Source organism: Botrytis deweyae (assembly GCF_014898535.1).
Source record: "Botrytis deweyae strain B1 chromosome Unknown BDEW_003, whole genome shotgun sequence".
In the NCBI taxonomy this organism is placed as follows: Eukaryota; Fungi; Ascomycota; class Leotiomycetes; order Helotiales; family Sclerotiniaceae; genus Botrytis; species Botrytis deweyae.
In genome coordinates this window covers 36566-158461 of record NW_024066210.1, presented here as the reverse complement: position 1 = coordinate 158461, position 121896 = coordinate 36566, and the positions used below count along the sequence as shown (strand labels likewise).

At 42.9% G+C, this 121896-nt stretch overlaps 24 protein-coding genes across 24 annotated transcripts in view; 15 read left to right on the top strand and 9 right to left on the bottom strand.

Moving 5' to 3' along the window:
• Positions 1-398: 398 nt before the first annotated feature.
• EAE98_001439 (uncharacterized protein) lies at positions 399-1292 on the top strand (the record flags this gene model as incomplete). The annotated part of the gene is made up of 1 exon (XM_038949058.1): positions 399-1292. The coding sequence occupies one exon, from the start codon at positions 399-401 to the stop codon at positions 1290-1292; it is 894 nt and encodes a 297-aa protein (XP_038814043.1).
• A 394-nt stretch (positions 1293-1686) lies between these two features.
• On the bottom strand, positions 1687-3669 carry EAE98_001438 (uncharacterized protein; the record flags this gene model as incomplete). Its single annotated transcript, XM_038949057.1, has 3 exons — positions 1687-2459; positions 2598-3177; positions 3622-3669. 3 exons carry the CDS (start codon positions 3667-3669, stop codon positions 1687-1689), a joined length of 1401 nt encoding a protein of 466 aa, XP_038814042.1.
• A 1367-nt stretch (positions 3670-5036) lies between these two features.
• On the bottom strand, positions 5037-10928 carry EAE98_001437 (uncharacterized protein; the record flags this gene model as incomplete). The annotated part of the gene is made up of 4 exons (XM_038949056.1): positions 5037-5904; positions 5958-10631; positions 10701-10723; positions 10869-10928. The coding sequence occupies 4 exons, from the start codon at positions 10926-10928 to the stop codon at positions 5037-5039; spliced, it is 5625 nt and encodes a 1874-aa protein (XP_038814041.1).
• Positions 10929-13186: 2258 nt separating this feature from the next.
• Positions 13187-15085, top strand: EAE98_001436 (uncharacterized protein; the record flags this gene model as incomplete). Its single annotated transcript, XM_038949055.1, has 1 exon — positions 13187-15085. One exon carries the CDS (start codon positions 13187-13189, stop codon positions 15083-15085), a length of 1899 nt encoding a protein of 632 aa, XP_038814040.1.
• A 6706-nt stretch (positions 15086-21791) lies between these two features.
• EAE98_001435 (uncharacterized protein) lies at positions 21792-22618 on the top strand (the record flags this gene model as incomplete). The annotated part of the gene is made up of 2 exons (XM_038949054.1): positions 21792-21860; positions 21920-22618. The coding sequence occupies 2 exons, from the start codon at positions 21792-21794 to the stop codon at positions 22616-22618; spliced, it is 768 nt and encodes a 255-aa protein (XP_038814039.1).
• A 2387-nt stretch (positions 22619-25005) lies between these two features.
• EAE98_001434 (uncharacterized protein) lies at positions 25006-27759 on the top strand (the record flags this gene model as incomplete). Its single annotated transcript, XM_038949053.1, has 1 exon — positions 25006-27759. The coding sequence occupies one exon, from the start codon at positions 25006-25008 to the stop codon at positions 27757-27759; it is 2754 nt and encodes a 917-aa protein (XP_038814038.1).
• Positions 27760-31480: 3721 nt separating this feature from the next.
• EAE98_001433 (uncharacterized protein) lies at positions 31481-32061 on the top strand (the record flags this gene model as incomplete). The annotated part of the gene is made up of 2 exons (XM_038949052.1): positions 31481-31962; positions 32043-32061. The coding sequence occupies 2 exons, from the start codon at positions 31481-31483 to the stop codon at positions 32059-32061; spliced, it is 501 nt and encodes a 166-aa protein (XP_038814037.1).
• A 2428-nt stretch (positions 32062-34489) lies between these two features.
• On the bottom strand, positions 34490-37957 carry EAE98_001432 (uncharacterized protein). Its single transcript, XM_038949051.1, has 4 exons — positions 37542-37957; positions 37469-37483; positions 36700-37387; positions 34490-36648 (listed from the first exon to the last, which is right to left on the bottom strand). Exons 1-4 carry the CDS (start codon positions 37674-37676, stop codon positions 34940-34942), a joined length of 2547 nt encoding a protein of 848 aa, XP_038814036.1. The 5' UTR covers positions 37677-37957; the 3' UTR covers positions 34490-34939.
• A 2036-nt stretch (positions 37958-39993) lies between these two features.
• Positions 39994-43245, bottom strand: EAE98_001431 (uncharacterized protein; the record flags this gene model as incomplete). Its single annotated transcript, XM_038949050.1, has 4 exons — positions 39994-41330; positions 41825-42406; positions 42469-42505; positions 43183-43245. The coding sequence occupies 4 exons, from the start codon at positions 43243-43245 to the stop codon at positions 39994-39996; spliced, it is 2019 nt and encodes a 672-aa protein (XP_038814035.1).
• A 9412-nt stretch (positions 43246-52657) lies between these two features.
• Positions 52658-59358, bottom strand: EAE98_001430 (uncharacterized protein; the record flags this gene model as incomplete). The annotated part of the gene is made up of 10 exons (XM_038949049.1): positions 52658-52783; positions 52841-53342; positions 53413-54219; positions 54332-54438; positions 54503-55394; positions 55453-55805; positions 55891-56183; positions 56278-56695; positions 56771-57113; positions 57203-59358. 10 exons carry the CDS (start codon positions 59356-59358, stop codon positions 52658-52660), a joined length of 5997 nt encoding a protein of 1998 aa, XP_038814034.1.
• Positions 59359-60618: 1260 nt separating this feature from the next.
• EAE98_001429 (uncharacterized protein) lies at positions 60619-61203 on the top strand (the record flags this gene model as incomplete). Its single annotated transcript, XM_038949048.1, has 1 exon — positions 60619-61203. The coding sequence occupies one exon, from the start codon at positions 60619-60621 to the stop codon at positions 61201-61203; it is 585 nt and encodes a 194-aa protein (XP_038814033.1).
• Positions 61204-66432: 5229 nt separating this feature from the next.
• Positions 66433-67704, top strand: EAE98_001428 (uncharacterized protein; the record flags this gene model as incomplete). The annotated part of the gene is made up of 2 exons (XM_038949047.1): positions 66433-66951; positions 67309-67704. 2 exons carry the CDS (start codon positions 66433-66435, stop codon positions 67702-67704), a joined length of 915 nt encoding a protein of 304 aa, XP_038814032.1.
• A 2742-nt stretch (positions 67705-70446) lies between these two features.
• EAE98_001427 (uncharacterized protein) lies at positions 70447-71364 on the bottom strand (the record flags this gene model as incomplete). Its single annotated transcript, XM_038949046.1, has 2 exons — positions 70447-71069; positions 71316-71364. The coding sequence occupies 2 exons, from the start codon at positions 71362-71364 to the stop codon at positions 70447-70449; spliced, it is 672 nt and encodes a 223-aa protein (XP_038814031.1).
• A 666-nt stretch (positions 71365-72030) lies between these two features.
• EAE98_001426 (uncharacterized protein) lies at positions 72031-73815 on the top strand (the record flags this gene model as incomplete). Its single annotated transcript, XM_038949045.1, has 5 exons — positions 72031-72062; positions 72161-72427; positions 72496-72858; positions 72910-73530; positions 73584-73815. 5 exons carry the CDS (start codon positions 72031-72033, stop codon positions 73813-73815), a joined length of 1515 nt encoding a protein of 504 aa, XP_038814030.1.
• Positions 73816-76629: 2814 nt separating this feature from the next.
• EAE98_001425 (uncharacterized protein) lies at positions 76630-79020 on the top strand (the record flags this gene model as incomplete). Its single annotated transcript, XM_038949044.1, has 3 exons — positions 76630-78087; positions 78143-78227; positions 78290-79020. 3 exons carry the CDS (start codon positions 76630-76632, stop codon positions 79018-79020), a joined length of 2274 nt encoding a protein of 757 aa, XP_038814029.1.
• A 2511-nt stretch (positions 79021-81531) lies between these two features.
• On the bottom strand, positions 81532-88234 carry EAE98_001424 (uncharacterized protein; the record flags this gene model as incomplete). Its single annotated transcript, XM_038949043.1, has 5 exons — positions 81532-81741; positions 82034-82771; positions 82830-84876; positions 84926-85309; positions 85368-88234. 5 exons carry the CDS (start codon positions 88232-88234, stop codon positions 81532-81534), a joined length of 6246 nt encoding a protein of 2081 aa, XP_038814028.1.
• Positions 88235-89416: 1182 nt separating this feature from the next.
• Positions 89417-92377, top strand: EAE98_001423 (uncharacterized protein). Its single transcript, XM_038949042.1, has 4 exons — positions 89417-89859; positions 89936-90011; positions 90070-90212; positions 90266-92377. Exons 1-4 carry the CDS (start codon positions 89570-89572, stop codon positions 91284-91286), a joined length of 1530 nt encoding a protein of 509 aa, XP_038814027.1. The 5' UTR covers positions 89417-89569; the 3' UTR covers positions 91287-92377.
• Positions 92378-96118: 3741 nt separating this feature from the next.
• EAE98_001422 (uncharacterized protein) lies at positions 96119-97261 on the top strand (the record flags this gene model as incomplete). The annotated part of the gene is made up of 3 exons (XM_038949041.1): positions 96119-96179; positions 96289-96579; positions 96645-97261. The coding sequence occupies 3 exons, from the start codon at positions 96119-96121 to the stop codon at positions 97259-97261; spliced, it is 969 nt and encodes a 322-aa protein (XP_038814026.1).
• Positions 97262-98194: 933 nt separating this feature from the next.
• EAE98_001421 (uncharacterized protein) lies at positions 98195-98835 on the bottom strand (the record flags this gene model as incomplete). Its single annotated transcript, XM_038949040.1, has 3 exons — positions 98195-98244; positions 98309-98397; positions 98567-98835. 3 exons carry the CDS (start codon positions 98833-98835, stop codon positions 98195-98197), a joined length of 408 nt encoding a protein of 135 aa, XP_038814025.1.
• A 3197-nt stretch (positions 98836-102032) lies between these two features.
• EAE98_001420 (uncharacterized protein) lies at positions 102033-105580 on the top strand (the record flags this gene model as incomplete). The annotated part of the gene is made up of 2 exons (XM_038949039.1): positions 102033-102366; positions 102420-105580. 2 exons carry the CDS (start codon positions 102033-102035, stop codon positions 105578-105580), a joined length of 3495 nt encoding a protein of 1164 aa, XP_038814024.1.
• Positions 105581-108406: 2826 nt separating this feature from the next.
• On the top strand, positions 108407-111059 carry EAE98_001419 (uncharacterized protein). Its single transcript, XM_038949038.1, has 2 exons — positions 108407-110224; positions 110300-111059. The coding sequence occupies exons 1-2, from the start codon at positions 109604-109606 to the stop codon at positions 110477-110479; spliced, it is 801 nt and encodes a 266-aa protein (XP_038814023.1). The 5' UTR covers positions 108407-109603; the 3' UTR covers positions 110480-111059.
• Positions 111060-111616: 557 nt separating this feature from the next.
• EAE98_001418 (uncharacterized protein) lies at positions 111617-112994 on the bottom strand (the record flags this gene model as incomplete). The annotated part of the gene is made up of 4 exons (XM_038949037.1): positions 111617-112051; positions 112102-112296; positions 112347-112886; positions 112944-112994. 4 exons carry the CDS (start codon positions 112992-112994, stop codon positions 111617-111619), a joined length of 1221 nt encoding a protein of 406 aa, XP_038814022.1.
• A 3542-nt stretch (positions 112995-116536) lies between these two features.
• On the top strand, positions 116537-117480 carry EAE98_001417 (uncharacterized protein; the record flags this gene model as incomplete). Its single annotated transcript, XM_038949036.1, has 2 exons — positions 116537-117098; positions 117155-117480. The coding sequence occupies 2 exons, from the start codon at positions 116537-116539 to the stop codon at positions 117478-117480; spliced, it is 888 nt and encodes a 295-aa protein (XP_038814021.1).
• Positions 117481-118732: 1252 nt separating this feature from the next.
• Positions 118733-121896, top strand: part of EAE98_001416 (uncharacterized protein) — a gene marked incomplete at both ends in the record, with an annotated part of 6000 nt that continues 2836 nt past the window's right edge. The window contains 4 exons of the mRNA XM_038949035.1: positions 118733-119041; positions 119109-121686; positions 121737-121823; positions 121878-121896. The exon at positions 121878-121896 is cut by the window's right edge and continues 142 nt beyond it. Coding sequence (XP_038814020.1) covers positions 118733-119041; positions 119109-121686; positions 121737-121823; positions 121878-121896 — 2993 coding nt within the window. The remainder of the gene's footprint in view (positions 119042-119108; positions 121687-121736; positions 121824-121877) is intronic.

Below are 121896 nucleotides of genomic sequence, written 5' to 3'. Positions count from 1 at the left end.
TCCACAACTTCTCAAAGCGGAATGAAAGCCGCTGTGACGAAATATGGTGGCGGAACCACAGTCACAATTATTTGCATCGGTTTTACAAACCCCATACCGGGTATTCTCCAAGTTTGCGTTGCAGATATATATTGTGTGTTTCCCTCGTACTAAATCCAGTACCCATCGTCAATGTCACTTAGGAGATTGCAAGTCAGGCAAGTATTCAAAACTTCAATACGGTACGTACGCAGATCTTCATCCACTTTTGACAGCGTTCTCTGTAGTATCTCCCCGCTATTTAGTTCATTTACTAATTGTACCTCACATCAACAAGTCCCTCGCTGCAATCAAACCCCAATCACTGCCTCTCAACCACAAAATCCATCTCCATCTCCAATCTCCATCCTTCAGCAACCATGTCCTCCACAACCCAACAACGTGCCGATGCCGAAAAGCTCATAAACCGCAACCCGCACCGCGATTTCAAAGCCGTCGAAGCATCTCGTTCACCATGGGACGCGTCCCGGTCTTGGAATGTAACGCAAACCGTTTCTCCTTCCTGGAAACTCGGTTCCGGCGCCAACGACAACGGCGAATCTCTCAAGGTCCCACATATCGAAATCGATCCCTATGAAGAAGGTCGTCCCGCAGTCTACAACTACAAGTTGATGATTTCCTCCATCATTCCGCGTCCCATTGGATTCGTCAGTACTCGTAGCGCGGATGGGAAATCGACAAATCTAGCCCCGTTCAGCTACTTCAACATGATTAACCACGATCCCCCACTTTTCACATTGGGGTATACAGGAGGATTAGACAATGCGAAAGATTCGTTGAGGAATCTCAAAGAGACGGGTGAATGCACCATCAATATCATCTCTGAACATTTCATCGAAGCGGCAAACTCGACTTCGATTAATGCACCGTATGGCGAATCGGAATGGGCGTTTAGTGGACTTACACCCGCCCCTTGTACGACTGTCAAGACGAGTAGAGTACTAGAATCACATTTCAGTGTCGAGGGAAAACTAGAGAGTTTGAAGGAATTTGAGAGTAAAGCGACGCCAGGCAAGAAGACGGGAGTTTTGGCAATTATCGAGGGAACCAGATTTTGGGTAAGGGAAAATGCTATTAATGAAGAGAAGAATATTGTTGATCCCGCAGTCCTAAAACCAATCTCAAGATTGGGAGGGATTACTTATGGGAGAACCGTAGATGGAGCAGAAATTCCCAGACCGGATTATGATACTGCGGTTGGAAAAGATGAGGAGGCGAAGAAATTGGTGAAGCCTAAGCTTGAAGACCAATGATTCGCTTATACATGGATGTTGAGAGGGTGGGGCTATAGACTGTTGGTGGTTCATGAGAGAAAAATAGAATATCAAGCAAGAAATCATGTATTTATATATCAGACCGATTGTATATAGAAACCACGCTGCGCAAGTTGCAAACGCATACTCTGTTGCAAAATCTTCACACCTATATACCTTGTCTTGAGACTCGCAAGAAATTTAAGCGACCTAACCGTCCTTTAATGAAATGTTCTCCCATAAAAAAGCATCCAACCAAGATACACAAGGGTACTACCTTCCCACCAGGCAAAAAATACATACTTGAAGCAAGCAATCAACCAACCAACCATCCCGCCCTGAAACGCCCAGCCTCATTCACTCCCTAGAATAACAGTCCAAGACCAAACGCACACTACAGGAAAACACTCATCCCCTTCTCGCTAACCACAAAATCACACCCAAAGTTAAGTTCCTCTTCATATTCCCGCAACTCCTTCAATATCTTCACCCTCGGATCCTCTTTATCATCCAACTTATCCTTGACATGAATAAGTATAATCTTAACACCCTTCAAGACACCCAGACCGAAGGCTCTCCGGTGTAAAGAGATATAATTAGCCGAAGTAGCTAGCGGCGGTTGAGATTTCTTCTCTTTCTCCCTTGTCGGGATCGATTTCCTCAGCGTATCCAAACTAGCCGTGGGAGAAGAATTGCTCAAAGCACGATCGCTCCCACGTCTCCGCAGATCCTCGCGACATTTTTCCGTTTCGGCGGCGAGAACCTTTAATTCTTCAACGACGTAGCGCGGTGTTAAGTGTCCAAATAATAAATCATCTGGTCTACTGTCGTCATACGAACACTCGATAAAAATACCCTTGAGTATTCCAGCGGCGATTTTGGGAGCGGCGTCTTGCCATACTTGTTTATTGCGTGGGAATAAAGAAAGTACATCGGGTTCTACGTCCCCCCAGATGAGAATTTCGTTACCAGATGCAATGTCGTGGATGAAGCAGGCAGAACTGGTGTACGCGCGGTTAGCCTCAGCGGGGGGGAAATTGAGACCTTCTGATGAAGCTTGGGGTATGGTGATCGGGGAGTAGTGGCTGCGGTGGGAGTGGCTGCTGGATTTTTGGGTGGGAGTACGAGGACTGCTGCTTTCGTTGGTGTGGTTGCTTCCTGGTTGATCTGGAAATAAAGTAGTTCTTAGTATATTGTGGAAGTGGGAGGTAAAAAGAAATTGATGGAGACAAATACGTAGTTTAACAAAACTAACATACAATCTGCAGTTAAATATTCTCAAAAAGTAAAATGGGGAATACATACAAGGAAAGTTCCCAATGCAAGGCCCATGACTAACAGCCCAAGACTTAACGGCCAATCCATCTACAACTTCCATGTAACCTTTCGTAGGCCCATCTCCCAAAACCGACGAACCCCCCGAAATCAACCTCATGAAAGTTACTAATCCCACACCACCATTCTCATCTGACAAATTCGGCCAAATAACATCATTAAAGATGTGATCTTTCAACGCCTCAATCGTACTTGCCAATCCCGCAATTTTTCTCGGTTTAGAACTGGGACTGGCGGTACTTATCACCCCACCCGAGATATGATCAAGATGCGGATGAGTGATGAGATGAGCTCCAACCAGATTGCGTGCAATGTGAGCAGCATTTGCCCCGGTATTTTTGAATGGAAGTTCTAGGCCTGCAAATGCCCCTTCTTTTAGCAAATATGGTCGTTCGGTTGTTGGGGGATTGTGGTATTGGAGAAGTCGGTCGATGGCCGAGAGGTGGACTCCGGCATCTACAGCCAGAACGGACCCTTTGCTCCATCCTAATGATAATGATCGTACTAGTAGTGCGGTACAATCATCTTCCAAAGGACCTCCGCTGGCTCCCTATTGATATTGATTATTAGCATTTTCCCTAACAAATTGTATGCTTCATATCGTAAAGACGCGCAAAATGGTTTCAAGCACAGGTCTTGATAATAGCAGTAGATCCTCAAATGCAACAAAGAGTGAGTGCGTCTCCTCACGGAAGATATCTTGAAAATAGCAGATGTGTAGCACGTGACTCCTTACCAAAGTACCTCCAAATCGGTAAATGCCCAGACTTGGGTATCTATGTATGCACCCGCATCTGAACAAAGCCATTCAACCGGCACCACTCATCCATCACGCAAAAATGTGATTCGAAATAAGCAACAACTGCATATAATGACAACCTCATGATCCCTTACCCCTTCATGCAGTCTCCCGCTTTGCACACTCAGAAAGAACGGATACAAACATTACATGAACGGTCAAAAGAAAGATAATAATCCTCGGAATACTACTTACCAAAACAATAACCTGCATAGACTTCCCGGCGCGACCTTCGTGTTCCATGCTTGCCTATTTTCTCGTACCCTGATTTGTTTCCCTCAATCACGATTTTTTTCCAACCAGTCAATCAATCTCCAAATGCAATAAATATGTCGATGTTCGCGAATCTCGCCTCAAGAAATATATGTATTAAGACTTCCCTCGAAAATAAAAAATCGAAGAGAGACTAAAAGTCGCAGTAGATATATCAATACCTAGCTATACTGCTGCACCCGTATCTAGTCCAGCAACATAAAAACAGTATCCGTATATATGTTGTGATCAAGAAAAGAAGCAGAACTTCTCGTCGGCTTTTTAACTTTTTTTCTTTCTCTCGAGCTCCCTCTTCCTTTACTTCTCCTATCCTCTTTGTCTTCTCTCGACCAGTGGGACCCGCACGAGCTACGTCGCTGCATTCCAATTTCTTTGTACTTTGCTGTCTTTTGAGCACAAGTATGGCGAGGGGGTTTGCTACAGTTCCTTTGTTCGAGAGATGAGACTTGTTGAGGCTTTCCATAAACGGCCGCGCAACGGTAGTTTCCACGTGATGTTTAAGGTATATTACTTAGATATTCTGATCACTAATTCCGGACCCGTACGATATTCATTGCATTGCATTGTATTGTATTACACATGTTTGTAAGATGACAATGAAATTTTCTACTCTTGTTGTATTCATCTAATTCATAACCGGTTATTTGTAGGATTGAAATCTACAATCCACATCTCAATTCGGGAAACCCGAAACCGAGAGTCGGGCCTCGGGATCGCCGTCAATACACTACTGCAACTATTTGATGCATATATATTAGGCATGCAAGGTGGCATCACCGACTAGACTACAAGTAGAATCATGATTATTGCCTACAAGCTTGAGGCTTTCTCGGGCTGTTTCACTACCCAAGTATGCATTTGTTGGTAGTAAACATATTCACAACTCTTGTATCAACCATGCTGTGACGAGTCTAGTCCGTCTACACAAAGCCTTGCCTGAGCTAATTTGTATCTGTAACTATCTCGTCTCATCTCATTTCATTTACAAACATTCACAAGTGTAGGCGCATTGACAATAGTACTTTTATTTATATCTTGAACCAAGTGCTTTGCTCCATCAATGACCTCGCTCTTCCAAATCTTATCAACCCATGCAATATAGTCCCGGTCTAGGATATTATCGCTCAAAAATCACCCGTAAGGGTAGTCAGATAGTCAAGTCCCTTGTATTCATCCTCTCTCTCTCTCTCTCTCTCTCTCTCTCTCTCTCTCTCTCTCTCTCTGTCTGTCTGTCTCTCTCTCTCTAAGAATCGCGCTTCTCCTCTACCTACCCCTTCCCAACATAGACCTTCATACGCCTCAGCGCCCCCTCCCCCCTCCAAGTTTCCTCAATCACTCTATTGATTAGCCCGATTATAATGCATCAGAGTATCCTTCCAGTCATCATCATCATCCATATTATGAACTCTCAATCCCCCAAACCCACCCGCTCCCTGTGCACCTCCTTGCTGCTGCTGACTCGGCAAACTCCACTGATCATTTCCTCCATCACTGGGTCCACCTACGTCCATTCCCATATCCATTCCCGGTTTTGGACCAACCACTGGAGGTTGACCAGCACTAGGTCCAAATCCTGGAACTACAAAATCAGAATACGGACTATCAAAATTGATATTCCCACCGTCAAAGTTGTGACCCGACATCTCGAAATGATTTGATTGTGGATTTGCAGGAGGTGTATCATCATTGTTTCTCATGCCGAAGTTAACTTCATGAGATGATCTCATTGGGGGTTCATCGTAATTATCCGCTGGCATTTCTGATATGCCAGTTGGGAGAGGAGCAAAGCTGTGTTGTGAGACGGCACGCTGACGCTCGCGTTCCTGCTCTTCAACAATCTGAGGAGCAGGTTCAACATTACGGAGACTGCTGGCGATTACGCTGCCATTTCGGACACTAGGGATACCGCTTCGTGGCTCCATTGTCTCTGTAACATCCGAAAGACCCCCTTCGGCATCTCGGATACCGAATTGTGCCATTGTACGCATTTTGCGTGTGACCCAAGTCGCTAAAATCTTACCCCTTTGCTTTTCTCCCAGTCTAGATCTAGGGAAATCGCCTTTGTTGACAAAAGCAACTATATCGACGACGATTTGATGTTCGTTAAGAATTGCGTTTACAATGACAGGTACGATCGAGGCAAGGTAGGATTTTCTTCCTACTTCTACAAGCACAACAATAAGCCCACCTGCTTGGAACACGGCACTAAGTTTCATTAGTCTCTAAGGCTTTGATACGTCAATCGGGGGAAAACTTACGATCCTCCAGGAACAATGTTACGATGACATTTCTCCACGGAACTCTCAATGTCCATAGGGAAATGACTCAGACCGTTGATTTCGAATGTTTCTCCAACACTGCCCAGAACGAATAGTACTTGCATCTCGACTTGCGCACCATTTGGTCCTATAGGTCGACTAACATTGTGTAGAAAGCCTAAATCTCCAGTCCGAACATATTGCACATTAGGATCACCATCCACAGTACGCCCATCAAATCTTTCCGAGTCAAATGCATCTTTAGACCCATAGAAAGCTCTGACGCACGCTTCTGACTCTACCCAAATTTCACCGTATTCACCTTCGTGGCAAAGACAACGGCTCTCTGGGTTGACAATGGCTATTTGAGTCGATACAGGCACCATACCGGAATCTTGAACCAAAAGAGCCTTTGGATTAGATTCTGGATCGACAGGATAGATCATACCTCTGCGCAAGGCTTGAGTGTCTAGCCATAACTCAATTGGCTCAATACACATATATGAACGAGATGCGATCATTGGATTCAGAACGTGCGAATAGACCGTATTGATAGCGGTGCGATCTAAACCAGTCGCAGCAAAATGGAGTCGTACTTTTTGGAAAACGTCAACTCTAGGTCTTCCCTCGGCAGAAATCATCATATTTTTTAATTCGTGAAGGGTAAATCCCTTCCCTGGCATAACGGCCATCGCGTGGTCAAGCATTTGTGGTGTGGCATAAGTATCTTTGATCTTATACCGCGAAAGAGTTAAGAACAACGATACTGGATTTTGTGCGAATTCGACAGGAGAGACCAGGTAAGTTGGTGCCCCAACAAAGATACCCATAAGGACACTGTGGATAAAACCTAGACCAGTTGTACTTCTCACACAACCTAGAACAGGCCTCGAGCTTGTCATTTGACAAGTTTCTTTTTGTACTTTGCACATACCCATGATGGTGTCATGACCTAATTGCACAGCGATCCTACGTTGATCAGGAGTCCAATATGTCCAAACAAGAGCTGGATATCCTGGCTGAACCCAACCTGGCAACATCGTAAGGCCAAGATCTCTGCAACCACTGTTTTGCTTAGGTGGTTTTGAAGTATTATATATGCTCGGTACCGATACCTTCAGAACTTGTGCTGATTGTTTAAGATGTTGCGAAACTGCCTTTTGTTTCATCAGATGGTCAACATCTTGATTAACCAAAACTGCCTTCACACGGTAATCTGAGACCATATGTAAGAATGCCGGTGCATCTTCGTTCAGTCGATTCTGATCAAGAGGAGCCATGGGTATGGCTGTTGCTCCCAAGCAAAAACATGCGTGTGTTGCATAAACAAAATCTTCTGAATGTGTATACATGAGTATTAGATGATCACCATGTCTTATCTTGACCTTATTCTTGAGATACATAGCGACAGCAGCCACTTTCGTGTCGAATTTCTTCCAGGTAATTCCTTTCCCTTCTTTACCTCGGCCATCTATAGTGCAATAGGATAATTCATCAGCTTGTCGCGCCACACGCCATTGCAATAAGTCAACTATGCTTAAGAAGTTGTTGAGAGGTGTAGACGTCCGGTCATCAATCACCACTTCGCGACGATCAATTCCGGAGTATTGTTTGTCGCCAGGAGATAATATATCTTCACGGGCTTGCGCAGCTAGTGGTGACCATATGCCGCCGATTGGATCGACGCCAATGGGTAGATTGAGTACCGCGCGTTCGACTCCGAATTTAACATGCACGCAAGGAAGATTGCCAAGATCAAACTCTCGACGACAAAGCATGTTACCAATTTCTCTTCTCCCACACTTCAAAACTTTTGGGAGAGTATTTGGTGCTGTAATCATGACGCAATAGACTCTTAAATGGTGCTCTTGCATTAAGACTTCCATGCATCTCTCTGATAATGAGTCTAGAAGCGCAGTATCGAGTTGACGTGGAGGTCCACCAGAAGTAGCAGGTGCTGTTGACGCTGATGGCGACTCTAACAGAACTATTGGAAGATGTTCATCATTGACGAAAACATCAAATGCCGAACAATCGTAGATTTTAGGTACATTCTTCATGATGCTCACAATTATATGTTGCACAAAAAAGTATCGGTGTTCTGCAACTTCATGACCATGCTCAACCCACTCAACCTTCTGACGAAGACGATCCTCATACAGACCAAGAACAAAGATCTTGCCCTCAATTACTGTTCCGAGAAGTCCTGTTCGAAGGAATTCTGGCTCTACCATCATCGGAGTTGGATCTCCTTGCTCGAATTTGTATGGTCGAGCATGGAAGATTTGTTCTGTGTGTTTTGGTAAGGCCCAAAAGCCCCCTGATAACGATGGAGAGTCTACCCAAATTTCTCCCACTGAATGTGGTGAGGCTAAAAGACCAGTTTCTGGATCTACCACCGCCAGGGTTGCATCAGGTATTGGGAAACCAAACGCGCCGCAACGGACTGTCCCCGGTTCGCTACTAGCTTTCTTGCGCGCTTCTTCGCCGATAGCGACCACAACAACTTCATTGGTTTTGAGTGCTTCCCGGTCCAGAAGAACTTCACTTAATTCTGTTCTCCCTTTTTGTTCGGCAGGAGCTACTGTTCCGCCTCCTATAAGACTTCCAAAGCCGTTACCAGTTGACTTCTCTTTTTCTTCAGACTTTTCCTCTATAGAATCTCCATCTGATCCAATGTCTAGTTTCAAAGGGCACCCCATACGCTCTTCACCACCCAACCAATCTCGCATACTGATCACCATTCCACCATGTTCTGGTAGACATAGCATAGGAGCCACTAATTCTCGTGCACGAGGATTTCGCATTGGTCTTAACCATCGATCTGCTAAAACTTCGTGAAATTCGCTGTCGACCGTCAAAGTATCTATTAGGCATAGCCTGACATTTTGAAAGTTTGGCTCCATTCCTTTTTTGAAATTTCGCGTCGTCATGGGATCTTGCTGGTAATTATAAGCTGCCCGTTTTAGTCCTGGGTAATCGGCTACCATCAGGGTTGCTCTGTATTTTGTGATGAGATGCGCATAGAGACCAGGCGTCTCAACAGCCTTACTTTCAAGCCAGACAGTTGTGTGACCACCGTATACAGTCAATAAGACACCCAGAATCATACCAATACCCTGTCGTGGGTCTAGATAAGAGAGTAAGATCTCGCCGCGACTGCTACCGCCAGCCATTAATCTTCCACTTTTATCTCTTAATTCGGGGTTGAAAGTGTCGCCATGCCCTCCAACCGGCACTGTTGATATGATAGCACTGAGACATGCCATCTGATGCATGATTGTTCGATGGCTCATCACTACACCTCGAAGATCGCCTGTTGGGGCTCGAGAAAATTCAATATAAGCCAAATCGGGGACAGTCAAAGGTGGTGCATCATCCTTTTTCTTTGGATGCCAGCTTCCAAATTCATTCGTTTTCCACCATTCTACCCCTCTTGGCCAATTGAGCTTCTGTGTCGTAATATCTCTTTGGAAAGTTTTCAAATTGTTGTCAGTAGTCAGTGCAAGATGTGCTTGTGTAGAGGTCAGGATCGTATTAAGTTTTGCATAATCGTCAAGATCATTAATAGGGACTGCCACTACTCCAGCAATAAAACATCCAAGCAAAGCAATGGCAAATTCGATAATTTCGGATTCGCGATATATCAAAGCGACTCGATCACCCCTGTAAAGAGAACTCTTATCTCTGATTACTTGCGCAACTTTCTCGGCTCGACTAGTAAGTTTCTCCCAAGTTATAGAAGCAATTTCTTTTCCTTTATTGTCCAGCACCCAGTACGCTGGCATCTTTGCTCTCGCCTTTCCCCGGTGCCTCAACACGGCTGCAATATTGTCGAATTTGGACATGGGAGTATTTCTATCATGCGGATCGTAGACAGCGAATGGGACATCTCGAGGTTCAAGGGGCATCTGATATTCTAGGGCATCAGGAGGTGGTAAATCGCTGGTGGTCAGCATCGGTGGTGCCATCGCTGCTGTTGGAGAGAATGCGTCACTGGAAGAATATCGATGTGGCCCTCCACCGTAGGAAATTGGTCCATTAATGTCATATCCTTGTTGTCCTGCGAAATCCGAGAAACATCCTTGTTGCGACTCCCCAAGCATGGTGCCATGAGAATCCATCATCGGGCCTCCGTGATTTGGATCGTAAACTTCTCCCGGATGTTCCACATACCCAGTTTGGTGAGCCGGATTGAAAGCATAATTTGTGCCCGAAGCCATTGATCCCATTCTCATACTTGGCTCATTTTGACGGTCTTGTTGATAGTCTCCAGTTGCTGGAGAGCCAGGCTGATATGCGGAATTCTGGCTATAAGAGCTATGCCTTTGGGTGGGATTATGCACTGCCAGTCTTAAGTCTTGAGGTCTACCGGCGTATGAAAAGGTTCGCCCATCTTGCGCTCTATTGGCCCCAAAGCTTCCTGCATCACTGGCCATTGTAGCTGTTCGGCCGGAAAGTTGTGATGCGCCATAGTTTTGTGAGGGGTAAAAATCGCTCCCACTTGGGGTGTTTAAGTTCGAATTGAGGGCAGCAAGCGATGCAGAGCGCGAACCATCATTCGAGGGATGTATGCTGTCATCAGGAGCATGTATGCGCAGCCCTTTTAGTTCCGCAGATATCGTCGAAGCTCCCATATATTGTGAAAGTAGAAATGTGCGTCGCTTTTGATACCTGTGTTTGAGAAATCAGAACTGTTGACCTGGCATTGAATGATTCTAGCATAGCCTGGGGAAAACATACCCCTTCTCCGTAATATCCCCTTCCTAAAGCAAAAGTTGTATCAGCAATCTGGCTCTAGAATCCATCTAATCTATCTCGAAAAATGACATCCTGCATATATCTGGCACAAGAGCACACGCGATGCTGCTCAAACAAGCCCCCCCCGTTGTTGGAAACGCCATAACTAACCTCCAGCTCATGTTCCAATTCCTGCAGCTTTGCCTGCAATTCCGGGTTATTCTCCTCCATCTTTGGGGTAAATTGTATGAAGCGGTATGAGCAAACGAGGGTACAAGAAGTCGAGAAGAGAGTCGCAAAATTAAGGTTTCAAGGAGGGATTAAAGTATGGTAGGTGGATAAAAACATGAAGCTTGAAGCTTAGATAGAGAGAAGGATAGAGAGTAGGGAAGATGCAAATGATGGATGGTTACTCGAAAATGAAAATCGGCAGCAGAAGCATACTGAATAAGGACTTAGATCTTCACACTTTCGTCATGCCCTGATTTCCAATTCTACCACTCGTACTCTGTACCTATTCTAATCAATGGACCGACCTACCGACCGTTGATGTTTGCATTCGTATACAGGGACTCGGGAATTCGGACAAATAGGTATAGGAATAGCCGATCAGGTTGCCAGTTTGCCAGTCCAGTTGCCAGTGCAGTCTACCAGTCAGCAGTCAAATGTGCGAGTGCTGTGTGGAGTGAAGTTGGGAATATTTCGAGAAGAAGTGGGGGGAACCTTGGAAGGAATGGATAATTCTGATTTTGGAGGTCACACGTTTTCTTTTGCTCAAAGCACATTACGGGCAAAGTCAAGGTTCATATTGAATTATATCATATGTAAGATATTGCTGTGTATCTACCTACTACCTACCTACCTAGGTAGAATAGACATAACAGACTTTCTTCAAGTCAATGAATGTTTCCCATGGGGAAAAAGGTACCACCTCCTTACTTATACAGCATACATATGGCATGTTATCAATACATGGGGAATTTCATCTTGCTGAAGCCGATCAGGGAGACCGGTGACTACCTAGGGATGTCTTAGAATTATGAACCAATCAAATTTCGGTGACTTTTCATCCATCCATCCTCAAGCCATTTTCTCGAGCCCATTCATATCATTTCATTCCAAGGTTCACATCATCACCAGCCTTGTCACGTGATTGTGATTCGGAAAATATCAAGCTAACTCGGCACGGACCACAACCCTTGAAAGGCTTTTTTTATTTCTTCTCATCTATAAATTTTTGTTGTAGAGATCTTCTTGTTCCATTCCATACTTTTCCAACAACCTTCAATTTCAATGACAGTACCTTCAACAATATAAATTCATACTGTCGGTTTATGAATCCTTCAAGTGTATATCTTTGCTTCATTCCCAATTGTTACAATCTTCGAAATGGATTCATTCGATTGTTGAAATGGTGGAGAAGCTCCTCCATCAATTTTGTCCATATCTGCGCCTTGAACATCCGCCAGAACCTCAATTGGAGGATTTACTAATAGGGCCCCGACTTTTGATCGTAAGATCTGTGCTATAGTGCTATTTTCATGACTTATTCAGTCATGTTAACAGTTTCTTTATTATTGGTATGTCTATATTTATTCCCTCTTTGTCCATAATTCATTCTTTCCCATTCTTACCTACAACAACATGATGTTACAAACAAGATACACAGACCTGTTCTGAACGGCCTCGTGCTGTATGTTGATTATCTTGGAGACCTTCTGATTATTGTTGTTCAAACCTCATTCTGAATTGCCTCGTTCATATTGTTGAAACGCAAGCTAATTCTCAAAAAGTTCTTCAACTAGTAAAATTTTTACGGCAATTCTTGCAACCCGCTTGGGGGGAATCACAAGCTGCCAATTGTGTTTTCCGCTGCAAATATCATGCCACCATAGTGAGCTAGTACATACTGCAGAATTGAATCAAACCCTTTTGATTGAACAGTATGGCTCAGTCGTATCAAGACGCCCGTTCTACATCGATGCCATCTAGGCTATACAACAATCAAACAGGTAGGTCAGAAGAGCAAGGGAAATCTCAAGATGCCGAATCTTTAGCCATATGATGGATACGAGATCCTAGAGAAGACAATGTCGTCCCTCTTGTCAGTGGTCGAGGTATAAAGAAAATCACTGTTCTCCTTTATTGACCGAGTCAATCCCATTGTCGTCTTCTGTTGAACAACTGCCTTAATTTTCATCTCTTTGTAGAATAAAGAACCCGCTCAACGGGCTCTTTGTCAATGTATACATAAAGAAATAACAATACAATCAAGAAACAAAGCATCAATTTCAGCATATAAGCTCGTTGACAATCCCTATTGTCCTCTCTTTTCTTTCCTCATATACAACTCACATTCTCATCTACAATCCTCTAGCAGCCCCAAACATACTTCTCTAGCATTGCCTTTTGAGATACTTTCCCCAAAAACTTAAAACCTTTTACTACATTCAATCAATTTAGTACAGCTGAGCTGCTAAATCAACAAGATGTCGGAAACTTATTACAACGATTACTTTCTCGACGACCAATACCAATTCCTCGATGGCGTCGAGCTCCATTCTCCTATTTACCCCGTCGACAATCCTCAGACTGTTCAAGCTCCTCCTCAAGCCTTCCAGTTTGAAGATTACCTCAACCTTCCGGATGAAGAGATGCAAGGAAATCCCACTCAAGTTGAGTTACCCCTTCCTCACATTACTGACAATGCAACAGTCAATCCTCAGTTCTTTAACCAAGGCTTCACTGGCACCATGCAACCAGTTCAACACGTCCCTGCTCCTTTCGAGTTCCCCCCTCATTACCAGAACTCTGTCTTGAATGACTTCCCTGACCCAGCCTATCCTTTGCACATCATTGACCAAGCTGGTCGATTGCCCCGAAACGTAACGGCGGCACTTCTTCAAGGAGTCAAACGACGCAGAGAATTCGACGATGAAATCCTTCAAGTCATCGCTAGCGGCATTGACACCAGTGAGCCCTTTGGACTCGATCAACAGCCAAGCAAAAAGCGCGAGACATCCAAGGGTAAAGGTAAGGCTCTTGCCATCTCCATCGAGCAAGATCCAGAGGATCTTGCCTTATCGGAGTATGAATATGACCAAGAGGATTTTGCGCTCTCAGACAACGAAAGTGAAGCCGAGTCAGGACCAGCACCAGGACCAGCACCAAAGGAACCTGAAGCTCCTGTCAGACCCATCAAGGTACCTGGGAAGAAATGGATTAAACCCAACGCGACAACACTAGGTAAAAACAAGCGTAGCAAGAATATCCAGTCGATGAACCCATCCAGGTTCTACACTCCTCTCGCACAAGTACCTAGAAGTTGGGGAACGCCAAATCGTGCCGGCGTACATCCATTCCAGTACACCAAGGATGGAGAGTTAAAGCCACATGTTCGCTACACGGTCAATCAGATACAAGAGTTCATCTTCAACCATCCGGGTCACACAGTCGAGGGACAAAGACACACCAAAAACTCTGGACTCACACTCTGGGTTCAAAGCGTCCCATCCGATTCTGCTGCACGCTACTCGCATCAAAACTCCGACAAATGCCGCTTCGAAGACTGCCCAGTCCGCAACGGCACCATCCACAAGGGACACTACCGAGTCGCCTTCGATGAGCAATCATCCGACCCAGTTGTCACCGACCCTTTCCACAACGCCGGACATGTTCATCTCTACTGCCTCGAAAGATTCCTCGACTTTCCCTTCATATGTGCCAATTTCAACGTTAGACCTGATCATCGTATCCTCCCCGAGGGCCGAAACAAGATGGCTATCACACGAGATCACCTCGAGATGAAGAAAGTCGTCGGAAAGTTTATCCGCCGCGCAGAGAGAGACCTCGCACACCCAAGTACTATCGCCCCTCGCCAGAGATATAGCTACGAGAATACCCTTAGCTATGCTTTGACTGCAAAGGCCTTGGAGCTTGAACCCCGCAACCGTCAAAAGTTCCGGGACAATCGTCCAAATGCAAACTCCATCGACAAGCACATGAATAACCTTGAACTTTTTGTTGCTGGTAGGGGCAAGCAAGTTCCAGGAAATGCATCGGATTCCGAAGCTCCAATCGCTAGACAACCCAGAAAGAAGAACAACAAGCGAAAGGCAGCCGAGATTGACGAGCACGAAGATGCCGAGTTTGAAATTGATGAGACGATCTTAAATGTTGACGGCAACACTATCGTTGTTGTCGACGAAGGACACTCACCCCAGCTCAAGCCAAGCCCCAGGCCAGTCAGGAAATCTCGGGAAGAGATCAAGAGAAACGCAAGAAAGGCCATCGCGATCTCCAGCGACAGCTCTAGCGACACCGACTCTGGCGATGACAGCGATGTCTCGGATTGGGCCCGCCCAGCCAAGCGAAGTCGTTCCAGGTAAGTTGTTCTCCCACGTCCAGCACACTCGAGAGGTAAGTGAGTATCTCATTTGTCAAGAAGAGAAAGAGGTAAGACTCGATAGATTTCGGTAAGTGTTATTTCTTTACAGCGCATCAAAATTGTCAGAGCTGGACTTTGACAATCGTATTTCCTTAATCTCCTTATGTAATTCATTTCATTAATATATAATCTAATGCCTATAATATGCTTTGCGAGTGACATGAATCTATGAAGTGAAAGAGTGACTAGTATTGATCAATCAAACCCCCTTCCTCGCTGTGAATTCTGAAATGGGAATAGACTTCCATTCGCTATCTACACAATCAACTAACTAAGATTTCAACATTGAAAATTGACAGCTCTACCAAGAAACATAGCAAAGATTAAGATTACTACCATTGACTTTCCGTATGAAAGACCAAGTATTGAGGCTCGGTGGGGAGGGTATATGATTTACCATTTCTCCATCCCATCTATAGTTACTATCTACAAATGAATTTCAGTCACAAAAATCATGTGAATACAAAGATAACAATGATTACCATCCCACTCATCCCACTCATCTCATCTCATCTCATCTTCAAACTATCTATCAATCTATCCAACCCTCCCAAACATGCTGCGGAAATCTGTGATGCGGAGAACCGTTCAATTTAGCCATCTATCTATCTACCTACATCCATACGTATAGTAAAACCAACAATTCCCATCCCACCCCATCTCCGTACCTCCGCACCGCACCGCGCCCTGAATGTAGAAAAGAATGCAATACATCGCCCGGCCCAAATGGAAGTTGCAGAAACCTGGGGGCTTTGTGCTAAATATAGATGATGGGATGGGATGGGATGGGATAGGATGGAGATGAAAGATAGAAATAAAAATAAACACGAGGAATAAAGATATTCATTCACTCCCTTTGAAGAATTAGTGATTCACGTTCTGTCTTTGACCTCAAATTCGAATAATTTGGTTATCTTTGATATAGGGTATAGGATATAGCGAGACATGAGTTATCCGGGAAGGAATGTCAGGTCTCGGGATATATATCTCGAGGTCTTTGTTTTTATCTCTGGACTACGACGGTCTAGAGGTTTTGGGGGTTGATAGTTGGGAGATGGGATTCCAGATGAATGAATGGTGTGGTCCTCTTACGGTATGTTAGATGTTAAATGTTAGATGTATAAAAAAAGGGAGGGAAAAGAGAGATGTTTGATCATAGATGTATAAAAAAAGGAATAAATTCCTTGACTGTTATCTGTCCATTCTACTCGCACGCATCTCATTCCTATTCAATTCATATCCATGCTCCCCCGAAACTGTCCCAATTAAACACCTCACATTTCCAAGTACCAAAACCAAATGACGCTAGCATCTTCATCCTCAACTAACCAGGAAATGAAACAAAGAGAGATTATCCCAATTGTCTGTACGTCAAACAAAGAATGTTGGGACCGACTAATTATATTCTCTTTCGCTTCCTTGTTCTCAAAATAGGATCAACTGATCAGGATAAAGGAATTTGAAGAAAGTGATTGCTAGCGGCTTTATTCTTCAGGTTCACCTCGGTTCTGAATGTCTGATGGGGGACTAATAAGATACATAGACTCGGATAAACACTGTGAGATCTTACTATACTGTTTTTTTGATCGCGGGAGAGATTGATTGGATGTCAGATTAGCGTAGATATTTCTTAGGCTGGTAGAAGAAAGGAAGGTAAGATGTCATGATTTAGGAATACGGAGATGTGATGATAATAATAAGTATGTTATTGTACTGGAAATAAGATGGAACGAAACGAGATGGAATCTTAGTGCAGCAAGCAGTGTCCCTAAATCTGGAAACAACCTCTCCACCCAACGATATAATCAGATGACGGGCGGCAAACCATCGACGCGCCTATCTTTCCCATGAACCAACCGCCTTACCTTGCATACTCTTGATCAGGTTGAGGCAACTTGGATCTTAAGGATCGAGATTATATATTCCCCACAGTGACTCTTATGCAAAGAGGAGTTCGCTTCAGAGATTATATATTCCCCACAGTGATTCTTATGCAAAGAGGAGTTCGCTTCAGAGTGAACAACACGATGAATGGCAGCAAAACTGTTATGCAAAGCCCGCGTTTGTAAACTATTCAATTTACACAATCATATCTTAAAAAGTGATAGTCCTACTCCCACGAGTTGACAAGGACTCGTTACAATGCGCAAGACCTTGATCCAATTTCAGTTCGTACTTCGTACTTCCTTAACCAGTAAAAGTCATAAAGTTGGGGGGTTTATATAAAGACCCGAGGACTTTTCAGTCTGAGAAGGAATACCATATTCGTACATGTTGGGACCAGCAGAGAGAGAGAGAGAGAGCAATTCACCAAAGAGGATGTTGTGAATAATATCTACATATTAGCACCAGCCCGAAAGAGCCTCCCTAGGTAGATAGAGTAACGAAAGGTGAATATCAGAAACCCCCAAGATTTCAAGTACCTAATACCCATCTTTTGAGAACGCCTCCATCATTTTACATATTTAGATATCACCTGAGCCGGTCACTTTGCAACCAACAAGGCAGAGAGCGAACCGAACGGAAACGCGTATTGGGCTTCGTGAAGAAACACGATTACAACAAGAAACTTGATTTGACAAAATGTCACATAGGGGTCCCGAAGTGGCTGTCAAGAAATGAACGCGGGGGATTTTTGACGGGCAAAGGAAGGATTTGAAGTATCAACGATCAACGTGATAAGTGGAAAACAGACAACTAGAAGAAAGAAATGATAACAACAGGAGCGTAGATTCAAATGAGAAGGCACTACACAGTGAATTGAATACCACATGACAAAAAATAAGTGCATGATCCATAGTAACAAGCATACTTTATTGTCTCGGTAGCTGTGGTCCTAAGAACCCATGAATCAAGTAATGGAAAATGACGATGCATGATCAGATGAGTGGCAGTCATTTTTACAAGGTGTCTATGAGAAAATCGATTGATCTCATACTCGAGATTTCCGGTTAAACAGGCCCATTTCCATTTTGTACCATAATACAGTGCACCTACTTCATTCAATTTGTGAATGAATGAAAATGGCAAAGGGAGGGAAGACACAAGGTTCCATGATGCGCACTCAAGCCCGTCAACCAGAGAGTAAGACACGGGGCTTCTCACTGAGAAGAGAGACGTGAACGCAACAAGCGAGGTGTCTCTCGACAAGTAGGAGAAATGAAGAAAAATGTATTGGGATGGACAGAATGTACATACCGAAGGATGAAACAAGAAAATAGGAAGGACAAGCAGAACGTGAAAGGGCATTCAGACTGCGTCTCCATGAAAACTTATATCAATCCAGAAATATGAGGAACCCTTAGTGGCCTCCGACACTGCATACATAGACTTCTGCGATGATGGTAGTTCCGCAGCGAAATATTACGAGGACGCATATTAGCTATAGCGGAGATCTGGTGGCGATATTGCTATAAATAAACTGAGATAGAACATAAAGTTGCTTTTCCAATCACACCAAAATCTGGAAAAAGGACAAAGGTGGATCACGAGCGAAAAATAAAGTCTATTCAGCAGAAACAAGGCAAATGGTATGCGCATGTAAAAATGAGGCTCAGTGACACTCATTTCTGACAAGGGACGTCTCGACGACCCAAAATTGAACTATGACTGGCAAAACAGATGTTCACATACAACAGTGGGGATTCGCTGGTGGTCACCCACCCAACTACTAATCCACCGATCTGAAGCTTGTGTATGGCAGAGCGGACGGGATGCCCAATTCTCTTCAGTCTATGGTCGTATGTGCTCAAGATGTGGTTGTGTGAGAATATGTACTCTTTTTGTACGACGCGCAAATTTAACCATGATGCGATGTCCAGACGGCCGTTTGTTGAGACTGAGTATTGATGATGATATGGATGGATAATTAACAAGACTCGCAGATCTATGAATACCTTTTGAGATTAAAATAGCAGAATTCTATCATATGTACCATGTACCTAGGTATATATAGTATATATATCTTGCTCTCGGATTGTTGAATTGTTCTCGCGCGCAACATGAATTAATCGAGGACACACGGGAACTTTGTCAATCGATTGACGTATGTCGTCTTGTATCGTCTTGTAAGACCATGGATAGTGATAGTAAACGCAGTGTTATCTGTCGATCGTTTTGATATACTGTAGTGATTTGCATTCGGGACATGATCATGGCGTTGAACACAAGTTGTTGTCGTCATACACTGCGAAAAGTAAGTAAAACCAGTGTATCGTACGGGATGGTAAGACTTGAATCTTATCCAGACTAAGATGAACGTCGATAACTGGGTGTGTGCGATTAGAATATACCAGAAATAGAAGAAAGATCGCGTCGATAAGTCGTAGATGATGACGAACTTGCACAGTTGCATAAACCATTTCCATGCATTTATATTTTCAAAGCATGTATGACATGTTCACCGTCATGCCCCTTTTCACGGGGGGATACTCCGTACAATCTACCGGCGAATCTTCGATATCTTGGCATTTGTCGATAAGCTGGAAGTTACTAGGTAGCTCGCTGGTGTCGGTACTACATGCTAGGGAGGTTCTCGAGTATTGTGGAGGAAATAACCGCACAGAAGACGCCAGTGTATCAAATTCGTCGATCGAGTAATACTGTAAAAGCCATGTCGGTTTTTCAACAGCGATAGTAAATGGCCGAGATGGCCTCATTTCTGTGGGAGAAATTATGGAGTTGACAAACCCCGAAAGAGATCTTTAATCAATGAAGAGTGAATACGGCACATTAACATTATCTTGGTTGAAATTGGGACCTGGGTAATTCGACCACGATGAAGCTCGTATTGTAAATTTTGCAATTTACAACGCAAATCTTAGAGATTTCGTTCCGAGTAGGTAAGGATAATCAATCAAATCGCATCATTTGCGGATTCATTCCATGATGGCGATACGAAAATAGACATCGTTGAAGAGACATCGACGGTGATTAAATCCCCTTCAAGATACAATTATCATTCGAAATTATGATCAACCAATTTTGGAGCCTCTGATCCCGATGAGGACTGAGAATTGAATATATTTGGAAATTGAGTCGACGATTTCCTACCAGGTTCCAAAAGATGCTTAAATGGAAAGCAGAAAGCAGACGACTGGGAGTCGGGGATAAAGCATGCACGGTCAGATGATTTATTATTATTACGGAGAGAATGGGATTTGAATCATGAGTGACTGGGACTGTGAGTGGAAATGGGAATATATGGGCCCATCTCATTCATCGAGCCTATCAAATTTGGGTATTGAATCATAATGATTTGAAGATGGATGAGGATGAGGAGAACTTGTCCACTGTCCTGACTCCGGTGAACTGTGAATTTCTAGTCGAGGAATAACTTGTGAAACAATCATCTCAAGTAAACTGGAGCGACACAGCATCAGCCATCCGTATTGGATATTCCGTACGATACATGATTATATGATTATATGATTAGATTCTTTGATTACATGATTGATTACATGATAGAACGGCAACAGCAACGGCAACGTGGACGTCAACAGCAAAAGCAAAAGCAAAAGCAAAAGCATCAGCCTCAGCCACAGCCACATCATCAGGAATATCCATATGGACCTCACCTGGATGGGCATCCATAAGATCCATCCATGGATGATCTGGAAATAGAAGCGTGGAACCGTTAAATGTGACTCTGGATAAGCCTTAGGATGAAATGGTGAGATGGGAGGATTTCCAGAATCCAGAAGATTAAACAATTGAACCAAAACCTGGAGTCAATCGCGATACAGAAGGGACCTACGCCTTAAAGTTACATTTGCAGGAGCTTTTGGGATGGATAATCATTCCTAGAGCTCCTAGTCAGACAAATGTCAGGCTTAGGTTGAAGTAAAATTTATAGGGGCTCGAGGGGTTCTCACTTGTTGCACCAAAGCCAATGCAACCGCTAATTGGTCTTGTTCCTGCATTAGATGAATTTAGATCGACCCTGTAGAAGTCGCTACGCCGGCACAAAGCCACCAAGACTTCCAAACCATGCATTTTCTCTGGTCCGGCCTTCCTTCGGTGCGCAATGAAATTCAAGCCACGAAACGTCAAATCGCAAGGAACGGATGAACTAGGCCTACAGCTTCTCATAGGTCGAATGTTTGGAAATCCCCGAAACCAAAACGTGAGAAATGGGAAAAACATCCCTCACACTCCTGTTAATTAGAGTGGATGTCAAAGGGAGGCTAACTTTGCCTTTGGGTCAGCGGTGTATACATTGGTCGCCAAATGGCTACACATATTAGCCCTAGCAAAAGTTACTTTGCACGACTACCGGTTTGAGAGTGATTCCCCTGTCAATCCAACTACGAATTGGGTATTCTTTGCTAGCCTAGTGGTGGGAAAGTGTGGAAAGTCTCTCCACATGGGACCGCTGAAAAGCAGCTCTTCCTTGTCAATCTCCTAAGTGGCCAAGCCCATCTCCCATCTTTGTTTAATCTCCCAAGCTTATATGGGGTTGACTTGCCCCTCCTCTATTCACTTTTCTTCTTCATCCAAACAAGTCAATCTTCCAGATCATAAATATCTTCTTTTGACTTCGGTCGTCCATTCTTTACAGAACAAACTCTACAGATCAACTTCAGTAAACTCTCTATCACCGCTCTTCAGCACCTTTAAACCCCAAAAAAACTCAAATAATATTCAAAATGCGTTTCTCCGTTGTCGCCGTTTCCATGTTCGCTGGTGCCGCCATGGCTGCCACCTCCACTGACTACGTGAGTTTGAACAAGATTGCATTGAAGAGACTTGAGGGCACCTGACTAACATTGCATAGGTCACTGAGGAAGTCACCATCACCTCTTGCGCCGCAACTGTCACCAACTGCCCAGCTCGCAGCACCCAAGTTTCCACCACCATCTACTCAAGAACTTCTTCTACTGAGGCTGCTCCTTCATCTGTCACCCCAGCCGGTCAGCCATCCAACAGTGGACCAGTTGCCTCCGGCCCAGCTTCAAGCGCACCAGTTGCCTCTGCCCCAGCACCATCAGCATCCGCTGATGCATGCGCCGCGACCTGTGCTACTGAGTACAACACTTGCCGAAGTGCTCCAGATGCAAACCGAGCCACTTGTGCTTCCAACTATGCATCATGCCTCGGATACTCTCCATATGATAGCAATGGATCATTGGTCACCCCAACTGCTTGCTCCTCAGTAGGATCAGCAACATCTGCACCAGCCTCCAGCGCACCAGCTTCCAGCAAGCCAGCCAGCTTCACCCCAACTTACGCCACACCAGCTGCCTCTTCCGCTGGATCTTCCCTCGGTGTTGTTGTTTCCTCCCCAGCTCCATCCGTCCCTGTCGCAGCTGCTTCCGCCAAGCCATCTTCCACTGGATACATCTCGGTCCCAGCCAACGGTACCACCCCAGTTGCTACCCAAACCCCACTTGCATTCACCGGTGCTGCCACCAACCTTCAAGTTGGAGGAGCTGCCATCGCCGCCGTCTTCGGACTCGCTGCTTTCCTTTTGTAAGCATCTGAGTGCTCACCTATCGACAATTTTCACGCATTTGCATCACAATGGAATTTTCGGGCGCCGGTACAAGTTAATTTTGGCTCGGGTCTACGAAAAAGTGGATAGATACCTTACGGGGGTGTTGATGTTTACTTTGTTTATTCTATTAGAGTCTGGTCTGGGCAACGACAGTTTGGATCAGAAGTTTTTTCTTCCTACGCGCAATTTTTTTTTCTTTAACATCAACATTTAATTCTTAATTCTGGATATTTACATGGACTGGTATGGATCGTGGGATGGAAACATTTCAAGGAAGTACACAGAATCGGAATTGCTCGAGAACTAATAAGTAGAGAGTTGGGCTGGGCCATCCCTCCTACCTGTCTTGAAGTAATTGAGTAAATTAATTTCAGAATCAAGATTATTTGTTTGATATACTGTATCTATTTTGCATTTCAATATTGCCATCAATTTCACCTTCCATCTTGCGTGAAATGAGTGAACAGGATCAGATTAAATCGTGATGACCTAGTACAAGATAACATGATTGAATGAAACCGCGAGAGACACTCGAGTTTCGCGTGAGTAACTATGATGAATGATGAATCAATTGAACCACTTAAAAATACGAGAAATTCATTACAAAAAAAAGTTTCCCCGGATCGCCAAGAATGAGTGTTTCACTTGTAAGGTGTGAGAGTGATTTTTTTTTTTGCTTTCAAGCACAACCTTGGAAGGAAATTATGTTGATCTTGCCCCTGAAAACGTGAGGGGCTGTGTACGGAGTACTCGATTGGGATGAGATGGGATTGGATGGAATGGAATGGGATGAGAGGACGGGATCATTGGGATGGATGGGATCATTGGATCAGGGAATCCTTGTGTTGTGATTGGATAAAAATTGGATTGGATTATGAAATCTGATTATATTATCCGTTTTCAGTTTGGATGTGCCGAATTCAGGTGTACCCTTGAGACATGGGAGTTTCTTCAACAGAAGAGATGTAGATGTCTGGATATACTTTGTATGTAGAAATATGTACGATATACTCCGTATGGTTCAATGCGGATATGGATATACCTGGTATGTCAAGGGTCACCTTGGAATTGGCGGGAAAGGAAGTGCATTCTTTATAGCTTCTGAAGTTCTGACTCCTGAGTCCGGTGAGTCCGGTAACTTCGGGTGCGGCATTTTGGATAGGTGTCCGCTGCAACCGGTCGTTGGAACTTGGGAGACATTTATTGTGGGTGGGCCAAGAAGTTGACGCATATTTTATAGAATCATAGGTGGTAGGTAGGCTCGGGAGGTATTAATTAGGTAAGGTAAGGTCCTTCAAGATCTCTAGATTTGGTCGGCAGTAGATAATGCAGAAAATGCAGAAAATGCTGTGCGAAGTTCGAACGGTGTATATAATAATCTTACTATGAGACTATATGGGCACGAGATGGGTATGTATGCATGTATGGATGTCCTAGGTGTACTACTATACGTCGTATGCGTATTCTTGATAGATATGAGCAAGGCAAGGCTGGCTACACAGCATTCGAGGGATGAATCTAATTGGCTATTTCGTATGAATTGTATCAATTGTGTCAATCGTATTAATCGTATCAATCGTATCATCGTATTAGTCGCATAAAAAAACATCTTAAAACAATGATACAAGTAACCTTACACAGAATTTCAAGGGTCCATTCACATGATTTCACATGATTTCACATGCAATGCAATTTCCTTTCCTCTCTCTCTTCCCCATAGAGTACATCCCTTCACTTCACATAATCTTCAATCTTTCCATTTCTTCTCCACTCCAGATATGGATGAAAAGACTATCATCTCTGATGATTCGTCTTTGAGAAAGTAGGTAGGCAGGAAGAAAGGTAGGTATAATGAATCAACCAATTATGAAAGTCTTTAACCTTTCACATTTGACAAACTCCGCGAGTCCGTCCATCCCCACTGCCACTCCTCGATTACGTCAACTACAAGTGGAATTGACTTTGCTGGCACGCACTGGCAGGATGAACAACGAGCTATCGAAGCTATGGACTTCCTGACGGTCGTGGTGTACGGCGCAACCAATCTCCCAAAAAGAATTCGAGCTCTAGACTACTACAAGCAAATTGCACATTCTCACGAATCATAATATATCAAAAACAACTCTCCCAAACAGGAAATATCCTAGTAAATGGTTAAAAAATTGTTGGAGGCTCCATAAGGCGGCTTATCGTATCTATCGTATCGCATCCGGAAACAGCGGAAAACGTCTTCAGCTTTCTCTTCCTTTTCTTTCCTGCCACTTCTCAAATTTATATTGCAAATCATAACAACGATGGATTAGAAACAATTGATGTAAACAGGGTATAAAGCAGGAAATAATCGGGAACAAAGACGGAACCGGACAATGGCTTCAAAATCCTCCCCTCAGAATGGCAACGAGCCAGAGCATGCTTCAACGTCAACGACCATTGCGGCAGATCAGTACGAATTCAGCGATGATTTCTCGGACGAAGCAGAAACCATGGCAGTTCCTCATATAACAGATGAGGATGCACAATCTATCATTGGAGTTTCACTCAGTCATGCAGCTTCACGTTTGAGAACTTCGAGAACACCTGCTGCAGAGAAGGCTGCCGCCATGGATAATTTAGAAGGAGGTTATTTTGACAGCGACCCGGAGACTCCGCTAGCATTAGAGCCAACTGCGAATGGGCCATTCGATGAAGAGTTACCAACAACTACAAAGGGAGAAGGATTGGCATTGGAGACATCACCATCACCGAACCTTTCACAAAAACCACTTCCTCCTCTACCTCTGCCATCTCCTCCTTCGCCGTGGCGGGCAGGACCCAAGCCAATTGTCGTTACAGAACCACCAAATGATAGTCGCACATCAGCAATGGCTAGTGTATTCAATAACGGGAATGGGAGGAAACGTCAAAGTTCATTATCTAGCAGTGCTGATGCGCTCAAAAAACTGCTGCCAAAGGGGCTACCTTCAATGGCTCAAGTAGGAAACTTATTTAGTACATCAACGAGTTCGACTCACAAGTCTCGGTCATCTATTAGTTCGCCAAGAAGCGCCACGTTCTCCCCCTTTTCTACCTCGCCTAGTCAATTAAAAGGCGAGGGGCACTCATCCACGAATAACAATCAGGTAAAGGGGCATCTCACAACTAAATACCACCCATCGCAACGTCATAGTAATTCACAACTTCAGAATGCAAGTACAGCAAGCAATAACAACACAACAGAACGGCCATTGGTTCTTCGCAGAGCAACATCTGATGATTCATTACTATATCATAGCTTATCTCGAAGTTCCTCACTAGGTGATGATACACGATTCGAAAATCACCGCGAACAAGTTAATTCTCGAGTCAAAGCTATCAGAGACTCGTTTCAAGATCGATCGACTTTTCGAATGCCACAACTTCCTAGTATGCCAAGTATGCCCCGCGTACCCAGTTTTGGCTTTAGCATGAACTTTTTGAATTCCAGCCCAGCGTCGTACAGATCAAGGTCAATTACTGATGCACATTCAGATGTATTACCAGCAGTTATAAAAAAGAAGCCACTCGAATCGAGTCCCTCCTTTTCGAAATCCGATTCGTTTTTTGGATGTGAGAATACTCGGTCGTCGACGAAACCTACAAGTGCTTTAGATAAGGCTATGGAAAATTTGACGGGTGATGTTGTAATTATGGGTGGATATCGAGGATCGATACTCCGATCTGCCAAAGCACCAAATCATCAACTTTGGGTACCTGTCAAGGTAGGACTCAACCTCCGTAAAGTGGACCTGGAAGTTGGTTTGGATCCAGAGGACGAGGAAAGAATGGAAGAAAACATAATCCCATCTGGGATGCTTAAAAATATTGGACCAGTGGATATATCCAGGCGGTTATTCAAACGACTTCGCAATTGCGAAAATGCACAGAATGGGAAACTCAGAGTATGGGATTATGGTTATGATTGGAGGTTAAGTCCGCATCTTTTAAGTAGAAAGCTGAAAGCCTTCTTGGAGACATTACCTTCCAATCAGCCAGGTCCTAATGGAGAGAAGCCCACTGGTGCTCTGGTGATTGCTCATTCACTGGGAGGTTTGATCACGAGACATGTTGTGAATCAAAAGCCTGAGTTGTTTAGTGGAGTTATATATGCTGGTGTTCCACAATCATGTATCAACATTCTTGGTCCCTTTAGAAATGGAGATGCTGTCCTATTGAGTTCAAGAGTATTAACCGCTCAAGTCAATTTTACACTACGGACTAGTTTTGTACTCCTTCCTGAAAATGGGGAGTGTTTCTTTGATCTCCATACAAGAGAAAGATATCCCGTCGACTTTTTCAATTTGGATGATTGGATCAAATATCGTTGGTCGCCTGTTACAGATCCACCACTCCCACCAATCTCTCAATCTGGTAGTGGACTTGGCAGTATTCTCAATCTTCAACTACCCAACAGTCTATCAAATTTAACGATAACTGGAAAGAAAACTGGCTCAGGTTCGAACTCTGGCTCGGGCTCCGGTACAAATACTCCTCAACCCTCTTCACCATACCTCGGATCTAATTCTCGCAACGAAAATGATGATCGACATCAATCAACCGACCAATCCAAAACCAGTCGAGCAGCAGAAGCTCTCCGTGGAGTAGATGGTACGGATCGTACCCTTGCACCTCAAATGGGTAACTCCCTTGGTAAACCTTATAACCCTGCTCCCTCGGTCTCTACTCTTGTCACTCTTCCCCGCGACAAAGCAATTGCCTATCTACGACGCACGCTAGCCGAAACACTTCAATTTAAAAAAGAACTTCATCACCGACCCGAAATCTCGGAAGCAAATCGTTACCCTCCATTGGCAGTCATTTATGGAAAGTCGATACCCACGGTTTATGGAGCGAAGGTCGCAGGTAAAGAAGGGATCCCGTGCGCAGACGTTTATGACAATCTGGCTTTTGCAAGTGGGGATGGGGTTTGTTTGGCAAAAGAGGCAATGCTGCCAGAAGGGTATCAATTAGTTAAGGGAGGGAAGGTTAGGAGTGATAGAGGGCACGTCACTTTGTTGGGGGATTTAAATGCGGTGGGGAGAGCAATGGAGGTGATTAGAAAGGGTAGAGGAAAGGGTATTGGATTAGGGGTTTCGCAGGACTGACGAGTTGGGCATTAGTACCAGTTGGTTTGCATTTTTAGCGAGATTGTAAGGGAAATGAAAAAGGAGGGTGTTTATGGGAAGATGGAGTTGGCATTTATATCTCATTTTCGATCTTACGTTTACATTGCATAAGCATAGTCATAGGAGCGGGCGGCATGGTTGTTGTATACCTATTGTTTATTTGAGTTGTAGCTGTCAGTTGGTGTTTATTTTATTTCTGTATGTTTGATGGATGGGTGTATAGCGTGGAGGAGGGTGTTTGGGTGTTGGTTTTTTGCTAAAAAGAATGGGAAAGTCGGATTAGGCTGTTTGAAATCATTTCGGGGAAGAAAATTGGAGAAGTGATGAAGTGGTGAGGTGGAGAGAAAAAAAATTGATAGATGTGTCGGCAACGATACAAATGAAGTTGAATGATACGATATGAGTTATGAATAGAGCAGATACATATATGGAATATTTATCATGTTGGAAACACGTGCTAGTCGCATTAGCTTTACCCAAGCGTATGCATTTTCTCATGGAATACATGTCTACATGTCTTGCCAGACGCAATAATTGTATCGCATTGCATTGTTTCACTTGTTATATACTAGGTATGATTGCATGTAGGTTCTTTGATGTAGGTATCTATCATTTACCACATTCTACGAGAAATCGATTTTGAAAGCGGGAGTAATTTCTTGGGCGGTGGGAGATTGAGGTATGTGTATATACCTTAGTGAGAGTTGCTGGTTTTTTATTATAGTATCTCAACTATAAAAATTTATTAAAACTATGATATACAAAATTTAGTGTATTTATAGAGTTATATTTAGTATTATAATAGAATCGAATATTGTATTAAAATAAATATTGTATATAAAAATAAAACTATATAAAGAAGCAAATTATATATAAAAGTAAAACTATATACAAAAACAAAACTATATACAAAACAAAATTATATATATAAAACAAAACTATATATACAAATAAATAAATAAATAAATAAATAAAAATAAAATAATTTTCACTTTTCTTTTTCTAAAAAATATTATTATTATTCTTCTTCTTTTTTTTTTCCTTTATTCTTTTTTTTCTTTCCTTATTCTTTTTATTCTTTTTATTCTTTTATTCTTTTTAAATTATAAGTACCTTAATGGGGATTGCTGGTTTTTAATTATAGTATATAAATTATATTTAAAAGAAAAGATTATATATATAAAATAAAACTGTATATAAAAATAAAACTATATATACAAAACAAAACTATATATATAAGGCAAAACTATATACACAAAACAAAACTATACACAAAACAAAACTATATATATAGAAAAACTATATATAAAATTAAATTATAATTATAATATTATTATATTAAAGAGATAATATTATATTAAAAAGATAATACTATATTAGAAAAATAATACTATATTAGAAAAATAATACTATATTAGAAAAATAATACTATATTAGAAAAATAATATTATATTAGAAAAATAATATTATATTAGAAAAATAATACTATATTAAAAAATTAATATTATATTAGGAAATCGATATTAATTTAAATGAAATATATATTAATAAAAATGAATTTGATTATATAATCTAATTTAATTGAATTTAATTATTAAAAATAAATTAAATGGGTTAGTGGCGTAGTGGTAGTATATACAACTTATAATTTAAAAAGAATAAAAGAATAAAAGAATAAAAAGAATAAAAAGAATAAGGAAAGAAGAAAAAGAATAAGGAAAGAAGAAAAAGAAAAAGAATAATAATAATATTTTTTAGAAAAAGAAAAGTAAGGATTATTTTATTTTTATTTATTTATTTATTTATTATATATATAGTTTTGTTTTTATATATATAATTTGTTTTATATATATAATTTTGTTTTTTGTATATAGTTTTATTTTTATATATAGTTCGCTTTTCTATATAGTTTTATTTTTATATATAATATTTATTTTAATATAATATTTGATTCTATTATAGTATTAAATATAATTCTATAAATATACTAAATTTTGTGCATAACGATTCTAATAAATTTTTATAGTTGAGATACTATAATAAAAAACCAGTAACCCCCACTAAGGTAATATATACTACCACTACGCTACTAACCCATTTAATTTATTTTTAATAATTAAATTCAATTAAATTAGATTATATAATCAAATTCATTTTTATTAATATATATCTCATCTAAATTAATATCGATTTCCTAATACAATACTAATTTTTTAATATAATATTATTTTTCTAATATAGTATTATTTTTCTAATATAATATTATTTTTCTAATATAGTATTATCTTCCTAATACAATATTATCTCTCTAATATAGTAATATTATAATTATAATTTAATTTTATATATAGTTTTTCTATATATATAGTTTTGTTTTGTGTATAGTTTTGTTTTGTGTATATAGTTTTGCCTTATATATATAGTTTTGTTTTGTATATATAGTTTTATTTTTATATACAGTTTTATTTTATATATATAATCTTTTCTTTTAAATACAATTTATATACTGTAATTAAAAACCAGCAACCCCTATTAAGGTATTTATATATATGATTCATTTTGACTGGTTGTGGAATTTATGTTATTGAGTTTATATTATTGAGTCTAGGTTGTTGAGTTTATGTTGTTGAGTTGAGTTTATGTTATTGAGTTTATGTTATTGAGTTTATGTTATTGAGTTTATGTTATTGAGTTTATGTTATTGAGTTTATGTTATTGAGTTTATGTTATTGAGTTTATGTTATTGAGTTTATGTTATTGAGTTTATGTTATTGAGTATACATACATCATTCAATTGCTGCTACCTACCTACCTAGGTACCTACCTACCTACCTACCTATTGATGAAAAGAAGGAGTCTGGCGCTCTCTATCGGTTATTCTGCCAGAGTGAATGAAGTAGTCTTGTTTTCTTGTTTTCTTCTTGTGGGTGGAAATTGTATATGTGTGTGTATATGTATATATAATAAATATATGCGGAGCTCTGGTATCAGTCAGATATTGTTTATGTATGTGTATGTATGTATGTGTTTGTGGTTGGGATGATGGATTGTGGATGGGGACGGGGATGGGGATGGGGATGGGGATGTTTGCTGGAAATCAAAAGCACGACGCGTATTCGGTCAGATCAGATCAGCGTTTCTTTTGAGTAGGTGTGTCGCATCGTTGAGGTTGATTGTACTTTTGATATTTTAACGGAGACAAATGTTACTGGTCGCGAGCTTGAGCAGCCTCGGAGAATGATTCGTTGCGAGTCTGGTGGTGGTGCATGCGGGATCGCGTCGAGAGAGGGGTAGCTTGGCTAGCAGCAGATGAATGGATCTGATGAGGTGGTATTGCCGATTTCAGAGCAAACGAATGTCGTGCGAGGCTAGTTTCTTTTTTGATTGGGTGGGTGGAAAAGAGGTGTGCTGATAGGGAGGTGAGTTGAGTCGAGGTTCTTGATATAAATTCGTATCCTCTCTCTTCTCTGACTTATCTCGAATGGAGGTCAAGTATTCACGACTGTGATCCAAGTCTTTGATTACTATCAGTATTGTGTTGTTGGATGTGCAATCATTCTCATTTGTGTTTTGTGGAAGGCTAAGGTAATAGACTCGTCTTTACATCAAACTGGAAACTAACGGAAAATGAAGGGTTTGCTCGATCCGAAATCACTTAAACTAAAATCCTCTACCCCTTCTCATCACTCGCAGAATCAACATGCCTTGGCCACCATACAGAAAACCAACGCCCAAAAACAGATGGTCCATGTACCCCTCCCTCCACGACAGCGTAGCACGCCTCCTAGCAGAGCACAATCTCCATTTCGAATTCCATCCCATCGACGACCCGATCGGCTGTACCAAAGAATACGACACCAACATCATGGGCAAATTCATATGTCACAAACGTGCATGCACCTCTAGTGGATGGTCGAGTAAGAAGATAGCGATCACGATACGCATGTATGCTGGGGGGAAATACAATGGGAGAGTATATTATCAGCGATGCAAGAGCTGTAATACTCTCAGTCAACCCATTCTGGATGACTCGTATGCGGAGAGGGTAGCTTATCGGCTTAAGAAGTGGAGTGGAATTGAGATGGATAAGCCGGTGTATTCTGGAAAGAGCAAGGGCCCGCATAATGAGGATTTGTGTGAGGGCTGTAAGGATGGTCATTGTAGTGCTCTTAATGCTGCTTGGTAAGCTTCAGGTAGTAGGCTCTTTACATCGTATCGAATTGTTGATTCATTCAATGGTAGCTAATTGGATGTGGTAATAGGATGGTGGAACAGAAATAGCTAGGAGGTATGGAGATAGTTTGGTGGTGGGTTTGATGGTATGGATGGTCACCAGCTTTGAGGTTACAAGAGACTTTTTTCTTTTGCTATGGTAGTGATGGATTCTGTCCAGGTGCATAATAGTGTACGGGAACTATCAAGGTTTGGAGATGAATGCAGAGCATGTTTGGAACTTTCTTTCTCATGACTTTCAAGCTGATGGGATAGGCAACTTTTTCTGGAAAAGGTGGTTTGTATTTATCAATTTAAGTTTCTCTGAGAAAATCGCCTGGCCTCTCTGAAGCGTATTGAAGATATTATGACTATTCATACTGCTTCAAACCCGCGGTTTTCCATCTGCCCTTCCCCTTGCATCATAACCACTAAGTCTCCCACGCATCCGTGAAGTCTCTGTTCTTTTTGTACTGCATCGTTGTCTACAGAGAGTACGAGATTTGCAGAGATCTATGCTCAAAGTAATATACAGGAGGTATGCAAGTATATGATTCTCAGAAGTGCCATACCAAGACAATCATCTATAAACTAGCCAAGTGAAAATGCGCATAGAATTGACTTTAGCAGGAGTACAAGAACCGCTGCATTCTTGTATCGGAGAAAAAGGGGCGGCCTAGAACAACAAAACTATCTGCATCCGGACTGACACTATCAGACTCGGAATCACATTCCATCGAAATCGACAATCAGGTAAGACTCAAATCGTATCAATCAAACAGTTATCCATATTCAAAAGTTCTCTCGGCCCGTATCCCATCACAGTCACATTACCTCTGCTCATCCCAATTCCCAAACGAACAATCCATTCTCAAAATCTATGCACAAGAAAAGGAGAGTCGACTCATAACAACCAACACGGCTTTCTCGGCTGCGGCTATTCATCACTATGTTGGGACTGTTGGTGACTATGTATCTGCATGCATGCGGCGGAGGGTAATCTGGGGGCCGTATGGTTTATCTTCAATAAATGGTAGTTTTCACCCCTCACTCATAAATGCAGAGATGAGAACCAACAGTTGGTTCCATCCATCCCTCCCCGCCAGAAAATCCACCGGTAGATAAAACCCCCCGGAAACCAACTACATAAGCAACATACTGGGTCTTCGTATCCGCACCCACAAGGCCGGGTATCTCTTCAAGCCTAAAGCGAGGGTAGGCAAGGTACGGAGGTACATCTCATTTCGTGATAGTAAGATGGTAAGGCTGCATACCTGCTCATCCAGGGCACACTAATCCCCTACCCTATCCTATCCTACCCTACCCCATCCTTATCAGTAAGCGCTTTCCCTCCGGAGTCCGTAAGCAGAGAGTGTGGTGTGATCGGAATCCCGAGACTATGGTTAGGTATGAATTGATTCTCCATCACCAGCCACGGATAAAGAGACTTCAGTTACAATGTAACGTCTTTCCCATCCCAAGCTAATAACTAACTCGGACTCGCTTTTTTCTCGATTAAATAACTACCTACAAAAACAGTTGGTGATTATTTGAAAACAAAAAACAAAAAACAAAAAACATTCAATCAATCAAAAAAGAGAAATAATTAGCCGCTCGTATAGTATACGTATAATATGTATTACCGCGGAAGCACACCATCCCTCCGCATCGGAGAAATCGCCGCATCTGATTTTGTACGAGTTATGAGGAAGATGGGTTTCGTTTCCGAGAAGGAAAGCCTGACAGATGGATGGATACGAGTGCCTACCTGCCCAGCACTTTTGATATCAATCAATCAATCAATCAATCAATTCAATCACTCCACTCCCTCACATGTGATTTCTGACTCTGACTTTCTCTCTCTCGTGGATTCATTCCACATATCATCCATGTCATTCATCTACCAGGTACCGTGAATCACCATCATGATTGCCTCCAAACTGGCTCTGATCTCCCTTCGCTTCAAGCAGCTATCCCGTTGGAACTCTATTGAAGATTCCAAATCTCACCTCACCTCACCTCACATCACCTCACCTCACCTCATCCCTCCCACTCCAAAACCAGCCCATCCTACACCATAATATACTATGTAATCCCTCTTGTACAAGTGAAAATCCATCCATGCATTTCATGCATCCCATCCCATCCAATGACCTCATAAAGCTAACCAATCCGCCCCCAACCTCACAAATCATCTATCCCCAATCCCCAATCCCCAAACCCAAACACCAAATAAATTAAAGCCATCACGCACCCACTCCCCTCCCTGAACACAAACCTCGTTTCAAAGTCAGACAATTACTAGGGTCTGCACCAAAGTATCGAGTACTCGTTCGTAAGACTTCCCCATTCATATCTACATCTACTCCCTACGTAACCCTCGTGGCATTAAAGAAAATGAAATGTCCTCTTTATAAAATGCAATTAATATGTAAAAGTGTGTCATGTTCAACAGCCTTAGCACTAAATATATGACTTCAAGTAATCATCTATCTTTATAACTTTGTAATTCTTTATAGCCGCTATAAATACGCTGGATCATACAAAACTGGCAAGGTTCTTGATATCGCTATAGTCTGTCTCTCTACCCTCTACCCTCCACCCTCCTCATCCCTCTGCTACAGCATAGCATAGCCGAGCCCGAGCTGTCAGACTCAAAGATAACCTTATGCCATGTCATGTATGTAAAGTATAACGTCAGATTTATGCTTAGGCTAGTAATTTATGCTTAAGCCTTAAGCCTATCCATAGCATGTTACGTAGAAAATGCGCCAATCCATTCCTCAATCCCAGGAAAATTCCTTCCCCAAACGCCCTTAATGTATCTCTAACTGGATTCCATTTGATCGCTGGCTTTATGCACCATGCACGATAAGCAATGTGCACGTGAATGTCGAACGAAATCCTAAAATTATTCAATGTACTTTTCATCTCACATAATGTCCCCTCACTCTTCTTCATCCACTGTATCCTCCACCGTCACCGCCTTGGCTTTCCCTTTCTCTCTTCTCCTCATTTCACCATCTTCATCTCCTCTTGGCTCACTATGCTCAGCTGAACTACTAGTTGATTCACCAGTACCTGTCATCGTATCAAGAGAAACATGAGGATTTATATTCTCACTACGATCATGTGGAGGCGAAGTTGGCACTGAATAAGCGCCATCAAGATTGTGATTCCCAGCCAAGCTTGATCCTGCAAATAGTTGTGAATTTCCCCAGTTAGGTAAACTAGGAGGGTCAACAAATGGATTTGTATTTGTAGAAGCTGGCTCTGTGGAAGTGGAAATTGTTGATGCCGATTGGTCAGCCGAGATAGAGGGCGGAGTTTCAATGGCGTTTGTTTCAGAAGAGCCAATCGAGCCGGCTTGCGAATTAACTTGTTCAGTGTTGATTGGTGTGGCGCTATTATTAGAAACTTCACTTCTCTCAATTGTAGGGCTGACTACATTTTGCGTAGATGCAGAGGCTATAATAGGGTCATTAGATGTCGATGCTGCTGCAGGCCCTGATGTCGCTGCTTGACCCGGTAATGGCGCATTATGTAGTCTTTCTAATGGGAGAAGTGACCAACCCTCCGGTATGACAACTCCAGGTGGAAGGTCAGCACTACCAGATGGTATTGCAGAGGTATTGGACCGTGCGCTGTGTCTGTGCACTTGTGGTTGACTTGATGGTCTACTGAATGAGGGGATGATTTGTGGCGGGTTCTGAAAGGTAGGCATCTGCGGCAAGGGAAAGTTTGCTGCCAAAGGATCCGCGGCGTTATTTTGTAAATTTCTCAATCTTGTCAACTCGTTTTGTAGCAACTGGACAATTAATAGCTGCTGCTGACTCAATTGCAAGTTTCGAATTTCCTGCGCGACTTGCTGTTCGAGTTCTTCTAAATGTTGTGGTAATTGGTCAAGTGGAAACGCGCCATTTTGCCCAGGATCCAAAAGTGCTGGTGCGGCTTGAGGTTGAGCTCGACGAGGGATACCTAGTTCTAAGCCATAAACTCTAGGTCCTGCACCTGCGGCATTCGCTTGACCTCCTGGGGGGTTTTGAAGGGCAGCGAAATCATTCAGGTTAGCCTGACCAAAGCCGACTCTGATTGGTCCAAGATTAAGCATACGCATACCGCGGCCACGAGCGGGAGCTGCTACAGGTCCAGCACCAGCACCAGCGGGTCCATCTTGTTGGCCGGGAGCGGGTTGATTAGCTCTTGCATTTCGATTGGCATTGGGTTGTGCATCTTGAGGTGTTTCTACCACAGGATTTCGACATGTTGGGCATACTTGTTGTCGTTCAAGCCAGCTCTTCAAGCATCCTAGATGGAGAATATGACCACAAGGTAACTTCTTCGGCCTTGTACGTTCGTTGACAGTACCTGGCCTGGGTTGTGCTCCAGCAGGTACTGGTGGGTTTGTTACAGACCAAGGTCGCATCTCTTCTCGACATATAATACATGTGTCTTCCCTTTGAATATCCTCAACAGTCGCATCTTCATATCTTGAGTTCATATCATGGGTTGCTCTACGGTATCTCAAGAATGCAGTGAGTCGTTTGACGAATGATCTTGCCGTAACAAACAGATCTCGCATAATGTGGATAGGAAGGCCGTAGAATGTGAAAAGGATGAAGAAGAATGAAGAGTAAATGGATAACTTTAGGAAGTCTGTTTCAATGTTAGTAAAAGTAAAAACATAGAATACGAATATGAACTTACCTGTTATCAAATCAAGGGTCAAAACCCATTGACCCTTTGCTTCCCATCCGGGAACCTCGATATCCATTTCTTCAACATCGTCCTCCGAAGGTAAAGGAGTTGTAGGCTCTTCATAATTTTCGCCAGCTTCCGCGCGCGCAATTTCCCTTTGTCTGATCATTTCTGCCCTCTCTTCTCTAACCTCTCTCTTCCTCTCAATTAATCTCTCCTCTGTCTGCTTTTTGACTACTCTCATCTCCATTACAGAAATGAGATATCTACAAGCGGTGGAAGAACTTGAGACAGTCAATACCGCAAATTCAAACAAGAACATAACCATCATATTCGGCCTTGCCTGTTGAATCACCGTGTTGATTGTATAACTCATCAACCACGCATCGTAAATGACCGAGACCGCCAAGGATATCGACAACCGAATATGAAAGAGTTTTGGATTAGCAGGTGGTTGTTGTTCTAGAATCTCAACTCGACCATCTCCTATCCAGCCCCAAACTTTGCCGGTAAGAAGAGCGACAAACATGACGAGAAACCAAGCTCCAACCTCTTCTCTGAATATGGTCATGGCGAGACATGTTTCTGTGATGGCGAACCAAGCTTTCTCATATAACTGCTCGATTTCGATCGGACGGAGAGGGCCGTAGCAAAGTCGTTGAAGTCCATACATGAAACTAGAAAAGACGAATAGAATCTAAGACCTGTCAGCAATCGGAAGCTTCGGCGGGGTGATATCGCAGATCGTAGAAATGAGAGATCTGGGTCTAAAGCATACCAGATTGATTAGGATCTAGGAAAGGTCAGCCATGTTCATCGACTCAAGAGTTCGAAGCTCGGGAACTACGTACCATAAGACACAAATTGCTCTGCGCCAGGTAGACACATGCTGAGTAGAAGTTTGCGCGCTGATTAAACGCAGAAAGAACCACTGCAGCTGCCAAAGCAGTGGATATACCAGCATACCAAGCAAGTCTTGAACCCATTGTGCCTGTGTTGAGCTTTTCACCTACGACCCCGTAAAGTTGGTAGATGGGCAGCTCTGTAGCTCAGCAGCTTCAAGCTATATGTATATGTGGCGTGCTCTACGCCAACCTAATGCTTGATAGATACGCGACAACCGGATGATTTCAAAAATGACAGTATGGATACTCTTTGCAGATATTCTCAGACGTGGATCAAGTGCCCATTCTCATATTAATCATCTTCTTATGAATGAAATTGATATGTCCTGATTGAAGTTCATATGATGTAGTTACCTAGTGTAGTCAGTGCTGTGGTATAGGTAGGTCCACGGGTAGGTACGATGTAGAACTGCCCAGGTGGCCACTTCTGCGGATAAGAGCTGTGGCGCATTAACAAAATGTGAGGAAGTGTGGCTCGTGCTTTTCTTTATCTTTAGCCGACTGTGGTGAAGAACACCAAACCATTATATCATCTTGCAGACTATCTATTTGTGTATACAATAGGTATTTGTATGTATTTGTATACTACCTACCTAGGTATGTAGATATCTGTGGATTCATTGACATTTACATTATTCCAGCACAAGAGAGCAGCGCAGCAACATTGTCAAAATATGAAGATATACGTCGCATCTACTGTATTCGGTCATTGGTTGCGAGGCCATCACATTTCACATCTCATTGCCCCTCTTTCCATATCTTCCGATGATATAGATTCAATACTACCTAGGGAGGTACTCGTAATCATTAAAAGCTTAGGATAATCACCGCTGCCGTCACTCTATCAGTCATGCTGAGAATACATTGCATTGATTGAAATCCTGTCAAAATGTAGACATTTAAAAGATCGAAGATGCAATGAATCTAGTATGCCCCATCCCATATTTCTTCTCCACTGTATGAAGTACCTTCCGTGACCCGTCCCGACAATTACCTACCTACCTACCCAGTCCAGTACAGTAGTATATTCTATACCGCATTCGTCTCATCGTCAATCCAATATCAATCTACATACATCTGCCAATTAGCCTACCTTACGAGCTTACCTCGCAGAGCCAACGATACACCACCCCACACCACTCCACACCACGCACCCATCCATCCTTCACATCAAAGTATTCCAAGTTCCAAGAGATCTTATGCCTTAACCTCACTCCCTCACTATCCCCAACACAACCCAATACCACCTCACCTTACCATTGTCACATTGTCACCAACCAATAAATTTCCTTTCCAGCCCTTTCCAGCTCTCCTCTCCTAGCCCTTTTTGACCCCTCACCATGCATCCTCGGGCATCTCCTTCAATCAATCGTTTCTCATGACCATTAAAACGCAGCCACCAAAAGCACATTATTCTCAATTCAGCCATCTGCATTAGACCATGCATGAGCCTACGCATACGATATGCACGACGCAAGATGAATCCGGATACCCGCTTGCCCTACATCTTCCTTTCGTCTCCGGCCGGATCTCGCTTCATTCATGGACTGGGACTGATGATGTATGTTTACTCATATGTTTACTCACATTTGCAAGGCAGAGCTAGCTTTACGTCAATCTATCCATCAATTCATCACATCAATGCCGATCATGATCTACATGGCGTGCAGTCCCAACAATCGGATCTCAGCGCGATAGGCATAATGCAAGGCGATCCACGCACACAGACAGCTGCTTATTCTCTTCACCAATTTTCCCAAAAAGATCCATGTCACATTCAGTGCAGTATGAAATTTGAGTTGAGAGACCAATGCTGTTTATTCATTCCTAGATTCCTAGATTCCTAGATTGACTAACTATTACTTTACTATCAATTCTTCCACATACAGTAAGTAGCGCAATAATGCCATGACACACCCCCTCCAATGCAACCGCCTTCCCCGTTTCCGAAATACACCACAAAAAATGGGCCAGCCAAAGTAGCGATCTTACATCCTTCCCTTCCTCATTTATCTCCTAATTCACGTGAAAGAAAAACTCCCGTAACAAAACTCTGTCTGATGCATATGCAATAGATAATGCAAGTAGATTGAAATAGAAAGAAAAAGAGCACACCGCGACTTTTGTCTTGTCCTCGAATCCATATCGCCCATACATGTAATATGATATTGTATAAAATTTTCCAAAAAAAAAGGTAAAGAAAAGTAGAGTAAAGAAAATGGTATCGTCCCGTCCCGTTAAAGTATATCTCCCTTAGATATATGTAAATGGTATCCAAAGCGCCGATATAAAACATATGCAAAATGCCCCAAATCATTTGAGCAAATCATAAAAAAAAGTCCATCTCATAACCTCATAACCAAAAGTGGAGTGTGGAAAGGTAGAGTAAGAAGAGGAATTACATCTCTCTCTTAACTTCCATCAACTTCTCCAAATCCATTCCCGTCAAATCATCTGCGATCCAAGGTCCCTTTTCCTCTTCAGTAGCATTGTGGAAGGCCTCCGCTCTTCTCATAGTTTGCACATCAAGATCGGTAACGTAAGCTTTTTCATCGCCGAGCTTGATGCGTACCTCGTAATCGGTATCGAGCATCATATCGTCTTTCCAGAGACGACGAGGTCCATCAAAGACGGTGAGAACACGCTTCTTCATCTTCATTTGAGATGTAGGACACCCCCATGATGAAGGATAGTCCTTGCGCTTCTTACGTCCTTTGGTATTTAGAGTGACGCCACCTTTAGAGTGAGTCATACCTCTGGACTTTTGGACACCGTTGACTGGGTTGCGGTTTTGACGGCCTTTGCGGGATGTACGGACACGGATGGAGTAGTCGTCGTCGTTTTCATCGTCAACTTCCTCCTCATCATCATCTTCGGCTGTTGAGTAAACGTTGGTAGTGACTGGAAGGGCGTTGTTGCGGAGAGTTTCATGAACATCGTGATCTTGTTCGACCTCTGCAAGACGACGAGCGTTGATTGCCTCGGAAGGTTCCTCTTGTTGAACGATGCGAAGAACACAATCATCGAGATGCTCATAGAAGTCTTGAGCATTGCTGAAAGTAGCCGAACAGGTCGAGCACTTTCCAGTAGCATCTGGTGCATATCCGGAGAGCTTCTTTCCACTGTTGATGCTTGCGGAAGTCTTCTTACGGCTATTTGGTGGAGTTTGTTCTACGGCATGTACTGAAGTGAGATGTCTCTTGAAAACATCAGCACGGTTGAAAGATTTTTCTGCCGCAGATCCGGAACCTGGGCAGAAACCACATACCATTGTCCCTTTGTAATGGGTCAAGGTGTGGCGGTTTTTATCGTATTTTCGAGCGAAGCCCTTGACGTGGTAGTCACATGTCTGTATGGGACATTTTTCCGGGCGCTCATTTTGATGGGTTAACATGTGAGCTTTAAGATCTTTGAAGATCTTTCCACACTCTGGCCAGGTGCAACGACCCTTCTCTTTTGATTCTTCACCACTAAAGTTGCCATCTTGGGAACCATATGACTGGTGAGAAATTGTCAAAGATGGCCGTCTGATCATTGGTGCTGGGTATGGATAATATTGAGAGCCCAAGTAAGGGCTTGCGCTATCGGCCTTGGCAGGTCCAGGACTTCTTGAGGAGTGTTGGGATGGTGATGGAGATGTAGGATACATTGGTGCTTGGTAAGGAGACAATTCAGATTGTCCAACAGCTGATGTTGGGCGAGTAGCGGAGAAAGGAGCATGTAAAATGGATGGGTCTAGAAATTGATGTTAGAATGAAATTCTTTTGGAGTTTGCTTGGCGAAGAAAAGTGTATGAAGCTTGTGCCGGAGTTGACAGAGAGAAAACACACAAGAAGATTCAAGTGGAGCAACAAAATTGCCACTAGACTGAGAAAAGAAAGGAGATTGTTGAAATGAAGAATATGATGTTGTCGGCTCCGAAGTAAATGTTTGCGCTATTGAAGTAGTAACGGGAGATAACCTTATCTCGTTACTACGACCGGCGCTAGTTGGAGACTTAAAGCTTGAAATTGGTCGACCAGATACAGGAGAAATTGAAAGTGTAGAGACATGAGGAGATTTCAAACATTCTTCTCTAAATTCTTTTCGAAACGCACTGACGGGGGTGATTGGTGAAGCCATTGATCGCGAAGAATCCATTGGAGTATGAAAATCATGGATAGGGGAGGAAGAAGAAGAAATAGGACGGTTCTGACGAGGTGTAGATCTAGAGATATTTTCACACTCACCAACAAAGCCTGGTTTGGCTGAATTGAAATCTACAGTAAAGTCTTCCATACCTGCAGAGAAGTTGTAGTCGGTTCCTTGACCAAAGTTATCGTAATTCACGATACTTGGATTGATGCCAAGTCCAGAACCCCACTCAGATACCGAAACCATGTGCCCGTGGTTTGAATTGGGAGAGCCAATGGTCGAGGATGTCGCGGAAGGTCCACTCGCGGTGGAGTAATTTGAAGGCGCAGTTCCTCTCAGTTCTGGTGACTCAACAAAATGTTGGGGAACTTCGCTATACATAGTTGTGGAATCGAATCCGGTGCTGGTAGGGTATATATCTTGTGTTCTCGGGTATGCATACGCAGCGTCGTGTTCGATCTGGAAGTTTGGCATGCCATTGTATGGATATTGAGGAGAATACATATTTGCTTCGGGGAAAAGTGGAAAGTCGTTTTCGTTTTGATTTCCCATGTGTCGCGATAGCATATGGAATGAGTGATCAGATACCGAGACCATGTTGTGTTGTGAGAGTTTGTTTCGAAGACGGTGATGGCTGGCTATCTTGGATTGGGGGTGGTAGCCACACTTATCGCCGACTAGATATACCGATCAGTAAACTGCTTCACGGACCATCTACCCAAGGCTGTATGCGAAATACCTTTGGTTCCTTTGCAGTTCCAGTATAGGAAAGTATGCTGTATATCGAAGAGGGTTGCAATGTATAAATACTTTTTGAGGATGTCGTTGTGCAGGTTGATATAGATACTTGGGAATAGTTGGATTCAAGGTAGTATTTGAGGATGATTGGAGATATGATCTGAGACAGGAAGCCGATGAAGGAAGCCGACGTAAGAAGAGGGCGAGGCGCGGAGAATATATATATATATATAAAAGGTATGATGACTGAGAATAGGGTTGACGAGAGACAGAATAGTAATGTAGGGTTTAGTTTAGGTAGAAGGTGTGAGATGAGCTATGATGCATTAGTTCGGGGAGGATGATCGATGCCTTTCAAGGTTGATGTGTTTATTGCCAAGCGGGAGAGCGGGACATGTATTAATGTTTGTAGTAGTTTGGTAAGGCCTGTCTAGGTGTTCTTGAATCCTGGTGGTATGATATGGAGTAGATATGGGGTGGAGAGTGTAGATGTGTATGATGAAGGATGAGCATGAACATGTTCCTTTTCTAGAAAGTTGGGGGCATCTTGAGGATTAATATTATATTGTAATATTGGTGGTATGGAGATGTAATGGGACTGTCTAGTGAGATCAAAAAATAAAAAATTACTAGGTATAGAGTAGTTCTGGACGGGAAAGGATAAGAAGGCTTCAAAATGGCCGACCCAGAAAAATGCAAGATGCTAAGCCCGGACATGGGAACATGGATAGAGGAGACATGGGGTTGATGTTGAACCTTGAGATTGGGACATGGGCATTTTGAGCAAATCATTTTCAGGGATTCTCTTACTCTGGAGCAAAATGTTTCTTTTTCTTTTTTGTCTTGTTTGCCCTAACCTGTTCTTGTCAATTAACCCTTGATAAGTTGCGATTTGACTTCAATACCCCCAAAAGACCCTATAGAAGGTATCTTTACTTTATTGATTATCTAGTCAAGAAATTGTTTACTTTACACACACACACATGCACACATCTAGACGTATCTAATTGGTAAGGTTGATACAATACGTACGATAGACACCACTAGTAAGGTACGAGTCCAGTCTAGATCCAAAATTAAGAAGAAAAAACCGCTGGAAATTCCCGTAGATAGGATAGCACTACGTCTGTTGAGATTAGTTCCCGGTAGATAGTACTATAGCAAACAGATTAGACTAACAGTCACTGATTGACTAATTGACTAATTGACTAATTGACTAATTGACTAATTGACTAAAATGTTTCTTTAGACGAAAATCATCACAGACCTCATCTAGAGTGACAGATTGACAGAACGGTCGTTGAATAAAATTATATTCTTACGATCCGATCCAATAACTATGTCCACAATCTACCTAGGCTCAGATTCCTCTTCACAGGCTTCACAGAAGTAGTATTCAAACAGCACAGCACAGCACATTGTGGCTTCTTTTTTCCGTGGCCTCGGTCTGGTCGCTCCTCCACCGACCTGATAACCTTACAACCTTACCTTACCTCACCGCAGTGTATGCATAATGATTAGTGCACCGAAACCAAGCAATGCACTTGAATCCACAAAATTCATTTCACACGCCATTATTCCATACACAACACAACAGGCACCTTGGAAAAATCATACACAGCCTTACCCGAATGCATCTGGCAAATGTATGGCGGACTTTCCACTTTGCTGGGCATACCCATCTTACAACCTTGCACCTACCTCGCACACAGGATCTCAATAACCTTACAAGGGATGGGGGTAACTTGCAGCACTGGCGCTGCGTGCATTATTAGTGGCCGCCTGGAATCTCCGTCCCACCATCGCCATCTCCGTCTAGTCGGTCAAGACTCAAGATTCACTCCACTCTCATTATCTACTTGCCAAACCAGTTTGGAACACACACACACTTACCCACCCACCTAATATACAAGGACAAAAGTTTAATTGTAGTTTGGGGTAAGATTACGAAAGATGCTTAGGCCAGAAGAGAGAGATGAGATATCGTAGAATAAGCCAACCAGATCATGAGTACCGGAAATCCCTAGACGAACGTGCTAAAAATCATGGCCCCCCTGTCGCTGGTTGTTCCCGAGACTTTAAAGATTGATTACCATCACAAATCTACTAGGGGCAGGGGAACATTTGAGGATTTACGATATGGGATGTGTGGATATGTACCGTACAACCAACTACAGAGTTGTATTCCCGACAAGCACAATTAAAAAAAATTCAAGATTCGATATCATGATGTCAAGAATCCTTGAATAAAAGCATGAAAAGGGGAGATTTTTGCGAGCGAATAGTCTATAGATCGCAACCAAATGATATTCGCTCACCCTCGTCGACTCCTCAATTCAAGTTCAACATATCAAGTGATGCGCGACGAATGAAAACCTCCTCCCCCCCTCTCATGTAGATCTTCCTTTCTTTCCCAGTCTCCTCCCAATCCGGGTGGGGAAATCCCATTAAAGTTAAATGAACCCTGTCTCACTCGCTTGATTTCGCTACTCTCAGACAAACAAGGCGAATTGAGTGGGGTGCAATGCTTGTGAATCGACGGCTAGATCTTCATTCATTGGCAGACTCCCTGGCACATTTCTCAAAAGAGACATTTTTCGTCTTTAGGACATTTCATTTTGGCGAAGGAGTCAAAATCTTGAGTTACATCGTTCCATTCGACGAAACAATAAACTCAATATCTATCTGTACATACATGCTTTTAATTTATCTAACCATGCACTCCTCGGATGATCGACGAAAGGTACATTTTGTTGTTGCCTGGATGCAATAGTACCGAGACTGATCGATTGACTGATCGATTGAAATTGAATGAACACATGGTGACAGGAATAGATCTGGAATTTTACCGGTTGAATATGATGGTGACAGTAATTCCATAAAAGTGCCTTGGTCAGGATTGAGGGGGTATAGGATCAATCTTTTGGACTAATTATTGAAATCCCCCAAGACATATACGAATCCAAACCTCTCGCAACCGCCGAAACCATCCGAATACCACAACGCGTATCTGTAAATGTATTCGAACTAGCATAGCATCACCACTGTGTCGATCAAACCCAATGATAAAAAGGAAATAGAGAACTTTGTCCCCCCGGCGCCCTCTTGATGAGTAACATGGTCTGTGGCTAGGTTAGTCAGGGGTCCACAGCAAATGATTGGCCCGAGTACGAAGGATTAACGAAAACGCACGCCCAGGAGTGGCTACTGCATTCTCTACAGTCTACTCGGCCACACATATTCACAGATTCTCGTCTCATGTGCCCCAAATTCTCCACCCAAATAACCACAAGTGTTTCCCTTTCTTCTACATGTTGCACAGCCTCGAGAGCACAGCCATCTATCTCGTCTCTTCACATCGTCATCATTGCTCGATTGGGTACCGAACCCAAATGGAAGCCTTGAAACGCATATGAAGTTTCTCTGCATTATGACGGATGCTATTAGTCATTATCAGGCGTCTCGTAAACTGATCGTTTCGTTGACGATAGCCTTTATGGCATCACATTCTATCACGTACCAGGTCATTGTAGATATGCACGAGCCACATGCCCCTGTCCAACAGTTGTAAACAGACCAAAAGTTCGTCCGTACTCTATACACTACGGAAACGGACGGGACGGCAGGACCCATTTCACGAGGCAGATTTTCATCATAGTTATCTTTCCCGTTCGTTCATCTCCTCTCTTGAGATGAATCATTCCTCTCTATACAACAGACAACGTCCGCCCCTGATTTCAAATCATGCATGAGATCTCCACAACATCTTTCTTTGGGTCGTGTCACAGAAGGATTGAACCATCTGACCAAATGCGTGAATATTATATTGATCGACCTGGCCTTGATATAATGTCCTTTTTTGTGTATATGTGTATCCTTGGTTTTGTGAAAGCATAGTCGTCGTTATCGAAGGATCAAATCCTTCTAGAAGCCCTTCAAGTCACCCAAAACACCTCTTCTATACACACATAGTTCATCTTACCCCCAGAAGCTTCATTCTCTCAAACAGAGCATATCCCTTTGGTTTCACGTTCTTCTGCAACTCTTCGGAATTCAGCCCTATGAACCCCTTTTCTTCGAGTTTGATCATCAGTGATTGGCTACAAATCCTGGCAATAGTAATCCTCGCCGTCTTGGCACCGAGTTTTCCAAATTATAGTCGAGTCCCAACGATGGAATTGGCTGGTATATTTAATTCTCAAACGCAGACCCGTTGAAGTTGCTATTATCAGAACATCTTGCGAATCTTCTCCATATGGTACCCCTTAATACGATGCGGGCGTCTAATATTTACAACACATCGTGAAGGTGTGCGTGCTATGGCTTATTTGATAGACGTGTTCCTGTACCAAAACAATGCACTCCTGAAGACGAAGAATTTAAGATTACATTACCTACCGGCTCCATGGTGTTCCTCCGGCATTTGAGAACGCAGATGTTTTATTGTGGCATTTTTCTAATGCCTCCATTACTCAGACGTAAGGGAGGTGGTGCAGAGAATCCACTTCATTGTCTGGTCAGCAACAAGAAACATGCAAGTATGTTAGACCCATAGAAATTGGTTGTCAGATGTTTCCTGGATACATCGTAGTTGTGTTGCACAGCCTCACAGCCTGGTGCATTCATTGTAGCTAGCCATAATTCACAATGCCTAGCTTTGACTTTGTAGCCCTGGAAAAGGCATCTCTGCTATAGGGCTGAGTAATTGACCAATTGATCGTCACGCATGCTCTCGGTCATCACCGTCATTGGTAATCTCTCCACCGCTAGTTGTAGATTTTCGTACTGTAGCCAATCGCGCTCCTTCTGTCGTCACAGTGACGCTTGACATTTTGGAAGCTATAGTCAATGCAGATTTCAGTACAGACACAGTGCAGAAATTTCCGTCGATGTGGGTGTGGTTGATCAGAAAAAAATTATAACCAAACGGTTCTACGCACTTGAGATTTATCAATGTAACTTCAATCTGCAGTGAGCTGCTACCGAGGAGCAACGTTTCAATCGAAAAGGGTTCTTCAGCTTCCATATGATGGCTGGCGTCGCCCACTTTGTCAACATCTACCTTAGTTGTCCATCCATTGTGTTTATCATTGCAACGACGATGACCTTATTTGCCTCCCAAACGTCTCAATCATTGGAGACGAATTAACCTCGGGACAAAAGGTATAGAGAAAATTGTTATTTTCTTGAGCGGTGTATCCTTTGGATATTAATTAGATTATGCAAACAATATTGAATTTATGCTGCCAACGAAGACGAGCAGAAGAATCTGTGCCAACGGAAAAATATGATCGCGATAATGACTTCTTGGAAAAGCATGTTGTTTGGGCGACGAGATGAGACAAAAAAGAGCAAACCTTCAGGGTTCGTCCGAAACTTTTACGATACCGAAGAGACTATGGAGAGACTCTTCGACTCTTCGACAGCGGGGGAAACATCCCAAGCACATCTATTCGCTAAGTTCTACCACCATCGCAAGGTTGTCCTGATCGATAATTTTTTGAATGAGGGGTTAATGTACCACATCCAGATAGCATATTGAACTAACTGTGATGAGTTGATATAAAAGCAATTTGCTTTTTGTGAAGAGATTGCCAAGATTTGTCAAGGGGTGTGGTTACACTAATTTGGTATGGAAAAATGTCCTGGGTTACGGGTAAGTATCTCAGTATTTTGTCCAATAGGATAAATTGAAGTTGATACAAGGCTAGTAACCCTCTTGCAGGCAGATGCTTAAGCTCCAAAGTTGACTTCCGCTTGCAGTACCGTGTCCTAATTCCTATGAACTGGGTCTAAAATGAAATAGTTCGGTTGGGATGTCGTTCCTCCTAGATGTCAACGGGTAGCATTTTCAAGATTCTGTTAGGTCATGTTGTTACCAAGTGAACTGTTAAAGTGATTACCTCGCGTGGGTTCTGCCCCGGTTGGGCTCTCTGACCCTGTCAGATTTTGAAGATCTTCATACCATACCCCTTGCTATACCTCGTGTCATATAGAGATATAGATGCAAGAATGCTCAGGGTGGGTATTTTTGGACATGATCATGAGGCTCTGCTTGCCAATCAAATAAGATTCAGATCGTAAGGGTAACCAATCAACTTTCCATAATATCGCTTCCCCTGTGCCATTAACATTTCCTTCTACAAGCATTTTAGTCAAAGCGGGATTTGCTCTCATCAAAATCCCAGTTGAATGATCTGTGCTACCCACTTCCTCGGGCTCAAAAAAGTAGATTTGATAGACACTTTGATTTGCAACTAAGAGCGGAGTAGATATCTGGAAATAGAATGGTCTTCGAATGTCGTTATCCGTCTTGCATAGAGGGCTTTTTCAAAACCGTACCCATGGTTCAGAAAAGCTACGACCTCCTGGGTGTGAATTAATTCGTTATCCGCAAGAGCCACGTGAAAAGTGCACAATAGTACGACCTTCTTGTTGGTGACCCCCGATGCATCTTGATGCATTCAATCTTGGGAATCTCCGCCAAGTCGCCGACTTGAAGATCAGTGAAAATCAGGAACTACCACTGATCCGATTTGGAATTCGATCAAGTCTGTTACCATTCAATATCACGATAATTCAGAGTACATACATAGCATACTCTCAGAGGTTTCGGACACTCACAGTTCCTCCAAGGCTCTCAGGTTCCAGATTCCTACATTTCTTTACCGATGAAAACCGGAGTCCGTGGCCTTCGGTTACCTGTAACGGTACCCCATGAATGAATATAGTAACTTACATCTTTAGTGATGTCTTAGCATCTTAGCAGTGAGACTAGACGGGCCGGGGCAGAATCTTAGCTTACCCCAAAAGTTTAATCAAAATCCTCGATAATAATGGAAATTCACCCCAATGCTTTCAGTCTGCTCGAACAGGAAATCATTCGCTTAAATCTTCTTGATTGTGTTTGGTGTGTATACCCTCTCCCCCGGGGCACCATTCCGTTGTTGGATCGACTTCAAAAACGTGGCATGCTTGCTCACCAACAAGGAAGCTCACATTTGCCCATTGGATGTCACTCGAAAGGCAACAAAGTTCGGTTCATTTCAAGGCGCCATAGAGTTACAGTCTGTACCATGGAAGGAAGTTCATTGTCTCGAAAGTCGTATGAGTAGGGTTACAGAGAGAGTAAGTCCATGGGTATCATGATTATGGTTGAAAGAGTTCCCACTTGGCTATATCAGACTGTGTGTGTGTGATGGTAATGGTCATGGTTATGAGAATAGTCTTGCCATGGTCAGAAATTTGTGGTGTGTTGAGGCTTGAGGCTTTCCTTTCTCCAGTCGCGAATCGAAATCGAACATGCAGAATATGCAACGGCAGGTCATTTGTAACTATAAATGGCAGCATTTTTGTATTGTGGCTCTCTTTCGTGCAACTTCAACAGTCTTAAACTCTAGGCTCCAGCATTTTTATCACTCCTACCAGCATGAAATGATCAAAATTGTTCTATTTTTCAAGTCTTGGATGCATTGATACTATGATTTGCTTCAACCATCCATTTCTTTGATCGTGAGTTGCATTTTCCCCTGCAGAAGTCCATTCCATGGCTTGATTCTAAGAAGATTCGTCGCATTGCCGTTTTTTTGCTTTTATCATCATTCATTTTAACCCGGGTACTGATCGACTGAATCGATGCAAGTATGAACAGGGAACAGAACTAGAGGCGTCACATTCTGTACTTTCGGTACGAAAAAGAAAGAAATGAAACTTCGAGAAGAGGATCCGTGAAGAAAAAGAATCTCGATCTTATTGGGTGGCAATTGCCAAACTGATTCGGTATGGTTTGTTATTTCCTTTTTATTTTTAATTTGAAAAAGGAGAGAAGGGAAGTAGAAAGAAGTACGAGAAGGATTTCGATGGAGCATGACGAGAAAGGCACATCCCCCCTCTTCATCAATTCATCAATGCGCATGATTTCCTATTCGCCATCAAGGCTTGAATTATGATCCCTTCTCGCAAGCTTTTGCTGAATCCGTATCCTGTCGCCCTGTAGCATGTGTCGAAGTGTCGGCTCTTGGTTGGCGGGGCCGGGTCACCGCAACAGGACACCGAGTGGTCGTCGTTGTCCTACAACCGTATTGTAAGAGTCAGGTTTTGGTCGATATCAATTTTCTTATCGCAGGATATGATTTGAAATCACTTAGCCGAGTCACTACAACATTGCTGGCGGTGATGTGTATTGTACAAGTCGTCCATTCATGCTCACCGATCGAATTTGAGTGAGTAGTCCAAAGAATTCACCCCACATCTGTCAATTAGGGCGTTTTGCTTCCAGGTTTCTTTCTTCCTTTCAATCTTCATTATTGAATCTTGAATCATGAAATAGTAAATGGTTAAGCATTGTGCAATTTTATTTTGGTAGATGAAGAGCCATGAGAAGTCTTCAAATTTCTGTTTGCCATGTGTGCTATCCCGCCCCAGCATATGTCCATTTTTCTTTTACCTATATCGAATTTCTAGATTTATTTCCCGACCACTCGGTCTACTTTCTCTATCTTCTAGTGTGTGTTTTTAATCTACGTTTTGCATCCTATTCACCTCTCAGCATTACCAAAATCGTGCCATGAGAGTTGAAGGTACCTATGCATGTGGTATGCACCGCCATGGAATCTAAAGAGTGTGAAGAGACCGCCTTTTCACATTGCATGGTTATTTCACGGAATGTTAGCATATCTGATACTAGAACGTTAGTGGTGCTTTCAACAAATGATCGATTTGTTATTTAATTTCTAATGCTTAATCTTTTAACCAAATATCATTCCGACATTAGAATTTCTTTTGCAAGGCAATATCCCTATATTATATGATTAACATGACTATACTCTAGAGGCATTTTAATTCGTTCATTCCATCGTGTCAGCTCATGTCTTTTGAACTAACGGCTAGTTCACAAGTCCCTCCCCAATTTGGTCCTGTTCATAATTCTCAAGGCTATATCCTACATGGCATTGAACCGCCTTGCAATTTCGAAAAGGCCATGCAGATCACTCATAATGGGATCTAGGGAAAAGGAATATCCTACAGCCAACGGTCTAACTATGCTGCCAGTCATAGCCACACTTCCGTCCGCCTTCTTCCTTACCCCTGACCCCTTCACGCCTCACTTGGTCTATCTTAATTCCTAAATCCCTCAAACCTTCAACCCATCGTTTACTAGAGGAAATTTGCCGCGTCAAAAGCTCTTTGGCTCAATCAACGGGCGATCTGTTCCTCTTCATTCATTTTTCTTCGTCTCAGAATGATTCAAAAATCCTGGACCCCTTCGAACAGGAGGCGAATCTGTGAAGCACCAACCGCTCGATCAAGGTTGTGCGCGGGAAGAAATCGACAACGTTCCTACCTAGCTAGTTTTGGAAGGAGCAGTTGTTCCATGTCATAATGTTGATAATTGAAAGTAAGTATTCACACATCCTGTTCTTCGAGGAAACAATTTCGCGTCTCAGTCGTTGACTGAGGATCAACCAGTTAGTATCCGACTTGTTGGGTAGTTGTTGTCGCGCTCTTTGCCTTTGATTAGAGTGGCGCTTGAAGTAACGGAGTGGTCCAAACTATTGATGATTGGTCTCCTGAGGCGGCGAAATGAGAATGATATATACCGTTACTTGTTTCAGAGAGTTTTCATCGGACATAGGATATATTCTGGTGTAAATGAAATTGCAATACAGCTTCATATCTCCACACCACCCTTGATTTCAGTGTATTTAATCGTTTACTCTTCATCTTTGACGTCCGTTCCGAAATGCTCTTCAACCCCAGAATATCTTGCTCTCCGCTCGATCCAATATAGCATTCTATCACCTGGAAAAGAGATCATTTTATTTGATCAGTGTCGTATGATTATTTTCCGTTACCTGATGAGACGAGGGGTGTGCTACCAAGGGGGCGAGATGTGATGTTAAAGAGTCGCCAGGAAATGAAGGTCCAGCTATGAAATCAAAAGTGCTCCGTATAGCCCTTTATATACAAATCATGGTCAAGAATACGTAGTGATGTAGTTTCATTGAACCATTACTTTAACGGGAATATACTCGTAAACGAATACCTGCGATTTTCCAATTATTCTCCATCCTTACATTTACTTCATCCAATTTCTAGGAGCTGCAAATATTCAAAAATAAACCTGATACCAAATCAAAAATACACTAAACACACACCAAGCCCATCACAAATTACCACAATTTAAACCCTCATCTCTCCATTCTCTCTGACCTCACAACACCTTCGACGAAATCATGCCTTTGTCCGCCAATTCTCGAACCACACTCCGGACACCTAGCCTCTTCCATTGGCATTCCACATTCACCTATCGCAAACTATCATATGTTAGCTAAATCACTCTCCTCGACTTTTCAAGCTATAGAGACACTCACCGGATGTCCCTTCTTGCATTCATACCAATGACCACTGTGTGTAGCAATCCCTCCTCTCCCAGAGACCATAGCATTCCTAATAGCATCCAACTCTTCTTTAGTAACCTCTTCGTACCATTCTCTACCTAAATGCCTGATCAATGTTTCAACAGCAATCAGTAGCGAGTCCGCACTTTGGAACCCCTCTCCACAAAGTTCCTTTGCTTCGTCCAATAGACTTTTGGCCTTTTCTGTCTGAGAAGGAAATTTGTTACCCCCCGCTTCAGGATTGGCGATAGAGCGAGTATACAAATCGAATAGGCGAGCTATCTTCGCAAAATAGAGTATGCCCTCGACGGCTAGTCTTGGCAGACTTTCATCGCGACATGACTCGATGTATGAGAGGCAAGATTTAAAAAAGGGCTTCGCAAGTTGGTCTGGAGGCCCGCCAGATATTTTGATGGTGGAATCACGTGAACGGAGCTTCTGAGCTATCGGAAATCTATCGGCCAAGGTGAGGTATCTGATATTTCTCTCGTCAGTCTGGATCGAACAAATTACCTGATCATGTTGGGAAGAATACAAGTACTCACTGGACTTTAAGCATGGCACCAGTTCCCGCAAAAGCGATTCTTCGGTCTCTCGGAGATTTTCCGACCCCCTCCGCAATTGAGAGGCCACCCAAGACATTTTCGAGCGGTTGCTGTCTCTTTGAGGTTATTATAGCATTATGAAGTTTCGTAGCAGGTTGATGCTTATCCTTGAACCTCTCGCAAAATCTCATCACCGTTTTTTCTAATTGTCTCGACTTATTATCTCGATCCTTAAGCAATTCAGATACGTTGATTTCTCCCCATGTACCTTCTAGTGCCTGGATCAACCCAGGTGCAGAATTCTCAAATTCCTTTTCCAAATGAAGAATCTTTCTTTCTAACTCCAGAAGTTCGACTTGGCCACTCACAAGAAATCGTTTGGACATTTCATCGATGACAGCCCGATTTATGACTCGGTTGTATCGTGGGGTTGCGTATTGTCGAAGAGGACATTGACAATCTGGACACTGAGGAATAGATGATGCCAGTGAGGTGGTTTCCTTGATTGCCGTGAAATCTCCATGGATGTTTTGTTCATAGACTTCAGACATACCGACCAACCCATCGAGTGATTCTGCTGTGAAGAAGTGACCACAAGCAAGCGCAATTATCGGAGTATCCTCAAGGTCAATCTCTTTGTATAATTTCAACTCAAGAAGGTCGACTCGCTGGTCTTGTTTTGTGGAGCATATTTGACAATAGTCGCGTGGGCATAATTCGCCACAAATCCCGGGGCATTGGTGACCGCAAGAAAGCTGTAGTAAACAACGTTTATTGCATGGCAATCTATCGCATGGACCAGCACATCTATTTGCATGTTTCATTAGCTTTATGATGGAGAAGAGGTCTTAGAACAAAGTGAGGTTCAAAACAAAATTCCCTATCTTCGACTCAAAATAAAAAGTTAGCGGTAACTTACGGCATCTTGCAAGTACCTTCATGCTTGCATGACCATGTGCATAGTTCTATACATGGTGCGCAAGCTTCGTAACATTTCAATGTACATTTAGAGTGCGAGCATTGAACCTATTAGCTCAGAAGTCAGATGCTGAGATCCTATATCGAAACACTCACACCACACAGTACATACCTCACAGTTCGATGAACACAATCCGCACTCTCGTCCTGAATGACAGGCTCGCTGGCAATTATGATTGCAGGTTCCGAAGGCACGGCTACATGGCTTTTTGCATGGTCGATGCTCAGTAACTATCACTTCTCCATCCTTTTTGTTGCAGCATTGGCCACAAGTCGAACCACATGTGTGCCCACATGGTAAAATTTTACCACAGATCGTGGGACAGCTAAAGGTCGGTGATTCAACATCTCGAGAACATGTAACAGTAACTATATGACCACAGTCGGGAACTTCTCTTTCTAACATAACTAAACATGGAATCTTGTTTAGGTCTAGTGTCAAATGACATGAGACCCCATCCTTAGAGTGACTGCACGGAAGCTGGATGTTGTCCAGTTTGAAATGACACAGTCCACAATCTTCTCCGCAGGTGTTCTTTTGGCACGAATGTCCACAAGGCTCATGAAGGCGTTCGCACGGCTTTGGACATCTGAAAGCTTGATGCATGCTATCCGAGTGACAACGAGCTGTACATTGATGTCCGCAATCTGGTAAGCGTTTGTTACAAGATAGATTGCAACCACCTTCGGGGCTCCATCTTGCAAAATCATCTGGCTCGGAAACTTGGATCTCGGTTTCGGGATGACGAGGGCAACAAAGAGCGAATGAGTTACCGACGGAATTGGTCTCCCGTAGCATACCTAAAACGTGCTTCCACATGGCTACGCTGGAATATGTGTCAGAATTACCAATGAGATATAGACCATGTTGAGCTCGACTCAAAAGGACGTTGATGCGGTTGGTGGTTCTGAGAAATCCCACATTCTTCTCCTTGTTACTTCTAACCAAAGAAACGATGACAACCTTCGCCTCTTCACCTTGGAAATTATCGACAGTGGCAATACTGAATAAAGATGAAATCAGATTTAACTCTTCAATTATTACAATGAGATGACACTTACCGAAGAAGTTCACTCAAGTTCTTCTTCTCAAGAGGTTTTCTGTCTCCAGATGTTGACGTCGGGGTGTCAGGCTTTTCATCTGATGTAGTAAAACCATCCCTAGCAAGAACTTCTTGATCGCGTTCAGATAAAACAATCTCAAATTCTTTGCCCATATGCTTCCGCAATTTTTGTAATTGTCCACTGTAAGGCGTCAAAACAGCGATATCACTACTACTGTAAATACCTTGTCGAACTATGTGCCTTACAAGTGCCGCTGTCATTTCTACTTCCCATATATTGCTATGGGACTTTTTGTCGGCATCATCTCCATTTGCGTTGTCCTGGAAGTTTGTGTGGTCAAGCCAGTAAGTCTAGATCGAATATTAGCAGCTTTTCAAGGGAGCTATAGAAAATTCTGGCACACTCGCGAAATAATTAATGCGAGGCAACACTTACATTTTTTCGCATTCCAACTACGTCTGCGAGAATTTTAGTTACATCGTGATCAACCAACCTTGGGTATATTGTCTTGATTAATTTCGATATATCAGGGCGCATGCGACGCTGAATATTCAATTGAGCCACTGGAAGGGTGAGCCGTCCGGGGTCGCCAACAGATAACCTCTCGAATTGACTGCGGTCTAGTTTATACGGAGCTCCCGCTTGGCTTTCAAGAGACAAATTGTAGTTGTTTGTAGAGGGGCGGAGCTGCTCGTGGTCTCCAATAGAGATTACATGTTCAACGCTTGCTATAAACAATGAAAATTAGCTTGAAAGATCGGGAACTTTAGCAATTTCTGAATTTTATCGTCGCACCAAACCGAACCAAAAAATACTACTTACGTAGAAGCGCAGACAGCATATGAGCCTCAAGAACCTCCCCCGCTTCCTCGCAGACAATTACTTTCGCTTTGACGTGTTTCAAAGTTGACATTTTCGTTGCAAGACCAGTTGTAGTTACCCCAATGATATCCGCTCCCTGTAATACACGCCGGTCTTTATCGGAGTATACGTTCTGTATTGTCTGGTTATGTTCCATGGTCCGAGTTATGGACTCAAATAAGTCGTTCGTAACTTCTTTACGCGCTTCTTCTGCCAAATGTCTGACAAGAATGATCCTTTCGTTGCCATATAGTGCGTGCACATTGACATTTGCGAACTCTATCAAGTCATCTATTGTATGTGTCTCCGAAAACACTGGTGCTTGTCCCTCCATTTCAGTGTTATACCTGAGCCATAAATCGAAAGGCTCACCACCAACCTAGTCGTATATCATTAGCACGGCCAAGCAGAATGGAGGAATTGTACCACTTGATAAGAAAAAGGGCATCCTCACCATTTCAAAGCCATCCTCATCAATCCTGTCGAATTGTTGGTAGATCTTATAATAGTGTCGAGCGACGTAGTCCTTTAATGATCCCCAATCTGGATAATCTCCAAGTCCATTCAATCGTCGAAGAAGCTTTTCCACATAATTTTCTTCATTTTCCAATGCCAAGTGGCTGGTTCTAAGTGTGTTACTTTCGGGCTTGGTCGTAGTCTCACCTTGAGAGACCACTCGAAGATTTTTTCCATCTAGGATCTTCGATTTACTCTGTCCACCTATTCGAATTACTTTCTCAATGCCGGATTGTACCAAGTGCTCAAGAAACTGGTCAAGAGCATGGTTCGTGTAGCAACTATGCAAAATTAATGAATGTAAAATGTGGGATCATGGGACTGTTGCCATATTTCCTAAAATATGTGAATCAAAGAGCATCCAACTTACACGATAATTATGGGACCAAGTCTCGCCGTCTTGCACGATAATAAAACTTTGACAAGCTTTACGCCCAGAAATGACTTTCCTGTGCCTGGAGGTCCCTGAATGTGGCAGAACTCTCGTAAAAGAGCAGCAAGTAATGCTTCACTTTGCCCACGATCGAGTTCCGTTCGTTGTTCAATTTCATCAATGAGTCCGGCATCATCGACCGAGGATTCTGAAGTTTTGATTAGAAGATGACCTTTTGACCTATTTTGCAATATTGAGTCTAGCGAATACGTAAATTTTAATCCGCGGGCATATAACGGGGGTGGTATATCCAGGGTAGCTGAACTACCAAACTGTCGACGGTCTGGCAAAATCCATCGACGAAAAGGTAATCGATTTAGTCTTTGCATGTCTTGGAGGTTTTCAAGGATAGGCGTGAAAGTGGCGAGAATCACACTAGGAAGTTCTACCAGAATTCCTCTAGCTGAGCTTGAGTTCAACAGCGTCAGACTCTCGAAATCATTTGAACTTCCAGTGGCAAGTTTTGCAGTAACAATCGCTCGTGATTCGTTTGAAATCAAGTTATAATCCAATTCGGGACCCGTAGACTTTTTTGTGACGGTTAAAAATAACGGAGTGCATTTCGTTCCATTGAATGAGAGTAAACACAGTAAAACGCCTTCGGCGAGTCGCTTCGACTCTTCCCACCACTTTCCCCTGTCTTTTTTAGATTTTTTGGCCAATTGTGGAGGATGAGAGAATGAAACTTGGACTTCCAGGCCTCGTCGATGGTTGAAGGTAATTTCGGCTACTTGTGCTTTTGCATAAGAGTGTGCTCTAATATTTGCAAAATTGAGCCTCGATTTTTCCAGTAGCGATGGCTCCGCTTCAATGGAAAGGATGAGACCACCGAGAACAGATTTGAGTTCACCAAAAATGTCATGCCTTAACAATCGAAAGTGTGTATCTAACAGTCTTGCTGCAGGGTCCACTAGGAAGTGATCCTGATCGACATCTGTTGAAGGCAGGAATTCGACAGCTTCGCTACGAATTTCCTCCTCGGTCGGCAAAATCCTGATACTTGTGATGTCCATCTTGTCGTTGTCATGTCTTCCTTGCGGTAAAGTCATCTCCCGGGGATATGTCGATACGACTGCGGTAGAGACACCATCAATCTGCTGCTGATCTTCTTGATAAAGAAGTCCTTTAGCTCGGGCTATCATGCCTTGAATCTCTTGAATGCGAGATGGAATTATGGCGAAAGCTGCCGAATTTCGATCGACACCAATGATAGCCACAGAAGTCTCGAGTGAAGTCACAAGATTGGGGAGGTCATCATGGAACAATGCATGTCGCTCTCGTCTAAGAAGTTCTCGAAGGCAAGTAGAAATTGCGATCAAAGTCTTCTCTATCTCATCGGTGGAAGCCTGGCTGGAGGAATAATGGATCTCCAGCAAATTAGTGATTAGAGTTTGAAAGAAAGGGATCGCACGAGACCCATTACTGCCGCTGATAAAGTTGTAGAGGTTCCCCACACAAGTGTCGATAGACAAGCAGTCCAATAATGCCTGATGTGCCATGACAGATAGGAAAGGCTGCACAAGTTTAACATATGTTCCTGCGCCATTCGTATGAGTAGTCATCCCCAGAAGGACTCGAATGTGTTCGCGACCAAAAAAGTTGTCGTTTTCTAGATCTTGAGGGACCATCTGCTTATTGTCTCGGTCTTCGCCATCCAAAATCTTAAGAGCACCTTGCCACAGCATTTCTATAGTTCGGATATCGTTGGGTCTAGGGTGAGACTTGATGAGGTACTTCCAACTAGAATAAGTGTTTCTCGCTTCCTGTAGGTCCAATGTCTCCTCGGGCCTTGAACGAGGTTGTTGAAACACTTCATCGGCATTCGAGACTTCGTGAGAAAATCTGCACCGCGATCCGCGTGAGCATTTGCCTGTCCTTTGAAAGCTCCAGCATATTTCATCCAATCGATTGGGATTACCCAGACCTCTTTCTCCAATACCACGACCGCGACCGCGAACATGCGAACCAAAGCTTTTACGAGAACTTTGTCTTCCAGTACCTCCTGAGCCTTTATTTCTGCCTCTCCAACTCCCATCTTCTCCATCTCCCCCCTGCCATCCTCGACCTACGGTATCACCTCGCCAGCTAGCCATACTACTCGCTATGGTCACCAGTGTCTCTGAACAAATTAAAGGTGTGCACCAGAACGTAATGTATCAGCGACGATGATAGGAAACGACACGAGTAATTATTATTTCAGAATGTAATCCTAGTCCTTCAGATATTTTTACGAGTACATGATGAGAAAGATAGTGAGTGGTATTTCAACTCGTCTCATTTACAGACAACAATGACCACCTTTGATTGTGAATGGATGATAGAGGCCCTCAATCTTGTCTGTCCAACCAAAGCAGCTGGAAGGCTGCATGCAAGGCTTTCAATACGCCGCAAATCAACAGACAGGAAACAAACGAACTTTCCAAGCTATGCATTATATGGCCATTCATACACAGGATATAGGAATCCTGCATTGCATTTCTTTTTACGACCTGTGATAAGGTACCATTTGTGAATTGCCCAAGGCCGAGCGCATTTAGGTAGTATTCATGGGCGCAAGAACTAGCATTCATCCAATTCAAAGATGGATGCCCCCTGTACCAACATCATTGTGCCTTGAGACAAACAAACGGCCACAAAATGAAATTTTGAGTGAAGAGATAATTTGTTTAATGTAGAGCAGACACTGGTCGTATCCGCAGCACGCTTCCGTGGAGAGTATATTTTTCGTAATATTGTTCCAATGAGAAATATAGTACTTACCATGCGGTGTTAATTCCATAACCTCATTTGAGGGGGTTGAAAATATGCTGTACGTTTCCGCAATTAAGGAGATCGGGTCGAAATGTAACAAGCCGCATTATGCGCCATAGCTTTGGCAGATTCTATTCCATAATTTGGTCCAATACATAGACTCGCATTGATTGCATACCCATTCCGCTTGAATTGCTGCAATAGACGGACTGAAAATATCTTTATGAAACCTGCTTTGTCTACTGTGAAGATATCAGAATATGGAAATGAGAGCTCTCAAGATGAGGCAGGCAACCCATACATTTTTGGATTCATGGTTGCAACAATTAATCCCTGGCGAATAAAAGTTCCAGTGAAATCCTCAAGGGGTCGCAAACCTGGAGAAAAGCCGACCGGGAGAAGAAAAAGCAAATGCCATGTATTTGATATAGAACAGGAAAAGAAATGAGACAGGAACCCATTTCAGTGATCCAGCGAGTTCTCGTATGAGACTTCCTCACGTCCTGTTGGCATGTGAAAAGGCTAGTCTATCTCTCTTGGAAAATCTAGCACATGAGGGCTCAAGATGTTGCCAACTCCCAAGAACTTGCGAGGAAGGAGCCATGGCTTCCCAGATCACAATTTTGAAGCAACAAATCACCCATGACGATCGAAAGTTCGAGTTCATGGTACTTTTAGCCGATATGACACAGTATCTTCGATTGAAACACTTTCATCGACGTCCAGTACCTCGTACGTTATCTGTGTGGGTAGGGGATTCTTCTGGAGACAACTTCTATGGCAGCAGGGAGACGGCATCACTAGCCTTCGATCAATTGACGATAGCAATTCTGCATGGCTCCAAGGATATTTCTCAACCGCCATCAATAGTGATAAGGATCAACCTTTGCGAGAATCTGATTGCGATGTCGGACAATCCAATCCTGGATGGAAATGCATCACCGCAGATCGAGGAAGAGATATCAACAGAAACGACTGTGATATGGCAAGATATTCCAATGCCGGGGTTTAGACGAGCGCATTCAACTTCCTCATGGAGGTTTGATCGTCCCAGAAAGACGGCCTACTATCATGATACGTTGAAGGACCCGATTCTCGACGATCAGGAACTATCCTCACTTTCAGTCGTGTCCAGTTTTGTCAAGTTTCCAAAGATCATCAGGGTTACAAAGTTGCAACAGATGTGAACAAAGAACACTTCCTCTTACACCAAAATACCGAAAGACCACGGAGATGTCAATTTTGACGATGGTCCATGCAGCCACATAATGGGGCGGAATGGGTACGAAATGGGTATAGTATTTGAGCGCCCCATAGTCCGCGTTTCCCGCGCAGACCCTTAATTTAGGCAAAAATATGGATGGCTTCAAAAGTTCCTCACAAGACTGTCCTCTTTCCCACGAACCATTGTTTTCTCCTTCGAGGAGCATGAAACTGCTACTCCACTTCAATAAGATCCGGGGCAGCCTTACCTGGAGCGGAAGGATCTTGACTTCTGCACGTTCTTCTCTTCGAGAATTACCCTTAACTGGCAACAGCAATCAATAATTTAAAATCTCAACCTCCGCATGACTGGAAATGAATCCTTCTAACTGCCATGAAGCTTTCACGATCAAAATTTGTCAATGCATTGTATACATATCCTAGCATACACTCCGCCTCGCCAATATCGGTAGTGTACCATAGAGTGAAAAGGGTCCGCTACTGCAAATAACAAGCCTCGAAAGAAACGTGAAGCGGAAATCTCCAAGAATGGGGGCGCATTTCTGGAGGGGTCGATGTGTTGAAAATCCACATTAGGGCCCAATATAAATTTCCACCTTCAATCTCAGTGCCAGAATTAATCCGGTTGAGATCCGAAGAAACTAGAGACAATTTGCCGAAGAAATTTACAGCCTCACAAGAAACAAGACACAGAACAGCAAGTGACAAGTTGTTGAGTTGATAACAGATCTTCCAATTTCCAAAGCTTCAAGGCCGTTGGGTTAATCTTTTTGCCACCAAGATTGAGCTGTCAACAATCCACAAAAGAGTCCAGTGATCGAACGGTCCATTTGATTCCGTACAGATTCTTTCTAGGTCTTCTAGAGTATCGAATAGTCCCTAGAACCTTCCCCAATACCCCACAGTGATACCACCTTTCTGCATCTCTTGCATTTACATCCCATGATGATTTTACAGTGTGAAGTAGACTCGCTACCGCGCTGAGAGATGACCTCTCGGTGGTTGATACTCAAAAGGTAAAATCCGGATCAGCATGAAGGGCCATCATCAGGCCCCTGAGCTCTGCATACAAGTACCAAAAATTTATTTCATACAAGGCCTTGGAATGTGTACATCGTCATTAAAGGCAGTTAATTGAATCGCGTTTCGTGACGATCTTGAGAAGTCGCACCGATTAGCATGCTGTCGGTCATTGGAATGCTCTCGGCAACTAAGTAGTAGCGTTGGAGACTTTACCCAGCCCAGCTCTCTGTGTGGCCAAGTATTTTTGGATTCCGTCTGGCGACAGGGCGAGAATCCCGACTAACGATTGATTGAGTTTAGAATGTTACTATGCTTCAACGGTTTAAATGGATCTTCCGGAAATGGATTGGAATTGGGAAATTTGTCGGCTATGAGGGCGGACCAATTATATTGTGAGAGTTTGATGGATGGATCTTGGAGGGGTGCCCTCAGGTGAATTTGGTTGGATGTGATGAAAAGCAAGTCGTGAGACAGCCTCAACCAAGCAGCTTAACAGCGATAAATTAATTAGCGACCGCCGACAAACTCCGATAGTCGCCGCCGTATGCGCGAGTCACGAAATTCATGTAATGCGACCGTCGACCATGCAAGATGTTACAGCACCACACCATGGATTGATCAAAGGACCAGCGTTTTCACTTGGGAATTCACATCCAAGGGACTACGGAGAAAACCCAAGAGATGTGCATTGTGTGGAACGGTAGCAGTTGCAAAGGCCATCAAAAATTCCTTGGTTTGAGAAAGTTTAGATAAGGGAAGGTTTTGATTCACGTTGCACAGAGCGATCCCAAGATTCCAATGACGCTGTGAATTCTTTAGAGGACCAGTACCCGAGTTCTACTCCATATATACTCAAGTTACGAGTAAGTTGGCGAGGTTGGCTCGTTGGTTATCTTTGTGATCTTCATGATGGATTCCATATCATCACAGAGCCAAGAGATAAAAGTCGTCACTCAAAACCGCCATTGAATTTACGATACCGGTACTAAACCTACCGAGACACCTAGGTTTCGGTATCAAGGAGTCCAGAACATCAGATTGCAGCATCTTACAATTTCAGACGTGTAGAACAGATAGATGTAAAGAACAGATGTATGTGTTCAGATGTTGAGGTAGTGACTCCGTAGTTGTTCAGACGTTCTCTCGATTGTTTCTTTTCCTTTAATGAAACGGAGTCCCCGATCAATGTGTGTCTCCATTGCCCCCCCTCCCCTCCCCCTTTCCCCCAAAGTCGACAACATTATGACCCTCTTGCCTATATGCGACCGACCCTCTCTCATAACTTCATAAGCCTCCACTGCCCAGTTACCCAGCAGTATTCTCGAGTCAAGACCACCACTCAAGACTCAAGACCTGTCAAGCTTCAAGCCTTTCAAACTTTCAAACATTCCAACCAAGATCCTTCCTCAACATCCGCCCTCCCGACGAGTTACCGTAAGAATACATCATAGTGTCTCTACCAAGAGCCAATTAAATGACTCTGATAAGAGAACACTTGGCCACCAATTAAATTTCGCATTAGACCCTTGATTTTTGATTTTTAGCTTATGCACACGCGACAGTGGTTTTATTAGTGTATACTGTGGACCGAAAGGGCCCTAGTCGATCCCTTCTCAAAAAAGTTTAACGAGGTCTTTTCTCTCAAGTTCGGGTGTCATCTTGATGGCTGACAAGTGAAGTTGGGTTTGAACTTCTCAATAAGATTGGTAGATCCAGATCCAAGGGAAGGCGTGTGTACGGATTTTGTGTGTGTGTGTGTGTGCGTGTGCGTGTGTGTACTCCGTATGTATGTGTATGTGTGTGTGAGATAAACCCAGATTCCATTTTTATTTGAGGCTGACGGCGCATGAATTTCGATATGTAGTGAGAGTTACACATATCTATTTGTTTTCTTTGACCGCTCAATTATCCAATGTTTGAAATCTTGTTTCCAGTGTACTGTGTATTGATATCTGTTCTTTCCTCTTGTTGATCGTAATTGTCTGTTCCCTCTCGTTTCTCGTTTCTCGTTTCTTATCCCTTGACTAACCATATCACTACCACCTACCTCCCGATACAAACTTCCGTGCATTGTGTCAATTGTGGCTGGAAGGGAAAATTTGAATTGACGAGGAGGACATTCTCCGTAGGTAGTTTCGCATCCTTGATCAATTTGGGCTCACATCTCGGCACGAACTCCTTTAATCCTGGTATTTACCGATACTAAATGGATCCCTATCGTAGGTATCTAATACTATTACGATCATGTCAAGTCTTAGCTTTTTTCTCCAGTCCACTTCACTATGTGAGTTATTATCCAATCAAACCCTAGTAATTCATAAGTTTTGATGCTTAGCTGATCATCAATTTCATCTACTCCGTAGAAGAGTGGATTCTTCCGACGGTGATACTAATTTCTGCTATGTACTGTACTGTACATGGACGGAATTGGCGAGACTCGGAATATAGCTCTGCCGTGTAGACTGCACGTCTGTACGGGATTTGAATCTTGCTATGATGAATGGGATGCATGTACATTGTACAGAAATGCTTAATGGAGTTCAACACATATGCAGCATCGAGCGATTCGAATGGGCATAGATGCTTCTTTTTTTATACTCCTGACGACGTTCTCGACACATAAGTCGTGCCTCGTAAAAGTCATGTTCAAATCAATAGTGAGGAAGTAAAATCCTGGAATGAAATTAGACCCTTCTACAAGACTAAAGTTCTAAACATACTAAGCTCCCAATGGTTACTTATCCATATACCCATTTACCCATATATCTCCATATCTAACATTAGCCCTCCGAGAATATATTGAACTATTATGTACTGTAGGCTGAAGACCGGTACATATCTGATCAAAATTAGTTTAAACATTTCTAACTGGGTTCTTCCCATGTGATGCACGTGTTAATTACTCGAGTACGGAGGAGTTGTCGGGCAGTTGGGAAAGCAAAGGTAAAAAAAGTAGAGACTCGAGGAATCGACGAGGATACATCGTTAGACACTCTACACTTTTACTCCAGCATCCCATATCTTAGCTTCACTCCACTTTTCCATTATCCACCCCCCTCCACTCTATCTGTTCGATGTGCGTACGGAGTATACATATCAAATTGCCCCCCCTCTCATTGCTCGCATCTCGTCTCATCTCAACAATCTAACATCGACATACCTTCTTCATTCAAAAGTAAAGCAATTGGAAACTCAGAAAGACTTCAACCCTTTCTTCCAAGTGACTTGTACTTCTTGCCTCTACTTCAACATCTACTTCAACATCTATATCTCTATCTACATCTATATCTCTATCTATATCTCTGCTTCTACCTTCTACCTTTTACCAATCATCTACTTCAAGTCTTACCTACATTTTAACTTCTTACCCACCTTCAATCTTCTACCCTCCTGTATAACGAGGTACAACATCGACATATACGACCATCCCATCCTATCCTATCGTATCTTTCTTATCTATCTTACTCTTCTAAGACATCGGATTCGAAGAGTTTAGTTCCCCAAGTTCCATTGTGTGGGAAATTAGAAAAGCTTTGCAAGGATCTTTGAAAGAAGATTGGATTGCATTTGCATTTGCATTGTTATCTCTCATATCCATCGATCCATCGACTCATAAAGAACCCATTGGTCGAAGCGAGAACGATCAATCATCCAATACATCCGCCACAATACTACAACGCTACCCAAAGATTAAATAAAACCAAATTCCTACTACTTACCCATTCTACACGATATTCGATTATTTTCCCTTTCTCTCTACAAGACTTCCGAAGTCATACAGTCATAATAACATACATCATAATAAATAATCATTGATTCACCTATTACATTCATATTCCATTGATCATTCATCAATCGAATATAATTGTGGTTATTAATCATCCAAACATCATTTCTCAATAATCCAATTGGGAAGTTGCTTCGATAAGAACTTTCCGAAGAAGGCTCTACAACAATAGTAAGGCCTACGATAACCGCATCGTCAACCTACTTTCTTCTATTTCTAGGAGGCGCACAATAACATCGCCGCCGTTCGGTCACTGTCACTGTAACCTTGGCTCGCTTTCACCGATAAGAGTTGGAAAAGCAACATTTCATCAATCCCTCTCACCCTTTTCTCTCCTCCACCAATCCTTAACTCTCATATCACAAAGTGAGAGTGAAATTCCATGTTCTTCGAAACAAATCGACAGACTCCCTACCCTCCTCCTACTACCACTTACGACTTCACATCAGAGAAATCGAGAGTGATGTCTACCGATTTCGCAATGCCGGTTCAACAATTCACGGCTTCCCCTTCTCAATATACTCTCTACAACAGCCAACAAATCTCTCCAACAAATACCACCCCGCCAACTCCAAATAATGCTTCTCCCACTTCACCAAGAAATGGACTTCCAAATTATTTACCCGCGCACACTAGACAGTTGCGACCACCCAAGTCACCATTGTATGTGCCAGCGGTTTTGCGACCAACAGATCCACCCAGGAGAATGATGAAGCCATCACCACTTACTCCACCACAAAGTATGCATAGCAGCTTTGATGATTTGGAGAGCGCAACAACATTGACTAGAAGATCGACTGGAGATAGTGGAAAATTTGGCTTGGGCGCAATAACTGAATCTGAATGGAGTGTCGAGGGCCTTGGAAAGGTAACCGCAATGCCAACAAGAAATCACTGGAAGGTATGTTAGCAAAAGTTTTCCCATTCTGTTATTTATTACGCAAAGCAAAAGAAGAAGAAAAGGAAAGATTATGAACGAGCCTTACCTTTTGTCTTTTCTTTTCTTTTTGCATTCAAGAAGTCTTGGGGTGTTTGGGGTATTTGTAACTTGTGCAAACAAATGTTGCAATACCTAAGGGGATATTACGTGCTAGAATTTCGCAATGGATCCCTAGCCGCCATGCACATCATTCCTCATCGCTTGGCTGGGTCGCGTGCTTCAAACAAAAATATCTATGCACCTCACATGCCAATTATCTTTCAGTCTTTTACTTCTTAATATCTACCAAGATGGGATGCTAACTCTATCGTTCAATAGCCTGATGCCGAATCCTCCATCTGCGATGAGACTACTTGCACAAAATACTTCACCTACTTCACAAGGCGCCATCATTGTCGGCGCTGTGGAAACATTTTCTGCGATCAACACTCTGGTTATTCAATTCCTCTTGATCAAGACGCCAACTACCACCCAAAGGGCACTCAAAGCCGTTCCTGCGAACACTGCTGGCACGAGTATAGAAGCTGGTCCATTGCACGATCCAGTCGTTCCAACAGCGAAAGCTCTCAAGACGAACCCAGAACTCCCACTACTCCAGTCGTTAATTGTGCCAGAGGTAGAGTTGTCGACAATCTCATTGGCCAACAATTGAAAGGTCCACCCGAGAGTCTTCCAGCAAGTGTCCCAAGAGATTGGCACTGGAGTACCTTTTAGATGAATCCTGGAACGTTACATATACACTTGGACGTTTACGAATTCTACGAATTCCCTTCCTTTTTGATACCACAATTACGATAAGAAACGGCCTATTTGAGAGAAAGATGTATGAACACACAATAATTTTCAACCAACATTGGCAGACATGTCTTCAACAATTTAATGTTTGCTGCGAGTCGAATTTAGCGTTGCTATCGCCTGCTTTCATCGCGTTGAATACCCAAAGATCCAGCTTACTTTTCGATCGGCTTTGAACTAGGCCTTTGTGCCAGAGCAATATACTATTGCTTGCATATCTTTTGATTTTTTCATGGGGGATTTTGTTTTTGGCAAAGATCTTCATACATATTACATTTTAGACTAATTGTCTGTTTGCTTTTTTTGCGTTTGCAGTTGCTTTAGCGTGGGGTTTTTTGGTTGATGCAATACAATGGGACGTCTATATATCATCTAGACTTTGATATTGGCGAATGATGGAAGATTGGGTGTTTGATGGAATGGATCCATTATTCTAATGGATGGCGTATTGGGAATGATATGATCACGGTCATGGACTTATGGGAATGGGAATGGGATTGATGATTGAAGATCGAGGAATGGGAAGGATGGGGTGTTTTGAAATGATGAGAGAAGATGAGAAATATAAGGATTGAATTGCTGGCCATATGTTTCTTGTCATAGGGTTAGATTAGATATCATAACTTTGCTACAATGAAAGTTTGAAGATTCAAAACTATATGTTCTATAGTGTTGCATTGTGATTGGGTGATGGGATCCTAATGTAAGTGAATCAAAGTTCGCGTATTGTCGATATATCAATGCCCTCGCCTATGATAGTAATCGGCTCTTCCAAGCCGCAGACTAGTTCCTACCGACTATCGAATGCTTAATTCTATCAGAGCCGAATGGTCAATGCGATCTGGTTAATGCTTAGCGGTTCTTCTAGAGATAAATTCTAGAATGATCTGAGCAGTGAGAGATGAGGTGGGAAGATTCCGCCCTGGGACGGTGCGGTGCGGTGCGGTGCGTGCGCTTGGACTTGGATTTGGGAATGTGCTTGGACGTCCACGGGTGACATGGACTTGGGGGTTGATGGGGATCTGGATAGACTTGGAGTTTTAGGAGGGGGAGGGAAAAGAAGATGGCGGAGTCGGGGTTTGAGGTTTGGATGGAGGAGTTGGGTAGGTGTTTGGGATGGGGATTGGGGTGGGGTGGGGTTAGAGTCGAACATTTTGGTGGGCGATCTTGATTTGGATTGTTGTTTGGTGTCCGAGTTGGTGTTTAGAGGTATAGTGTGTGAAGAGGGGGGAGGAGGAAAGGTGTCTAGGATAGGCATGGGTTGGGGTTCGAAGATTGGGAGATTGGGGATGCTTGAATTGAGGGGGAGGTGAGCGGAAGGGAGCGGAGCGGAAAGGAAATTTGGAAGGATGTCTAGGATGGATGGAAGGATAGAGGGACGGATGATGAGATGAGTGTTTTGATTGTGATTTTGCAAATGGAATTGAGGGTTGTGTTGATTATTTGGGATTTGGGGTGAGTTTGGATGGTGGGGAGATGGGAGATTGGAGATGGAACGGCTCGGGTTGGGAAGGGTAAGTGGAAAGGTAAATGGAGCGGCGGGGGGCTTATGATTATTCAATGTTGTTCGAGAAGGGTGGAGGAATCTGAGTAGGTGCTGGGCAAGTCTATAACAGGAGCGGGAAAGGTAGTTCTTTTTTTTTTCCCGGATCTGTTTGAAGAATAATGCGAGAAGGGAGGGGAGGAAGGAGGGTTGGGGGTTGGGCAGTGAGATGTGGCGTTGATATTCTTCAAAAAAATTCTAACATTTGACTAGGATGGATACCATAAGATGGGACGAAAATGTATGAGTGCTGGTATCGAAATAGGGGTTTGCAATTCGAGGATATCAGAAACTCGGCATCGTGTATGGAATTATCATGAGAAGCGAGCAGGAATGTTCCAGAATTTTTCGTTAGATTGAATAGGATAGGATAGGACAGGATAGAATGGGATGGGATAGGATCAGACCATGGCGGTGAGTACCAGAGCTTGGGACTTTGGATTTGTGACCACGCATTTTGGGATTCAGGGAAAGAGATGTTTAGGGTTATCCGAGGAAGTGGTTAGTAAGTGGATTCGGATGAATGGGACTGTCTCAGGCGTGGTGAATAGACAGCTGTGTGATGCACGAGTCAAGGCTAGTAACTGTCTGAAAACTCATTAAAAATCGCGGATGCTTAAAAATATTGATAATATTGATACTCAATTATCCTAAAATCTTTCGCCATCGGTGCATTTAAAGATAGAACGCACCTCTTTATTTCTCCCGCTTTCTATCTTCTACTCCTTCTGTTCATTAGTTACTAGTAAATGCCCGCTAAACTCCTTGGCTATCCTTAATTCAGCATCAAAAAGTAATTCGTTTGCCGCCCCTTCGCCTCCCGCCCCCTCGCCTAGTATGTTACCCGAAATTGATTCATTAAATCTGGGCCATTTTCAAGAGAACCTTGGAAGTTTTCTGTCCGCTCTGCCCACCTTTTGTCTAAGAAAGTCTGATACTTGTGAATGCTCATAATCTCGAAGTTGCAGATGAGGGATAGGATCATGAAAAGCAATAGAAGCACAAAGCTCACTAGATCCTCTCTCATATCTCCTTGCGTCTCCCCCAGAATTTCGTGTGGAGGTCTCAACCCAAGTTGACCTTAGATCTCCCAATACTCAATCCTCCACCCTCCGCGACTACCGCATAACAGGAGGTCTTCCTTCCCTATTCCAAACAACTCTACTTCTCACCCATTCTACCGCCTCTCTAACACCTGTTCCACCCAACGCACTAATCGGTAAAACTCGACTGTCTCTAATCGCACCGCCTCCCTCCCCCTCAAAAACCCTCTTCACTAAACCCTCTTTAATCCTCACAACTTCCACACAATCCTCCCTGTCCTGTTTATTCGCTAAAACAAGCACTGGCACTCCTTCCGTCTCCACACTTTTCAAAACATCTTCCAATACCAATTTACACTCCTCTAATCTCCCCACATCTTTGTCCCCAGTATCAGAGTCCAAATCAGCGAGATCCCCAGACCCAATGTCAGTACTATCAATTATAAAGACAATGGCGTGGCAACTGGTGTAGTAAGATTGCCATAATTTTCGAAGAGAATGTTGACCTCCTATATCCCAAATCTTCAGATACATATCTGGAAGGTCGATAGTGGAGACATTTTGACCGACGGTGGGTACTGTTTTTAGCTGTGAGGGTTCTGCTGGAGCGGGGTTGTGCGGGGAATATAGTGATTTGATTTGGGTGTGGAGAGTAGTTTTGCCAGCGTTGTCAAGGCCGAGGAGGAGAACGGAGTATTCTGTGGTATGTCAGTCTGCGAAAGCGGAGAAACAGGATTAGATGTAATTATAACGATAGAAAGGATTCATAGTTATTGTGGAATAGAGAAGAACAGGCGGATTTGTGCGATTCATGTTTGCGATGAATCAAAGCCTTGCTTTTAACGAAATCCACCATTGAACACCTAAGCTCGCATTGGCATACGAGTAAGTGCTGAATGATAGGGAATTGAGAGTATATAAGCAATCGAAAGGTCAAAACTAACCCTCTTTACTAGTGGCATATCGATACAGCCCCTTTGCTAAATGATACATCTTTTCAATGTCGACTGCGGGACCTGTAGATGCCAATCCCCACGATCTCGGAATCCTTAAAAGCTTCGCGGCGCGTCTATAGGCATAAAAGCCTGTTGAGAACTCGGTAAAACTATAGGATCCTCTGAGAATCTAAAACAGGCAGAGCTCAAGTTCGCAAACCGAGTGCCCAAGGGATTGTGGAAGAGGTGCTATCAAGTAGAGACGCAGGGCGTTTTTGAGAAGATTGTGCGGCGTGTGCAAATAGATCTGGTTCGGGATTAAGGTTAAGGTTTGAGCTAGGATATTGTTATACCAAACATTGGGCTCACAGAAAAAGAATGAGGAGCTTTTCTAGATGAAATTGAGCAGTGAAAATCAATCGTAAGACATTCTATTCTCAAGAATAAATGTATTGCGATGAAGTTCAGCGAAGCCTTGACACACAAGGCTGAACAAAGCTAGAAATGGTTAGGTTAAGCTTGCATGACGCGGAAACTAATGGACCCTTCCCACTAGTTCTAGTGCTCTCACGTGTCAAAGCCAACTAACAACATCAATATCTGAGAAACACATCCAACAACTTCAGTTGGTATTTTAATCACTTATGAATCTGTATTTTTTTTTGGAATTGATATTCGATATTGTTTTGCCTTGATTTGACTTGAGGAAACGTGTGTATGTAAAATGGCGCCGATCGAAATCGATCAGGATCCAAGGTACTACTATGTTCAAATTCATATTCCCACGTTTCGTTGCATCAAATCATCAGACTGTTTGAGAACCTACAAACGGGAATACTAATACATACGTATAGTCTCCTTCCAGCTTTACAGCTAGGAGGACATATACTCTTAACGTCATGTCTAACAGCTCTCGTTTCTCGCACCATTTATCGTTCATACCTGGCACTCCCACCTTCATCTGCCACAAGACATCGTCAACCTTTAAGGCGTAATCATGTTAGGATATTCATCAGTTTGGCTTTATTGGGTCTGATTACTGCTGGATGGTTCGGTGTGAGCGGGGCGAGTTTAAGCTATAGAGTTTGGGCACTTGAGAGAGGCGTTGAGCTGCCTGATAGGTCTGTTATTGCAAATCTTCCAGAGGAAGTTAACTATATGGCATGAAACATGCTCACAATAAGAACAGTCTTTTTGGGGACAAAGGTGCTTTTCGATTGGGTCAACATCCAGGTCGATTCGAAATCATCAGATGGCTCAATGATACACCTTTCTACCGTGATAATCTTGAGATAGTCGCCGAAAATACAAGATACTTTTGGTGGGGCCAACAAGCTAATTTTGCTATGAATTCATTCAGCACCTATGTAGCTATCGAAGGACGTCGAAGAAACATCTCTAACCTATGGGCATTCATTCTCTTGGGGCAGCTTGTTAATGTATCATTTGCTCAAAATCTGTGGTTCGTGGCTATTCTGTTGACTCCAGTTCCATTACCAGAGAACGTGGATGTCTTGACTGATACGAGGAGAGTTTTCGGGGGTGTGCACAAGTGAGTTATTTTTTTCTGAGATTAGAACACGTGTTGACTCTCATAATTTAGACTATGGTTCGAGAAGATCGTTCCACAAAGAGCTCATAACTGGCTACCGAGCCCTGGTTTCTACATTGCCTCACTTATCTCTGGTTATGGTGCCTTGTTCTTGACACCTTTTGCGGCAAATACATCTTCATTTGGGACAGTAGCACTCTTGTCGGTTTCGCTTCCATTCGCACCATTATTACTTCCATACATAATACCTGAGCATTGGGGAACTACGTACGATCACCCACATGAAGCTCATTCTTCATACACGAAAATCTTTCGCAGTATCTCCATTATATCCTCGATTCTTCATGTTAGAACCACTGGACTGGCTTTACTTTACAATACCCCAGAGAATCACTATTACCGTCACAGTTTACTTCATCCGCTCGAGAAGGTCTATCGATCAAACACAAATCTTGCATTTACAGCAGTGGAAAGAGTTTTCGGTGCAATATCAGACCACCCTGCTGTAGCATCTGTCAGATATGATGTTATTCTTTCTGGCTTGAGTCTTGGGACATGGGCTGCTGTGAGAGGATTGGATGGCATCGAGATTTTACGAGTGGTCGTTCCTTGGATGAAGAAAGTTAAAACAGGAGTAAAGGTCAAGGAGGAAACGGAGGGTACTTCTAAACTGTAAGTTTTCAAGCTCATTCTTTCAAGATGTTTGATAGTTGATCAACCCATAGAAGTGACACGCCCTCTCCAATTCGTCGTCGAGGCCGTCCTAGGAAATCCAATAGATCTTCACAAGATGCCGCATATGTCCCAACGGCTACTACTACTACGAATCTAGCTGAGGGTGATTATGATGAAGATGAAGATTGGGAAATTGCAGCTCTTACATGGGGTGTATTGTCCGCTACAGGTCTAGGTGTTGGCAGCGCCGGAGTTTATGGCGCGGAGATGACAGCTAGATGAGGGGCCGGTGGAATGAGGCAGGAGGATATTTTGATGAATGGCAATGAAGCAAGACGAAGGGCTGGACTGGCAATGGGATGAATACAAATGGAGTTATGGTTGCGTTGTTTGGTATTAAATTGGCGTAACACCTGCCCATACGGCTCAACAGTGGTTAAAATTATTGGGTCTGAATAATATTTCTGCAAGAATCTTTGCAGGCGACAATTATGACTTTATCGCTATGGTATCCACGTTTCGCAATTAATTTCCATGGTTTATAAACTGTCGAACGTGAAGTACAAAAATCCATCGATCCACGCTCTTGGAGTATTGACAGGTACCTACCTGACTTGAGATTTGCAACAAAACTTGAGAGTTGGTTCATCTGATACCTGAGGTCTAACATGTGTTGACAATGGTGATCGCAAGAGTGTTTGTGTATGATCTCCTGTACATTGAATCCCCTCGGATATTTGATCGAATGATTTACAGGATGTTGGGATTAAAGAAAATCGATCATTCCATTTAGGGTTTGGATAACTTCAAGGTCCTGAGAGAAAGTGGTTGCGAATTGAAATCTTGGTAACATGGGACGACGATAATGGTTTCTGACTTTTTGACCATTACTTGCCATCACTTGTATTTCTTGTACACATATATCAAGTGTAAAACCCAATTTAAAAACAGAATCACCGCATAGGTTGGACCAATAGTATTGATATACCTACTGAAGTTGAAGTGCTTATTAGGTAATCTTTGTATGGGCCAAAGGAGATATGTCGTTCCAAGGTCAACAACCAGCCCCACAATATATCCTCACTTCACTTCCAACGACAACATTCACTGTCGTCGCCTCACCACTTTTCCCACGCACCCCATCAAAAGTCTCAAAAAATCTCCCGCGAGCAACAAAACCTCAGCATAACCATGATAAGGAGTCCTGAAATGGATAGAAAAAAGAAACAAAAAAAACGCCGGCCGCCACAATCCGCGAAAGGTCTCTCGCTATCTGGGATCGTCTTGAACCTAGTACGAAGCAACTTGTGCAATCTTGAACCTCTACCGCTGTGCTAGAAGCACATGCCGGGCCGAGAGTTTTGTTGTGAACTGGATTTATATAGTACAGGCCAGAGGCGAGGGGAACTTACTGTAAGTCTTACTATATTAGGGAGTCAATCAAAGAGTGCCTGAGTAAAATGATCTTGTATAGGATAGCTGCATATCACAATGAATTATTTTGCGATGGTGCATATGGATTTCAATCTCTGAACTATCATCGAGGAATCAAATAGACGTCCAATAGCATTTACTGCTGCTCTTACAGATGATTCAGCATTTGGTTCATAAATGATGATTAGATACTCCATGAGAACGAAATACTACTCTATCCGCAGAGCTCTTCAATATTGGTAATGAGACAAACCATCACAAATCTGCGTTCAAAGAATATAGACTGAGATCTTGTACTCCATTTTCCAAGCTCCGTATCTAAAGGGAAGTCATGATAATCTTCAAGTAGTCTTGTTCGCATGAGATGCGTCTCAATTTGGTATGCAAACTTACTGGTAATACGATCAAATGCCTTCCATATTCATTACTGACTCCTCGTATCACTTTCCAGCAAACTGCAGCGGTGGAGCGAAGTGGGCCGATGCGAGTGACTGTTGAAGACTTCCGTTTCAGAATTAGAGCCATAGATTTTTGAATCTTTGGCGAGAGTAATGTCATCACTCCCATATAAGATCCGAGGTTTGTGGAGAAGCTTATAAGTAGTATCAGATAGATTTGCTCGCAAGGGTTGCTCCTAATAGCACTGCTTGAGGACTCATTGACGAGTTTGTTGCTATCGAGGGTGGTTAGCAATGCAGAGTCTCATTTTACCCCGCGTGACTGGACGTTGATTCGGCGAAGAATGAAGTTGAGACATACTCTCCCGCAAAGCAATATTATTGGATTTTCCAGGAAAATCGAACACGATCTACAGAGCAGTCCTTGGGAAATTGTCCACCGTTTCTTGATTGATACCTACTGGTATGCCCAGGCGGACGAACATCATGCCGGCTCTGCCTGTATTGCCCAGTATTGATTCCACACAGGCAATCCAGTATTCGCCCCGACGGAAATTATGCACAGTCCGAGTATCCTAATCTCTCGTGCTCTTTTTAGCGATCTCTGAAAGTTGTTTCATGCCAAGGGGTCAAGTACCGCGATGCGTGATCAACTTGGTAGCGGGGCAATAAACGTCCCGGGAATCCAGCTCTGTTAGGATAGGATAGGATAGCCAAATTGGAAGTATCGACGCTCTTAACGCGAGATCATCACCTTCTTTTTCTTTACGTTCCCTCGCATACATCTCCTGTGTGTGATTGAGGAGGGGGAGTTGGTAAATAAAAAGGAAGTATGAGTGATAGCTATAACCCCTGCATGTAAGGTTAGCATTAAGTACAAAATATCAAAAAACAGGTCTTTAGATGGAGCTTCACTGCAGTTCCATTCTTTGGTTCAAAATGTTATCCCAATTGTAACTGAATTGATCTATTAAAGTTATACTATTTACCTAAACGCCATCAGATACTACTAGGTCATCGCTAATCAACCTAAAACCTGATCTGGGGTTCTTTCACAATATCCCTTGCTAGCCTCGGTACACGGAAGACAAGCCCCGATCAGAACGATCTATTAAAGACTCATGTGAAGGACAACACGGTTAAACTGGAGCTCAAGCTTATCGTTAACCTTTATAATTATATCTATATATATGAACATATCCTGCCGCTCATTTCTTCATCTTACATACTTGACACTCTATCTTGAAATTTGAAATCTTCCACAATGACCTCGAATATGGTTGATATCATTGCACCAATTGTTGCTCCGCTGCCCGACCCTCCAAAGGATCAATACTTCACAGATCTCCAATGGAGTACATTAATGGCGATTATGGATACTGTCATTCCTTCAATACATAAAGCTTCGGTCACAAATGATCCATTCAGTCAAATCTCAATTCCCGATGAACAGTACAGTGATGCTGTAGCTCATATGCGAGCGACAATCTCATCGCCACCGTCAACGGAAGCATTAGAAGCATACCTCAATGAAAAGCCGTCCGATATTCCAGCCTTTCAAGATATCCTTCTTCGTGCTTTAACCATATATGCTCGTGAGGATGCTCGGAAAGTCCTTGGTTTCATTCTCACCACTCTCAATACCCGCCTCGGCTCATTAATGCTCACAGGCTACGCTTCACCCCTACAGTCTCATCCAATCAACATCCGTGAATCAATCCTTGTGAACTGGCGCAATTCATACTTCTTTCCCCTCCGCGCCATTGCCAAAACAATGTCTTTATTAGGTAAAAATATTTGGCTGAAAACGTCACCGAATTTCGATCGAGTCACGGGATTTGTCAAAGTTCCCGATCATTATGAACCAGGTCCCCATTACGAGTATAAGTTTCTTCAATTTCCGGCAGGCGAGGAACCTTGGATTATTGAGACAGATGTTGTGATTGTGGGAAGTGGATGCGGAGGTGCAGTTTGTGCGAAGAATATGGCGGAAGATGGACATAAGGTTTTGGTGGTGGAGAAATCCTATTATTATCCTCCTTCACAATTACCAATGTCCGAAGCGACTTCGGGTGTTCACCTCTTCGAAAATGGAGGGGTGATTATAAATGATGATTCTAGTATGTCGATTGTAGCGGGTAGTAATTGGGGAGGTGGAGGAACTATTAATTGGAGCGCAAGTTTGCAAACACAAGATTTTGTGAGGAAAGAATGGGCTGAGGATAGAGGATTGAAGTTTTTTGGTTCGACGGATTTTCAGGATTGTTTGGATAGAGTTTGTGAGAGAATGGGTGTTAGTGCGGAACATGTAAGGCAAAATCATGGGAACCAAGTGTTATTGGAGGGTTCGAGAAAGTTGGGATTTAATGCGAAGCCTGTTCCGCAAAACACTGGAGGACATGAACATTATTGTGGACATTGCTCAAATGGATGTGGATCTTCACAGAAGCAAGGGCCAGTCGTGTCTTGGTTACCAGATGCTGCGAATGCTGGTGCAGAATTTGTTGAAGGTTTCAAGGTTGATCATGTTATTTTTGACGAATTGGATGAGAAAAAGGCAGTTGGAGTGAAAGGAGTTTGGACTTCGAGGAATGTTAAGGGTGGTGTTGATGGCCCTTTATCTGGTAAAACAGTCCGAGAAGTTATTGTCAAGGCGAAGAAAGTTATCATCTCGACTGGCACCCTTTGGACTCCTATTATATTGAAAAATAGTGGTCTTACAGTAAGTTTTCTCCTTTTATTCCACATACTAACAGCCTACTAAAATACATTAACAGAATCCACAAATTGGAAGGAACTTATATCTTCATCCAGTCAGTATGGTCAGCGCCGTATTCCCCGAGGATGTGAAGCCATGGGAAGGTATGTCAATTTGATCTTAAATTCTTTTCTCTTAAATTTTATGCTAATAAGCCTTCTACTAGGTGGCATCCTCACAAGCGTATGTAGCTCTTTCGAAAACCTCGATTCGCACGGCCACGGCGTCAAACTCGAAGCAACTTGTATGATGCCATCCCTCTCCCTCTCATTTCTCAACTACCCAACCGGATTCAACTATAAGTTTAAATCTCTCTTCTACCGCCACATGAATGCTTTCATCTCCATCGCTCGGGACCGCGACAGTGGACTTGTATATCCTGATGCCAAGACCGGCGTCCCAAGGATCTCATACACCCCGAGCGATTTTGACAGAAGTCACATTCTGCAAGGTGTCCTTGCCTTGGCAAAGATCTGCTATGTAAGCGGCGCAAGAGAAATACATATCACGATTCAGGGTCTTGAGCCTTTCGTTCGTTCTCCAGCTTCTCTTTCCACCAATTCAAACGACTTTTCTTCCGATCCTTCCTTCCAAGCTTGGCTCACAAAACTCTCTACCATGAACACAAAACCTCCAGCATCTCAATTTGCATCTGCGCATCAAATGGGTACTTCGCGCATGAGTACACGCCCGGAAAATGGAGTTGTAGATCCCAAGGGAAAGGTTTGGGGCGTGGAAAACTTGTACGTTAGTGATGCAAGTGTATTCCCAAGTGCGAGCGGAGTTAATCCGATGATCACAAATATGGCGATTAGTGATTGGATTAGTAGGGGCATTAGTAAGGAATTAAATGAGCAAGTTGGCGGAGAGAGGGTCGAGGAAAGAGCGAGGTTGTGAATATCGAATTTCAGGACTTGGTAATTGGACATACTGTCATGATTGAAATCAGAACGGCCAACTGGTTTTCAATCGGCTTGGTATTAGATATGTCTTTATGGACTGCGGAGCTATTTGCACCCGGTTTGCTTCTGTATTTGACGGTTAGGGAATTTATTATTACAGCTTCTTCTCAACACTCGAAGCATCTGTTTCTGCGACACGATATACGATTTTTTGATATCCTTTCACTCTTAAAGCAATTATAGCGCATTTCTATTCACTCCGAGATCAACACATCTGTCATATCTCTTGGCAGCCTTGGGATCACTGCCTTGCCGTGATCGTTCTCTTTCACTGTTCACAACAATTTTCTTCTATCAGATGACTCTGAACTTCTAGAACAAACCAGTCTTTCATGAGAACTTCAACAACAGTAGTACAAATATTTCTAGGACTTAGCAGGTCTAGCTCAAACGAGTTTCTGAGAAATAAAAGCGCACTACTCTTTTTAAGTGCCCCCAAAACCTTCCATATGCCCCTCTTAGAAATTCTGGAACTTCTAGAAAAACCATGTTTCCTCTGACCAATCACTTTGGCGTCGCTATCAAAGAATTTCTCATATTCGTCCTCTTCATTTTTTTTCTCCACATCGTCGCGAACAATGATAAGCCTCAAGAACAATATTAAGGAGACGTACTAAATTTGCCGAGAAATTAAATCTTCTTAACAACGAGTATTTCGTTTTCTTTGAAGATTTTCATTATTACCATATTTCCGACTAAAGTCTCTAGAGTATATATATAATAGATAGATAGAGAGATGAACAAGAAGAGATCTCCATCTTCCCACTTATCTACTCGCCCATTCTCTCATTTTAATTCTCGTTCATACACCTAGCCATTCGTTATCTAGGCGTCATTATCAGCACCTTCAAACCAATTTTCCATTATCAATATAACCACATTCTCTTAACAGTTTAAATACAAGAAAAGATGTTTGCCCTGCCAATCGTTACAACATTTCCTTACTACCCACGACCTCCTCATATTCCTCCTTAAGATCGTTTGAAAGCTCTCGAGGCATGGCAACGAGATCCTTTACCTTCCTGCCCGCTCTCTCAATACCTACGCATCATAACTCCCAACGTCAGAAAGAAATATAAATTATCAAAAAACCAAAAGGATGTGGAACAAGAATCCAGGAATAGCACAATCATTTACCCAAATCGCACAAATTCAACCGCTTCCAAAACCATACATACCCCTCATCCTCAAATTCTCGCGACTAGATAGATACATACCATCAAGATCCCACATTCTCTCACGCCCGATCGAAACACTCAAAGATCATTTTCGCGCTCGCAATATCAATCAATCACTAGCAAAACAAGCCCCTTTCAAATGTTACATATCGCTTTCGAAGCTCGCAGATATTAAATCTATCTTTCTCTCAACTCCGTGCAAGAGCTATGCGTTGCAATGGCATTCTATCGCACCCCAAGTAGTATGCATTAGCGCACCTCACTTATATTCGAAATTCTCTCAAATCTTCCTCGATCAAAGATGGTGCGGTAATAATGGAGATCATCTACCATTCGTCGCTTCATCGACCCTTGATCTTTTACTTTACATCTTGTACTGCGATAAGTATTCGAGCCCACAGCTTACAGCGCACAACAAACATATCATTACCACCTACCGATCTACCTACCCACCACCCTTCCCCTACAGGTATACCGACCAGGACTTAGAGATATAGAAAGTATCATTGTTCACCCTAAAGAAATGTACATAAAGTCTCACAAGAAATTCATTGCGTCGTTCATCTCACAAACACCCAAAAACATATACACACGTGTTTAGACTTATTTGGTTATTTGCATTTCATCTCATGGATTTCTCATCAATTGAAATGCTATCAGTGTATGTTCGCTGAAAGTTAGGATCAGGTCAGGTTATGTATCCACCACCATTATTTTCCCACCCCTCATTATTTACATATCCCTTCCTTATTTATCCTGGCCCATGCAAACTCCCGAAGCTCTATTTGCGCAGCTATGCATGGGTTTTCTATGTTCATTCGTATCCTCGTATTGAGCAAGAGCAAAAGCGAGCAATAAAAAAGAAAAACCCGTGAGAAAACAATATGCATATCCATCTACACGTCAGTCATTGATATCAAATCAACCTCCATGTAAATGTCTGCCAGTGCCCTTCCTCATATCGCAAAAAAAAATAACAATGTGGTATCATAACGAAGAAAAATAAGAATCGACCTTCAATTCCCAGTAAAGTTTAGAGTTGTCGCTTCATCCCTCCAACTCCAGAACCCCTAAAAATATAACGTGCCCCTCATATTTGCTGTTTGTTTCGTTCGCTCAAAATGTTTTTAGAAAGATGTTGTTGATGATGTTTGTTATTGTACATCGGGTATCAAAAAGGAAAGGAAAGCGGAAAGTAAATTGATATTTTCAGTGTGTTAACTTCGAGGCCGTGAAAATGACGCTGGTTTTATCAATGCACCACCACCTTACGAGGATTTAGTGGAAGGGTTTTTAGCTTGGGAAGGGCTAGAAGCACGATTTGTTTCTCCTCGAGCTAATCGTCGTTGTTGAATCTGTCGCATTACTTCTGAGTCTTCAGAATGCATGGTTCCCCGATGTTTCTTCTTCTTTTTGGGGGTTACCACAGGAGTCCTCAGTGATTGCGGCTGTCGATTCATGGCTTGGAACATTCCGGTCTGTAATTAAGTATGTTAGTTTTAGGCACAATTATGATCCGAATATTCTTTGAAGAAGTCCTTTTTTGGGAGAAGAGATTGATGGCACTTCGTCACTTGATGATGAAGTGGTTGAGAAAGGATCATCAGGTTTGTCAGATTTGTCCACTTTGACATTGGTGTTGACTGTTGTCACAACCGAATTATTCAAGGGCACTGCTCCAATAGACTGATTCTCCGCAAATTGTGATATCCTATCCTCACCCACCGGAGTCGTAATTAAAGCAGAAGGTGCGACAGGGTGTAGTATTACCTCGGCAAGTAAGTTAGTGGACCCGTGATTGGGGATATCTCCTGTGGAATCCTGTGATAGAATATCTTGCTCCTTGGGTACGATTTCTGGGACGTATGGGATGTCGGGAACATCGTTATTTTTCGCCGATATCATACCACCGTCTTGGTTCAGTCTGTTGGATTCCTCAAATGGCAAGCTAGATGCGGGAGGCTGTTGTTGGACAGAGAAAGTGGCTGCGTGGGAAGTAGCTAACTCAACCGTACGATATGGAGCTTCAGTCCTCTCTTCCATTTGTGCTCCTCTGGCTGCACCCAAAGAGCCAGATTTTAGGGACATCACAGACTCAATCTGATCGTCACCATCTGCGGCCTGTCTATTGCCGTTCTGCGTCAATGAAACTGAAGTCTGGAGCTCTTCGGGGTTATCTGATGGGACTGAATTTTGAACTTGTTGACCAGTGGCCAGTGTTGGCTCTGGACGCTTATCCCACCACGATGCAACCTGCATCAAAAAATCACCAGCACCTAATTCTAAAGAAAAGAGCTGTTGAGCAATAGCAGGGGTTTGGCGAATGAATGCGCAAGCCCTTTGGTAAACCATTCTTTGAAAACTATCAGTCCATTCATGCTTATCATCATAAAAAGTTTGGATTTCCATCCTAATATGTGCATGTCTTTGCCCAATTATGTCCTCATTTTTGAGTGGATCAGTATTTCTGACAATGTTCTTAAGCTGCCTAAAGAAACCTCGCTGTGCCTATGAAACATTAGCTTTCTGCGATCTGAAACAGATTTCTATCGATATTGTGTCTTACAAAAAGTCCTGGTGATATCTCTTCTACGTCTGAATTGCCGTTCTTGTTTTCGGGATTCTTCTCAAGCTTTCTACCAATGACCATTTCGCTCTTGACAGTAGAAGCCATCTGAGGCTGTCTCTGTTGAACTTGTTGATTTGCGGCACTAATGGCGACTCGTTGTCTCTTTCGCATGAGTAATTCGTAAGCTCTAGGATCAGAGCGCTTCAGTTGTTCTTCGGCAACCTCTTGCTGAACCTCTCTTTTCTCTTCGGGTGTCATCTTGTAATCATCGTCTTTCTCAAAATCGTCAGATTGGATAATCTTCAAAATTGCCCCCTTGTTCTCTTTGAGACTCAAAATGGTGTCAAGGACGACGCGGTCTATTCCTTCAAATTCCGAAAGATCTTCTTGTGGGATTTCTCTTGGTTCAAAGAGAATCTCTCCCAAGCCTTTCTGGGCCCATGATAATGGATTCTTTTTATCAACGACTCTAGAAGCAAGTTGCGTTTTAAAAACGGCTTTATTCTGGATACTGCCTTCGAAAGTACCAGCGGCCATCAAACGGTAAACAAACACGTGTTTCTTCTGTCCAATACGATATGCTCTGCCGATTGCTTGCTCTTCGTTAATCGGATTGTACTTGAAGTCAAAAATAACTACCCTGTTAGCGCCATATAAATTCAAGCCCAAGCCACCAGCAGTAGTCGAAATCAGATAGAGCTCCAAATCATTGGAGTTGAAATCTTTGACAAGTGCCTGGCGTTTGTTCATAGCAGTTTTGCCATCGAGCCTTGCATATTTTCTGCCTTGATCCCTGCACATAAGTTCGAGAAAGTCAAGAGTTACAAGTGTTTGGGAAAACACCAGAACTTTATCACCTACCGCTCTGGAAGCATCGAGTATTTGACAAAGAATCCGGACTTTATTTGACAGTTCTGGGCTTGTAATGCTCCCCAGCACAGGCCCAAAAACCTTTGCTTCTGCCGAGATTAAATCTTCTGAGACCCCAAGTTTCCAGGCTTCTGGATCATTCTCAAGATCTGTCACATCCTGAGGTTCCATTAGCTTACTCTTTCGAGTGCGAGATGTAGTACTAGTTTGGAGATTGGCCTGAGAACTTCCTTGCAACTCGTTGCTTCGCGCATCCAATTTTGCCTTGAAACAAAAAGGGTGATTGCAAAGCAGAGTCAGTATATTGATATATGACCATACAGTTGTTTGTTTTAGCTCTCCAGACTTCGTTCGAGAAGGTTTCTGTGAAGACATTGAGCGCACATAAGTGATATATGCTTGCTTCTGTAGTTCAGTGAGGGAAACATTGATGGTGAATTCCTTTTTCGGTGGCAAATCGTCTCGAAGGACTGATGTATCTGCACGATGTACTTTCAAGGATAAATCGGCCTTCAAAATCTCAAGCATTTTTTGACTTCTGAACTTCTCGCTCCGAGTGCTATCAGCAAATAGGCCTTGCTCAATTGGTTCTTTGTATTTCTTTCGAAATTCAATCTTCGGACCAAGATAATTAGGTGCAACCCACTCAACCATTGTATGGTATTCCTCTACATTGTTGGCAAGAGGTGATCCAGTCAATGCAATGCGGGTTTTGGTTCTGAACTGGGTGGCGGCCATGTTCAAAGCAGAAGTGTAATTCTTCATCTTGTGCGCTTCATCGGCCACGACAATGTTTGGACCTTCAAGAAGTTTAGTCTTGGCCCGCTCGAACTTCTTGATCATGGAAGGTGTCATAGGATTATCCGGCTTTGACTTCGGTGGAGCAATGAATCTGCGGAACATATCATATCCTATGAGCAAAACCCCTCCCTCTTCAAACCAATCATCAATAGCACAGAATCTGCTTTTAAGGTCAGACGCTGAATCGACCGGTCTCAAATCCCCTAGGATATCATCTGGTGACCAAGTAAGAATTTCATCCACCCAATTGGCAATCAGTCCAGGAGGACAAAGGATGATTGTTTTTGACACACGAAGACTTTCCGGAACTTGTGATGAGACGGACTCATCTATTGAAGATGCCGCTTGAGCGAGTGTGACTAGTATAGTAATCCTGGCAAATTGTTAGTTACACATTGCAGGAAATGATTCGCCATACTCACGTCTGCATGGTTTTCCCAAGTCCCATTGTGTGTGCCAGAAGGCAGCCTTGTGTCGCCTCACCATCTGCAGTAATTTGATTCCAAATAAATCTTACACCTTCCAATTGATGAGGTTTTATGCGCTTGCCAATATCTTTATCGACGTAAATGTAACCTTGATAATCGAATTTGCCCTCATTGATAATGTGGCGATCTAGTGCCACATCTCCAACATCATCGGATTCTCTCAATCTAGCTCTAAGTTGTTTCTTACGCTCTTCTTGTGCAGTTACTCGTGCTCTATCTTGCTCTCGCAAGTTCCGAGCATCTGCATCCTCAAAGAACTTTATTTTCTTTTTGCTTGGAGAGTCATCTTCCCCTTCAGAAAACTCACTATCACTTGTACTGTTATCGTCTATTAGTCATGAACAAACTGTATTCCATAAAAATTGTAGTATCTTACCTAACAGATTTACGTTTTCTCTTGACTGGGCCTTGAGGTTCGCCATCCTCATCTTCATCGTCACCAGACACTATTGCAACCGCCGAGGAGAACTTCGACATAGGAAACTTCAGACGTATTTTTGGGTTGAAGTAATCTTGTAATGATTTGCAAAGGCGATAGAAATGACCGAGGGAGTTGAAGTCGTCACTGGTAATTGAATCGGCAGCGAAGAGCATCCATCCTTCATCTGCCAGGTGAAACTTGCAATCAATAAAAATCCAGAATAGTCTGATAAGAGTCAATAATGCCTTGCCCGACTGCTCGTCCAAACCCTTTGTCTTGTGACCAGGTTCTATGGATTCTTCTATGCGAGTTCTTAATTTTGTCTCGTCATCCATGGTTGCAATGAGCTCAAACAGTGACTTCTGCATTTGATTTGGCAGCTTGTCTACAACTGTAATGATGAGTCGGTCTCGGTCTTTAGAATCCTCCCAAGTCGCATATTCAAATCGAGAGACTGCGGCCGGTGTTGAAAGTGATGGAAGATTGTTTAGATCTAAAATAGGTCTCCCGGAATGACGTTCTCGGTCAGATTCGGATGAAAGAACGATCGGGTTGACAAAACTTGAAGATGTGTGATTCAAGTTCAATTTTGATACTCGATTGCTCTCTGGCGTTACCAAGTCAATTTCAATGCGATTCTTTTGAGGCGTGCATGCTGATAGCAGAACTTTCGGCTCACTCTTGACTTTATCTGAAGGGGAGTGCTCAATTGGCTCGGGTGATTCGAGTTCCTCCTCATCAGATAACGAGGTCATGTTGTGGTCTTCTTCACTGATGTAACCATTCCGGACAGATGCTTCAGATCGTGGTTGAGCTCTTCCTCGAGATGGTGTCATTGGAGCTTCTGGGAGACTATCATCGGACATGGTCACATCTTCTTCGTCATCGGCAAGGTCGAGTTCCTCTACAATAAAATCGCCAACATCATGCACACTTTCGACAGCAGAAGACTCACTATGTATTGATTCTCCTGAGTCGCTCTGGTTACCGGAAAAGATAGTCTTCTTTGGTTTGACTGGGATATCTGCTGCCAATCTTGGAGGTGGCGACTTCTTTTGAAGAAGCGCGATCGTATAGATCAAATCCTCTCGATCAAAGATTGTTGCTTCCATGATGCGGGTTTGGTAACGTACCTGGTGCTCATTTGACCACTGACCAAGTATTATATTTTCTTTAAGTTTGGGGATGCGTCTGTCAACAAGGTGTTTTAAATCTTGCTGCGCCTTCAGAATATCTGCATGCTTTGACCCTGTCTTACGTGATTTCGTCCAAAGTCTGAATGCTTTTTGACGACGTTTGGGGAGCTTTGTTTCTTGCCACTGAGAAACAAGATCTGCGATACCTGCATCAACGGCCGCTTCTACCTCTTGCGAGGTTAGAAACTTATTCTTTTGTTTCTCCTTCTCGATATATGCAGCTCTCTCCTTAGCCTCCTCATCTATAGCCTCCCAAGTTTCGGTGTCAAAACCATTCTCTGAACCAGATTCTCCGTACAAAGGTAACTCTTCATCATCATCCTTGAGCATGTTGTATTTACTCAGAGCACCAGGTTCCTCATACGCATTCGTCAAAATATCAACTTCCGCATTTGAATCAAAGTCAAAGGTCGATTTCCCGGCGTTCGAAGGTTTAATGGGGTATGCTTCTGGATCGATCTCGGGCCATGATGCCAAAGCTTGCCGGGAGATTTCGGTAGTATCAGAACTAGAGCGATATAAAGTGAATGAAGGTTTTGGGGCAAGTCGCAAGCGATATGGTTTAATGGCGATTAAGGTCTTGTGATTTCGCTTGAAAAGTTCCGGGCTAACACGAAGAAAATGTTTCATCAAGCTATGAACATATAAACGACGGCCAAATGAGATGGAGCTCCGTTCTTGGAATTCAAGAGCCATTTCACCCGGCAGAATTTGTTCGCCTGCAGCAACTTTGCCATAGAAAACATTGTCTACAGAGATGCGCGAATTACCCAAATAACCCTGATCGAGTTGTGAATGGAGGAATATGCGAACAGTATCAGCTTCGGTGGGTATTGTGCGATCTCTTGTTTGATCGATGGCCGTTGTAATGAGTGTTGGGGCAATGCGCTTGCGCGTCTTGGTAGGTTGCACCTCGTTGGAAGCATGGACTAAAGTTTCGAGAAGAATTTGCTTGTTCGGAGATTCATCTTCTGAATGCGGAGGGTGAAGAGGGGGCGTCATGCAGAGAGGGTCAGAATTATTAGGTTCCAATGGGCCATCCCGATTTGCGCCGTGAGTGTTATCATCATCTAGCTTCTGTTGCTTGTTGTTGTTTCCTTCGGACATAGACACATTCTCGACACCTTGGCTCGAATTGCGAATTGGCCCTTCAGTCTCATCTTCCGTAAAAAGCCTCAGAGGCTGCAAACTAGGGATGTTTGGGATACCGGAAATATCAGCTGGCATGTGAATGGGCACAGTCGAATTAATGGTGAAATTGAAATCGGCATGAGAAGATACACTTGGTAAGCTATTACTGTATCTCTCTGCAACCAAAGCAGAAGCACGTTCCCTATTCAACCAGACCTTATATTTCGCGCTTCGTTCGCGGAGTTGCTCAATTCCATATCGAATGAAAGACCGCCAGCCAAGTTTGGTTATTTGCAGATCTTCCCGTAGACTCTTGTCATCAATCTCAATTAGAAGGATATCTCCCGTAATTTCGTTCTCCCGAAAAGCTTTCTCTAAAAACACTGGGTCGGGTATACGAGTAGAGGCTGCGCGAAGTTCCCAAGATCGTTGATCGGTGCAAAACTCTTGAACTATCCTGTCAGTCGACCATGACCAGGGGTCGTCGGCCTCCATTGTTGTATTAAGGTGATCCAAGTTCGCTGTTGGGCATGAGGAAAGCTTTGGCGACGGAAGCGGTAGCTGTGATAGCCAACGAAGAACGTGAGACTCGCGAACTATAGGAAGATGGTTAGTTATGGTCATAAATGACGGCGAAGAGTAACACCTCTATTCTGAAAGGCCGAATTTATTAAATATAAGAGAATGAACTGATGTGAAGAGTAAAGGTTGGAGGTAACATGTGGTAAGGATGTGGATTGCTCACATTAGAGAGTGTGCGTGGTATAATAAAAGGTTTGAATTGAAGTCTGATAAAAGTTTAGTCGTCGATTTATCTAGGGATCAAACGTAGATCGAGCTATAATAAGTGAATTGGTAGAAAATGGGTCGAGCTGTGTAAATAATTAAAGTTGAAGTCATGTCAATACCAATGGTACGACGGGAACCATTTATATGGCGACTTTGCGCTCCTGGGAAAAGAATAAATAACTGGTATTAGAAAGAAGCAAATAATGCGAAATCTCTCTCTCTTCGTATGAGAAGGTATTGTGGCACGAAACTCATCAAATTTCTATTCCAGAATCGTAGAGACGGCGGTTAAGTTGAAGTTGAAGAGATCAGAGGGGTAGGATAAGAGGGGAGGGGGAAGAGGAGGGGAAGCTTGAGCCAGAAAATAAGAAATTGAAGTTGAATTGAAGACTGACGCGAGCTTTCGTGGCCATCAATCACGAAAATGCGTGCTTGCTGCTATAATCTAAAGGGGTCTTCAGCCTTGCGACTTATCTGATCAAGGAGTGGGCCATGATGACAATCACGTGGTGATAACAGAGCTCAAGGTCATTCTGTCGAGGCTGTCTTGCATCTATTTCCAGAGAAAAAAATGTGTTGTTTCATATTTGAAAAGTCAATATTCCTACTAGATATTGGTATTGCAACAGTTGAAGAATGGTGTATTTGCTACCCACTTGCCTACCTAGAACCTACGTATACAATACCTATTCCTTTGGTGAACCTTCCAAAAGCTTTTAATACTGGTAAGATGATCACGGAGCAGATACATTTCTTATCGTTATCGGTACTTTTAGCCTTGCATAATTTTCACTCAGCCTTGTGAACCTTTCCCCACTAACAGATCTCATTCGAAGTGGATCGACCTATTTCTTCAATGTCGTGACTGATGTGATGACAAATTATCTAAGCAGAAGACCACCGATATCATTATCAAATCTTCTCAACCTCGATCCCATAGACATCATCTACGTGTTTATCGTCGTTTTCCTAGGACAACATAACCTTTCATATCAACCATACACTGATTCCCTCAATCAACCTTCGAAACTGTAGCTCATCATGACATCTTCATATCCTCCCGAGATTTCGACAAAAGAATCAGAACAACTTCTCGTAACCATCAAAGATTGGTCTATAGCTCATGGATTGGCTGTAAGGCCTCCACCGACATTTTTGCCTACAGAAGCAGATCCTCATGGTGTCTTAGCAACTACTGCTCCAGTCACTCTCTTTCCAAGTCCCTTTCCTCGAATATGCTTTGAGCAAGCCAAATCGGTCCAGAAAGCTTATAATCTCTTATACGCATCGATTTCTCAAGATGAGGCCTTTCTTAAAGATATCGTTCAAGAGTAAGATTCGATGGAATTCCGCTTTACCATTTTTCTGTTTCAATGTGTGCGTTGCGTGAATTCTAACTATTTTCAGAATCCTTGAAGTAGATGACTTCATCGCCGAACTTTGGCGTGTTCATGTAAAAGTCAAGAGTGAAGGTTATGTTCAGGTATACTATCTTGACCACCAAATTACTTCCAAGTGATTGAGAAATACTGATTGTAAAGAATCTTTCTTTGGGCCTTTTCCGATCAGATTACATGGTTCATCAGGAAACATCGGATGCAACGCCTACGATTAAGCAGGTCGAATTCAATACTATTGCTTCTTCATTTGGAGGATTATCCTCTCAAACTTCACAATTGCATAAGTTTGTGTCTATCAATACTGGATTAATTTCTGCATGACTGACCATCTTGTTAGATATCTTTCCTTGGGTGATTATAATCTTTTCAATAAGGATGCAACTAAATCGTTAAATCTCCCTGAGAATACAAGTACCAGATCATTAGCATTAGGATTGTTATCGGCTTTTGAACACTATAAGGGAGCCACTCCCAACTCTGACTACGATTACTGCACAATCTTCTTGGTTCAAACACCAGAAAGAAATATCTTTGATCAAAGACACCTTGAATATGAACTTCAAAAGCACGGCGTCCCAGTATTTCGACTAGCATTTTCAGAGGTTCTCGCACACACCACAATAGCCCAGACTCCAAAGAGAGAGTTGTTATATTCACCACCAAGTAATCCCTCGAAGAAATTTGAGGTTGCTGTGGTCTATCTCCGTGCGGGATATGGTCCCCAAGATTACTCAACTGAATCCGCTTGGGAAGGTCGTTTTCAAATCGAGCGGTCAAATGCAATTAAATGCCCATCAATTTTGACTCAATTGGCTGGAGCCAAGAAAGTTCAACAAGTACTTGCTACACCAAGAACTCCCTCTACACCTTCAATCCTGGATCGTTTCATCAAGACAAATGATGCAGATCTCGAGAAACTGGAAGACACATTTACAAACATCTTTCCACTCGATGAAACTCCAGCAGGACTCGAAGCTCGTAAAATCGCTGTCGATCCAGAACGCTGTAACGGATATGTCCTCAAACCTCAAAGAGAAGGTGGCGGTAATAACACCTACCGCTCCGCAATCCCTCCGTTTCTCAAGTCCCTTCCGGAGTCTCATTGGAAATCCTTCATCCTGATGGAAATCATCACTCCCCCACCTGTCCACAACATGATTTTGAGAAACGGTATTATTGAAAAGGGTGGTGTAATCTGTGAACTTGGTATTTACGGAACATGTCTATGGGATCAAACAACCTCGCAAATCTTACATAACGAGGAAGCAGGATATCTTCTCCGAACAAAGGGTGATAAGAGTGAAGAGGGTGGTGTGGCTGCTGGTTTTGGGTCTATGGATAGTGTGGCTCTTGTTTAGTATCTCGGGCTAGGTATCCTCACCTGCAATACAGCCAAGATTTAGAATCGAGAGGATTAGATACGGCGACCTAAACACACGCTCCAAACATATATTCAGCCACACTTCAATCAGGTCCATCTATCCATCCTAGCCCTGCTTTGAGACTCGAGGCAAAAACTGGGTACGGTGACCTGAACAAACCTAGCATGCCCAGTTGTCCCACGCATAGCTTCAGCCACAAATCATTCAGGAGTTTCTTCGGCAAACTCATTAAGCAGGCGTCTAAACTAGACCGGAATCTCATATGACGCGTTAGAATTATTCTTCATTCGAGCACGCTTCTCGCGCTTAATAGAAGGCCGTCAGCCCAATTAGTAATCCAGGGAAACCTTAGTAGCCGCATTCCCGGTGAAACTTATGAACTCGCTTACAACGGCATGCCTCCTTTTATACCATCACCATTGTTGTCGCTGAACATTTTTATCATCCTTTACATACCGTTTTACTTTATTTTTTTATTTTTTATTTTTGCTTCTACTGTACGTGTGTGAAGGAGTTCCACAGGCGTCATCTGTGCTATGTTCTTTTCGTGAACCTTATCAAAGTAAATGTTTATGGGCGCCAAGGAAACTAGCTTTCAAGCTGGGGGCTACACGATTCCTATTCCCGGTACAGGAACAAAACTCAGGTCCCGTTACATGCACTCCAGAGATTAACAGACTCAAGGATGTACCGGATAAGTAAATCACACGAAGGTAAACATAAAGTTTTGAATCATCATATATTCATGCCGAGACTTCCACGGGTTGAGATGACGCAAGTCTCCATTTCTTAGAGTTTTTGAGAATAGATAGGTGATCGTTTTTGAGATGGCGAATCAAAAAATGGTAAATATTGTGAACATTTCTTGACCTCTGTATCTTCATCAAGAATTTTGTTGGCGTTCTTCTTATCATGTCCGTATTTGCGTCTAGTAAAGTACCATCGTCAAATCAACCAAGTCAAAGGCCAACAAGGTAGTTGTTTGTTTTCCGAATTTAAATCGATACTCAATGGTTCCATAAGAACGCTCTGTACTGAATGAGACTATGGCATGAAAAGTGAAATCAGCGAATGGGCCAAATAGATTGGAAATAAAGCAGTTGCTTCATTTCTAGTGCAAATTAGAGTTCGATAGAGTCTCCAAATTAGACAGAGAGATGATTAACGATGCAAATATAAGCACGAAAAGTCTTGGGAACTCATGAGATTGGATCCAGGTTGCTCTTGTGAATAATCCGGATCTAAGGACGGAAAAAGAAGAATGACTATTCATTAACGTTGATCTTATGGAAGCTCGATATTGGGCGAGGACAGCTTTCATGCGTTTGCTTTACCCCACAGCGTAGAAATCTGTATTATTTGCATTCCAGCGGTGAAAAATGAAAGGTGAATAACTGATGGTTTGGTCGATCTCAAATCAGCCCGAAATTCGGAGAATCTTTGCCCACCAATCCTGGTGACTGTAAATGGTCTTCTTTTATTGTGAGTACTAGGTACCATCATGGCAGCGGGGTCACGAACCTGTATTTTAAAATATCCTTACTGCAAAAATCTATTATGGAGATCTCATCGAGTCACTCTGGTCAAAGAATCAATTAGCTAGTTGAATAAGTCGCATTCTGCGTTCCAGTTACTATTTACCAGAAGGCTACATGGCTCAAATGTACAAGAAGCTTGATCAAATTTAGCTGTAATCAGACTTGTTGACGATATTTCCTTTACCTCAGAACGATAACTGTTCTTGGGATGGGGTCAAAGTTAAATTCAATTGGAGACTACAAAACATCAAGGGGAAGTAGCGACCATAAACCTACAACATGCAAATTCCAGCAATAATACCCGAAATTTGAATATGTGCTCACTGTAAACTTATTGTATCCCACCATTTTCCTAGTATCTTTTTTGGTTGGCTTTAAATTTTTGAATTAGGTTTACATACGATCTTGCACATCTAGCTTTTCATGGGCTTTCTGCAATACGTTCGCACCCCTTTCGAGTCGCCGATTTATTCCCTTACAACAGTCTCCCCGCATTCTTTCCCATGTGAGCTTCATTCCCTTGGTTTCACATTTGATTCCTCTCAAAATAGTCTTCCCCCTTTGTTCCCGATTCTCCGCACGTCTGCTGCATATCTCCTATGCCTTTCAACATACAACTTCCAAACGCGACTCATGTCCTCTTGTCCTTGCACCATTCGTCGAGTGTCTTCCCTTCGCCCGCCACACCGCCTCTGCGACACCTTTGCTCATAATTTCCGTGATTCCCCTGCACTCTTCGAACTCGGCGCAACGGATTTAACGATTACCTCGCGTTTCGTAGACCTCATCGCTCACCTACAACAATGGGATTGGCAATTGAGTGATACAGTGATAGGCAATTAATCATAAGTTTCATCTCCCAGTTCATCTACTTTCCCACACACCTGCGGCATTGTTATAGGGTAGAGCAGCAGAAAACGTCATGACCCGATTCATCTACCGTGTACCTGTGGTACTGGTATCATTAAATCCATGAGAATACTGGAAAATATTCCTATTGTGAGGAAAGGTATCCCGGTGCCATTGTGACGATAGCCATATCGATAGAGTAAAAATTATGTAAATCAGACTCGAACAATCCTCTTGGATGTGAATAAATCCTTGTGAATAAATCCTTGTGAATAAATCCTTGTGAATAAATCCTTGTGAATAAATCCTTGAATACGTACATTTCCTTTTGTCAATTCTCCTCATGTTTCATATTTTACAGGTTTCATACAGTTTTATTTTGTCTAAATACAGACTTTCTTGATATTATATGCGCAGAAATTCAGCCTTTCGCAATGCGCTTTAGTCGACATGTTTTGATAGCACTGTTCATCATACATCATTACCTGCAGAATCCATTTCTCAAATCCATATGGGTTAGACACTCGGTATCTACGACAACAAGCACATCAACACGAATTTTGGGTCGTCGACATCCGAGTAAAACCAAGCAGCTCAAACAAAAAAGGCAGCTTAGTGTTATTTGTTCAATGCAATAAATCAACTACCTCTGCCTATTCTTCTTCAAGAAGATCCTCATAACTGGACACTTCCACTCACGCTACCTTTTCAGTATGAAAATACACGGATCATTTGTACTATGATGTGATCTGGAACTATGGAAATGCTTGGCCCAATCTGCAAGCCGGAGTGCACGCCATACGCTTTTTCTTAGCTCTCCCCACAATAACGCAATTTCAGTATGAATCCTTAGTTTCTTGGTTTGATACTTGAAACGCTAGATCATGAATCGGAGTAAATTGGGGGCTTTCAGACGAGTTGAGTGATGACTTGCATAATTAGCGCGCAGTTTCCATCTGGGATGGTTTTATGTTGGCGCTCTCCCTTTATGGTGTTGACATAAAGTCTATTCTTTCACATAAGTGATCTACTCAATTGAGAACAAGGAGTTTTTAATCTCGGATTCACAGCGATGGAAGAATTTGATGGGTCTGTTCATAGGTATCGTTTGAATGCCTGCTTTCTGGAGAAATAGATTTGTAAATTTCGATAGGGTTTATATGCATGGTCATCCAGCGATGTTCAGTAACTCGTAGAGATGCAGTGAAATCGAGGAATATGTTGATGAGGGATTTAGTTTAGTTATGTCTGTTAGCATATATGCTAGATTGTTCTAGCTCATCAAACCTTGGTCAACAGCGACTCGGTATAGCTCGAAAGGGTTTTCTGTATCAAGAGCTAGTCATTGTTAGTCAATCATAGGCTGAACTATTTTGAATACGAGTATTTTGTTCATCTCGAAATCCATGACTTGTATCCGTCAAAGATATCGGCTTCGAAAATAAGCGAATAGTGGTATTCTTAGGTACGCATGCCAAGTGAGTTAACGATCCTGAAGTTGAGACTACTCGTAACATATGTTCTGAGGACTGTATAGATATCTACTGTGATGATATCGACATGTGGAAAAGATGGCAGCATTACTTGGAATCTTCTCATCAAATTGATACCCAACATTCTACAGAACACTGAAGTAGATCACTCGACGGAGCAAGCTTTCAGGAGTCTATCGGAGGACGAATATTTCGTTACCAATGGAAACTACATGGCTTCAAAGACTAGCGCTGCACTTGTTGTTCCTTGCTCTTTCTTGCCAGAGCTGGTGCTTGCACTACTTGAAAGTTGATTTTAAGTTTTGTCAACACTTGCCTGTTGCCATCCAGGTACCCAAGCTTTTTTAGAATCGTCACAGAATTTGATCTTGAATAACGTCAACACTAAATTAGCATCTACTTACCTGTTGTCTAAATGAATAAAGAACCCAAGAGTGACTCAGCTCGGTAGCACCTGCCCCAAAAATCTCAATGAGCTCTGAAAATACTGTCTAAAAGGTAAGACAAGTAGGTTTCTTAGGATTTTCCGGTCATGTAGATCTACAACACTTCATACATGCCCCGGATAATGCTCGTAATGCTATACGTTTACCATTGAACGGTTATCTGTCACACTGGGTTATTAGGTTTGGCTAGATCAACAGTCCAAAGTAAGTTTGAATGATACCATGGCTGATGAAATTTTCTATTCATTAACTAGTTGATCTAGTTGATCTAGATACTACTAAACCTCTAGTTAGTCTGAGTGCAAATTGAGAAAATGCCCTTAAGAATCATGGTATAAGTATCCCTCCCAGACCCCAGTCATTTCGAATTCTAGTAGCTGACATTCACACTCATCACATTCATCTTCACCACATTCATATCTCATCCTACAATTATCTCTAAGTAAATCTCAACCATTTACAACATCTTCATTCAATTCACAATGTCAATCAACAACGTACCTGGAATCGACGCTGCGGGCCTTCGCCGTTATATCAACCTCGGTTAGTATATAATTGACCCTATCGAACTCCCTCACCCCCTCTACCGCCCTTAATCACATCTTCATACTGCTCCTGTTTGCATTGTTCTGCTTGCTAATAATCGTACCAGATATACCTTTCGGGAACCCTGCCCTCATCGTCCCCGCTGCCGCTGCCGCTGCCCCCTTCCCCGCTGACCTTGCCCCGCTCGCCGCTGGCCCTCTCCCCAATGCCGCTGCCGCTGCCCCCTTCCCCGCTGACCTTGCCCCGCTCGCCGCTGCCCCTCTCCCCGCTCTCCCTGCTAACCCTCTCCCAGCTGGTGATAATGCCCCGGCTGTAGTTGCTGCTCCTGTCGTAGAGCAACCCGTCCCTTCGTGGCCAAGGAACCCCAAGCCCATAACTGGTGGTCACCAACCTCTGAGTAAGAACCTCCTTGCGTGTCATCCCTCCTCATTTGGGACAATCAAAAGCTAACCTTCTTGAAAGCCGTCTGGCCGGAGACCAGCAACAAAGATCCCACCCTGAACTACGTAGAGGGCAAATACGATTTTGTTCGTGGAGGGGACGATGTTGTGGGTTCCCGAGCTTGGCTGCAAAAGCTCCATCCAGGAGCCCGTGAGGGCGCTGCCTGGTTTTTGGTCAGTTTGTTGGGGCGGAACGGTTGGACCAACAACAGGGTCATTGTTGACGCATACACAAGAATGTTTACAACGTGTGTCAAAAAATTTGAAGGGGTTGTGGCGGGAAGCGACGGCTATGTCGAGCAGTGGACGAGTGCGGAGGCTCTTATCCGCCAGACTTTGTCCAAGACCCAATACAATGACTTGTTCATCAAGGAGGATGATGCAGGTATTGTTGGGGATGAGGAAAGGCAGGGTGAGTGTCTCTGGCGTCTTAGACAGCCTGAAGACCCCGCTAAGCCAGACTCGAAAAAGGGCAAAAGGGGCCCTAGAACGCGTGTGGATGACGACGGGGATGACGACGGGGATGGCGACGGGGATGGTCCCGCTGGTGACCCAAATTCCGCTCACGAAAAGCGCGATGGTGGGCCAGAAGACCAACCCGCTGCCAAGAAGCGTAAGGGCCCCTTAACTGGCGGATAAGAGGGGCGGTGCCAGGAAGAATAACGGTACCAAACTTCCTGGACTGGTTGTTCATGCCATCTTTGAACAATCTAGTATTGATGATGGGCTCTCAGTTGAATCGGTGTCGTGATTCCTGGAGCAGCTTGTAGAGTTGTTGATATCATGACCTTGAGCTACGACTTCTTTCCTTCTGTCCTTGGTGGGTTCGATTCCCACCATTTTTTGATGGTATTATTTGGGATTTGAATGGGATGAAGTCAACAGTGGCTCCTGGTTCATGGTCAACACTCTGCATTATATCGACACAAACATAGCAGTTTGGAGTTTTTTGTGCGCTTGCTTCCTGTGTCTGCAACATTTATGATCTTTTCCGCATGGATCGGAGAGAAACGAAATGCCTCAAGATAGGGAGCTCTAACCCTAAGGTGTCCGTTCTTCCAATCTTGGTGATGAGAAAAGATATCATATGATGGCAGTTATTAGACTGGTAGACACAGCGCGTTGTTTCATTTCTTTATTTGTTTTTCTTCTTCTTTTTGGATAGCGCCAGCCTCTGAACATGGTTTTTGCTCCTTCTAGATCAGAAGGAGAGTTTCCCATGTTCGTTACACAAATGTGAGAGGATGGCAAAGCGGATAATGTTAGCAATTGCATGTTTTAGTAATTTATAATCATCAAAATTGAAATCAATGACCGAATCAAATGTGAAGTGAAGAAAGTAAATTCATAATTTGAGATGGTAGCTGACTTGTGATACCCTTATTGAGAAAGGTGCCTTGACCGGTGATATTCTCTTCGACATCCTCCCTTACATACTACCTTGAAAGTATAGTACCTTTTGCGCCGCCCAAATTCGATATTACATACACACGCGAATCGAAAAGTAAGTCTTGTTACATCCCGTCATCCATTCCAACTCTCATAGAATTCATATATTCATGGCCAATTGATCTATGCGCTTGCATCTTGAGGCCTCTTGTATTGGAGGACGTCGATTTTCTCTGTTTGATCTGGGTTAGCTAGTGCTTTGGTAAGGTTTAATGGTATTTTAGAGGGAGTACTTACGCTGAACTGCGCTCATAGAACTTCTGTTCTTCCCATCGGCATCTTGGTAGTTATTCATTTGTGCCTCAGCTTCTACATAGACCAAGGTTCTAAACACACATCAGCATTGGATACCTTTGAGATATCCTTTCTTTGAATTTCCGAGCTCAACATCTGCCTCTGCCTCTGCTAAAATTCACATATGAGATGTACCCATACTGAAGAGGCTTTTTCCTAAGTGGTTTTCTCTCCAGCTATTAAGAGATTAAAAGAACTTACCCCTTCTCCAGATTCGAAATGAAATCTCTCTGTGGTCCCTCTGGCAAGAAGCTCACTATCCGAAACCAACTAGTCTTCTGATTCTCTCCTCTGCCGGTGTTAGTACCAACCGCATATTTCATGATCTCTTGTCCTTGGCTTGTAGCAGTTATTTCAGGCTTATCAGCGAGACGACCAATAAGTGTGAGTTTGGCGAAGGAATTATTGCGAGCGCTGGTGGAGAAGCTGCGAGAGAGGGTGGATGAAACATTGCGGCGGAGAGCGAACATCTTTACGGTTCTGGAGGAGTGGAAGATTTGAAGTTGGTTGGTTTGTGGAAAGAATGTGGAATTTTAATGAATGTGAGTTGATCGATCTTGATTTTTTTCTTCTTATCGCGGTTTCTGTGTTTTGGTGGGCATAAAATCTGAGATGGTTTGTAGCTTTTGCCTGAGGCATTGATATCAATTATTCCACCGGGGCTCGAGGTTCACAAGAAGGGCCATACCATTGGGATTTCTATCAACTGAGACTGAGACAACTGAGGACAAAAATCTGGGGAAAACTTACCTAGCTTTCATTCTTTACCTTTGAGATCATCGCAATTACCAGGTACTGAGGCATCAACTCCGATTGACAACACAGCATTGAAGATATAAAGCGACAAGCAACAAGCAACAAGCAGCATTAATTCCATTGGGATTCGTTGTGTTAAGATTGGGGAAACCTCATCATTTGTTAACCAAGGGAGCATTCCGACCGATAACACAGCATTGAATATAAAGCAACATCGATTTTATTGGGAATCCTTGCGTGATGTGATATTTGGGAAGATATACTACTTATTGAATCCTTCGAGACTCGAGAGATCACTTAACCCAACTCAGTAGGCATTCCGATTGACAAACAACCACACGACATTCAAAATGAAGTAGCATTGATATCATTGGGAATGTTGCGTCTTTACATTCACGCAGTTGAACGTATGCCATTCTTTATTGATACCTGAACGAGGATTTCTTTGAATGCAGCGTCGCAGGAAGAGGTCGCAGCAAGATATACCTCGATATCTTGGAATCTTGGAATCTTGGAATCTTTGCAGGTCGCCGATCAAAGTCAACTCGTTTTGGCTTCCTTGCGATGTTTTACTTCCGCTATGGTCACCCAATCCTTTCGAATGCTCGAACACGAAAGGTTCAAGATCATGCCAGCAGATCCCCAAATAAATATAACGTCTTGTCATCACGGATACGAGCATCATATGTGCACCTCTCTATCCAAGAGAATTTCAGTTCAACCATCTCTTTTAATGCCTTATATGCTGGTCTCAGCTACCACAGACACAAACCTTATCTACCCGAGACGGTGTTACTCATGATGTTCTGTACTATCACCATCATTTTGGTTGGAGACTTTCTAGATGGTCGTTCCTGTATCACTTGTTGATGTACTCCAGACTTTTTCAATCTGCAGAAAATGAAATCGTGGTATGGATTGCATGCTTCATCAGAATCACTTCGCATGAAGGATTACAGCTCTTCACCAACGCCTTCCTCTTCCCCATCCCCCCACACCATAAAACATTGTAAGTCTTTGTATCACAAGTTCGAATGGATTTTCTTTTGAGGTTGGTTCAAACTGGATCTTTTACCTTGTTATGAAGTGCGGCATGTTACATCGATGCATCGAAGTAATTATTGGCATGAAACGGGAGACTTTCCAAAAGTATGATAGGTCGGATGAACACCGGAAAGCTAACAGTGTGCGAGCGGGATAACGAGCGAACGGAGTGAACCGAAAAAGACTGGAAAATGAAGGGGGAAGGTCTAAAAGACACTCTTGTACCTGAAGCTAATCCTGATGGAGAATCGATTCCTTGAAAATATCGAAACAACTCCCGGAATGACTACATTACCTACCCAGCATCTAATTCTTCGACCTAACATTACCATCTGCTGATTGTGCTTAGGTTCCTTAGTTCTGTGTACTCTGTACTTTCGAAACCATTCCCGGCATACGAAAGGTACCTAGGTACCGAGTTAATGCTGGTCAAGCAATATGTACCATCAAGCAAATATCGTTAAGCAATATATATTGTCCAAGCAATATGTACCGGTTATGCAATGCACAGCTTATTTTGTATCTTCTTCCTTCTAGCTCATCCCGAACATTGGAAAAAAAAGAAATCATTCATTTATATGGTTAGTTATGATCCAACAAGACAATGAGAAAAAAGCAAAAAAATTGAAGAAAAGAAAATAGGTGAGAGAGACGGGAGGTCAAGATCATTCAAAAGAAAGAACGAAGGAAGGAAGAAAAAAAAAGAAAGAAAGCCGACGATCAATTGATCTACTATAAATCAGCCTCAGTATGGTCAATGCTAACTATAGTACTCAGATTGATCGGTAGATCTCCCCACGGCTCCATTTTTGATAGTAACCTAATCTCGCTACAATGAGTCTAATACGATTTTCAATCTACTTCAGGTCACAAATTTCTTGATTAGATTCAATGGGATCATTGAAACCTCGACTAGACAAATCAAATCCATCAGAAACTTCAGACAGATCTGACAGACACGGCAAGCAGATGAATTCCCATTATTTTGGGCCGAAATCCAAGCTTTTTTCTCCGATTCACCGAGTATCGTCTCTCGAACAGATCAATTCATTTCCCCTCCATAAAATTTGGATGTGGCTTTGACGTTAAGAAGAGAAAAAAAGTAAGGTATACATACTTTCGTGGCACTGCATCGCATTGTTTGTGATCCCTACACTCCCAATTATTTACTTTCATGCATCATATTTTTCGTATTGCAGACGCCTTCCTGTAAGTGCAGGATGTTAACTTTCAAGGCGGGGATTATGTCAAGCTGCAGGACAAATGTATCCGTCAATGGGTCTGCTTTAAACCAACACCCAAGAAGAGTCTACCTTGCAGTAGATCACCGCGGTCCGCGGTCCGTTGAGAGTTCCATGTCGAATCGTCCATCGCATGCACACTGATTTCTAAGAACACATAAGAACCAACCATGCACAAACCCACCCACTTTGTACCAGACGATTCATCATCGGATAGCGTAATTTCTCATAAACGCCTTCGCGCCTACACTTAGTATTTCCGTCAAAGTTAAGTACCTTTACCTTCCACATTTTCATCGGGTCTTAACATGACTTCATATAATATACCTTCTCATATCTTATCTGTTTTCAGATGAACCATCAAGGCTATTGGCACACTACCTCACGCCTCGTTCTAAACATTCGTTACACCCCCCCTTTCCTTGTTCTATAATCCTTCTTCTTCTTCAATTCTCAATATTCGTGTTTCATTTCCATACTACCCATGTAATCTTCGAAGCCATACACACTACACGTCTATACATTGAGGGGAGCTTTGGCAATAGTCTCCTGTCCCGCCAGGACTACTTTTCTTTATCTTATGCTCTAATACTCGATATCCGGGACTAGTTCTAAGAGTTTACACAATGCAGATCAAGGGGTCCGTGTTGCTGGTATTGGGGGCTTCGATTCACTGGGCTTTGGCTGCACCATGGGATGTTCGGGTCCAGGAACGCGACAACTCGGTAGCTCTATCTTCGATGATCACTTCTACCTCATCGTCGATCTCGAGTAGTGCGAAAGAATCGCAAGAAAGCAATGATAGCTTCACGTCCGCCTCAACCATCACACACTCGCAAAGTACTTCTTTGACAATGACTACATCAACTTCGAATACAGCAATGTTGACTTCGACCGCATCGGCATCCTTGATTAGCGCAACAGCTACAAGTATATCCGCCACAGATTCAGCTTTCAATTGTATGAAAAGCCTACCCTCATTAGACTTTGACAAGATGCTGACATTGAAGCAGCTACAATATCACCTGGCGAGTTACCTCTCCAACCCGAGATCACACCAGCATTTGTTATTGCAGGAATAATCCTCATCGCTACTGGTATATTATATACATTCATTGGAGTCAAGAACAAATGGCTACATATTTCCCTTTCAGCAGGATACCTTGTCAGCATTGCAATCACGGTCCTGATTCTTTTTGTAATGAATCTTCCCGTAAGCAATGCGGTCGAGGGAGCATATCTCGTTGCAATTGTGCTGCCTGGCCTCATCGTTGGCGGGTGCTCTTTAATATTTACAGAAGTGACTGAGGGCCTTGGGTGTATTTTGGGGGGTTTTTGCTTCAGCATGTGGCTGCTTGTGATGAAAGCTGGTGGATTGATCACTTCAACCGCCGGTAAATCGATTCTGATTGCAGCAATTAGCATTGCTGCTTTCTCACTATCTTTCAGTCACTATACTAGGACTTATGGATTGATCGCATGTATATCATTCGCCGGTTCCACAGCGATCGTTCTCGGGATTGATTGTTTTAGTAGAGCTGGCCTCAAAGAATTCTGGGCTTACATTTGGAACTTGAATCAGAACCTTTTTCCACTGGGCGCAACTACATACCCCGTGACAAAAGGAATTCGTGTCGAGATTGCCGCAATTTTCGTCATCTTCTTAGTCGGTCTAGTGTCACAATCAAAGGTCCACAAGATGATCCAAGATCACCGTGCGCAGAGATTGGAAGAGCGCCAAGAAATCGCAAGAGTTCTAGAAGAGGAGGAAATGAGTGTAGGAAGGAGAATTGAGGATCAAAATATCGCAGAAAAAGAAAGATGGGAAAAAATCTACGGCGAGAAGGTCAAATCGGGAGATGAATCCACACATGATTCTGTAGTGGGTGATTTGGAAGATTCAAAACGAGGGCATTCTAGCACGATTACCTCTATTATGGAACTCGATGGAACAGAGGTTGAAATCTCTGACAAATCTTTACCTACTCGATCCAGTGTTACTGGTCTTGTTATGTCGAGTGGAAAAGGGCACGATGGAGCGGTTACAGTACGCGTTGCTCGAGATGCGGTACCCGAAGTTGAGCGAATCGAAGACAAAGTTGCTATCCCATCGCGCCAGTCGAGTCAAAAATCGGGCAGATCTCAACCATCGGCAAATCCAACTGGAGATAAAGCAGTGGTTGTTAACAATGAAAGTGCCCACCTGGCAAGTCTACCTTCACTACGTCCTACGAGTAAAGCCCCTCCTCCACCAATGACATTCGCACCAGAAGTAGTGCCTCTTCCTTTTAAGATTCCCGAAGATGAGATGGATGATAATCGATCTTCGATTGCTACTTCTCCAGACGAAGAGCTAGCGGTCAACGGCAAAACTTTGAAACGTAGACCCAGTGGCGGCTCAGCATTGTCCAATAAAACCTCTACTCGATCAAAAAGAGAATCACTAAGGTATTCGGAAGAGCAAGGTATCAGCACAGAGAATTTGGCGACTCCTTATGCCGATGAAACTGATCGCGCAAGTTCCATCGCGGCAACTGTGGATGATCTCAGCGATGATGAAGACAGGGAGGTAGGAAGTATACGATCATCAGTTGTTAGCCAAGGCACTCCTATACCGGATGTGGACTTCCCAGGACAGGATGATCAAGATGATGAGCAGAGTCCAGAACTGGTGATGGTGAAGGTGACGACTGAATCGCAAGAAACTGCATCTGGACAACTTCCTCCGTCCCCAATGAATTCCACGACTGAAGATACAGATAATAAGGTGGCTAGTGGATCGTCTGATGTGCGACAGAGTTTGGAGCTTCGGCCAGAATCGGAAATTACTGTTGCCACTGATATTCTCAACACTCCCCGAAATGAATTATCCCCGAATGAGTCAATGCCTCAGCAGGACTCGCCAACAACGTGTGAGGATCCAGTACCGAACACTTCAAATTCCACTGTTGGGGAAAGTCTTGAAGATGTCGACAATGGAACTGAATCAAAACTTAAGTCAGAGTCATCCATTACATCGGCGCCTGACACAAAGACCACGAAAATCACGAAGGATCAATTGCCTGCCCAGTTTTCAAAAGTTGTCATGTCATATCGTACCAATGAATGGGCCAAACATTTGAGCCATGCAGACTCACCGGAATTGGAAGAATTGGACATTTCTGAAAATATTTCCGAGGATCCCAAATCTGAATCGGCTGTTCCCGTGGATGTCGAAGCACTTCAACAAACAGCTCACAATGCTCTTCCACCACCAGCAGTACGATCATCTTCTCAGCAATCAATCTCTCCAGGTCTTATCCGGTCAAGCTCAACCCAATCACAAATCACGCCCTTCGCGACTATACCCGAGGGTTCTCCCATTCATAGGCAGGATTCATCGACACGAAATTCCTCGCAACAACCATTAGGGGGATCTGAAGTGCATCGATCATTGCGCAATGTTTCAAATCCAAACATTCCAGAGCCAATAGTCGAATCATCTGGCGAAGAAATTCCATCTTTCCAACAACATTTTTCGCAATCAATTTCCCCGGCATTCGGAAATTCTAATACACTAATGGAAAAACGAGACACAATGCTCCGCAATAGATCATCTTACTTCCCTACGAGAAACTTTTCTACACATTCGATGCCGATACTTGAACCAAACCCACAATCTCCCTTACGATTTCAATCTGCTTCACATTCTCAAATGGGTAGCGAAACCGGGTTAATCCATAGCCCTCTACGGTCTTCTCACTTCAACAAATCAGCCCCAATTCTTCCCGAATACGATGATATACCACTTTCTCAGCGTCGCGAACTCATTCGTCAATCTACGTCTCAGCCTCTAGCTGCCCCTAATACAAACCTTAATTCACATCAACCGAAACGCACATCGAGTATTCAAACTCCACTGGTTAGAGAACAGCAATTGGCGATGTGGAGAAACAGTATCGCAAATGATTTGCAAGTGCAGAAGAAGAGGGAAATGGAGACAGTGGATAATAGGAGGAGTGTACTTTGGCAGGAAAGAAAAACAGTGGAAATGAGAAAAGAAGGGGAGAGGAGAGCAAGGGAAATGAGGGAAGAGAGATGGGAGGGAAAAATTAGGACAGCTGGTGGGGAGATGGAGGAGTTGCATAGAAGAATGATGAGTCGGATGCAAGATGAGGCGAGGAAGGTGCTTTGATTTGGGAATCAAGGTGGCGAGGAACAAATATAGGACTGAAAGTGAAGGGTAATTCTTAATGGTTTAACTTTTGGATGGATGAGATAGCACTAGACGTCTAGAATTTGCTGGACAACACGGCTGATAAATTCTTGTATATATGTATATCTACGGTTTGGGGAGATAATCTGATAGCCGGATTGAGAATGGTGTTGGCTGAAAACAAGATACATGAGTTGGGAAGCAGGACAACATGTATTATCGAATACAACAGGATCAACGATACTGGAGATACGGATTTACTGATAAGATGCTTTGGGAAAACCCCCTATGGATGGAATGGCACTGGCACTGGCGGGGATAGGAGAAGATCCATCATATATAGTATTTGCCACAAAGTTGGATATACTAGTCTGGTGATTGATCTCGAGGGAGAGATATCTTCGCGCCGACAGGCATAGATAGACTCGTTTGTGAATCTTGATTTCCCCGATTTTCTTCCTGAACTCTACTGTTAACAAGTCGATCACTAGATTGAAACACCGAAATGTAAGTTCAAATCCAACTCATCTTCCCCAGATCCCAACACTGAATAACGCACGCAGTAAACTAGAGTACGGAGTAGAAACATCGTACTTCGTACACGAAGTTCAAAAACAGATCACCACCCGCCATTCTGCTGATCATTCAATTTGTAATTTGTTTCGGACCCGCATGCTTCGAATATTCTTCTGGAAGGAAATTTGATCATGGTTACCAGTTAGAAATTTGCATAGGGTCCACTGATATTCATTTGGTGATCTACTTGGTGATCCTTGATGCTTGGGGGATGTCACATGTGTCATGTCTGAGAGGTATGAGTGAGGCATTGGGCAGAAAGTGGTGGGTGTACAATGGGATTTGGTGAAATGGGAGAAAAATTTGGGACGAAAATATTGGTTGGCAGAATACGCAGATCAGGAGATAATCTGCAATTCCATGACTGGACATGCCCATTCTACCATATACGAGAATGTGGTCTTGTAACTTTCATCTGTCAATTGAGTCTTACAGTCTGCCAATCTAGTCTCACAAGCTGTCAATCGAGTCTCACATTTCGGATACACCGGAAAAGTGGCTATGATAATTTATATCGCCATGCCATACATAACATGGATACAGGCAGTATCAGGGATTTAGCATTTAACAAAAGTCCTTTCTTTTTAAGTTTAGATCAGATGAAAAACTTGGAGCCTCAGCAAGGCTTGCTGTGATAAATATAGATGAGACTATTAAAGCATGAGGTGGTGGTCCCTTCAATTATCAACGTCATATGCTGGTATTATGCCCTCTCAATGCAATTTCGTATATTGAGCTGAGGGCTGATGAGTGTAACGAGGCTGAAAGTATAATCGAACCTTTTGAAGATCTTAGGATTATGATTTGACATGTAACCTAATTTTTTTGGGGAGATCTAGAAGTTATTGGTAAAAAGCGCTAGCTTGAAGCTATCGATATGTAGGCTTTCAGGGGTAAAACTCGGGAAGGACGAGCTAGCATTTCATTTCCGAGGGATTGGATTGGGTCGAATCTTGAAAGTTGGAAAAGGATTGAATTTGAGTCCAGTTTCAACGACGTACAGTAGTTTCGAACCAACTAGAAACTCCTTCTGAAGCAAGAGAATAAATCATATCAATCATATTATCAGTGATGACATACTTGGAGGATATCAGTGGCAGCATCCCATACTCCGTACATAGATCTGGGCCCTGTACGCTCAGACATTTGGAAATTTCGAGACTCAAGTTCACCAACTAATGTGATAAGTTGGCATAAAAATTTAGATGAAGGAAGTATTCTCAGGGCTTCTTTTGGATGGCCAATCAATATCAATATTTGAAAATCCTTGAGGGTTGGATTGGCCATTGCTTTTATAGCTGGCTAATTTGGTGCTTTATAGCATACTTGATACTGCTGCTACAGAGCACAAATGTGAAGACCTTTGTTTCAAGGAGCTGAGCCATAGCGTAGTGTCGGCTTAGATGCTCCTTGATGGTGCTATGGTTATGTAGCTACTAGCTGATTGCTTGCCCTTGCTTCGAGAACCTTAGAGATGAGCATGTAAGTAAGTAGGAACCTAGGAAGATAGAGATGAATAATGGAGTGAACCATGAACGTTGGTACCAAATCACCAAATAGGAATAGGATATTTGATGTACCCAGCCTTTGTGTCCCTAAAGTTTCAAGGTTGAAATATACGGAGTAGAGATGCTTTTAGCTGCCTGGGTATAGACCCAGGGGGTTGAATGATTTGAGGTAAGTAATTTTATTGAAAGACGTGACTTGGGATGGAAATACTAGGTATACCAGGTGGTTAAGATGATAAGATATCGTTGATGTATGTACAGTTGTGAAATTTGAATTTATCTCATATTTTATATGAGACTTGATTCTTTTCTTTTGAACTCCGATCTCTGAACTTTGAACTTTGAACTTTGAACTTCGCTTGAATTTGCTTGCTTACTTTCTACTTCTCTTCACCGAGATATCTTGGACTTCAATTCTTAGCCTGTGATTCCTGTACTACTGTACCTACTTCTATTCCCCCGGCTTTTGGTTGATGACGGCAGAAATTTAACTAGATTATTCCATTTTGACTTTTTGATATATTTATATACCACTTCGTATACCTACCGAGCAACGAGCCTACTCCTCAGCCGTCTTGCTTTTTTTCCTCTCCAAAGCAAATCTGTCATTCATACCAACCCGAATCTTCGAAACCTTTTGAACCATATACACATATATATATATATCATCCTTTCTAAAAGATACTCAAATCCAAAATCACAGTTAGACATGCACAATCGAAATGGAAGAGAAGAGATTTACTGAAATATCAGGCATTTCAGGCATTTCATCACACATAATTCAACAAGCGAATCAAAAACTTCAATTCCTGCAGGACTCCTATCTAACTGCATCACATTGCATTAGTACGAATCCCCTTACAATTCCCCACGAAGAATCCTTTCAATTGAAGGGCAAATATTTCAAAATTTCGATATCTATTCGACTACAAAGTCGTCTAAATAAAAATCAATCATCAACAATAATAATAATCATAATAACAACAATACGGAGAGAGGAAGGGGACAAGGTTGAGGAGAAGCAGGAGAAGAGGAAGAAAAGAGACTTGCGCTTATCAAAAATAGCGGCCAATAATCCGGCCGCAAATTCCCAACGGCGTCACACACATCAATCCTACCGACCACCATATCTTCATCCACCATAGGAATCACCAATCGACCCAATGCCCCTCCATCAGCGATTGGAAACGCGAGAATTCCATCCCCAAGTCATCAACCTCCATATCCATCACCAAGCCCTGTGCCAACCAATCGCGATCAACCACAAGTTCGAATAAGTAGTCCAACGAGATATAGTTGGAGGAACGCTTTACAAGGTGTTGCGAATCCTGGTACAACAGAAACTTTCCCAAATCCCTTTAGACCTCGTGCTGGCTCAAGAAGTACGTCAAGGGGGAGACCGAGAAGACCAAGTACATCTAGATTGTGGAATCCGACAAATTCAACCCCGAGAGCATATCCTCAGACATCGCCAAAAAGACATCAATCACCGCCGGAAGAACGTCCGGTTATTGCGATACCACTTCAACATCCAGATATATCAAATTTACGGGAGGGAGCCAGTGCTGGAGGTAATTATCCATTATTAACGTTACCGGAACAGCGACAACAAAGACATTCCGCATCTACGAGAGCAAGTTTACAGGTTGATAGGAGTGGAAGTTCATTAAGTTCGCATCGAATATCTTTACCAAGAACGGTTAGCATAGACCTTGCGCGAAATCGAAAAAGCGGTGATTCTCCTCTTACACCTACTGCCGGACCAAAACTTGATAAGGGCAAAGGAAAAGCGGTAGAAGAAGAGCCTGTTATAACTGTTGCGACAACATTGGAGAAGCTTACCGGAAGGGCTCCAGAAGGAAGACAACTTACTCCGACACCTGTCTCGGGCATCTCTTTCGATTTCAGTAAAGCAGCTATGTCTGCGGACCTCGAGCGCGGTCCCAATACCCTCAATCCATATAATCCATCTGGCACATCACCAATACCACATGCGAACGATTCAAACATTTCATTACCAGGCGGTATAGGTTCCGCATTATCCTCAAATGGCACATCGATAGTTGGGGAAGAGCCAGGGGAGGGAGATGATGATGCTTGGGGTCCCCAACATCCATGTTTTCCACATATGAATATGCATGTTCCACTCTCATCGCCTTTATACAATACAACACGCATAATACGCATTCGTCGCGATTGGATGTTGGAAGGAGATCTCGCGCCTACATTTTCAAATTTATACCCAGAGATTTTGGATCCGGCTGGGGTTACGGAACAGGATTTTAGAGGCTTGATTGAGAGGATTAATAATGAATTGATACCGGCTTTTAATCCTTGGGGTGCGAGAAATATCTTCGATGGGTTGATGGGCTTGGTGACGGGTTGGGTATGGGATGATTTGGGTTGGACGGGTGTGAAGTCTCGGTTGAATCGTGTGGAAATGTGGTTGGAAGAATGGAATAGAGATATGGAGTCGAGGGCAAAGGAACCGGGGACAGCTCCAAAAATTGTGAGTTTGAGGAGAACGGGATATATGAACGTGAGTTTTCCCCTAGTAGACATATTTTGACTCGCCTCTGTGTAGGAGAAGTCCTTACTGATGTATATCAAACAGCTTGATATCCAAGTCCCAGATCCGGAAATTTCATATCCCGCCACAATACCCGAATCTGATCGTTTAGATTCGGGCATATCGCAAAATACACATGTCACGGGAACTCCACCAGAACATGAGTTACAAGCTACAATACCCAGTAGGAGTCAGAAGAGTGACCATATGGAAACCGTTCCTTAGGTGGTATTGAGCGATGGGAGCTGTAACATACATAAGAAGAAGAAAAGGAAGCGGAGGATTGAAGATAGAGGACGAGGAGAGAAGCAATTTATACCCCCTTTTTCATTTTTACACAGGCGTTTTAGGAGAAAGAGAACAAGAGGATATTTTGTAGAGGAGATGGAAAGAAAGAAAAAGAGGAGGGGAAGAAAGGGAAGAATAGTGATTTGTTTGGAGTTAGCATTGGACTTGGGATTGAAACGCACAGTTGAGAAGACAGACGGGAGTTGCATGCATTTATATACTGATTGATTGCAAGATCAAGGCTTGCGTCAGGGAAGTTTTGGTGATGTTGTTAGGGATTGCTGTAGGATTGGAAGATGGACAAGAGAAGAGAAGAGCAGAGAGAAAGCAAGTGTGAGGGAGACAGAAAAAGGAGTGATGAATATCATGTTATGTTTGATGAGGATTGGTGATGGACAATATGATGGAGAAAGAAAGGGTAAGAGTATGTTTAGTTGCAAGAGAGAAAGGAGACCCGAGGATTATTTAATAGGTACTTGTACGTAGGTGCTGATAATGATGAATGATTGAACTTGGGAATTTTGGAGCTTTGAGAACTTTGAGAACTTTGACGTCGGGATTTGCTTTTCCGTCTAATGAGACACCTGTCCAGCTACATTCATATATAACAGCAGGTGGTGAAGCGTGGAATTGATGATCTGACCATGAGATGGAAATATAGCTACCTAGGTACTCAGTACTGTAAACGAGCATTTTGATTCTCTCTATAATCCTTATTCTGTGATCCTCACCCTGTTTATCTGTCCTTATCCAAAGCTCCCTTTTCTTTCCCATTGATTATACTAGATACTTTTCCCTATAATATCGCATCCACACTTGCGGTCCTGCTCAAAGATTATTGCATATGGATGGACTTTATGACATATTTTACATGTTAGTGGTTGCTCCTCACTCCTCACTTGCTTCTCCCCCCTTAAAAAGCATCTCAGAAGACAAATGATGGTGTTACCCAGCCTAACCATCAAACTTTGTATGTGTGTACAATTCTTTGAATACCTAACTCCGAATCCATGCAACAAAGCTCCGAAAAGCACGCATCTATTAGACCACTAGAATACTACTCCACCACTCGCATCACGAAATGAATACTTTCTTAACCAAGCCCTTTGCAAAAACCTCTCCCGTCCTCAAATCCTTATAGGTTTCATCCTCCAAACCCACTTTTCGACTATACTCGTGTAATCGATTCTCACCATACACATGGCCATTCGGCAAAAGCACCAAATCATTTTCAACGTGACTTTTAGTGTGTTGTGCATAAGGCATGTCTTTAGCTAATTCATTGAGCTCGATGCTGCAGATGGGACAAACGGACGTAGTCGTTGTGGCCGTGGAAGTGGGAGAGATGGAGGAGGTATGTGAGGAATGACAGGCAGGAGTTTTAAGCGCAGAGAGACCGGCAGAGAGAGCGATGTGCAGGAGAGGTACAGAGGAAAGATTAAGGAGTTCGTTGTGCGTTTGCGTAAAAAGATTGGCGAGGTGTGTCCAACGAGTGGGACTATAGAGTTCCTGCGACTTTTGTTAGGGGTGTGGAGCAGATTACAAAGGGGACAACATACTCCGTAACCTGAAGCTTTAGTTTCGGGAGGAAACGCTAGGAGTCCACACGCTTGTTGAACTTCTTTAGGATAGCTTTCCCGGAATGGTAATAAATACTTTTTCGCATGTGCGATAGATTCAACCAACTTCGCCTCATCTTTTGTGCGTACCAACTCGACATATTGCTGGAAACGAAGCATAAATTCGAGATTACTCTGTACCAAATGTCAGTATAGGTACTAAAGTACGTGCCTAGAATCCTTACCTCCATCTTCCTCAACTCTTTCTTATTTTCCGAACACCATGCCAACGCCTCCGTAACTTTGCCTTTGCAGAGACTGTCTTTAATCCTACTCATCTGAACGAAAGTCTCCACATCCACTAGCTCCTCGATATTCTTCTCCCGCGCAAGAGCACTAGCACTCTCTTTATATCCATTTCTCAACAGATAATCAACCAGTAACCGATCTAACCGTGTCCGACTCCATTCCTCATATTTCACATCCTCTAAACTCTTTATTTCATAGAGTGAACTTATATGTTTGATTCTCGCAGCAGATTGCGTTTGTAGTCTCTTCTCTTCTTCGGCACATGATTGGAGTTTGCGTTTTAGACCGCGCATGCGGGTGAGCATAGAATCAACATTTTTGAGAACATCGTCGGGAGAAGCATGGGCATTGAGGGAAGCGTCAGTGGTTTCCTTCAAGGCAGTTTTAACGCTCGCAGATTCTTTTTCGAGATTGAAATGGACCACTTTGAAGTTTTTCTTGAGGAGTTCGAGGGGAAGTCGAAGCAGTGGTTGGTCCTATGAGAATATTAGCTTGAGAGATGCGTGGAGGGGAAGAGGGGAAAGTAGACTTACGAGGATTAGATGAGTTTCGGGATTTAGCTTGGTAGTTATGAAATCAGCCATATTGAATGAAGTTCAGATGTGCGACAGTAAAAAAAAAGGTGATGAGCTTTATAGAGATGAACGGAGAAAGTAGAGGAGTGTGAATTGTGCCCGGAGGCAGTGGCAGTAGTGGATGTCAAAGCCAATGAATACTCAGACTGGCGAACGAATTGCTCTTTCGTGAATCACAAGTTGTCAAAGATATAATATAATATCCGGATTCAAAACTAATCTTGTACAAATTTGTATAAGAATGCAGTGAGTTGTAGCAATTATCTCACAAGCTTTACAATCATTCGAATCTGTACGATATAGATTGTGAGATTGACGTTGTAGCTCCATTGTCTGGCACCGATAACTACGGTTGCTTTTACGACCAGATGTGATATCAGATCAGCATGGTCACATGGCTTTCGTCTTTTGGTTGGCACATGCACGCCATGTCATGCTTAAAGATTCGAAGACTTCTGATTCGATTCTAGTGATTTTGATGCGTTATATTGACTTGAAATTGGTGTGTTACGAAAACCATCGCTGATAATCAGAATGCGACATATTACGAGAGTCTCTCGAAGTCCGGTGCTAAAAATTGAAGCATACTGTTCATTAACAATCATTCAACCACACCTAGGTATGCTTCTTGAACGCGCGATAAATAGAATTTGTATTGGGCCCCTTTTCGCCAACTCCCTCATGCTCCATTCGCTTCCCCTTATATCTTGCTCTAGATTCGCGAACTGTTCCTCACGGATTTACCGCTCCTTCTTTTAAAGCCTTGTACTTTTTAACGGTCCCTAAATCTTCAATTTCAAATGCCATGGTTATGCCGCGTGTAGACTTCTGAAGCTTGCCAAGGGTGAGGGCATATTCAATCGCATGAGCCCGCCTCTCTCGCGATACATCTACAGTACCGTATCCGAAAGCGAACCTGATTAAGAATCTGCTCATTCAACTATGCCGCGTTGTTTTGACCGATCACCAGTACGTCTGGGGATCTACAACCTCGGGTGATCTTGATGTATGTCCCTCTTGATTCTTCACGAAAGCATGAAAATACAAGCCGTACGCATCTCCAGCCGACTTTTACTCTCGTGATTTCGGAACACTAGGTAGGTATTGAGGTATCTCCTTTACAACACGATTGTCAATAAAAATGTAGACACTTTCGACTGATCGTTATCCTCTTTTTCTTCACCCCCTTCTTCCTATACTTAGGAGGGTTTCCTGCCTTGCAACTTGCTTTCTTTCCAGCCCGAAGATAATTTAATTCGTTCTCCATCTCTTTTGACTGTCGGAGTTATCTATACCATACTTTGTTATCCCATTACCCTTTCTTCTATTCTCCCTCTTCGTCTTTCCTTTCATGTGCCTGCTAGACTTTTATGAGAGGAAACAGGAAAGCTGTCACCTTGAATCGATAACTCAAGGCTTTGTGACCAATCAAAGGGTTGTGGACTGGGCGGTGGAGTAGAAATGGGGATTCGAAAGCAACTTTGTCTTTGAGTGTATCTGGAAAGGCCACCACTGAATACCTGCCAATCTCTGTAGGTATGCATACTACAAACTTACCACTGCCATCTTCCAATCAGCAAATTGGCTGTGAAATTGCCGCCATTTATTGGGGAAGGATTCTGATTTTGGAAGATCTTAGCAGCAGCTAGGTATCAAGTACCCCAACGCTCACGATATAAACTGAAATTGAATGCGCAATCAATGTGATCTCAAAGTCAAGTTTTGTGAAGTGTCACCACCTAGAATCATGACGGGATTGAACATACTCTGCGAGTCTGTAAAGAAACAATACGAGTAGAAGTACAGGTGAATGTCAAGAGCTCATAAAGTACCTAGCCTCTCTGACCAATCATGACAGCGCTGCACAGACATGTGATAGAGAAAAGAGTTTGATAGTGTGTGATCTCGACTGTTTTTTTGCGCATTGAAAGCCTCTTATTTAAGGCAGAATTACAGTTACGGTCTAACGCATTATCACCTAGCTCTACAACAAGCCCCTCAATAATCTCTTCACCCGGTAAAAGTGCCTCTGCTCTTTTCCTTCCCACATGATCCTCTCTTCACGTGTATCATATCAACCATCAACAAGAACACAAGAACTTCCTCAAAAAGAAGTACTTAACTCACGGTTTTTTCGCATTACGTTCAATATTCTGAGGGTTGTCTCTTTTGTCTCAGTTCGGTCTTTATACCTAGTTAGGGTCGTCAAGCTTTGTTTTCGTGACATTGCAGTTTTGATCACTCGTGATCAATTGAATGGTTGTTTAACAACATCATCTGACCTTGGTGAGTATTTCGATTCTCCCCCCCCTTCCTATCCTCAATCAAAGGATATCATCTAAAATTGATCTGTTAATTCTAATCCATATAATCATCTACTAATAACTTCATAGATCTTGTCTCTTTTTTCCCCATCAATAATTCGAGTGGTTGGTGATTTAACAATATCAAAAAGTTCCATCATCCAGATTTTACATTTGGTCGCGTTCCCACAAGAGCCTCGGGCAAGGAAGGGAGGAAAGAAAGATAACAACCACCCAACCGATCATTAGGTGATCATAATAAAAAAACAAGGTGCGTGAAATTTCATAATCAAGTTCCACAAACTCCCCTCCCCCTCACCAAAAAAAAGGCCCCAAAGATCGATCAAATTTATTTTCAAATCTGTGCCTGTCCGTTGCATCAATCCGTTACTTGTCAGGAGCGCCTCTGCACTTTTATGAAAGAACAAGAGAAAAGATTAAGAGACCAAAGAGAAAAGGGTTATCTTTCGTGAAACCTCGCAGCGTTCCAATTCCACGCAACAAGGATTGTTCGGACATTACCGTTGGCCCAAATTATCTTGCACTTCATAAATCACCAGGTCGCAACACACACAGAATGCCTCCTCCCATGATTTTGGTCATATCTCGCAGAGCAGCATCAATATACAATATCATATTGTAACTGAACCACTGCCTGCGATGTCCACCCAAAATGACAATAGTCTTGTTTGCACAGGAGTACCACAATTAATTATGGCAATTGTTATACTCCTTGCCAACGAAATGCTTGATTTCATTTAGGATGATGTATCAACGCGAAGTGGCAGCATTTCGAAGAGAAAAGCGCAACATCACCACATCACCCAAATGTTCCAATTGACATCTCATTTTGTTATCAGGAATTTCTTGACTGATTGATTTACTATGTGATACTTTATCTGCAATGACACGTGCTGACCTTGTAGGTGCTACGTCGAAGGACACAGAAACGTTCGTTTCGAAGATCACGGCGACGAACTACTGCAGCTGAGCGCCTCGAAGCATTAGAGCGAGTCACCGATACGTCTCCATTGCTTCCGTAACAGCCGTCCCCTTTGCACTAGAAGAAGACGGTCGTTGCACTTGTGCCAACCTCGGTAGACACGTCATTAAATCGCGAAAGATCAAGTTCAGCCTTAAATCTATCTACCAACCCCTCGAGGTCATCTGCGCCTTACGATCGTTAATTCCTCACATCCCCCACAAATCACCGTGCAAGGCTCGTCACGAGGACATCAGATTATCGCAATGGCAGACATGGACCTTGAACATTCAGGATTGCAGGAGGTAGCAAATGCTATGCGGGAAGAGAATGCTAATATGAGCAACACTGCACAAAAGCGGAAGCGGGACTCCGAATCAGCTGATGACACGAGGCGCCTTAACAACAAGCGTGTTTCCCCGAATTCTGTTAATGACTCCGGTGACCAATCGTTGGTCAATCAGCAGATCGGTGATGTAGAAGCCCTGCAAAACTATGCCAACCTTCAGCACAATCAACAAATTCATCCCGACCATCAAAATGGTGCCGCAGATCATGCAAACGCCTCATCTACTGCCGCTGCGGCACTTGCTGGAATCTATCCAACCATGACAATTCCACAACCAACAGATGTCTCTTTTGCTTCTCAAGCCTCCGAGAACGATCGTCACCAGGATTCATCTTTTATGGATAATAGCCAGCAGCCCGACAATAGCTTCATGGACAATTCGCAACAGCAACATCAATCTCAAAATCGAAGTTCTGGTTCAAAACCTGTTGTAGGATCTGATGAATGGCATAAGGTCCGAAAGGATAATCACAAAGAAGGTGAATTTACTCTGTGCGTTCTATATTTGAATTTCTCATATTGATCAATTTTCTAGTTGAGAGACGTCGCCGAGAAACCATCAATGAAGGTATCAACGAGTTAGCGAAGATTGTACCCGGATGTGAGAAAAACAAAGGATCTATCCTACAAAGAGCCGTTCAATTCATCACCCAGCTCAAGGAGAATGAGACTCAAAACATTGAGAAATGGACACTTGAGAAGCTTCTCACTGAACAAGCCATTGCGGAACTCAGTGCTAGCAATGATAAGTTGAAGACAGAATGTGAGAGAGCATGGCGTGAAGTTGAGACGTGGAAGAAGACATGTCAAAGTGCTGGTTTGGCACCCAAAAAGGAAGATGCTGGTGCTTCCGATAATTAGATGATGATGGAGTCTTGAGAATATTGGGCGGTCTTCTCCTACATTGTTGGTCCCAACGCGATAAGATGATACCCTTTAAAGACAATGTTTTCGAGCCTTTGTGTATCAACTTATCACATTTCATTGTTTCTTTGGGAGAAGTAGGGATTTTGGAGATGGCTGGGTAGCTTTGCTTTTATGATCCCTCTTGTTTTCATGCGGGACCGGTTGGAGGAATGATCTCGAATGGAAAATTCGGGAATCACATTCCCCCCCTTATTCTTTTACCTATGGCGTTTGAGATGATTTTTCCTATCTAGCTTCTTGTTCGACAACCAAATTCAAATTTTCATTTTATCTCGAAATGCGGCATTCTGCAGATAGAAAGCCATTCGGTTTTTTGAGGTACATAATTTTGCCCCACTACAGTACTTGACATCCTTACTTACCTATGGAGATCGAGATGGCGATATGCATGCATGCAGGAGAGCCTCCAGATTTTTGATTGAAGCTCTTGATAATTTGTGACTTGCATTAATCGAACAGAATGATCAAGCCGAGTATGGATATCTAGGCCCCCTATCACTTCTATTATGAATATAGATACACGGATTCACCGGGAGCGGTGTTCATAGATAGTAGCAATTTTGTGTATCTGTCTTACGATGTACTGAGATAGATTCTACATGATAGGCTCAGATATAAGATCCAATGACGTCTACTTAAGTAGCTAAATAGCTAGATAGCTACTCGTACTAGGTAGGTAGTTCCCGACTCCTCATAACAAATAGGGAGCGGCTCACAGATACCGACTACCTTTACATTGAACATCTAAAATGCTCAACTACCAAGTACTTGTTGAATCATAAGAATATAAGAAAGAAAGAGATGGAGAGGATTCATTACATTGACGCGTAAAATCCTTCTGTTCTGTGCCATCATTTCGCAGATTTTCTTTTTCTTTCTGTTCGTATTGCTTTGTAAGGTTAATAAATAATTATGGTCGAGGTTAAGGAAATCGGAACGCACCCGTCATAGCTTAAATCCGTACCTATCTACTAAATAATTAGTACAATTTTGATCGGTCCCGTACTGTAAACTCGTACCCCATCAGACAAAAACCCGTCCAAACCTCTGCCACTTCCATCATTTATTCTGTCATTGTGTTACAGAACGAATGAACTATCCTTCCATACTCCCATATCACCAGTTCTGAAAACCTCTATCGTCTATCGAAGGAGGGATTCAGTACACAAAGTATCACATATCGGTCATGGTCGTTAGCTCATCGCAGAGCATCCTCAAGACAGGCTCCTTCTCTGGCTTTCGCGCATTGCAGGAGCAGCTTGGTAGTGGATATCTCACGGCGGATAAATCGAGATCTCAACCGTTATGCGGTAACAAGGAGGGATGGGGCCCATTGAGTCCTCATCGTTATGACTTTACACCGTGTTTTATGGACGTTTGGGTGAGCTCTGTGGCGGCCTTTGGAATCTTAGGCGGTGCTATCGCTATATGGTGGCTCGTAAGAAGGAAGACTACGGCGGAAGTAAGGAAAGACTGGCATTTTTGGCTTAAGCAGGTATGGTCCTCACTAGTGATTGAAAGAAACGAAATTGATGGAAAAATGCTTATTCAATGTTCAATAGGCCATCATAATAGGAATCGCAACCTCAGTCGCAGTACAACTCGTTATACAGATACTTAACTACCCCGATGTGTGGGCGGGTGATTTTAGATTCTGGACCAGTCTTATACAAATCGCATCTCTTGGTTTTATCTTTACCATTCAATGGCTCGAGCATACCCGACTACGCAATCCCAACGGCGTTGTACTCTTTTACTGGCTCCTTCTCAACATTGCATACGCAGTCAAGCTCCGGTCGTTGATATCTCAACAAATCTACCACGAGCATCTTCCATACTTCATCGCATACTGTGTGGGATTCGGGCTATCGTTAATTGAATTTGGCTTGGAATGGCTTGTGCCAAAGAAGCAGAGCGTATATTCGGCATTGGAAGATGAAGATGAATGCCCTGTCGAATATGCTACTGTATTTTCGATCCTCACATTTGGTTGGATGACCCCTATGATGAAACAAGGTTACAAGAAATATCTCACAGAGGATGATCTATGGAACCTGGCTAAAAGGGATACCACCAAGTCATGTAGCGAGACGTTCCAGGAGGCCTGGGATTATGAAATCGAACACAAGAAAAACCCATCTCTTTGGATGGCTATCTTCAGATCTTTTAGTGGACCATACTTCCGTGGCGCTCTTTTCAAGACTGTCAGCGATTCGCTTGCCTTCATACAACCGCAACTTCTAAAGCTATTGATCAAATGGGTCAAGTCACGTACGACCGATGAACCACAACCTGTAATTCGAGGAGCAGCCATAGCCTTGGGAATGTTTTCTGTTTCCGTAGCACAAACCATGGCTTTGCATCAATACTTTCAGAGAGCCTTTGAAACTGGTATGCGTATAAAGACCGCCTTGACGGCAGCAATCTACGGAAAATCACTTAAATTATCGAATGAGGGAAGAGCTAGCAAGTCTACTGGAGATATTGTCAACTACATGGCTGTTGACACTCAAAGACTACAAGATCTTACTCAATACGGTCAACAATTATGGTCTGCTCCTTATCAAATCATTCTCTGCATGGTGTCTTTATATCAGTTAGTCGGGTTATCAATGTTGGCTGGTGTCGCTGCTATGGTTCTAATGATTCCAATCAATGGCCTCATCGCCCGCCTAATGAAAAAGTTACAGCAGGAGCAGATGAAGAATAAGGATTCTCGAACGAGATTGATCGCGGAAATCATCAACAATATGAAGAGTATTAAGCTTTATGCCTGGAGCTCTGCTTTCATGGCCAAGTTAAATTTCGTCAGAAATGACCAGGAACTTAAAACTCTACGAAAGATTGGTGCTGCCCAATCAGTTGCCAATTTCACTTGGTCTACCACACCATTTTTGGTATCTTGTTCGACATTTGCTGTTTTTGTGTTGACTACCAACAGTCCACTAACCACTGATATTGTGTTCCCTACTTTAACCTTACTAAACTTATTAACATTCCCATTGGCAATTCTTCCAATGGTTATTACCTCCATCATTGAGGCCTCAGTTGCTGTCAAGCGTCTAACATCGTTCTTCACAGCTGAAGAGTTACAGTCCGACGCGGTAATTCTGAAGGGTCCTATTGAAGACGACGGCGAAGAATCTTTGACTATCAGAGATGCGACCTTTTCTTGGGACAGAAACTCTGACCGCAACGTCCTACAAGATATTCATTTCTCTGCACATAAAGGAGAACTTACTTGTATCGTTGGTCGAGTCGGAGCAGGAAAGTCATCTTTCTTACAGGCACTTCTCGGTGATCTTTGGAAAGTTAAGGGACAGGTAGTCGTTCATGGAAAAACAGCTTACGTAGCGCAACAGCCATGGGTTATGAACGCTAGCGTCAAGGAAAATATCCTATTCGGTCACCGTTTTGATCCTACCTTTTACGATAAAACTGTCAAGGCCTGTGCACTTTCGGAGGATTTTGCTCAATTGCCAGATGGTGATGAAACTGAGGTCGGAGAGCGTGGTATTTCCTTGAGTGGAGGTCAAAAAGCACGATTGACTTTGGCAAGGGCAGTCTATGCTAGAGCTGATGTATATCTATTGGACGATTGTTTATCCGCCGTTGATCAACATGTCGGCAGACATTTGATTGATAATGTCTTTGGTTCAACTGGATTACTCAGTGGAAAGACTAGAGTTCTTGCCACAAATTCTATTCCCGTTCTCAAAGAAGCCAACCTCATCTGCTTGCTTCGAGATACTAAAATCATCGAGCGTGGTACATATGATCAGGCCATTGCTAGAAGAGGAGAAATTGCAAATCTGATTAACACTTCCGAAAACAAGGATGTGTCCACAGATTCTGAAACCACCGAAACTAGCGATTCTTCAACAATACTTGACTTTGAGCAGCCTGGAGAAGAGGAAGAAAAAGACGAAGCTGAAGAAGCTCAAGAACATTTGACACAACTTCAACCTATTCGACCTGGAGGATCAGGTGTTAAGAAGAGGAAGGGTAGCTCTAATACCTTGAGACGTGCCAGTACAGCAACTTTCAGAGGTCCAAGAGGCAAACTACGCGATGAAGAAGATGGTTCGAAATCTAAGCAGGGCAAGGAACATTCTGAACAAGGAAAAGTAAAATGGGATGGTAGGCATATACAAATTCATAATCACAGCATCAATACTAACTTTGATTAGTGTACTCTGAATATGCCAAGACTAGCAATCTTGCTGCCGTCTTGATCTATTTGACTATGTTGGTTGGTGCTCAAACGGCACAGATCAGTAGGTTTACTTCTTTCCTTTTGCTGGCAGATCTCTTTTACTAATGTTTCATAGGTGGCAGTGTATGGCTCAA

Excerpts from the sequence above, each read along its gene's own strand:
- EAE98_001419 (XM_038949038.1), top strand. The coding sequence starts at position 109,604 with ATGTCTGCGGACCTCGAGCGCGGTCCCAATACCCTCAATCCATATAAT. Across the intron at positions 110,225-110,299 it reads GGAGAACGGGATATATGAAC|CTTGATATCCAAGTCCCAGA; the intron begins GTGAGTTTTCCC and ends TATATCAAACAG.
- EAE98_001423 (XM_038949042.1), top strand. The coding sequence starts at position 89,570 with ATGACATCTTCATATCCTCCCGAGATTTCGACAAAAGAATCAGAACAA. Across the intron at positions 89,860-89,935 it reads CTTAAAGATATCGTTCAAGA|AATCCTTGAAGTAGATGACT; the intron begins GTAAGATTCGAT and ends AACTATTTTCAG. Across the intron at positions 90,213-90,265 it reads CAAACTTCACAATTGCATAA|ATATCTTTCCTTGGGTGATT; the intron begins GTTTGTGTCTAT and ends CCATCTTGTTAG.
- EAE98_001432 (XM_038949051.1), bottom strand. The coding sequence starts at position 37,676 with ATGGGTTCAAGACTTGCTTGGTATGCTGGTATATCCACTGCTTTGGCA. Across the intron at positions 36,649-36,699 it reads GACCCTTGATTTGATAACAG|ACTTCCTAAAGTTATCCATT; the intron begins GTAAGTTCATAT and ends ACATTGAAACAG.